At 37.0% G+C, this 144179-nt stretch overlaps 1 protein-coding gene, 1 non-coding gene and 1 pseudogene across 2 annotated transcripts; 2 read left to right on the top strand and 1 right to left on the bottom strand.

Moving 5' to 3' along the window:
• The first annotated feature begins 22965 nt into the window (after positions 1–22965).
• Positions 22966–109035, top strand: SCIN (scinderin). The gene is made up of 16 exons (XM_049785276.1): positions 22966–23164; positions 27977–28131; positions 32590–32751; positions 45103–45252; positions 68591–68683; positions 71896–72028; positions 72851–72939; positions 73694–73909; positions 74893–75014; positions 93723–93813; positions 98784–98954; positions 100885–101062; positions 101528–101649; positions 104012–104089; positions 107999–108059; positions 108908–109035. The coding sequence occupies exons 1-16, from the start codon at positions 22966–22968 to the stop codon at positions 109033–109035; spliced, it is 2148 nt and encodes a 715-aa protein (XP_049641233.1).
• On the bottom strand, positions 62487–62593 carry LOC126026710 (U6 spliceosomal RNA). Its single transcript, XR_007501932.1, has one exon. It is a non-coding gene; the product is annotated as a U6 spliceosomal RNA (small nuclear RNA).
• A 4944-nt stretch (positions 109036–113979) lies between the features above and the next one.
• On the top strand, positions 113980–116685 carry LOC126026295 (G-protein coupled receptor-associated protein LMBRD2-like; annotated as a pseudogene).
• The last annotated feature ends 27494 nt before the right edge of the window (positions 116686–144179 follow it).

Here is a 144179-nt window from a genome sequence, read left to right on the forward strand (position 1 = left end):
GTGCCAGTCCTCTTATATCTCTCCCTTATACTACATTGCCTCTGGCAATGACCTAAGCAGTGTGTTTCCCCAACCACATACTTCAAGTATTTTTCAAAACATGAATGTAAAGACCAGAGATGTAATCCAGAGGCAGGACATTTGCCCTAAACACAGTTAACTTGGATTTGATCTCTGGCACCTATACAGTTTCCCAAGTCCTACCAAACCCTGAGCACAAAGCCAGGAGTAAGCTCTGAGTGCTGCCTGCTGTGGCCACCAAACTGAGAATAATACCCAAAAACCACGAGTCTAAATCTATTTTGTTAGCATTTGTAGCTACCAGAGGGAAAGTCTGAAGAGAGATTTAGTGGCTCCAGACTAAGGGGACAGTCGGATAGGGACAGACAGAATTGGGGTGGGATGGGGACAGCATACGCTATACACCCATGCTTCTTCTCAAAAATATACATTGGAATCTCGTGAGTGTTGTAATGCAATGCTACGTTGGTAAAAAAATAAAATACATATAAAATGGGTCACAGAGAACTTGCTAGGCCCAAGTATAGGCTTTCACGCATGAAGTTCCGTTTTTATTCTTTGTTGCTACAAGATCCATCAGCAAATGGCAGGAAGTATTCCTGAAGCACCCAGCCAGGAATAGTCTCTAAACATTGCCTGGTACGGAGCGCGCTCTGTGTGTGTGTGTGTGTGTGTGTGTGTGTGTGTGTGTGTGTGTGTGTGTGTGTAAAACAAATTTATGTTTCAATTTTAAATCCTCTCACTTTGTTTTAAGTCTGAAACTGCTTTCTACGTACAGAACTGAGTCCACTAAATGGGATGGGGGTGAGGAGGTCAAGCACAGACAGAAGGTGGCAGATGAGAAGGGATCTAGGGGGAGTTATGGAGAGTTGTTTCCCCTTGTGTAGGGTGTGTGCTGAGACATTTTATGCCTAGCACACTAATAGTAATACAGTGCTAATCATGATCAGGGGGATGATTATATCAATTTATATTATTATATACATATAATATATACATACAAAATATGCATACATTATATGCTCAAGTATTACATGCATATGTATGCATATCAAGGGGTTATAGATAACATATATGCATATATTGGATGGTGTGTGTATTAAGATATACTAAGTTCCAAAGTATAATTTACTAGATTATGAATATTTTTATATTAAGTCTATAGCTAAAGGCAGCTGGTTATATAAAGAGGAACAATTGAATTGATAGTGCAGAAACAAGTAAAAAATTAAGTGTATTCCAGTGGGAAAATAGGAAAGTAGTTAAGAGCATAATCCCTATTCTCTTTATCAAAATTGTGTGTCTCATTTAAACTTTCTGTGTATAGCATAACAACAGTCCATATTTTATTTATTTATTTATTTTGTTTTCTTGGGCCACACCCGTTTGATGTTCAGGGGTTACTCCTGACTAAGTGCTCAGAAATTACCCCTGGCTTGGGGGGACGCCGGGGATTGAACCATGGTCCTTCCTTGGCTAGCACTTGCAAGGCAGACACCTTACCTCTAGCGCCACCTCATCAGCCCCTCATATTTTATTTTTCTTTATTTATTTTCTTTTTTTTAAATTTTTATTGTGACCAAAGTGCATTACAAATCTTTCACTGCATCATTTATGGTACATAGTGACAATGAATGAGGGGCATTCCCACCACCAGTGCTGTCCTCCCTCTGCCCCTGTTCCCAGTATGCATCCCATATCTCCCTCCTCTACCCCCCAGTATGCTAGTGCAACTGGTCTTCACTTTACAGCTTGTTGTATATTGAGCATCCATTCCACCGTCATTGGAGTTAAAAAGGATATAAAAAAGGGGGAGAAAAATATTTGGTGACAATTACCAAAAAAAGAAAGAAGAGAGAGAAAAAAAAAAGAAAGAAAAATGGAAGAAAAAAGAAAAAAATGGACCCGGCAAATAAAAATAAAAATAAATCTCTAAATAATAACCACAGGTTGTGAAAAAGAAAGAGAAAAGTGGAAGAAAAAGAGAAGGAAAATAAAATAGAAAACTAACAAATCAAAACAAAACAAAAAAAAGTATGGGTGCTGGAGTGGTAGGGTTTGGCTTTCCCCCATTTTTTTTTTTTTTTTTTGCATAGGTACAGTAAGCATTGGGGAAGAAAGGGAATTCCCGTGGTCTAAGAGATTCAGGGTTTCTCCATCCTTGAAGCATACCATCATGGGATCAACCCCTGGCTCCATACATACTTATTACCCCACCCCAAAGGCTTTTTTGTGATGCCAGGAAAGTTTCCTCTTGGTTGTGTATGAGAAAATCAAGCCACTGTAGCTAGTGATCTTGGTATTTGCGCGGGTTATAGGTCAGGGTCTAGGATAGAGTCTCTAGGTTCTAGAGGTTCCTATCCTTCGTTGTTGTGGTGTTCAGTCTTCTGTAACACTTGCTCCCTGTGCTGCCTAGGATATTACGGGTCCAGAGCTTCTGCTCAGTCTCTGTTGTCCAAGTTGAACCTCTGCAATAAGTCATCTTGTTGTTGTTGTTGTTGTTGTTTTTAATGTGTCCTGGACTTCAGCATATTTTATTTTTTAAGAAAGGGCACCATTTATGTATAAAGTATTTATAACAGAATCTTTACTGTTAAGGTATCCAATACTTGCTGTAGCTTATGAAGCAATCAGGATCTAAGTTGGGAAATCCAAGAAGCATCCCTCAAAATCATCTTTACTTGCTCAAGATTTTTAATCGCTTCTGTTCCAAGTATATGAATCGATTGCCTTCTGGATATGAGGAAAGTCAAACTAATATTAAATTGGTTAGTTTAAATATTTTTAACTAGGGAAAGATTAGAATGTAATACTTGTATATCTGGTTATTTTATTGGAGTTGAGTATATATTTTTTTACAGAAATTCTTTTTTTTTTAAATAATATCTTTACTTAAGTACCATGATTAAAAGGAAGCGTTATGAAAAATTATGCAACCACTAGATGTCAGCATTGTCACAAATTGATAATCAATGAAGAATTTGAGTTTCAATTAAGGGCCTGGTATTTGTTATTTGATTAAATGGTGAAAAATCTATTAGAAATTTTCTTTGGGCTTTCCTTGTCTTCTTGTTAGCTTGAGGCAGAATCTAGAGTGATTAAGAACTTTAACCCTTCTTCCACTAATGCAGTCACCATGTTCAAAATGGGCCAGCTCCATAAATTCACATTTTTGTTGAAATAGACGGAAAGAGAACCCTGAAAGATTATGGAGACAGTGGCCAAGCAGCAGAAACCTGGTCATCCAAGCCCCCACCTTGCCATGGCCACACCTGCTGTCTCCATCACCCAGAATCACCATTTTCCCAATAACCCTGCCTCATCATTGGCCCTCTATGATTCTCTTCAGGGACACAGGTATTTTGAGCTGATATCACTAGTCCTTTTTGGTGCATGTGCAGGCATCCTCCCACCGTATCTTCCTTCTTCCTGGAAGCTTGGCAGCTGAGTGCATGCCCTTAAAAGTCATAGTATCAGTAATAGTGCTTTGAATCTCTGGACAACTTTATTTCTTTTTTTAATGCTATCATTCCAATAGGGAACACAGCAATTAACAGAATGAACAGCCTGCAACCAAAGATTACTAAACCTTCTGCCATTGTATTAATGACTTCATTGGAGAAATATTAATGTTCATAAATGTGCACAATACTAAACTTTTTGTTTGTTTTTTTCCTTTTTTAAACTTTCTTACTTTCATCTTTTTTTTGTTTGTTTGTTTGTTTTTGTTTTTTTTTTTTGAGCATACCTGGTGGTGTTTAGAGGTTACTCCTGGTTCTGTGCTGAAATTGCTCTGCCAGGCTCAGGAAACCATATAAAATGCCAAAGATCAAACCACCCGGGTCTGTCCTGGGTGGACCGCATGCATAGGTGGGACACCCTACTGCTATTGCTATCACTTCAGCCCCTATTATTTATTTTTTGTTTCTTTCTCCCCCCCCATAACTTGGCTTTTGCTTATCTGGAAACAATAAACTATGACAACTATGTGATATATTTTCTTTCAATAAATTTAAAAAAAATGAGTAAATTCTAAGGATCTAACTTTGCTTGGTGACTAAAGCTTGCGACATTAAATTGCATATTTGAGAGCTGCTAAGAGAAATCTTAAGTGTTCTCACCACACACAGAAAAAAATTGTAATTATGTAAGGGGATGGAGGTGTTACCTAATGTTATAGTGTTCAGCATTTTACAATGTGTCTATCAAATTGTACATCTTACTTGTACTCGGTGTTCTGTGTCAAGTATAGCTCAAAGCTAAGGAATACAAAAGAACCTCGGGTTGATAATGGAAACTCACTCAGATCACATTAATGCAGCTCTCAAATAGAGACTTTTTTTTTGATTAGTTTCTAAGCATATGAATACTATTTTAATTCAAATTGATTCCTTTAAACTGTTTCAGAAAAACTGCCTTTTGTACAGGGTATGCAAAACAACAGTTCTCTTTTTAGGCCAAGTGAAATATTTAGCTTTGTGCTGTTTTTTTTACTATGCTCCAGAAATTCATTAAAAATGCCATATTTTGCATAGAATTTTGCATAGAACCTTAATTTCATCTTGTTGAAAATATAATTTCTGATTTATTCATTTATACATGGATAATTAAAGTACTTCTGTTTGGTATAAAATATATTGTTTATGCAATATTTTGAACCTCAGATATTTACACAATATATTGAACCTCTTAAATTGTCATATCAAAGATTTAAGAAACAAAGTTCTCAAAACTACATTTTTCTAGTGAAATATTATTTAAGGATGGGGGCTGGAGAGATAGTACAGTAGATGGATTTCTTGTTTTATACGTGGCCAATTGAGGTTTGGTTATTGACATTCCATTTAGTCCCCTGAGCACCTTCAGGAGTAATTCTATGTGCAGAACCAAAGCAACCTCTGAACATTGCTGGGTATGGCCCCCAAATTATTTAGGGATGGATCCAATGTAATGTTAGCAATAATAAGTAATATTTATTATTGATAATACAGTTTTCTATACATATCTAGCACCAGTGTGATTTGCCAAGCTTTGTAACTACATAGGAAAAGGACCCATTTAATTAAAGTTTGTCAGACATTTAAGTAAGCTATTATTATAAAGTAATGAATGAATCTTTGTATAACCATTTACTTTGTATTTATCTTTGTATAACCATTTACTTACCTTATATATTAATATGTCATTCATATTACATGAATTGTGTAATAGAACTATTATGAATATTACTTATATTCATAATATACCTCATCAGAGCACTTTTTTTTGGTTTGGGGGCCAAACCTGGGGGTGCTCAGGGGTTATTCCTGACTCTGAGCCCAGAAATTGTTCCTGGCAGTCTCAGAAGAGCATATGGGGTGCCGGGAATCGAATCCAGGTCCTTTCTGAGTTGGCCACATGCAAGGCAAACACCCTCATGCTGTGCTTTCACACATTTTTGGCATATGATAAATAAACAAATATACACGTTTTCTTTGTATTATGAAACCATTATCCAGAGTAATTTTATTATATAAAATATAATTTTATATTATATTCCTTATAATAGCATTCCCTATCTGAATTGTGTCTAATACATTGCAGATTATAATTATACATTCTTTTCATTTTTTTTTTTTGTTTGTGGAGTTACACTGCTGTGCTTGGGGTTTACTTCCAGTTCTGTTTTCAGAGATCATTCCGAATAGTGCTCAGGGAATCAATTCCATTTTCAGCTGAGTGAATGGTAAGCACCCTACCTGCTATACTACCTCTCCATTCCATAATTACATATAATAAAAAAAATTGGGTGTTCTCTGGATAAGTAGGACAGTATTTATGTTTCCCCTCCCCCCCCAAAAAAAGAAAGACAAGGGCTCTAGCAAAGGATTAGGGCACCTGCCTTGCATATGTCTAACCCAGGTCCACTCCAGGTACCAAGTGGTCTCTGGAACTTCACTGAATGTAGATCTAGAGATCTCTGAGCAACACTAGGGTGGACAAAGTGGTCCTCAACAATTTTTTAGCATCTCTACAAACCTTATCTCTGGTCTGAGAATAGCTGATAGTAGAATGCTTAATGTGCTCAATGCCTTGTGTCTAATAACTTAACATCAAGGAAAAAAAAGTATTGCCTAAGTATATCATTCAAACGAAACACCTAGCCTTCTTTTTTATGTGCAATGTATAAACAATCAAGGCAGAAAATACTAATGATAATTTCTAACACTTGGAGTCTCTGATCTTAAAAAATGTTAAGGTAAAAAATGTAGTTTCAAAAGGCCAAATGAGCCAAAGCTTAACTGAGAACTTTTATAAAAGGCTTCCATGGATATAAACAAAGGTGGAGTTTGAATTAGTTAGGAATAAAGTAGTTCCACAGAAATAGTATAAGGGTATCCATTTTTTTAATTTAGATTTACATTTATAAATTTTCTGGTGACTTACAAACTCTGGGATTTTTATCTACAAAAAGATTGCAGTATTTGGAAGCACTATAAACAAAACCACTTTTTATAGCTATTCTAATTTCTCTAGTTTATGGGTGCTAGTTCCTGAAGTAAACAGAATAACAGAAAAGAAAGGGTTAGCTCTGACCAGCCTCCTGACAACAATTTAGGATTTGAAACTAATTCTCTCAAAGGGCCCTGTGGCCCTTTAAATCAGCTTCATACACAGTGGGTCAGATTTTTTTTTGCGCTACAATTCTTGGGAAACATTTCATCTGAAGCATTGATGTTATTGACAGCTTTAAACCAAGCATTTTTATTTACTTTAATTTAAAATTTTGCTATCACTGATCATAATAATTAAGTTGTTATTTTATAGTTGCAAAGCTACACCAATACAGATATTACCCATTTGTTTTGTTTCCATGTGTCAAATTATTTATATGTTATATTTAAATATTCATATTTCTTACTAAAACATACAGACTTCTGCTTTTCAGAAAACAAAAATAGTAGATCATTTAGCATTTTATCAAGTTTTACTTATTTATTTATCAAGTTTTACTTATTACAAATATAGTTGGTATATATCATGCATAACCTCAAATATTTTCACCTTCTCTCTTAAATATAATGATCAAAATTCCCATCTTTTTTTTTTGCAGGTATGCAATACTTGGGGGGTATGGTGGCCCACTCTCTGTGAATCTCAACCAATTGGGACTCTAATTGCACAGGACCACCAAGTTATCACCCAGCAGCATCCAGAACCCTATCTCCAAAGAGGTGGGGAGTAAAGTTAGGGCAGAAAAAGGAATACCATGACAATGACAGTTGAAAGTGATCACTCTGGACAAGTACTGGGTGCTGAAAGAAGATAAATTGATAGGCATGATACCCTTTCAGTAACTAATGTCGCAAAACGCAGTGTCTAAAGAGAAGCGAGGGAAAGAGAAAGGAGAAATGTCTGCGCCAGAGGCCGGGAGGGGGGCTGGGAAGTGGGCAGGAGGGAAACTGGTGACATTGGTGTCATGAAATGTACACTGGTAAAAGGTATTGTTTATTGTATGACTGAAGATCAATCATAAACAACTCTGTAACTTTGAAAACATTAACACACACACACACCTCCTACAATATTTTGTCTGAGTTTTGGCTGTAAACTTATTTTGATCTCCTGAACTTCCATCTCAATTTCTTCTCAACAACAATAAGTTTGGTATTTCTAAAATGGAAGCCCTATGACATGCCACTTTTCTAATCTAAACCTTTCATTTTTTTATACCGTAAACCAAAAAAAAAAATGTTTTCGGTGGGGCACATGCGTCAGTGCTCATGGGTTATCCTGGGGTCTTCACACAGTGATTATACCAGGCAGTGCTTGAGTGACAATGTGGGATGAAGGGGATTTTAAACCTGTGCCACCTACATGCAAAGTCTGTGCCCTCTGTGTTGTACCTCCAGTCCCAAGTTCAAGTGTTTTTAACTGGTCCAGGTTAGTTCTCTGAATTTATCACTTAGGACTTTTTTTATGTACACTTCTAAAGTTCCTGGGTCCTCTGAAATATCTATTAAATGAAGATCCTCACCGGGATAATGTGAAAATTATATAAGGTAAAGTGATAGATTCTTATTCGTAGAAAAAAAGCAAAGTCACACACAACTGAAGAGCAGTGGATAATTTTTACGTTTTATTCATCTCTTTTACTTACAATAGATGAGAGCTTTATTATTATTATTATTTTTGGTTCTTTTGTTTTGCGGGAGGCACACCCGGTGACACTCAGGGCCTACTCCTGGCTATGCGCTCAGAAATCACTCCTGGTTTGGGGGACCATATGGGTCTCCAGGGGATCACAGCAGACCATCCTAGGTCAGCCGCTTGCAAGACAAATGCCCTTCCACTGTGCCATGCTCCGGTTCTGAGAACTTTATTTTTTAAATGAATACCTCTGTGGTATAGTTTGTAAGTATGTTCCTTTGCTTGTGTAAAAGAATAAAATCGCATTGAATCTGTGTATTTCTTTAGATAATATAACTATCTCGAGTCTACTGATTCATGAATTTACAGTGTCATTTCATCTTTTTGTCCACTATTTCTTTTAGAAATGTCTGATAATTTTCAGTGTTTAGGTCTTTTAATTATTTAGTTGAGTTTATTACAATGTATTTAATTTTATTTGATACTATGCTTTATTTTAATAAGCAGAATAAAAGCTATCATGCTAATAATCTCATAATAAAATTTACCACCAACTATCTTTTTGAGGTATTTGTCCACTAGAGCAATATTCATACTTTAGGGGATCAAATTGCATATTTCCTCATATATTAATCTCTTAAAATGTTTTGTGGTCAGCTATAAATTATATATTATAAATGATTAATCTTTAATATATTCAGAAGAAGGGGTGAGTCAAATCAGAAACTGAAGCACCTCTTTCAGTGAGCAGTTTTAAAACATAAAGTGAATGGAATTCAGTAATAATACAGTAAAGTCTAGGATTTCTGGGATTTACAAAATTATCTAGAAAAGAAAGCAAAACTTAAAGATACCACTAACTAATTGCATAACCTATTCACATGTTGCAGGAAACGCCATGACAAAGAATGGTCAGGAAAATGAAGCAAGTTCAGAGCAGCTATCGATTCTTCACATTACTATTAAATACATTACTTTTGGGTAAATTATTTACTTTGTTTTGATGGACCTTAGGTAATAAGAGCAAAATGAGATGATGAATTAATCTTTTTTTTTTTATTTGGCCACAACTGGTGGCATTCAGGGATTAGTTTGGACTCTGACTGAGCTCAGGAGTTATTCCTGCCAGTGTTTGGGGGACATTATGGGATGCCAAATATAGAACTTGGGTCAGCTGCATGCAAAGCAAACACCCTACTGGCTGTGCTATATTGTTCTGGTCCCATAATAAATTTTAAAATTTTATCTGCCTCTTAAATTTTTATCTCCGTTTTTCATTTATTTATCTTAGAAAACTAGCTACCTATCTATAAGAATATGCATACATTTATTCGTTACAAGTGAATCATGAAGTATATCATATATTAATTTTTTTTGCTGTCCATTGTTTCTTTGAATACGTCTTCTCAAAAGTCCTTCTAAGAGAGATTATATAGTTAACATTGGTTGGGTCTTCAGGGAAACCATTTTTATTTTCTAAGTGTGGTGGGATTCTGCATTGTCTTCCTATTGTGGATTTTGTAATCTGGAAGTGTTTCTTGTTGTACAATTTAGTGACTGGAGTATTCTCACAGTGAGGTACAAAGAGGCGAAGAATTCAGGGTTATGGAATGTAGATTAGCTCCTCTCAGGCTTAATGACCTATGGTGTGAAGAAACTATTCATAGTTTTGTGCTCACGGGTTACTCTGGCTGTGTTGGGAGGTCTCTGTAGAGCTGGGCATTGAACCCAGGGGTCCTAAAACAAATGATACTCCCCAATCATTGAGCTATATTTCTGGTTCTATACATATTTTTAATAGCAGGTCTTGTTTTTGGATCTGATACTGTTGTCAATTAAATTAATGAGTCCTAGTGTTGATTTGGGGATGGTGAGGCCTTTCTGGGCTCGACCTGGCTTCCACATGGTCTGGCGGGTCTGAAGGTTGCAGGGTGAAGGCGAAGAGATTCACAAAGCAGACAGATAAAGTTCCAGGAGTTAACCTCTCTCACACTTCTCTCTAACTCCTTCTTTTCCCCTTTCTCTCCTCCATGCAGACTCCTCTACCTGCCCATTCCAGATGTGGGCAGTTCTGATCATTCAGGTGGGATAAATAAGAAGTTGGAGGAGGGGATACCCACAGATACCACATTTGTAAAACTTTTATTTGGATTAATATCTTTATTTAAACACCTCGATTACAAACATGATTATAAAAGTTGGGTTTCAGTCATGTAAATAACACCCCCCTTCACCAGTACAACATTCCCATCACCAATGTCTCAAATCTCCCTCCTCCCCACCCCACCCTCACCTGTGCTCTAGACAGGCTTTCTACTTCCCTCATTCATTCTCATTGTTAGAATAGTTCTCAATGTAGTATTTTCTCTAACTACACTCATAACTCTTGGTGGTGAGCTTCATGAAGTGAGCTGGAACTTTCAGCCCTCCTCTCTTTTGTCTCTGAAAATTATTGCAAGAACATCTTTCATTTTTCTTTTTTTGTTTGTTTGTTTTTGGTCACACCCGGTAGTGCTCAGGGGTTACTCCTGGTTCCATGCTCAGAAAATCATCCCTGGCAGGCACGGGGGACCATATGGGATGCCGGGATTCGAACCACCGTCCTTCTGCATGAAAGGCATGTTATCTCTCTGGCCCCAAATAATGTCTTTCATTTTTCTTAAAAATTTGTTGGTATTTTCATTTTGCTTTGCTTGGAAGTTTGGACTCCACTGTACAGAATAGAATTACTTGTACTTCTTGGTTCATGGAAAACTTTTATTTTTTAACAGATGACCATTTTCTTCATTGTATCTCCTGTTTGTTCTCATTCATTTCACTCTCAATTCCTTTGCCACCCTCACAAGAAACTCACTCATATTTAACTATTGTGTGCTTTGCAATCTATGTTCCACATGACTCAGCAGACATAAATATATGCTTCTTTTTCATTTTTAATTTATTTAAAAAATGCATTACATAGTTGACATAACTGTTCATAATACATTTGTTTTAGGAAGACCAAAGCAACATGATTTAAAAAAATAGAAAATTGAAAGAAAGAGATGGAGAAGAAAGGAAAGAAGAAAAAGTTCAGTAGCAAGTGTATTTTTGAAAATGATTGAATCACAATGAATTCATTAAAGCCCAGCAGAAATTTAATAAGCTCTTCTTTCTTTTTTTAAAAAAAGGATAAAAGTTTTAAAAATACAGTAATAACAGTGTGAGAGTGGCAATTGTTATTGTTTGCATAGGTCCAGAAAAATATGGGGAAAATAGAAAGAAAAAAAAACCTTAGCCTAAATACAAGGAGATCTTATCCCTGAAGTTTTCTGGCATAAAAGTGACTCTGGGTTCCAGGCATAATAGGTTGTTCAACCCCTGAGTCATTCTCTGTGATCCCGGTAAAATTTTTTCTCATATTAGCTGTTGTTGGTGTCAGGTTTCTATAGTTAAAGAATCTGGTTTCTGTGCATTTCCTTCATTAAAGTCAGGATGATGTGGAGTGTTCTCTAGTTTCACCTCACCATTAGATGCGGAGCATCCTGCCCTGCCCTGCAAGCAGGTTGTTGATGTTACTGAGTTATATGGGTGTAAAGAAAACACTCTTTGGAGTAACTCAAAGCCAGGGTAGTGGTAGGGTCTTCCCTGGTAGAGGTTTGCTTCCTGGTGATTGTCTATAGACAATTGTGGTTGTTTCCATAGATGTTCAATGGTTCAGGGGTGTATGAGCAATGCCCATTCTTCTGAGGCCTGAGCCAAGTCATTATGCAAATGTTCAGGGTATAAGGCCAAACTGCATTACAAAATATGTGTTCCTATCTGCATTAGATAAGAACTTGTTTGAATTTGTATTATTTTCCCATTTTAATATGCCTATGCAAAAGAGGAACAATACCACAAGGTATTATTGGTGCCTTTGGGGACCGAGGAAACAAGTCCAACAATTCCTTTAACTTGGTTCAAACACGAATTCTAAAGCAAAAGATGAATTCCTTATTGAACAGATCACAAAGAAAAAAAAAGTGGACAAAATTGTCACTGTATAAGAGGATTTTCAATAAGAGTTGTAGCTGTTAAGGGAATACATCTAAGATATTCCAAGGAGATATACATGTCTCTTTTATGTCATTCTAAAGAGTCAGGGGAGGGTGTTGAATCTAGGACATCACTTTGGTCTGTGATTTGGCCTTCTTGAGTTTGCAAAATGACTCCCAGCAGTCCCATATCAAGAAATGTCTTTGAGTGGGGACTTCTCAGAAATCTAGTATGGTAGTAACCGCAGTTACACAGGGAAGGTAGGTGGAGGACAGTAGGCCACTGATAGTAGGTAAATAGGAACAAAGTATTGGTTTCTTCTCAGGCTGAGGGTTTATATTTTCACTTTGGGAGCTGGTTGGCAGCTGGCTAGAGTGGAGACAATGATGCTTCCTGAGGAGCCAAGAACTGAGGGTAAAAATGGTTAAATGTGGGGTAATAGGCAATGGGGGTAAGTAAAAGAAGTAAAGGACTAAAAATAAGCTTCTGGGTGGTGAGTGAATGGGTGAAGGAAAGTATACAACATAGATATGCTGTATATGACAGACAGATTAAACCAAATGATATCTTATATCTATACTTTATGTGTGGGGTGCTAGCCCCTGTACAGTTTCAGAATGGACACTGGTGGAAAGCAAAGTTGCCTGCAACTTCTCAAAGCCAGCCCCTCTTGTGCTGTGTGGGGGTTGGGGAAAGCCTGGGGTCCCCTTTAAACTCCTCCTCGGCACCCACCTTGCTGGCCTCCTGGGTGTGTGCCCAGGAATAGCCCTGGAGTCCGAGAGGAAGGAGATGGAAGGCTGTTGGAGTGGCCCAAGCCCCGCATCTCCCCTATGTTTGATAAAAAGGCCTTTGACATGGTGGCCTGCCATTCCCAATGCTGGCAAAAGCTACCGGCTCCCAGAAGACGATAGAGTTCTTTAATGAGCTAAAAGCCCAGAAGTTCATCAGCTCCCACCCAGACCTGCCCTCTTGAGCAGGGTGGGGATTGGGGAAAGTCTGGGGTCCTCTTTAAACTCCTCCTTGGCATCCAACTCGCTGACCCTCTGGGTGTTCCTCAATGTGGATGAAACTGGTGATATCAGGATGCCAAGTGAATGAAAACAGAGGGAGAAGGATAAATACCTGATTGTCTCACTCATCTGTGGTATAAAGTAAAATGAGATACAAAACAGGGCACTGAACAGTATCAAAGATGACAAATCATTGGATTCAGATCACAGAACTCAGATTACCGAGCAGTATATGTGTATGTGAGATGTGGAAGGGTGGAAGGAATGAAGATGGGAATTAAACAGTGACAATTGTTGAAGATATTAAACATTTCATTGGGCAGGTGCTGTGACATTTAATAGCAATGCCATAAATGTTTGTACTATTCTAACCACTTTACATAGACTCTAACAGACAAATAAGCAAATGCATTTTACTTTTTGTTTGGGTGGTGCCAAAAATCAAACCCAGCATCATATATAGGCTCATTTACAACATATTTGGTTTTCCACTGAGACCTATCCCCAGACTCTTGCTAAATAAAATTTATAATAAACCTTTTGAAGATAACCAAAAACCAAAAGCAAAATAAGGAAATATTTACAATTAATTCAAACAGTCTATAACAACCTATAATTTGAGGAAAATCTCAAAATATTCAGATAAGGGAAAGCTCGAAGGAGTACTAAGTGAAATATTTTATTTAAACATACAGAAAGGAATTCTGAGTCAAGAAGAGAATTAGATCAAGAAAGTCATTTCCCTGGTAAGCAAGAAGGAACTCGTCCTCTGTTTTGCACAATCTGTCATTTGAATTGAGTTTATTGTTTGGCTTTAGTACAACTTTTAGTATGTCTTTTAGTACAACGAAAGGATGCTCTGATCATGCTTTATTTTCATCTATCTCTGTTGTCATAGTTCTGACATTCAGGTTCTCCAGGTAAGGGCTGGAATATAGTTCAGTATTAAAGCATTTGCTTTATGTGTACTTGCGATCAACCTCCAGTACCACAGAACAAAAATTTTAAATATCAAATAACCCAAATATTTTGACATTATTCTTGAAAATCTACGGTTATGTATCACAAACTGGTAAACATAATGAGTACTACCAAGGTTACAGAAATCTAATCAATAATCAAATGCAGGCATTTGGAGAGATTAGAAGCAGAACTTATTTTATTTTTTTAATTACCTTTATTTAAACACCATGATTACAAATATGATTATAGTTGTATTATTACAGTCATGTAGAACTTATTTTATTGATGCATGCAGACTCAAGTTGGCTAATGCCAAAACAAGTGAAGTCTTAAGCACGTTGCATACAGTGTTTATATTATTTGGCTTCAAAGTGCTTTTTTGGTGTTGTTGTTTTGTTTTGTTTTTGTTTGTTTTTTCTGTCACACTCAGTGATACTCCTGGCTATGAGCTCAGAAATGGCTCCTGGCTTGGAGGACCATATGGGACGCCGGGGGATTGAACCATGGTCAGTCCTAGGCTAGTGTGCACAAGGCAAATGCCTTACCAATTGGACCACCTTTCTGGGCCCAGTGTTTTGTTTTTTTGATTTACTGTTTTGTTTATTTTTATTGTTATTTTTGTTTTTTGGGCCACACCTGGTGACACTCCTAGGTTACTCCTGGCTATGCACTCAGAAATCACTTCTGGTTTGGGGAACCATATGGAATACTGGAGGATTAAACCTCAATCCTAGGCTAGTGCGGACAAGGCAAATGCCTTACCACTTGCGCCACCGCTCCGGCCCTTTATATATATATATATATATTTTTTTTTTTTTTGCTGGTTTATGTTCTGGTTTTACCTTTTGCTTAGTTTTTGTTTGTTTGTTTTCTAGGTTTACTTTTTAGTATACCATTCCCATCCCATGAACATGCCTTTATAGCCATAGCATATGGTAATTTTCACAACTGTGTGAATGAAAGATCCTAGTATGGTAATTTTCACAACTGTATGAATGAAAGATCCTAGTTTCTGACAGATTTAAAAAAAAACATTGATAAATTTAAAGAAGTTCCAGTTAACCTAGTATGAAAGAAAGAAAATACAGTTCCCACAGTGCTTTCTCACTTTTAATAATCACATGACTTAGCTTTAATAGGTACTTTGTTGATTATTAACCATATTCATTGACTGTATTCTCAGGACACTCTCAGATATTAGTTCTATGAATCCTGTCAATACTCATGTCTTTTAAGTTCAGGTTCAAGCTTAAACCCTCATATCACTTGGTACAGCAAATATGTTACTACAGTTTGGTAGTCCTAAACAGTTGTAGGGATGTATTTTTAATTATCTTCATTGTAATTGGGGAAATAAAAGAAAATAACACATTTAAAACATTCACCTCTCCTGGAAAAATTTTCTATCTTTTACACATATTAAATTTCAAATTTTCTGGGCCCGGAGAGATAGCACAGCGGCGTTTGCCTTCCAAGCAGCGGATCCAGGACCAAAGGTGGTTGGTTCGAATCCCAGTGTCCCATATGGTCCCCCGTGCCTGCCAGGAGCTATTTCTGAGCAGGCAGCCAGGAGTAACCCCTGAGCACCGCCCGGTGTGGCCCAAAAACCAAAAAAAAAAAAATCAAATTTTCTGCGATAGGAATTTAAGAAAAGACACAGATCAAAATAAAATTTGTTTTCTCTTGGGACAGAATATCCTATGGAGTTTGTATTTGGAGTACAAAAACTAGAGTGTTGTATTATTGGGTTTGTACTTTTCTAAAACCTATTTCAATGAAGTGCACAATTATATATTTATATGAATCAAGCATTGTTATTTACTTCAAAGATTAAAACATGCTACGTTTTCACTTAACATTCTTCTGTAACAAGGTGACCTATCTTGAATAATCATTCAACCATAAGGCCTCACACCTCAAACCTTGTGACTCCTGTTAAAAAAAAACTTATTTGTCTTGGCTATTCTTTCTGGACTGAGTATTGTTGAAACAAAAATTTTTAATAGAATTTAATCCCAAATTGTCTATCGAGCTATAACTGTTTAGCCAGTCATACCATAAAGTCAGAGTATATAATAATTAAATGTAAGCTTGAGTGAGTCTACTTGATAAATGAGTATATTCAGAATATGATAAATGGTATAATATTAAGAACATTGAAAACATAGATGAATTAATTTAGTGGAGTCATAGGAATAATGATGATATAATGCGTATATTCAAATAAACTTTAGCCTAATCAATATAGGACAATAATTGAAAGAATTTTTTAATTAATTCACTTTTTTATTATAGAAGACTTGTGATTTACAAAACAGTTTATAATGAAGTTTTAAATATACAAAGTTCCAAGAATAATTCTACCACAATTGTTAGCTTCCCTCTACCAATGGCCCCAGTCCCACCAACACCCCCAGGCTTCCTCCTTAACAAGCACAATTTTTAATTTGGGTATTTCTTTTCAGTGACATGTTTTTAGTGTTGCTGGCACTGTGGTTTGGATGTACATATATCCCACATGTCTATCCCACCAAAAAAGACCAAGGCTCCTGGCTCCTGCTCTGCTCTGCCTCATCATGCTTCACACTTCAATCTAAAATCATTTATAAGCTAGGTCATTCCCACTTGCATTCTTTTGCCCTTTTTTTCTATATACTACAGATGAGTGAGATCATCTGGTTTTTTTTCATCTCATTTCTACTTCACTTAGCATGGTATCCTCCAGTTTCCTCTAGGTTGCAATGGATTGTGTAATTTCATCATTCCTCTCAGCTACATAGTATTCCCTAGTATGTACATAAAACATCAATATGTGGAACCAACCCAGGTGTCTAAAACATATTTATAAACCAAAATGAAGGGCCAAGGACAGAGGGTACAGAAAGTGAATGACTTGCCTTGTACATTGCTCACCTGAGTTCTATCCCCAGCATCCATTATGGTTCTCTACATCCACCAGGAATGATTTCTGAGTGCAGAATCAGAACTATGCCCAGAGTATATATAACCTGGTAAACCCCTAAACCATAAAAATAATGATGTTGAGTTAGGAGATAATTTTATTCAACGCTACTCAATTACTAAAGCAGATAAATGAAAAACACATAACTTTTCTGGTTTTGGCGTTATTGCTAATGGTTTCCTTATAATATTAAATGATGTTTATCATTTTTATATGAGGGCCATGGATTATACCACATTCTGTTGTGCTAGAAACTATTTTTGGTTGTATGCTCAGCTGTTTGCAGTGTTCAGGGAACCATATAAAATTCCAGGGATCAGCTGAATACAAGGCAATTGTCACACTGCTTATACTACCTTTTGAGCTCTGTTTGAGACTGACTTAACTGTAGTAGGAAAATTAATCATCTTAGTCCTTTGCTCATACTGGACTTTTTACCCCTATGATGTTTAATAAAGGTTGGGAATATGAGGATTGAACAAAATGATTTGACTAAAATCAGAAGACAAATGCCAAAATTCAAAGAATCTGAGGACACTGGAATTTTATAAAACATAATACTAGAAAGTTAAGTTTGTCTTGAATGTTAGTTGAACAATAATAATGGATGGAGTATACATTTAGAGTCAATTACTCATGGATAAGATAAAATAGCAAGGCTTTAAAAACTTTAGAAAGTTATGGAATTGGGGGGGGGGCCAGAGCACAGCACAGCGGTAGGGTGTTTGCCTTGCACACAGCTGATCCAGGACGGACCTGGTTTTGATCCCGGCATCTCACATGATCCCTCAAGCCAGAAGCAATTTCTAAGCACATAGCTAGGAATAATCCCTGAGCACCACCAGGTGTGGCCCAAAATCCAAAAAAAAAAAAAAAAAAAAAGGCCCTGGAATTTGCATGGTTTGAAATGCTTGAGTATGGTATAAACACAAATAAAAGACCATAAAACAAATTTTATATGTATACCCAACCTATTTGCACAGTTTAGCTTGGACTTTAATAAAACCAAAATATAAGAGTGCAGAAAACAGAAGGGAAAATGGTTAATGTATCTATTGTAATAGTTTTAGATTTTTCTATAAAATATTATAATGAAGTGTGTGATGTTTAATGTATGCATAATAAAGTTGGCATGTAAGCCTAAAAATAAAATCTATAGTTATAACTCATACAATTTCTTTGCTCACCCTTGGGCTTTTGTTCCCCAAGTCATTTATTAGATAGAGATTGGAAGTAGAGAATTTGAAACAATGGTGAAACAGTGCTGAGAATGATGTAGGAAAATGTATACCTGAAACTCTATAGTGAAAAATTTAGTAAATCACACACCCTTAATAAAATAAATAATACAAAATTAATTCTATTTGAAAGAATATTTTTAAGTCTAAAATGTGTATATGTGAACTGCTGAGTTTGTCCCCAGAGCAAAGAAAATAACAGGAGAAGCAAATTTGAAGGAAATAGACACATATTTGTATGTGCTCAGTGTAACAGGCACAAAGAATTTATACTGGTATTTCAGTTAATTCCATCAACAGTCTTTATATTAAATACTATTATTTTCTCATTTGAAACACGAAGGACCTGAAGACTGTTAAGTTTTGTCAGCTTGCTGGAAGCTTCAGCACTAATAAATGAAATGGAATTAAGGTGATCTGTGCCATCGTCCATGATTGCAAAATAGGAAACCAGAGCAACTGGTTTCATAATTATCATCATCACTATCAAAACTACTTCATTCTTTCCCACTCTTACAGCAATTACATTACTAGGAGTTTACGTCACAGTTATAATAATGGTCAGAAATGTTTGCACCACTGACTTAGAAAGATGCAGGCATAATTTAAGTTCCTAGAAACTTGGATGATTCAATCAAACATACTACACTGCACACATAAAATAGCATGTACGTGATCAGGTAAAAGAGGAAACCCTCTGAGAGGTGTGGATTAATATCTATTGATATATGGATGCCTGTCTGTGTTTTTACTGTCTGTTAGGAAATAGTGTTGGTATATAAACAATGTTCTTGAAGATGAAAGAGTATAGAGAATCTCTGGAAATAAAAGCAAGAAACTGGTAATTTAGGAAAAAACAGTTGAGTGGCCAATTTAATAGAGAGAAACGTGTGGTTTTAAATTTTGCCTAGATGTCTTTTTTTTTAAGTCGTGGTTATATATTGCTTTTAATGATATAACTGAAGGAAAAAATAAAATCGTATTTTGGGGGGGTCACACCCAGTGGCACTTAGGGCTCTGCACTCAGAAATATCTCCTGGCAGGCTTGGGGGATCATATAGGATGCCAGGATTAGAACCACCTTCCTGGGTTGGCTGCGTGCAAGGCAAATGCCCTACCACTATGCTATCTCTCTGGCTCCAAGTACATTATTTTTGATTTTATAGAGACTTCTCTAATTTGAAAGCAGGACCAAAAGAAAATAGGCACACAAAGTATTCTGTGCATACAATGTTAGCTTTCTTACTCTTTACATCTTTAGTTAGCTTTTTTCCATACAATGCAAAAAGATCTTTTACCGTATGATTGGTGAAATGAATGCAAATACATTTCCACCTCTATTCTTCAATGCTTTGTTCTTGCTGCAAAAGTGAAACTCGAAAAAAAAAAACCCAAACAAACAAAATAAGCACCTTGAAGTCAAATATGTATGAAATTTACCAAAGAACTCATGCATAGGAACTCATTTGGCCACAAAGAACCCACTTTGAGAACTTCCAGGTCTCTGCTGTTCCCCTCTCCCTGTCCCCTGACCCTTCTCCCAGCCAAGATTCTTGGCCAGAGGAGGCAAGATGTACAGTTTACTCAAATTATAGAAACCCCTGGGGATTCAGAGCTCTGTGTTCTTCCACCTCACCCACACATGCAATGGTTTGCCAGCCATACATTTTGCCCTTTCATGTTTTGTTTATTTATTTATGTTTTTGTCACCTGGCATGGTACTTTCATTCTTTTTTTTTTTTTTTTTTTTTTGGTTTTTGGGTCACACCCAGCATTGCTCAGGGGTTATTCCTGGCTGTCTGCTCAGAAATAGCTCCTGGCAGGCACGGGGGACCATATGGGACACCGGGATTCGAACCAACCACCTTTGGTCCTGGATCGGCCGTTTGCAAGGCAAGTGCCACTCTGCTATCTCTCCGGGCCCGGTACTTTCATTCTTGTATGCATTTTCCAAAGGGGATGAACATTCAGACAGATTTTAGTAGTCAGAAATGGAGACAGGCCAATGCCATGATGAAGTTGGTGAGTCAAATGAATGAATGGTTGCTGCTACTTGGAACAGTTAATCCAAACACTACAAAGCCAAACGAAAAATATGCCACTCATATTTCTTGTTTTAGCTTTAATTTTGTGGGGGGTTAGGGGGAACCTTCTGAACAATGCTCAAACTCAGGGAGTTTTTCACTGCCCTACTAAACCCCTTGCAAAGGGATGGAAGGATGAGTGTTCACAATCAGTGCTCAGACTGCAATTACAAAGGCCAAAGGTAGATGAACAGGGATCTAAATCTAGCTCCATTTCTTGCTCAGGGTACTCTGGTCATGGAGACATCTCCCTAGCCAGAATTTCCTAACTTCATTCTTGCCAGGGACATGTCCTTGTAAGAAGGGAGTCAGAACCTTTTCATTAATAGTACTGCAAACCACAATATCAAGAGAGAAGAAAGAGAGAGAAAGGAGACAGAGAAAGAAAAAGGAGAAATGAGAGAGAGAAAGGAGAGAGAGAAAGGAAAGAGAGAAATGAGAGAGATGGAGAGGAAGGAGAGAGATAGGTGAGAGAGGAGGAAAGTGAGAGGGAAAGGACATTGGTGGCAGGAAATGCGCACTGATGAAGGCTGTTGTTACACATTGTATGACTAACTCAATCCTGAATAACTTTATCTGGGGGAGGGATAAAAAAAAAAAAAAAAAACCTTGTGATAGGAACAGCCTTGTAACCATGGTGTTTAAATAAATTTTAAAACATTGCAAAGAGAGAGAGAGAGAGAGAGAGAGAGAGAGAGAGAGAGAGAGAGAGAGAGAGAGAGAGAAGTAAAGAAAGAAAGAGGCCCAAGCGATAGCATAGTGGGGAGGGAGCTTGCCTTGCAAGAAGCAGACCTGGATTAAATCCCTGGCATCCCAGGGGAGGGGTGGGGTCACAGCCAATAATGACCCATAAGTAAGGAGTAACCCCTGAGTGCCTTCTGATTTTGCCACCAAAAGGAAATAAAAAAGAGAGAGAGAGAATGTTATGAGTTGTTATCCATTTACTCTTTCCTTTCTCTCTCCTTTCCCTCTCTTCTCTCTTGATATTGTGGTTTGCAGTACTAGTAATGAAAAGGTTATCCATTTACAAATCTTAGAAATAAATGGAGAAGGGAGATGGAGGGTATTGGTGGAGGGAACTGGTTAAGGGGGGTGCTCTCTCTGTATATATAAAACTCTATATAGGTCTTTATATCTTTGACTATATATAGACTATATATAGAGAGAATGTTATGAGTTGTTATCCATTTACAAATGTTAGAAGTAAATGGAGGGAGAGGGAGGGCATTGGTGGTGGGAACTGGTTGAGGGGATTGCTCTCTCTCTTTCTCTCTATATATAACTTTATATTTATGACTATATATATGAAACTCTATATAACTACATATATATAGAGAGAGAATGTTATGAGTTGTTATCCATTTACAAATGTTAGAAATAAATAGAGGGAGATGGAGGGCATTGGTGGTGGGAACTGGTTAAGGGGGTGCTCTCTCTCTATATATAACTCTATATTTATGACTATATATATCTATATAATTATATATATAGAGAGAGAATGTTATGATTTGTTATCCATTTACAGATGTTAGAAGTAAATGGTGAAAGATGGAGGGCATTGGTGGTGGGAACTGGTTAAGGGGGTGCTCTCTCTATATATATAACTCTATATTTATGACTATATATATCTATATAATTATATATATATATATATATATATAGAGAGAGAGAGAGAGAGAGAGAGAGAGAGAGAGAAAATGTTATGATTTGTTATCCATTTACAGATGTTAGAAGTAAATGATGGGGGCCGGGTAGGTGGCGCTGGAGGTAAGGTATCTGCCTTGCAAGCGCTAGCCAAGGAAGGACTGCGGTTCGATCCCCCGGCGTCCCATATGGTCCCCCCAAGCCAGGGGGGATTTCTGAGCACATAGCCAGGAGTAACCCCTGAGCGTCAAACGGGTGTGGCCCAAAAACCAAAAAAAAAAAAAAAAAAAAAAAAAGAAGAAGTAAATGGTGGAAGATGGAGGGCATTGGTGGTGGGAACTGGTTAAGGGGGTGCTCTCTCTCTTTCTCTATTTAACTCTATATTTATGACTATATATATATGTATATATATAACTCTCTATATAACTACATGTATAGAGAGAGAGAATGTTATGAGTTGTTATCCATTTACAAATGTTAGAAATAAATAGAGGGAGATAGAGGGCATTGGTGGTGAGAACTGGTTAAGGGGTGCATATATAAAGAGAGAGAGAACTCAAAGTCAACTACAAACATGCTTGTTTGTACAAACATGTATAATCCTGGTGCTTAAATACAGATATTTATAAGAAAAACAAAAAACAAAAAGAAATGTCTAACCATTCCCCACCCCAATCCCGCGATTTCGGGGGTGGCGGCCGGGCTGCAGGGGTGCGGTGCAGTGAGGTCCTGGATCCCTCCTCCCGCCCCTCCCGTTCCTGGCGCCGCCTCCCCAAGGCCAGCTATAAAGTGCCCAGTTGCGCGCGCGGCATCAGCTCTGGCGCAGCCCGACTCCGAGGTCCCCAAGGGCCCTACGGTCCACGGCCACCGCCCCCCGCAACCCCGCGAGCCCGAGCATGGCCCAGGGGCTGCAGCACGCGGAGTTCGCTCGCGCCGGGCAGCAGGCCGGGCTGCAGGTCTGGCGCGTGGAGAACTTGCAGCTGGCGCCGGTGCCCGAGCGCGCGTTTGGAGACTTCTACGTCGGGGATGCCTACCTGGTGCTTCACACTGCCAAGAAGGGCCGCCGCTTCACCTACCACCTGCACTTCTGGCTGGGTAAGGTGTGCGCCCAGGGCTGCGGGAGCCCGATGGGTGCGGGTTGAGGAGGGCAAGCGGGGAGCTGAGAGTTTTGGGACTGGGCAGAGGCGCGCGCCCTAAGGATGTGCGCCCAAGTGGTCGGGATCTGTCCGGCCACCTTCTCCCAGCTAGACTTGGCTTTTTTGCAAACGTGAATTTCGTGCAAAAGCTTAGGAACTGTGGCTCGGACTTAGTCGCACCCGAGCACCCCAGATGCGGTGCCTGCAAAGCATCTCCACTTTGCACCCCAAAACCTGTCTCCAAATCCAGGCTCTTCTGCACGCTTCCCACCTCGCCTTGGCCAAGTCCTGCGCTCACCTTCAGACAAGTTCCGTCCTGCTCTGCCTGGCAGTGGCGAGAAGTATTTGCAGTCAGGAAATAGCTTCAAAGAATTGTGCTTGCTTGCTTATTTATTTATTTATTTATCTATTTATTTATGTTCCCTGGAGCCCAGCTTGTGCTTCTACCTCAATCTCTTCCTTTTATCACTGCTGAGTGGGTTGTACACAGAATTTCACCCTGTGCCTAGTTGATTTAACGCACAGAAACTTCCACCTACTGAGATGTTGGTGATTTTGGAAGAAGCAAGGAGGAGGAGGGGTGCAAATAGCATCAGTTTACAGAACTGGGTTTCTGTGCGTTTATTTAGACGACGTGCTAAAAGAGGAGAAACAGTATTTTTAAATGGTATGATTCTTTTTCTTGAATGGAACAAGGCACAGCGTGGGCAGGACATCACCTTAGCCCTTGTAGTTAGTGTTTCTCTGGAGCTGCGCTCACGCCAGGTTCTCAGACACTGGGTCTTGTGTCCAGGACTTTTCCACCTTCTACTTTTACTCGTAAACATCCTGACTGTCCAGCAGCTTGCTGGCAAATCCCGTGGCTGCGGGCACACCCCGTCCTACAAAATGCCCATTATTTGAGCCAAATTGGCTTCTTCTAAAATTAGCTTTGCCTCCCGAAAGTTGACTTGCATTATTTTTAGTCTCATTTCTGAATTTATGGGGAAATGAAAAAATAAACACAGACATATACATATTTGAGTTTCCGAAATATTTCTGTTTTTAATATTTGAAGGTATTAAGGAGCAAAATAAGAAGCAGAAAAGAGAAGTTATACTTCGGATGTGCACCACTTAAAACTAATATTTCCAACAAGTGAGATTTAGAGCGATATATAAATATATAGGACAGTTTAATGCTTGCTAGCATTTAGGATTAAAGTTTTGTATTTGCTAAAGGAGTCTGAAATTGGGTCTTAACCATGTTTTGGTTTCCCACTGTAATGCCATTGGTTATGTTTAAAAGGACAGCGCTCTCTTTATTTCTGTTCCAGACAACACTGCACCCTTCATTTCTAGCCTCTACTCATGAATGAATATTGCCAGATGGAAGAGGAATGGTAATGGTTATAGTAAAAAAAAAAAAAAAATAGTAGTAGTAATAAGCCTTGGTCTTTCTATCCAGAACATGGCTCAGGAAGGAGGACTGTCTAACATAGCACACACCTTTTCCACTCTGGTGAATTAGAATATGAAATAAACTCTTCAAGCCTGTGTACCCTATCTTGCTTGATAATCTTTGCTGACTTATTTGCATTCTGGAGAAGCCTGTGTTCTCTCTTGAACATATATTCCTCTTTATCTCCTCTCACAACTTTCTAAGCAAGTTTGTTTAATTGAAAACTGCCTTGCTTCACTTACAAAAAGTGAAAGAAAAACTTGCATTTTGTTTTAGACAAAAGTTAAATTGCACTTGGTCAGACATTGGCAAGAGAGCTTTAAACATAGTTCATTAATTTTATTTATTTTTTTCTTCTCCACTTAGGTTCCTTAACCCCTGTTTTGCAGGTCTTGCAGATTCACTTGAATTAATTGTTCATCTAGGTGCTTACTGGGTTCAAAAGAAGCAGGAACATTTTTAGGCATAAGTAGTTTATGAAATAAAAGCTCTGCTAGAACTGAACTTCATAGTGTTTTTATAGCAAGTTCCTTTTTTTAGTACTTAAGCAAAATATCCCAGACTATTTAGGGTATTTTTGCATATGAATAGTTCATTAACCATTAAACATTTACCATTTTAAAAGTGCAAGAAGATAAAAATTGAGGTGTGGAAAAGTGGGTGAAGTGGTAAAGTGATACACTCTGGGTTCTATCCCTGCCTTCCTATTCCAGCACTGACAGAAGTAACCCACATCAATTGAAGCAGTAGAAATCTAGACGATGATAGAACCCGAGTAAAATGTGATACTGTGATAAACACTGTAAATGAGACTCAAAGTGTTGGGATTGTAAGGAAACTGTGAAAAGTTGTCTCTGGTAACATGCATGGCTTGCAGCCCTGCTAGGAATGACCCCTGAACATTGAGCTGCCCTTGCCCCGTAGGCACTATTAGGTGTGGACCAAAGCTTCTCCACCCCAATAATAAGGAAACAAATGCAGGGAGGCCAAATTGGACAAGGAAATAGAGACAATGAGAGAATAGAGTGGTCAGGTGAAAATTATGCGACTCAGTGAAAAATTGAGATGGAATTGTTCGATTGTACTTCTTGCTTCAGTTTTGTTTTCACACAAGTCTTGCTTCCTTTAAAATATTCTGTTCTCATCCCTAAAAGCAGATGAATATATGGGGATTCAGTTGATAGACAGATTGACAAAACGTTTCAAGGGGGAAAGAGCTTTCAGTTAAGAGGAAAACACAGCTAGATCAATAGAATTTAGTGGAAAGAAGGATGAAAGGGTACTAAATTAAAATTGAGATAGAAAAGGAGCACAGCATAGGCTATAAGAAATAGACCCCATAAGAGGGAAAAAGGAGTACCCAGGAATGAGTGGGAGCACTAAAGGGGAGCAGGAAGAGAGACATCTTGTCTTTTGAGATCTTGCCCTCCTCTTTATACTGTCTCCTTGTCCTATCTCAGACTACATCCCTATTTAATGGGGGTTGCTCCCTGGTTTGCTCTCACCCCTATTTGTGCAGGCTTTGGCTTGACAGCTGCTCCAATCAGTAGGGAATAACTACATCCTACTCATAGGGTATGATTGGTCATTTAATTGAGGGTCTCAGTTAGGGTATTTGTTTTGTTCATGGTCAACCCCATCACCCCTTTTCAGCACCGCTCGATCCCACCAACACAGACTGGAGCAACCTCCTTACCTAGCATTGTTGGGTCACCCCAAAACCCATTCCCAAATCAATGAAATTTGGGGTTATTTGGGTAAACAATTATAGAACTGTAGATTCTCAAATTTGAGTTCAGTTTTTTTATATAAAGAAATGTAGCATAATCAGTTGTTTTACAGTTGCTAATAAAGAGTATGAATATCTTTATGAAAACATTATTGTTGGAGATGAGAAATGATAGTATAGAAGGTAAGATAATTGCCTGAGGTTAATCACCAGCATTGCATATAATTACAGAATCTGGCCAAGAGTGATCCCTGAGTACAGAGACAAGAGTAAGTCCTGAACCCCTCTGAGTGTGGCCCCCCAAACAAAAGACATTATTTTATAGTGTCTCATATATGGACTTTAGAGACACAAGAACCTGCTTCTGGATTTTCATTTCTCCAAGTTTCATTGCATGTTCTCAATGAAACTTTTTTCACCTCTCTAAGCATCTACTTCCTGAGTGCATTGTCGAAAAGTTTCTGCTTTTTTTTGGATCTATGGAAGATTAAGGTTATCTATAAAAAATACTATTGGGTTGTACAAAACAAGATTGTCGTTACTACTTCTAAAGTCACTTAAATTTTTCAAATGTGGTAAAAAGTCTTGAATTTTTCTTTATAAAATATGAGTTACTATCCACACTGGCCTGGTTCTGATGTTCATACTTTCAGAAAATTCTGGTTTCTTAAGAATGAGTGTTTCCACCTCGAATGCATTTGCCTGCGTAGAATATGTGCTTGAATTGTGAAACCAAATGCATGGTATTTGTTAAATCCTGAAAAACAATTACATACGTTTTTTCAACAAATTACATTTTCTTTCCAAATAGCATTCAGTAGATAGTATTGAATTACTCTCCCTTTGCCTGTAGAGAATATTCCTTTTTTGAGAATTCTACTAGTTAAATAGAGGGGGAGGGGACAGTGGGACTCAGTACAGGGATAATGTCAGTCACATTCATTTACCCATGCAAAATTTGCTGTTTCCTAAGGTTATTAAGCTAATGTTTTCTTTTAAAAAATCATACTGATTATCATAAGCATAGAGATTGGTATTAATAACACTAAAATATTTATACACTATTTTGGTAGGCTGATTATATCAAAAGAAGGCTTTTAATATATGGTTTATTCTTGACGTTGTTGATACTATTGTGTTTTCATTCAAAAAATAAAAAACGGGGAGTAGGAGGTCAGGTACTTGGCTTGTATGTAGCCTTGGCTCTAGCCAGCACCTCCTATGGGATCCAGATGGGACTCCAGAGACAAAGCCAGGATTGTGGGTCATTAAGCATTACTGGTATGACTCCAACCTTTCTCCCTCAAGTTTAAATGTGTCCAAATGAGAGGGCTAGGGACATGACTCCAAGTTGTAGAGTGTGTCTTGTATGGTTAGACCCTGCTCCAACACTCGCCCTGCATGGCCTCCAGAGCACTGCCATAAATGAACCTCATCCTGAACCTTTGCTCCATTTGTATCCCCAAAGCAGCTAGATGCCGGGGATTGAACTGAGGGTCACATGCAAGGCAAATGCCAGACCTGCTGTACTATCACTCTGGCCACCCTCCAAAATTTGTTGTTAATAGCAGACATTCTGCTCTGATCCCTTTTCTGTTTTAGGAAAGGAATGTACACAGGATGAAAGTACAGCGGCTGCAATCTTTACTGTCCAGATGGATGATTATTTGGGTGGAAAACCAGTGCAGCATAGAGAGCTTCAAGGCTATGAGTCGACTGATTTTGTTGGCTATTTCAAAGGAGGTCTGAAGTATAAGGTAAGCAACTCTCTTTGATTCGATTAGGAAATAATTTCACTCCTTTATCTATCACACTTTATATTTTATCCAATAAAAGTTCACCGAAGGCAGATTATAGTTTCCATTTTAATTTTTTTTTTTTGGTTTGGGGGCCACATCCGCTGGCCCTCAGGGGTTACTTCTGGCTCTCTGCTCAGAAATTGCTCCTGGCAGGCACAGGGAATCATATGGGATTCCAGGATTCAAACCAATGCCTGTCCTGGGTTGGCCTCTTGCAAAGAAAACACCCTATCGCTGTGCTATCTCTCCAGCCCTTTTTCCATTTTAATTTATTTTGTTTCAAGATTATTAATATCTTCTATATAAACTATATTACCACTATCTACTATAAAGATAATATCTATGACAATATGACATAAAATTAAAAATATTTTGATTTTATTTCATTTAAAAGGTCCACTAGTAAAATGTTAAGAGCCCTCAAATAATTTTATATCCCTATAATAGTTTATGAAGTTATTTAAACAATGAAATATTTGCAAATGAGATATGGTCAGTTTTCCTTTGCTCTTAGCAAGAATTTTTAAATTTGTTGTAAATACCTTAATACCAGGGAATCTCCGTTGTTCTAGAATCACTGATATAAAACTTGCTACAGCTACAACTTTACTTAATATAGTTTGTTAGATTTATTCTTTTCAAAGTAGTTTATTTTAGTCTTAGAAAACAGTTTAGTCAAACATATATGTGACTTAGCTTCACACATTCAAATATAAACATTCATACATTCACACATATGTATACCCAGTCTGCATATTAACCTAAAAAGTAATCCATACATGACTTGACTTCTGAAACTTAAGAAAAAAAGTTAAACATTTCTACTGATTTTAGGCAACTTTCAGACAATCTCTATATTTATTTGTACTCTTCAATAACCTTATTAATGGACCATCCCCAAGACCCTCTCCTCAGAAATGTTCAGTGTATATAGAATGCCCTCCTGAGGCAAAAAGGCAATCCTTTCCAAAATCAAAAGTGCTCCAAGAGTTGCTCAGAGATAACATCATACACCCTTCTTTTTCATGCCCACAGTAAAAAACCTGAAGCCTGAGCTAATCTAAAATTTCAAATATTTCATAAATGTGAATATTTTGAATATTTGGCAATGCCACTAATTTAATATTTTCTGATATAATTGTGATCAGGATTAAATAATAATGTTTATGTTTCTTGAATCATCATTTCCGGCTCAGTATGAAGCAGTTAAAAATTACTCCCTCTTATTTCTTAATTTCCTTTCAAAATGTCACAGCTTATGTGAAAGGATACTGAAATTTACTTTACGTCATGACCACACACATTTTAATAAGATGTATTTTACAGTTACTAAAAACAAGTACTGAGGGCCAGAGCAATAGGATAGCAAAGAGGGCATTTGCCTTAACATGACTGATTTGTGTACATTTCCTGACATCCTATATAGTCCCATGAGCCTGCCAGAAGTAGTTAATGATTACAGAACCAGTAAGTTCTGTGTAAGAACTGAGTAAGTTCTGAATGCTGACCAGTGTGGCTCCAAAACAATCAAATAAACAAACAAAAAAAAAAAAACAAGTTTTGAACCTTTATCCTGGTTAAACAGTTATTTCTGCCACATATAATGTGGCAGCTTGTAGACAAGTGTATTCTCTGTCTGAACTCCTTCTTCTCCGATATACATTGCATGTAAAACAATTTCCTTATACAGCTGTTCTAAGTGTTAATTTTTTAACTAAATGCCAAATGCTTATTCAATGTATGCTTAGTCAGTCAGGTTTTCTATTGTCTTAATTCTGATGACTAGTGTAGTGTGGCCCCATCCCCCCATTTTCCCTGTGCAACTTGATCTTACCTGCAAGACCCCTCACATTCTTGGGAGGGGTCTTGGGAAGGTTAGATAAGGCCTTTGACCAGAGGGATTAGGGGGGTGGCCAGCAAAAAGTGGTAACAGGAGAAGACATGGCTGGAAAAGGCTAAGACGCAGGGCAAGCTAAGTATAGCATGCATAAATAGTTAAGGTAGACCACACATGTGGTGGATAGGGCATGAATTATGCTGATACTTCCTGAAGCCTGTCTGAGTGAGTCTGATTCCCGCCCGTCTCATGAACCTTCAGGCCCGCTGGTTGAAGGAGGTTGTAGAGCCACGTGGCCTAGCATGGCAAAGAAAGGTCCCATCTCCATCCACCAACATCCAAGCCCATCATAAGGGCTTAACGCAACAGTGTAGGATTTCTGAAATCAAACTTCTGAATACATATCTGAAAGTGAACTAAAAAAAAGTAATTTCCCAAGGACTGGGAAGAAGCTCAAGTGTTAAAAGCTGAAGATTTGAATTTGGGCCCTGATACTATATTTCCCTCATATCTCTATCTCTGTGCATTTTTCTGGTGGCTCCCAAGCACTGTTGGGTGACTCTGTTGGTCTCAGATCCATCATGCTCACATGGCGTGATGGTTAAGAAGTCTGAGCATTTTCTAGAGTGACTCATAGCTCCCTTCTCCACTGTGGGCATTATTTTTTAACCTCTATTAAAAAATGAGTTTCCTTGGAAGAGGGCTAGAGAAATAGTACGGATGGTAAGTTCTTGCCTTGCACATGGCTGACTCATGTTTGACCTCTGCACCCTATATTGTGTATAAAGCCCCTCCAGGAGTGATCCCTGAACACGGAGCCAAGAGTAAGTCCTTAATTAACTATGGCACCAAGACAAAATAAATAAATGAAAAGGTTTCTTTTTAAGTGTTAAGTGCTAAATATCAACATTAAAACAACCATAGATAAGTCTCTTTTTTTTAAAGAAAGATAATATTTTCAGATAAAGTCAAATTTATCACAAAAACTATCATTCTAATGATCTATCATCAGTAACATGGAGCAGATGACAGTGTTCAGTTCAACAGTATTTTAGAGGAAATTTGGACACAGATAAATTACCACCCAGAGTAGCAAAGCTAGACTGCTATATGTTATGTCTGTTTACTCTAGGAAAGTACTAACCTTTACACCTTTAGCATCTCATTTTATTCAAACAACAGCCTGCAGTGCCATTGATATTATTATTATTACCCTATGAAGATAAGATAAGGTGTAATGGCTGATATCTCCCTCCAAGACCATCTGACATATCTACACTTGCAATACCAATAAAAGGGCACCTACTGGTGTCCGGATTGCGTTTTTTGCTACTCTGTGAAAGGGGATAGGATCTCCATTTGGGATAGGATCTCCATTTTGAATAGTAAAACTGGGCAGAGACCATCACTATTCAGCCATCAATAATTGTTTTTAACTTCTCTGCATCCTACTAATTCAGCTCTTTCTATGTCATTTCATTGAGTTGAGATTCCCCCCCCCCCCCCGCCTCTGGGAGGTGTTTTAGAGGCATTATAGGAGTTATGGAGGACTATCATTTGCCACAACTTCCTTTTATCAAATATTTAAATAGTCATACCTTATCTCAGCTCAAGATCCAACCCTCAGTATAATTGTTAATAGTAACCACCAGACATCTGTTAGCCCAGCAAACTATATTTATGATGTAACTCATTTAAAGGACCACTCTTCCTTTTTATTCTGCTAAGGCTGAGTTTAATTTAGATAATATTCCTGGAAGAAGTATTAACTCTTTGACATTGATTTTAAAAGATATAGTCTTCATTTTTGTTCATTATTTGTTAGCACAAAATTAATTTTTAATATGAAGTGAGCAGACTCTGTGTGAGAACATTTGTGTATATGTGTGCCTAAGCACTGCCAATATGGCCCCTGGTATCTCTAGCAGTGGTCCTCAAACTATGGCCCGTGGGCCACATATTGTATTTGTATCTGTTTTGTTTCTTCATTGCAAAATAAGATATATGCAGTGTGCATAAGAATTCGTTTGTAAGTTTTGTTTTTACTAGAGTCAGACCCTCCAATGGTCTGAGAGACAATGAACTGGCCACCTGTTTAAAAAGTTTGAGGACCCCTGCTCTAGAGCATGAGTGGCCCATATCTGACCATCACACAATTCCCCATATTTTTCTAATACTTTCATAGTGGAATTTGGGAGGTACCTACTCTCCGGTGATTCTCCTCTGTGCCTTTTATCATCTGTCTCTTCTAAAAGTCCGTCTTCTCTACAAAATCCATCTGCCTTTTTACGCAATGGTTTGGGAGTCATCAGTCATCAAAGAACAAGAGTTTCAACATCTTATATTTTTTTATTTGTGGAGCAGATTTTATATGGGTGTGAGCTCTCAGTGAATATTTGCAATGTTTACTTAAATGCTAGAAGGAGAAAGAGCCTAAAATCAAACCAAAATAAGCCCTGTTGAATTCTCTTCTGCAGATTTTACTCACATATACCTAAAGGCCTTTTTCATCTTATTGTTTGCTTGGTTGACTGAGAAACTCCCCCATTTTATCCCATTTTGTTTTCCTCTCTGATCAGGCTGGAGGTGTAGCATCAGGATTCAATCATGTTCTCACAAATGACCTGACTGCTGAGAGGCTTCTGCATGTGAAGGGGCGAAGAGTGGTCAGGGCTATGGAAGTTCCCCTGAACTGGAAGAGTTTCAACAAAGGAGACTGCTTCATCGTTGACCTTGGCACCGTAAGTCTTACATATACATGTGGGTGAGAGGGAAAAAGACATTGTCTTCAGGTCAGACTAGATGTATGGTCACAGAAGTTTGGTTTTGGAGTGTGTGTGTGTGTGTGTGTGTGTGTGTGTGTGTGTGTGTGTGTGTGAGAGAGAGAGATATGTGTGATTAAATTAATTACATTATATAAACACCGTGGTAATGAATTTGTTCATGATTGAATTTAATTTCTACAATGTTCTACACCATTCATTAGTGCACATTTCCTGCCACCAATGTCCCTGGTTTTTCCCCACCCCAGCTACCTCTCAGAATTTTACTTTCTCTCCCCACCGCTCTCCCCCTCTCTCCCTCACACTCCTTTAGGCACTATGGTTTGCACTAGTGTTAATGAAGAGGTACCATGCATATAATTTTATCTCCTTTCAGCACCCAGCTCTTGTCCAGAGTGATTATTTCCAATTCTCATTGTCACAGTGATCCCTTCTCTTCCTTAACTACACTCCCCCACCCCCAGCAATTTGTGGAAAGCTTCCTACCACGGACTGGCCTTCCTGGCCTTCATCTCTATTGTCTCTGGATATTATTGACTTAAATTTTTCTTCTTATATCTCACAAATGAGTGAGATCATTCTATGTCTATCTCTATCTATGACTCATTTCACTCAATACTCTCTATGTCCATCCATGTATAAGCAAATTTCATGACTTCACTTGTCCTAATCACTGCACAGTATTCATTGGTGTAGTTTCTTTAGCCACTCATATAGTCTTGGGCACTTGGGTTGTTTCTAGATTGTGGCAATTGTAAATAGTGCTGCAATTAACATTACTTTTTGATACACCAGAAATATGTTCTGTGTGACAATCAGCCACATTGTTTGAATGACTTGAAAGTCCTTCATTGAACAAATGGAACTTTAAAGTTTCTGTTTTCTTGGAAGGTCTTAGAATGGAGAAGTGATTTAGTTCTTATCATAAGAAAGAAATTGAATTGTTGTTGATAGTTCCTCCTCTGGTGAATAGAACTTCCCCTAATTATTTTTGTCCCAAATTTTGGTGTGGAAAATTGTTTGTGAAAGCACTTGACTCTCAGAAAGTAAGACTTCTGAAACTTAAAAAAAAAGAGTTTGGAGGCAAAACTTTTATACATATATGCACAATGAATGACGTATTTTATACCTTTAAGTTATTTTGGGGGGTTAATAGAAGAAAAGGCACGGGTACTAATTTAAAGTATCTCCTTAATAGAATAAACATCATCTGTCAATTTTTTCCTAGGAAAAGTAACCAGTTTAATATTGTGATATGCATTAAACATTATCATAAAAAAACCTCATTTTTATTATAAGGTCTTGTGAAAGACTCCAAAATGTTAAATTTAAGTTATATCATTATAATTTCACATTATAACTTCTATTAAAAAAAACAGAAATAAAACTTTAAAACTTATGTATAAGCAAAGAAAGCAAGAAAACATGAAGCTATTTTTCTTGTTCGTTTTGTTTTGTTTCTGGGCCATATCTGGAGATGCTCAGGGCTTACTCCTGGCTCTGCACTCAGGGAACATTCCTAGTGGTGCTCAAGGGATCAAACCCAGGTAGGCCACAGGCAAGGCAATCGGCCTCCCTACTGTGCTATCTCATTTATGATGACCTTTTCCTCCTGGCAATCATTCTCTTCACACCTCTTAAGTATACACATTTCTAATAGTCATTCTCAATCATTCTGGGTCAGACATTATAGAGAGGCTTAGTTTGTCATGTATTGCATCCGTTTATAGGAGGCTAATATTGGCTATGGAATTTGCTTCAAGTTACAAATTTGAAGCAAATTGTGATATGTGTGACTTTCACCTACACTCTTCGTATTACTGCCTCTCCTTGATCAGTATTTTGTGGAAAAAAAATCCTCTGACACAAGACATCTTGGATAGAGGAGATATATTCTTCTATGAATAGAGGAAAAGAATTAAAAAAAAATGAAGCTATAAAGTCAAAGTCCTCTTTAAGCAATATTTATTGATGATAGGACAGAATTTAATAGGACTAAAACCAAGCTGTAAACTTCATTCCCTTCTGAAGTTAAGTTTTATGGTTGCTAGTATGTAATCTAATGACCGTGTGTGTTCAATTTAGAGCCTGATATTAATGGCCAAATTACAGTCGTCAGTGCCCCACTTAGAAACCAATTCCCAAAATGACTAGGCTTATCATGAATTTTCTAGGAAGGCTTTTTTTAACTTCAAATACAACCCCATTTCTCAGACCAGGCCTGAACACTCATATCTAGGCCATAAGCATAAACAACATAGATTATGATCTATATTTATATTTTTTAACCTTTAAACTACTGGCTTGTTGCCAAAAGTTTCTAAGGATGATAAGAACTTTTCCTGGGTTACCCTGAGTACTTTATTTTTGGGTGTGCCAGAGTCAATAAGAAAGGGCACGGAAAATGTTTTTCTGCCATATTTTACTAAATTAAAATCATTACTATTTATTATTAAATTCATTACTCTATTGTCTGAATGAGGAGGTACAAAAGAAGATAGCACTCTTTCTTTGGGTTTGTTTTTTTATGTAGATGTGAAGCTAATATTAAAGTTATCACTTATTTAAAACCACTTGTCCAAGACTAATAATATGCATATAATCAAGGTCTCCTATATTTACTATGAGGGAAGTCTGTTTATTTGATAACTTACCACTTTTATGAATATAATAATGCCATGTACTTAAGAAACATTTACTACTGTAGGACTTTAGAATAACAATTATAACCTCTGCATATAATGCAATCCCTTTCATCGAAAGTATATTTAAATTGTTCAATCATTCTGAAGGTTAAGAAAACTATCACCATTTTAAGATATGCTTTAAATAAAACACTGTCTTATTTTCCGAAAATAATACAGAACATGACTAGGTCTTAATAGGTTAGATATTTGAAGTTTGGGAAAAATACTTTGAACCATATATTTTAATGTGGTAAATATACTCATTATTTCCCATGGTTTTAAAAGAATTAATGTTGTAGAATTAAACTCCAAATATATTGCAAGAAAACATCAGAAACGCAAATGGTGAATAACAACAAGAAAAGCCTATGTTCTCGAAGATTGTGGTCTGGGGTTAAAGTCATATGAAAGGTTGTCACTAGTGGAGAATCAAATTTCCTAAGAGGAGAAAAATCTATGTGGTTAGTCACTAATCACAATGCCCTTCGTCTTCTGTTTCCTTGTTTGATCAGTTAGTTGTACAGCTCTGACCTACTCACCTGGCTATTACCTCGTTCTAGTTCAGTTATGCTGCTTTGAAAAAAAAAGTAGTCAACACACTTCCTCATTTCTCAGCCTCTTTTCTAACTTTCACCTTACTATTCCTTTGACATTCTTTCTGTGAATATTCCTGTCTTCTGTTAAATTCAGTGGACTTCTTGATCATTATCTAACTGCTTCCTGTGTTGCTGATTACTTCCTCATTCCTTTGCAATCCTCTCTGGGTCAGCACTCATTCTTTACATGACCTGCTCAGCTTCTCAAGTTGCTTTTGTTTTAAGGATTGTCTCTGCTATTTCTATACACCATCATCTTCTTCTTCTTCTTCTTCTTCTTCTTCTTCTTCTTCTTCTTCTTCTTCTTCTTCTTCTTCTTCTTCTTCTTCTTCTTCTTCTTCTTCTTCTTCTTCTTCTTCTTTTATCACCCTTCTCAATTTAAATTTATTACTGCTTTCTCTTTTTTTTTTTTTACGTTTTTATTTAAACACCTTGATTACAAACATGGCTGAAGTTGGGTTTCAATCACAAAAGGACAATCTTCTTGACCAAATTCTTTTCACAAATCTTTGACTATTGCCCATTTTGACATGTTTATGGTCGGTCTAGTTCTGATTTCAGGCCTAAACTCTAGGTCAATATTTCTAATGTCTGCTAGAAATTTCCATTTCTGTGTATCATAAAGACAAGTGTCAGTTGGTCTAAAAATTAAATTCATCCTCTTCATTCTCTCATTTTAAATGATTTCTTTTTTAAATGTCTTTCACTGTAAAATGGGGCCACTATCATTTGATCCCTGAAGCCCTCAATGTAGGGAAATGCTGTTAGTTTCTTCCAAGTGCTATGCTATTAGCAACTCTGCCTGGATTCTTCTATCTCATAAATAGCTCTTGAATCTTCCCCTTTCTCTTCATTTATCATGATATTGTCTTGGGATCCCATGACTCTTTTTCTCAAGTGTCTCAATTCCTCTTCCATCTGTCACCTTTTCATCAAAAAGTATCCAGGATCATGTCATCCTTAAAAACTCACCTCAAGAGTTTGAGTGATCACACACTAGGCTTTGAATGTAGGAGGCCTACGTTCAATTCCTGGTGTCACAGGGAGCAATTCTTAAATACTTCTGGGTATATTCCTAAAACAAACAAATTCAGCTCAGTTATTGTGTTCTTCACTTCTTCCTCTTCTTCCCCTGTCCCACATCACAGCCCATTAGACAGCGACACAGCTTTATCTTTCCTTTCTCTAGATTCTTTCCTCCCCTATATTTATTTTTTTTATTTTTATTTATATTTATTTTTATTAGAAACCAATATGAATTACAAATTTTTCACAGTTACAGTTACAGTACATAGTGACACTAAATTAGGGCAATTCCCACCACCTGTGTGAACCTCCCTTCACCACTGTTCCCAGCATCTATCCCATACCTTCACCCTTAGCTTTCTGGACTGCTAGTGTAACAAGACCCTTTTGTGTATAGCTTGTTATAGTTTGGGTCTCTTATTCGATTGTCTTTGACTTTGATGTGGTCATTTATGTCTGGCCATTTTTGATTTCTACTCAATGATCCTGAGACCACTTGACCCCTGGGTCCCATCCACTTTTTTTTTTCTCAATTTGTAGGAAGACATAGAAATATGAGTCAGAACAAGATGATTCATGCTCTATGGTTTTGTAAAAAAAAAAAAAAAAAGGTGGGATCCCCTATCTAGAAGCTATAAATATAAATTAAATTAAAAGGGGGGGAGGTAGATGTGGCAAGTGGTATTTTTGTTGGTGGGTTTTTTGTTGTTGTTGTTGTTGTTGTTGTTTTGCATAAGCACAGTAAACTTTGAGGAAATAAGAAAGGAAATTCTTTTTCCTTTCATTTTCTTCCTTAGAAAAAAAAAATTTCTAAGAGATCCAGGGTTTCCCTTCCCTTGAAGCATACTGTCATGAGATTGACTACAGGCTCCATGCATGTTAGTTGTCAAACCCCAGGGTCTTTCTTTATGGTCCCAGGAAAAGTTCTGCTCCTAGTTGTTGTTAAAGTCAGTCTTCTGTAATTAGAGATCTTGGTTTTTGCACAGATCCTAAGACAAAGTCTTAGATAAAGTCTTTTATTATGGTCCCAGGAGAATTTCTGCTTAGTCATGGTTGTTGTAGACAGTCTTCTGTAATTAGTAATCTTGATTTTATCACATATCCTAGATCTTCTGATTCCATCTAGGTCTTCTGATTTCATCTCACCTTTGGGTGGTGAGGTAAGGCAACCTGCCCTTAGATCAAGTTGTTGCTGCTTCCTTCTCATCAGGGTGTCATATCAACCTACTCTGGTGCAAGTTGGTACCAGAATGGTTAGGGCCTCCCTGGGGAAGGGGGGGGTTATTCCTGGTGCAGGGAACTGTGCCAGTTCTAAGGTTGGGATCCAGAGTTAGAGTTGAATGGTCTGATCACATAAAGTCTAAGTCAAGTTCCCATGACAACTGTTCAGCGTGGAAGGTGCCCTGCATTATAAATTTTATGGGTTCTTATCCCTATTAGATAAGAAATTCTTTCTATACATAAAATTTCTCCATTTTAGTGTGCCTATGCAAAAAGGCACAAACCATATTATATTATTGGTGCATTGGGTAAAAAAACATGTTATACAGTCTTTATGCTCTGGTTTTGATTTGAGGCCCTATTCCAAGCAAAACGTTTCTAGTAAAACTTCTTACTAAGTAGAACCAAAATAAGCAAAATAAATAAATAAATAAAATGGGGGCATAGAGGAGGCTACCTCTACATATGGAAATAAATACTAAGATTTATAACTATTAAGGAAATAAACATACAAAGAAATATACTTATCCCCATTAAGCCTTTTGAGATAGTCTGAGGTGTGGGGAGTAAAATCTAGGGCACATTTTCATTCCACACCTTGGTCTTGTGGAGTCTGAGAAATGCTTTGCAGCAGTCAGGGATCAAGTAGTGTCCTCAAGCTGGGGGTCCCTCTGGAGCTGAATCCGGAAGCAAACAACAGTCCACATTGAGGGGAGGTGAGAGAAAAAAGTCTGCATAGAAGGAATCAGCATCATCAGTGGCTACAGTGAAACTGGAAATTTTTTTGTCCACTATCAGGGATCAAATTAGAGCCTTAAATTTAAGTAAGAGATTCTGTCACTGATCATCTTTCCTGATTGTTCCTGGTCCTTTGATTAGGTTGCTAAGGATCTCTCACACCTCTAAATTTTCTTGTTTATTTTGGAAACAATGGGGGAATGAATATCGATAATTAGTATATATAGATTAGGGATTGATAAGGACTTATAAGAATGAGCTAGTAATTCACAAAATTTCAAATGCTAAAGTGAAAATCAGGTGGAGAATGCTTCACTCGGGATAGATTCCCATGAATAAATTATCACAGAAATATTTGTAAACATATGCAACAATTAGACACATATTTATTATACAGTATTGCTTGCCAGTTTTTCTATTACAGTGTTTATTTTTAATGCAAATAGACTCTTCACCCATAAAAAATAGGCTTATAGATGTTAAAAAAAAACACTAATTAGAGCCAAAAGAATTATCACTGGATGAAAAATGGTGTTTTCTTCTTGCAGAACTTAGAAGGCTTTAATCTGTCCTGTTTCTTGGTAAAGAAAAAAATAAAAATAAAAAACAGCTCTGAAGAAAAAAAGACAAAAACACAAAACAACTGATATTTAGAATTTGAGCCCTAAACATTATAATTTAAAAAGATTGGAATGGGAGAGATTGTGCGCACTTTGTTAATGGGTGCACTTGGCAAGTCCTGGGGAGAGGGGAGTGCAGAGGGGAAAGGAGAGTCCATTCATACCCCACAAATAAATATTTTTAATTTTTTATTACTTTTTGAACCCCATATTATTACAACGTAAGATAAATGTTGTGTACACTTCATTGTGGAAGTTTTAAAAAGTGTTGGAAAATGTGGAATTCTATGCCTGAAGAGCTGGTAAATCCAAAGTAGTTGAATCATCAACCTATATTAGTGACAGAAATGGGTTTTGATAAATAATTATAGCATTATTTCAGTTTGCAAGTGTTTTGACCTGACAGAGAGCATAATTTCACCTGATGTTAATGTTATTACAAAAAGAACACTCCGAGTCCTGGCAGCTGGTTCTAGCCAGAAGAAAAACTGCATGTAGCCAGGCTTGAATGACATGTCACTTTCCCCAATGCAATGTCCTCTAGTCACATGAAAAGTGTATTTGTTGATCAAGGAGATGCAACTTCACAAAGAAGTGATGCCAGAATTTTATTATATTTTATAATGACTTGCATATATAATTATATATATCATTTCATACATAACATCATATGAAATGTATATTTCATGGAAGGATGAGCTTGACTTGACTTAACAAAACTAATAAACAGTTTTGAAATATTTTCATATCCACCCAAAAATATCCAGCCGTCGGGTCTGAGGGTTCAGGGTAGCGTTGAGGAAATCCACAGACAGGTTTCAGGAGATATCATCTTTATTCAGCCCTGAACAACATGCATGTGGCCTATCATAACTTTTTACACTGGATCTCTATTCAGCCTCTTCAATCCTCAAGCTTCTTCTCAAACCATCCTCCAAATCCAAATCCTGTCTCCAACAATCCCCTCAGGCTAAACCTTTTGTTACCCACCAAAGACCCCTCCCAGAAATGGGCAGGTCTTATTACCAGGTAAGGTCACAGGAAGAACGGGGGATGGGGTAACACAGACTAAATAAATTAGAAAAGGCCAAAAAAGTAGCAAGCATTCAAGTGCTGAATTTCTTGCACCTTATGAGTCAACATCACATGAGCTGTTTGGGTCCTCCCTTAAGTTTAGCCTCTGAAATATTGCTTCCTTTACAGGGCATTGCTTTTGTATTTTGTCCCTCTTGCTTTGTTTTCTGGCCTTATTTCCTGCCCTGACACTAGGACTGACAGAGGTTTGGCTGAGGTTTGACAGTACTTTGATGCTTACAGTGAAATGGAAATTTTAGAAACCTATAGTTTGTCCCCTACTTCTTACTCATTGTTGTTGCTTTTCAAAAGATCACTCACTTTAATTTTTTTTCTTGACAGATCAAACTAATTGTTAGTAGCAGAGTATCTATTTAGTCCCTCTATTTTTTCCTTTTTTCAATTTTGCAGAATAATTTTTAATAGTTTGAATGGTAAGAGTTAACTGTAATGTTCAGGGGAAACATTTTAGCCACATATTTCAGCAAAAATATAAAATTAATTTTACATTGAATGATTTCCCTCCCCCCAAAATATGACATTTTGTATTATTTAATTTCTTATGATCTTAGAGGGTAAAAATAATCACCTTAGAATTTATGCTTATTTTGCAGATAATAGCATCACTTATGAATAAATTATCTTCAAAGTTTATAAAAATCCCATAAATATTGTTGTAAATGAATACAAGCAAGCTGCCCTTTTGACTTAGTCAACAGAACATGAAATCATAAAAGTATAATAAGTAAAACAATGTAAGTTGTGATAAAAGGCATTTCATGGTAATAATATGTCTCAACCCCACCATCATGCAAATGCAGACTTTTTGTTAAGGTCTACATTGAATCACTGAATTTGGGGGGGGGGGCATGCCTTTTAAAACAAACAGAAGTTTCTCCTCTTAAAACTAGGAGAAAGTTTGCAAATACAGTTGAAGACCATTTTTTTCAAGTGTGCAGTGATGAAACAACCAACTACCTCTGATTCAATTAAGTGACAGCTTTCTATATATACATACACTTAAGGAGAATAGAGCTCATTGGACCTTGGGAGTACTATATTGAGTGAATTTAGTCTGAGGGAGAACAACAGATACAGAATGATCTCTTATATGTAGAATATAGAAAAAAAAAAACATAATAAGGGAGCAATAGATGGCCAAAGAACAGAATGTGAGGACTAGTCAACAGAACAGAGCATACTGTGGCCAGGGATACAGTTAGAGATGGGGAATGAGGCTGAGAGAACGGTAGGGATGAGTGGACAGTTGGGTGGAGGATATGGTGTTGGACTCACATATGCATACATCTTATCATTAAGTAATGTAAATGACAGTTCTTCAAATACAATTTTTTAAAATAAATTTTTCAAAGTTGATTAAATAAGCTGCCCTTAAATGTCATCCACTCATGGTAAAATGCAAATTGTTCACATGTAACAAATTGCAAAACTGCTGTTTAAAATTTTAAAACATGTTCATGTGGACTGCTTTTGGATAAAAGTTCATTAGAATAGACTGAAGAGGGTATTTTAATGAATACGATCATTTAGATTATTTGGGGATTTAGCAATTTATAGCAAAAGCCCATATTTTATTGACATTGTTATTGAATTAATCACTGAAAATAAGCATAGATCTTGTACATGAGGGTCATTGACCAGTACATATGCCTCCTTTGTGTGTAAAACCCCAGACTGAGAGAGAGAGAGAGACCACACTGGAAAGGAAAATCTAATAAGCATATACCTTTTGCAAAAACAAATCAAATTAAGGTGAAATAAATGAAAACAAAACAAAACAAAGAACAAAATAAGGTGAAGCAAATAAAAAAACTTATGCGTAATAGAAAGCATCCATTTATTTTGTTTAAAGAGTTTGTGATAACAGTTTCAAGTGAATTAGTCAAGTTCACATTTCAAAAAGTTTCCCTTTTTTGTTTTGTTTTGTTTTGTTTTGGGGTTATGGGCCTTAAAACCAACAATGTTCCAGAGTTGGCAATGCAAGCACTTTTAAAAGTAAATATCTTTTAACTCTAGAAAGGATCATTTTTCAATGTTTATTCTGATCATCTTATATATGTGTGTAGATGTATATATATGTATATATGTGAGTATTTTTGATAATTTTGAATATCCATCATGTGTATTTTCTATAATTTAATACAGTAAATAAAAAGCTCCTAACCCAGATTAATATTACTAGAAAGATTTTGAAATCCATAGACTGTAGTAAAATGTTATGTTAATGATAATATTGATAAGTTATTATATTCAATACATATTTTACAAGTACTCATAATATTTTGCAGATGCTAATAGAATTGATAGTTTTCTATAAATCTTTTGAAGTAGGTTTGTTATTATTACTAAGTATAGAGTAAACCACTATGTATAGTGAACCACTACGTACAGAGGAAACCACTATGATATATATATATATATTGATATATATATATGTAGTACTGAATTAGGAAGAACCTACTTGATGGTTATAAATTTAGAGCAAATTAGTAATGAAGCTTGCTAATAAGTCTGCTAAATCCAGAGAACTGACTGCTGATCCTCCTATATTTCGTGTATAAGAAGTATTAGGAATTTGTTTTCTCAGATCTACAAAGACTCATGAGTAAATTCTATTACAATAAGTATGGTAAGGAATCAGAGTTGTGAGAATAAGTATATACTGCAAAGTGGCCTGTTTGGCTCCAGTGGGATATCAAAGGTAGAAAGGTATAACTTCACATCTGGTGGCTACCATATCCCTACTTTCTCAAATCACTGTATACTTTCACTACTTCATTCTACATAATTAGGCCTTGATTGATTTTTGCAAACCATGATTCTTTTTTACTCTTGGTAACTTCTAACTTAAGCATGGTATTTCCAGTACCCCAGTAGGAACCTCCTGTTATTAATGTGCACACGTAGACTAAAGAAAATGATACTGAAAGTGCATATTTCTCTTAGAAATAGAAAAGAAACAACCATTCACTCTGCTGAATAATTAGATCTGATTCTAGAATAAATTAGCTTGTAAACTACAATAGCCTTATTTTCGATTTTTCTTCTGTAATTATTTTGGGCTATACCAGATTCTGTTCAGAGCTTACTTCTGCTTGTACTCAGGGGTCCCTCCTGGTGGGATGGGATGAATATATTGGGGACAATACTCATGATCAAACTCAGGGACTCATACATATGTTCTCCTCTGAGCCACATCCCCAAACCCAATGAATATTTTATTCCTAAGAATAAATGGAATCAAATTATCAGGCACACAGAGAGAAAGAAATCAGAGAGACTAGCAAGCCTATATTACGCAGAGAATTCCTTGGGCCTATAAGAGTGCCTGCTCCATTTCATCTCTCAGTCCATTATTTTGGAGGAAGGAATTACTTTGAGCTAGAAATATGCTATCAAAAAGAAGAGCCAGTTTCTTCGAAGGAGGGCACTATTTAAGCTTGTTGCTGATTTATGTACTCTTAAAAATTGCCAGCCTAGGGTCACATCTCAAGTCTATGATCACTGTAGCCTTTTACTTTCACACTTGCCCACTCTGCAACTCCTCTGCAAGACTGACCAGGTGAATTTATATAGATTCTCTTTTTGAAAATCTTAAGTAGTGTGGCTTTTGAAAATAAGCAAAGCATTTTGAAAATTAGCTCTCTGCATTTACAATCCTTTCTGCTATTTTTTTCATTTCTCTATTCACAGCAACTAGCTGTGAATAGGTTCCAAGTAAGTGTGCATTTTATGCATGGCATAAAATAGGAAAAAAAATATGACCTTAAAAGAGTCGAAAACTTGCCTTTTGCTTTCGCATTCCCCTTCCCACATAGTGTTAAAAATGCATCTTTGATATGGCCAGAGCCATAGTCTAAGGGTGACAACCAATCTGGGTTCCCAAATCATGCTTTGAGGAAGTCAGTAGTAGGCCATTTGCCTTGCACACAGTCAACCTAGGATGGGCCCAAATTCAATCCCCAGCATACCCCAGAATGCCAGGAGTGATTTCTGAGTGCAGAGCAAGGAATAACCCCTCAGTGCTGCCAGGTGAAAAGAAAAAGAAAAGAAAAAAAAAAAAAAGAAAATCTGTCTCTTTTTTTTGGGGGGGGGGGCACACCCGGAGTTGCTCAGGGGTTACTCCTGGCTGTCTGCTTAGAAATAGCTCCTGGCAGGCACAGGGGACCATATGGGACACCGGGATTCGAACCAACCACCTTTGGTCCTGGATCGGCTGCTTGCAAGGCAAGCACCGCTGTGCTATCTCTCTGGGCCCCATCCTTTCAGGAAAAAGAAAAGATAAAAAGAAAATTTGTCTCTCTCTCTCTTTTTTTTTCTTTTCAGGAAATTTACCAGTGGTGTGGATCCTCCTGCAACAAATATGAGCGTCTAAAGGCAAGTCAGGTTGCTATTGGCATTCGGGACAATGAGCGCAAAGGAAGAGCACAACTAGTTGTGGTAGAAGACGGAAGTGAACCAAAGGAGCTTATTAAGGTATTGTGGTTTATTTCCCTGAGAGATTTTACTCTAAGTCATGGAGGTTTAAGTAAATTATCTAATAATTAGGCTAAGATAAGAGAAAAATTTCAAAGTCATGAGATGAAGAAGAAACAGAATTTGGTATCTTTCCTTTCAAGAGCAGAGGTCTTGGTCCTAAGTTCTTCTTTATGAATCCAAAGAGAGAGAGGAAACATTTTTTAAGACTGATTATAAAATATAATTTAGAAGGAAAGTAACAATTCATTCATGAGAACTTCAGCTTGATTTTGAAAAGTGACATAACTTTCTTTCATTTTATAATTAACATTTAATGAAGACAATGAAAGAGATAAAAGAAATATTTTTAAGTATTTCAAACATTTTAATTATTTATTTTTTTATTTTGGGCCAAACCTAACAGTGCTCAGGGGTTACTCTTAGCCTTGTGCTCGTGGATCATACTCAAACATTTAAAATAAAAGTGATAGGCAAGACAGTGATGATTTTAGTATAGTTGTAAAATTAATTTAAAAATTAATTCCATGATCTTTATAGCTCGTCATTTACTTAATCATTATATAAGAATGACATTAAGTTATTATCAATTTTCCCATTAACAAAACTGTACTGATGAATCTAGACATATAGATTAGATATATTATCTTAGGTGAGACTGTCAGTTAACAGATATAATAAGTTTTCTTGATCCATACTGTCACACTGATTCCTATTTATTCATTCTACTCTTGCTTAGTAAAATTGATAGTGGACCAGGAAGTATTTTGCACCAATTGCTGCTTTCTTGCTCCAACACTGCACTAAACCAAATACTCTGCCAAGTTATATTTTTAGTACATTTTTGGATATTATTGATATTTGAATTAATGATATATCTTTGTGTTTTCCTTTCTTGAATTTCTATGATGTCATGTATGCTGCCCAATGATTTAGACCTTTGTATTGAATTTTATTGCTCAGGTTTTGAGCTGCACTTTTCTATACCCAGCAGCTAGATTTAAACTATTCTGATTTACAAAGTTATTCGCAGTTGAGTTTTACACATACAATATTTCAGCACCAATACTGCCAACAGTATAAACCTTCCTCCACCTTCCTATGCCACCAACCCCTGTCCCAGCCTGCCATCACAATCTCATAATTTCTTTCTTTCTTTCTTTTTTTTTTTTTTTTTTTGGTTTTTGGGTCACACCTGGTGATGTTCAGGGATTACTCCTGGCTATGGCTGTGAGTTCAGAAATCATTCCTGGCTTGGGGACCATATGGAATGTCGGGATCAAACCAAGGTTCATCCTGGGTCATCCGCATGCAAGGCAAACACCCTACCGCTACTCTATGGCTCCAGCCCGGGGTCTCATGATTTCTTTGTTGTTAACTCTGATTTGGATATTTAGTTCTGTCCATTCTTAACACCAACAGTGTACCTAGACCCCTTAACCCCTACCTCCCGTCATTTCATATTTGACTTTTTCCTCCTCCACTCAATTTCTTTCCTTATCCTCACTATTTTCTGGAGTCTAGAGTGTTCTTGACAACCCCTATTTAACTCATTGCATTTCTTCATGCAGTTATTCTAAATAACACATATAAATCATATCATCATGTTTTTACCTTTCTAAAATAATTTTTATCTAGAGTAATGTAATGTGTTAGTCAACTTAACCACTGAAAGACTGCATAAGGTAGTGATAAGCTATATAGAGATTATTTATTAATTAACCTTTATGAGATCACCACAGAAGACTTACACATTGGCAGAGCCAGAGAGACCAAAGAGAGTTTAAGATGGCTGCCTTGAGGAAGCCAATCCTGGTTTGATGTCTGGCACTGCATATGGTCCCTTGAATTCTTTCAGGAATGATTCCTAAGTACAAAGCCAGGATTACTCCTGGAATCCCTAAACATCCCTGGGTATGGCCCAACTCCCCACCTCTGGAAAAGACTTTCACATTTATGACATTTTAGACATTTAGACTTTCACATTTATGACATTTAGAAGTCATTTTAATTCTTTGAGTAATTCTCTTGGTATAATTCAAGAAAAAAGACAAACTATCAAGTTTTATATTGCTTTAATATATAATTTTATAGTATGTACATAACTGTATATACATGTAAAATTATAATAGCTATTGCTTATTGATATATTCCTTCAAATTTGTCAAAAATTGTTTTAAATATTTTGCTCGTCTCTTTTTAGGTACATACATGTTTATGAGTGTGATTTCTAATTGTTGTACATATCCCTTGATTACTAAGAAATATACATGTCTGGAACAGGAGTGATAGCACAGAAGTAAGACATTTGCCTTGCATGCAGTCGACCTGCGATGGACTCAGGTTCAATCCCCAAAAACACATATGTTCCCCTGAGTCTGCCAGGAGTGATATTTGAGCACAAAGCCAGAGTAACCCCAGAGCACCACCGGGGGTGACTCATAAACCAAAATAAAATAAGATAAAATAAAGAAATATACATGTCTGTCCCCTATAACTTTTTTAAGTCTAAAGTCTGTGTCATCTGATATAAATATGGCCACTCCAGCTATTTAAAGTGAATTTTTTGCTTGGATGATTATTCAAACCTATGATTTTGAGTCTTTGTTTGTTAAGACTATTCAGATATGTTTCTTGAAGGCAGAGAACATTGGATTCAGCTTTTTGATTCATTTTGCCACTCTGTGTCTCTTAACTGGTGCATTTAGTCCATTGACATTAAGAGAAATAATTGTCATGGGATTCAATGTCATCTTTATGTAGGAGTTTGGTGTGTCTGTTGGTCTGTCTTGTCTTAAAGTAGATCTTTCCGTTTATCTTTTAATGCTGCTTTTGAATCTGTAAAGTTTTTGAGCTGTTGTTTTTCTGTAAAGCTGTATATCCTTTCTTTAAACTTAAATGTAAGTCTAGCTGGGTTTAGTACTCTTGGCAAAGCATTCATTTTATTGTGTTAGTTAACTATAGTCCCACCACTGCTTTTAGAGCTTGAAGATTTCTATCTACAGATCTGTTCTAAAACTTAAGTATGCTACTTTGAATGTAATTCCCCCCCCCTTTTTTTTATCTTGCTGCTTTCAGTATTTTATCCCTGTCTACTATCTGTGGGATTTGTCATTGTGACTAGGGTATTTTTATGGTGCTGTTTTTTTTTGATATCTTTTAGCTGGCACTCTTCAGGGATGCAGAATTTGGTTGTATGCACTCATTAGCACTTGGAGTTTCTCTGAAATGATGTCCTTCATTATTGATTTTTCATAGGGATTTTCTACTGGGTCTCTGTGACTTCAATGATGATTCTTATGTTGTTCCTCTTGAGTTTATCAAAGACTTTCTATTTTCATCTGTTTACATTCTTTGAGGATGTTTTTCATTTTCTGATAGTTTTTTTAAAGTCTCTTTTCCAATCTCTTCTGTTGTATGGAGTTGTTATGCGTCTCATCTTCCAACTCACTGATTTTGTCCTCAGCCATATTACTCAGTTTGAGAGGCTTTCCAGTGAGGTTTTCATTTTACCTATTACATTTTTCAATCCTATTATTTTAGTTTGGAGTTTTCTAATTTCTGCTTTCACATAATCTTGATTTTTTTTGTGGTTCATTCAGTTCATTCCATGCCTACTTTGGGTTTTATGAGGATCCTCCATCTTCTCTAAAGTCCTTATCTGAGAAGCTAACTCAGTGGTTGGTACTTCTTGGGTTGTCAGAGCTACCGTATTTATTCTCTATGCATGGTTGGAGGCCTTGTTGTATCCCCATTGTCACACATGCAGTATGCTATTTTTCATGTTGTTTTGGGGTTCATTGACTAGAAGTGTGTGACTGTAAAGCAAAATGGAGCAAAGTGGAGCGAAATAACTACTCTCTCAGGCTGTGCCCTTCAGAACAGGGTCAGCTCGCTGTGTTGATGTATGCACCACTGGTGGGGGATGAAGCAACAGTCTTCTGGGAAATGGTTGTATATCTGGGGACTATTAGGGAGTTGGGGTAGGGTTCACTCACCTGTGTTGACTAGTATGCCCCTGCTTGGTATTTCCTTCATTTTCCCCGTTTTTCAGAATTTATTATAAGGCATACATATTTTTTAACAACCTGAAAAAAGAACAATATAAAGGAAATATAACCAAATTAGGAATGTCTTAACTGAATATCTTGTTAAGATACCTTATTAATAAATTAGACTTTGACAGTTATTCCAAACAAATGTTGGTTGCTTTAATTTTCTTTCAAGGCTTCTGTTGCAAAGAAGGAATCATCTTCTAAATTTTCAAATTCATATTTTATAGCAAAAATCCATAAATGAAGATTTCTAATTGTCTCAATAGCTATCCTTTGATAGAAGCTGACAAACAGGATTCACACGGAATGTATGAAAGGTTGGGAGAACTACTGTACTAACTATCAAATAAGCTTGGTCAGGATCATCTGAGGTTTTCAAAGCAAGTGCCTGGGGCTTTCATCTCTGGTTCCTCTTTTCTTATTGTAAGAGATTAGATGAAGTGACCAATGGTTCCTTCTGGCTGCACTTGTCTAACAGTCTATCTTGTGTTTCAAGCACTGTAGTATGTTACAGGAAATGAAGCCACAAGCCTGAAGGTCCTTGCCAATAAATCTATATGTATATTCTCTATATGCTATATATATATATGTTATATATAGTATTTTTTTCTGAGTCACATACAATGGTGCTTATTCCTATAAAGCAGGACTTATTTCTACCTCCATACTGAGGGATCTCCCCTGTTCCATCTTGGGAGGCCATATGACATGCTAAGATCCAACTTAAGTCAGCCACTTACAAGGCAAGTGCCTTAAGTACTGTATTGTCTCTTGTCAGCCACTTACAAGGCAAGTGCCTTAAGTACTGTATTGTCTCTTAAGACTGTAATGTCTCTTCCCCATATTTAATGCTCTAATTAATTTATTTTTATTCAAGGTTTTGAGAAAGGGACATTTAAAGGGCTTTTTAAAGTATATATGGTTAAAATAAGAAAATGCAGATATGAAGACTGATGCATAAAAAATAATAGATTTTAAAATATTAGTTAGTTATAGGGGGAAAAGACATGCTCTTCAATGGATTTTTTTTTAGATACTCCATTCTCTGACTTTTATAATACCCTAGAGAATAACTACTTTGTTATTATATGTAGTGCATGCTACATTTTCCTTGACTATTTTCATTTATAATGAACTAAACTGAATTTTCAGTCAGAGGTTTCATCGGATGCGAAAAAGGAGCATTCAGTGGGTTCTTGCTTTTTATAAATGGTGTGTTTTAGTCTTATTACAAGAGTAAGCAGTTTGCTTTGTGCATTAACCACAGATTTATGATAAGCTAATTTGGCTTTGTTAATGTTGAATCCACAAAAATAGAATTAAAAAAGATTATAGTACAGCTGACCAGTAGCTCCGTTCCTGCCCTCAGTCCTAGTGTTTTGTCTTTTCAGCCCTTGGTTAATGATAACTATGCTCCAGGAATTCCAAGTGATGGAATACCAATATGGAACTTTCTTTCTGAAGTCATCCAAAACATGAGTCTTATTTTTCTACAAAGCTTAACAGCAAAGGTCTATGCCCAGTGTTAGTGCTTTTCAACCTCTTATTCATCAAAATGTACAGAAACAGCAATGTTTTGTAATTAAAGCACAAGATCATTTATATACTTCAGTAAAGTAAAAGATGAAGATATTTCATTGCTAGAGAGATAGTACAGTGGGTAAGAGGCTTGTCTAGCATACACCCAACCCAGATTCGGTCCTTGGCACTATATCTAGGAGTGATTCCTGAGCATTCGGCCAAGAGGAAGGCCTGTGTACCACTGGGTGTAGACTATAAACCAAAAAAATGAAAAGAAAAATAATTGAATTGGAAAAGCTGCACTGACCACTTAATTGAGAGAGCACAAGGCTGTCCTATGCAAGTTCCTGAATTAGATTCCAGGAACTGCCCAGCCTCCTGAGCACTGGAAACCAGCAGGTATGCTCTACTGCTTGTGGCTTCTATTGAAAACAATAATTGGAATTTGGAGTTTAGGATTTTCTCAATAGTTCTTAAAGTTTCTCTGTAGAAACTAGTGCTTCAGAGTCTTTTCTTTACTGGATTTATGTAGAAGCTTATTTTAATCTTATAAAACATCAGAAATACTTAGAATGATATCATAGAGGGTAGGAAGGACTTTTATTTTCCAGTTAATGATAGTGAATTAAATACTGACTCATCTATACTTATTTATTAAATTTAATGTAAAGCTTAAATTTATTGTTTTTATTAGTAGTTTAAACTATTTTATTAAAAGTTAGTTATTATTAAAATAATAAATATTACATTATTAAATATCAATGTTGGATTAAATATTGAATTATTTACTGTTTTTTTCCTGTAAAATAATATCAAATAAAGAGCAGTCTTTGAAAAATCTCCTTCATGGACATTTCTGAACATTGAATATAATATAATTTTAGTTACGTATTTTTTGAGGGACTCACACTTGGCAGTGCTCAGGACTTCTTGCTCTGATTTCAGGAATTACTGTAGCAATGTTCTGTGGACCACATGGGATGCTGGAGATCAAACATGGGGTAGTCATATGCAAAGCATGTGCTTTACCTGCTACTCCTAATCTAGTATTTTTTTTAAATAATTTTTATTTTGACCAAAGTGGATTATAAATCTTTCACAGTAATATTTTAGGTACATTAGGGGCATTGAATCAGGGGCATTTCCACCATCTATGTTGTCTTCTTTCCACCCCTGTTCCCAGCATGCATCTCATATCCCCCTCCTTTGTCCCCTGGGCTGCCAGTATAAGTGATCCCCTCTGTATCTAGCTTGTTGTAGATTGGGTACCGATTCTGTTGTCATTGGCGTTGGATTTGGTGTTTAAGTCTGATCATTTATTTTTAAGGAGTAAAGATATTTAAGAAAAGAGTATAAATAGGAATGAAAATCATAGTACTTTTTTGGCACCAGAGAACAATCATAAATATTCTAATCCCCTTAACTGTAATATCTAAGATTGTTTTGTGGGATTGTAAGACTTGCCTACACACACATATGCACACACACCACTCACTAAACTATTTTATGTACTCTTATGTATTTCATTGTCAGTGACAACTTTGTATTTTGCATGGATCAACATTTGAGTTGCCTAAGATATAAATTTGTCAGTTGAGTATGTAAATACTTAATACTAAGAACCAGCAAAAATGATTTTACCAGAGACACACACTTCTCCTTGTGTGCTCTTCATGTTGACCTCGCTTTCTTGTTTCAAAAATACATTCTTTACTTTCCAAGATATTTTTGAAAATTTTTTCGGAAATTGAAAAAATAAATCTTCAAATATTAGAATTGCCTATTCTGTCATCTGGCACATAGGAGAACTTCATCAACATTTTTGTCTGGTTGAGAAAATACTTTGAAGAGATTATTTTGGAAAATGAAATTTATGTATATGTTCTCCCATTTGAAGAATTTTAGGTTAAAATAATTCACAATATTTGCTATTCTCTCTAAATTATTCTTGGGGATATATTTCCTCAACAGAAGAGGGGAAGTATATGATGCCAGTAAACATTTTTTCTGTAGTACTGTAATTAAATAATTTCTTTTCATTCTATTTCATTCAAATAATAGTGAATACAGAACACCTCAAAATTTAAGAATTATTATGACAAGTAACATATGCTATAAAGGCATGGTGATTTATAGTGTACTCTTTCTCTATTTGTAATAATTTATTGGTAATTTAATGTATGGTAGATATTATAGTGTGTTCAAAACACTATTCATTTCTTATAAGTTATTTGTTGAATATTTTATTTGGCTTCTTGTATTAATTTTTTATTATTATAATAATTTTTATTTTGACCAAAATGAATTACATATCTTTCACAGTAATATTTTAGGTACATATTAACATTGAATCAGGGGAATTCCCATCATCAAAGTTGTCTTCCATCTACACCCATTCCCAGTTTGCATCCCATATCCCCCTCCCTTACTCCCCAGGATGCTAGTATAAGTAGTCCCCGCTGTGTCTAGCTTGCTGTAGATTGAGTATGGATTCTTTTGTTGTTTGCTTTGGATTTGGTGTTTAAGTCCGATCATTTTTATTACTAATAAGTGATCATACAACTGTTTGGTCTTGGTACCCTCCATTATTTCCCCCTCAATTTGAGAGGCAGAACAAGATGGTTCAAGTTATGTGGTTATGTTTGAAGAAAAGAAAAGCAATAAAATGGGGTAAAAATCAAACAAGCAAAAAATAGGCAAAGTCCTTAGAGGCTCTCAACATCATTTTGAGAGAAGAAAGGGAAAAAGGAAGAGGAACACAGCAACAATACAAAAAGAAAAATCAAACAAAAAATCCAATGAGCACTATAGCAATAAAACAAGCACCACATAATAACCATGGTCCTGAAATAAGAAAAAAACAGAGCAAAAAAAATGAAAACAACAATAACAAAACAAAAATAAAAAAATATATTTTGTGCTGCTTCTTTTTTTTTTACTGCATGTGCACAGTAAATATTGGGGAAATTAGAAAGGGAACTCCCTTGGCCTATGAGATACAGGGTTTCTCTGCCCTTGAAGTATACAGTCATGGAAATGACTACAGACTCCTTGCATGTTCATTTACTCTCCCCTAGGTCCTGTGGTGTATGGAAGACTTTTGCTCTGTCATGGGTGATAAAATTAGGCCTCTGTATCTAGGGATCTTGGTATCTGCACAGGTCAAGGAATGGAGCTTATAATGAAGTCTTTCTTTAAGGTTCTAGAAGTTCTGTTCCTTCACTGCCATTTTAATCAATCTTCTGTAGTTGGTGGTCTTGGCTTTTGCACTGATCCTAGGATGAAGCCTGGGATAGAGTCTTTCGTTATGTTTCCAGAAGACCTGTTCAGTTGCAGTTGTCTCAGTCAGACTACTGGAGTTAGAGATCTTGGTTGTTGTACAAATCGTAGGCCAAAACCTAGACTAGGGCTTTTTTATTGGTCCCAGGATACGTTCTGCCCAGTCATGGCTGTCACAGTCAGTCATCTGTAGATAGCAATCTTGGCTTTTGCACAGATCAAAGGGTGACAAGTCTTCTGATTTTGTCTTACTGTTAGATGGTGAGGTAAGACAACCTGATCTTAGATCAAATTGTTACCATTTCCTCATTGCAGCATATCATATCAAAACTGGCACATGTTGGTGCCAGAGCAGTATTAAGGATGTCCCAGAGGGTGTTTGGTTCCTGGAGCTGTTGTGGAGAACTGTGTCATTTCTATGTCTGGGATACAGGGCTCAAGGTTGGATGGTAGCTGTGTAATCATCTGGAGTCTAATTTGGGTCCACATGACATATGTTTAAGGTGGAAGGTGGCTCTGTTTGTAAAAAAGTATGAGTTCTTATCCCTACTAGATAAGAGCTTGTTTTTATGTGTAAAATTCCCCCCCCCTTTTTTTTAGTATGCCTTTGCAGGAAGAAATGGTGCTATATTGCTAGTGCATTTGGGGGTGGGAAGAAAAGAAAAAAGAAAAAAGAAAAAATATAAAAATATATATACTCACATATATGTATAGAAAGAAAAAAGAATAAAATGAATTAAAAATAGTAATTAAGGGAACAAAGTGATGCAGGAGACTACCTTACATTTGGGGAAAAACAGGTTAAGAGGTAGTATTAACTTTAAACCCCCATTTTGTTCATTTCCAATTCAGCAAGTGAATAAAGTCAAAATAGTCTGAATGAAGTTTAGGTAAATACAGTACTAGTATATTTAATCATATGCTGCAATAAAATATACTATTTCTATCATTCATTTTTTTAAGCCAAAACTCCGCACAGGGCCAGAGCAATAGCACAGAAGTAGGGAGTTTGCATTGCACGTGGCTGATCCAGGACTGAGATTCAATTCCCAGCCCCCATATGGTCCCCCAAGCAAGGTGAGATTTCTGAGTGCATAGCCAGGAGTAGTAACCCTTGAGTGTCACCAGGTGTGCCCCAAAAACAAATTCCACACAGGTACTCTTGATCTTCACTGATAAGGTGTTATATTTTTATAATCAGTCCAAATTTATAGTACTTGGCATTAATTTCTAGATGAAGTAATTTTGTTTTTAGCTTGCAGCTGAAATGAGGATAGGGTGTGTAAATAAAATAACATTGATTGCATAGGAGGATGAATATTTGCCCAATGAAATTTATATCTGAATTGATAAACACAAATATTAAGCTGAAATATAATGTCTCTATTTTATCTCTTGCATATATTTCTCTTCATATTTATTTTAACTTTGGTAATAATGTAGAGACAACTGACGCTAAGATTGTTTCTTTCAATAATTTTTAGTCATTTGTTTCTTATAGTATCTTCCATGAATTAGCCATATGTGACTAGTATAGTCCAGATTTCTAAGTTTGGGATTCATAATTCTTTGACATTAGTTTTGTTTCAAAAATACATATTATTAAATAGCGATGTTATTTTTTTGTATTTTATCTTTTTAACATTTATTTATTTATTTATTTATGTTTTGGGGGCCACACCTGGTGCTGCTCAGGGGTTACTCCTGGCTCTGCTCTCAGAAATTGCCCCTGACAGGCTCAGGGGATCACGTGTGATGCCAGGAATCAAACCTGGGTGTGTCCTGGGTCAGACACGTGAAAGGCAAACGCCCCACAGCTTTGTTATTGCTTCAGTTCCTATATTTTATCTTATGCTAATAATCAAGCCCTTTTACCTGATATTAAAAGGTAAACTAAGGTATTTGTGACAATAAAAATGTCCGATTCCATTCCACTCTACGCTACGGAATTTGACATTTCCACCGAATTTATTCTGTAGTTATCATTTGTTTAATATCACGAGGAAATAATTCAGATAATGAAAATCACTATTTAAAATTGAAACCATCTGGGTCACTGTTTCTAGTCCTAAGGATCACATTTATGGAATGGGTTATGTATTTGTAGCTGTGTAAATGAAAATCATGGCTTCATATCGAAGAATAGAAATGAGGAACTCCATAGGATGATGACTGGAGTGCCCTTTCAAGAACTGATTGGATAGAAATGTTCAAAAGAGCTTGAGATTTTACCACCACCATCACCCTTGAAAAAGAGTTGATTCTTCAGAGATAGGTTCATGCGCTCAGTTTTTTGTGTTCAGGAGCCCAGTTTCAGTTTCTAACTCCATGTAACTAAGAGAACACTGCTCAAAGCTAACCTCAGGCACAGATTTGGGAATATCACCTGAGCATCACCATATGTGGTTCCAAAACAAAAACATGCAAGTCCCCAGAAGGTCTCACATCATAATGAAGATGTGACCAGCTTCCAGACTACTGGACCCCACCCAGGAGAGAAGTTTCCTGTGAAGCTGAAGCAAGCATCAGAGGTTTTGGCAGGAGGCAGGTTATTTTCTTATGTCATGGACCTCTGCCTTGATTGATTGCACTAGACTCTTAATTTTCACCTGCGGCACTGCATGACCGCACACCATTGCCTAAATATCCCACAGTTTAGTCTTCCTTCTATCACTGAGTGTTCCCCAACTCCCTGAGCAGTGCTTGGGAGCCATTCCCCTCCTTCTCCCCCTCCTCCCACAAAAAAGGAACAAAATATTTGACATAATTGTTCTAACTGGTCAGGATAGATAAACAGATAAACCAGGGTAACAAAGAGGATGCCTCTGAACACTTAACTATATTCCACACCAGATTCAGAGCTATTAAAATAATTCTGACAAATAAGAAGTTATGGAAACAATAGATTCATATAGCAAGGTGGCAGGCTACAAAATCAACCTACAGAAATCAATGGCCTTTTTATACACCAATAATAATAGGGAAGAGATGAAAGTCAGGAAGGCAATCCCATTCACAATAGTGCCACACAAACTCAAATATCTTGGAGTCAACTTGACCAAAGACGTGAAGGAACTATACAAAGAAAACTATAAAGCCCTGCTCCAAGAAATAAGAGAGGACACGCAGAAATGGAAACACTTACCCTACTCATGGCTTGGCAGGATTAACATCATTAAAATGGCAATACTTCCCAAAGCATTATACAGATGGCAGAACTGGTTAGCCACTTGCAAAAAAGCGAACATAGACCCCCAGTTAACATCATGTACAAAGGTAAAATTCAAATGGATTAAAGACCTTGATATCAGACCAGATACCATAAGGTATATAGAACAACACGTTGGTAAAACACTCCATGACATTGAGACTAAAGGTATCTTCAAGGAGGAAACTGCACTTTCCAAACAAGTGGAAGCAGAAATTAACAGATGGGAATACATTAAACTGAGAAGCTTCTGCACCTCAAAAGAAATAGTGTCCAGGATACAAGAGTTACCCACTGAGTGGGAGAAACTATTCACCCAACATCCTTCAGATAAGGGGCTAATATCCAAAATATACAAGGCACTGACAGAACTTTACAAAAAAAAACATCTAATCCCATCAAAAAATGGGGGGAAGAAATGAACAGATACTTTGATAAAAAAAGAAATATAAAGGGGGAGAAAAAATGGACAGACACTTTGACAAAGAAGAAATACAAATGTCCAAAAGGCACATAAAAAATGCTCCACATCACAAATCATCAGGGAGATGCAAATCAAAACAACTATGAGGTACCACCTCACACCCCAGAGATTGGCACACATTACAAAGAATGAGAACAAGCAGTGTTGGAGGGGATGTGGAAAGAAAAGAACTCTTATCAACTGCTGGTGGGAATGCCATCTAGTTCAACCTTTATGGAAAGCAATATGGAGATTCCTCCAAACACTGGAAATCGAGTTCCCATATGATCCAGCTATACCACTCCTAGGAATATACCCTAGGAACACAATAATACAATACAAAAACCCCTTCCTCACACCTATATTTATTGCAGCACTATTCACAATAGCCAGGCTCTGGAAACAACCAAGATGCCCTTCAACAGACGAATGGCTAAAGAAACTGTGGTACATATACACAATGTAATATTATGCAGCTGTCAGGAGAGATGAAGTCATGAAATTTTCCTATACATGGATGTACATGGAATCTATCATGTTCAGTGAAATAAGTCAGAAGGAGAGAGAGAGAGAGAGAGAGAGAGAGAGAGAGAGAGAGAGAGAGAGAGAGAGAGATGCAGAATGGTCTCACTCATCTATGGGTTTTAAGAAAAATAAAAGTCATTTTTGTAACAATTCTCAGAGACAGTGAGAGGAGGGCTGGAACACCAGCTCACTCCATGAAGCTCACCACAAAGAGTGGTGAGCACAGTTATAGAAATAACTACACTGAGAACTACCATAATCAAGTGAATGAATGAGGGAACTGGAAAGCCTGTCTGGAGTACAGGTGGGGGTGGGGTGGAATGGTGGGAGATTTGGGACATTGGTGGCGGGAATGTTGCACTGGTGAAGAGGGGTGTTCTTTATATGACTGAAACCTTATCACAATCATTTATGTAATCAAGACATTCAAATAAAGAGAAAAAAATTTTAAAAAATAGAAAAATCACATCTTGGTTTAAAAAAAAAAAGTTATGGGACCTAATTCACACTTCACTATTCTTTCTCATAATTTAGTAGGTAGTTCTATTATGTAATCAGTGGAAACTGCTTTTACTAATTAGTTGGCATGCTGCTTGTGGATTTTAATAACTTGGAGATTGGTGGTGTAATGGAGTCATAGTACTGGGGTCAAGCAATGATGCTGGGGTATTTGCGATAAGTTTTTTTCCCCAGCAATATCCAAGATAAATGCTGCTCACCTTATGGGTTCTCTGCGGTATTCTGGTACTAACCCTTGGTACTAACCCTGAAGGCTATATGATAGGAATATGTGGTGCTAGGAATAAAACATATGCTAGGCATTTTTGCTGCTATCTGAGCTCACTCTCTTTCTCTCTATCTGGACTTGTATATGTGTGTATAAAGCTCTTTATGCAAATATATATTTATGAAATATATATTATGTATGATAATATATATTATATGTAAATATATTTATATATAAAATGGCCACTTGCATAGATAGCTTTATACCTTTTAGTCATTTGGGGTTAACATTTTCATGAGTTGAACCATCCAAATATCAACTCCACTATGTTGGTGCGACAGTCTCACTTAAGAAACAGATCTTACTAGCTGTAACGCAAGTGGTAAGGCATCTACCTTGTGTGCACTAGATTAGGACAAACCGTGGTTTGATCCCCCAGAGTCCCATCTGGTCCCCCAAGCCAGGAGCAATTTCTGAGCGCATAGCCAGGAGTAACCCCTGAGTCTCACTGGGTGTGACCCAAAAACAAAAAAGGAAAAGAAAAAAGAAACAGATCTATATATATAGATGATTTTTACAAGGCTTTACAATATTTTCTGAATCATCTAGAACCAGTTTATCAATCAAATATCAATCATATCTGTGAGATAGCTCTGGAAATATTGATTTTCATCTTTTTTTCTTTTTTAATTTAAGCACCATGATTACATACATGATTGTAGCTGGGGTTTAGTCATAAAAAGAACACCTTCCTTTCACCAGTGCAACCTTCCCACCACCAATGCCCCCCATCTCCCTCCTTACCCACACTCTCCCTGCCTGTATTAAAGACAGGCATCCTACTTCTCTCACTCATTAACATTGTCATGATAGTGTAGTCATCTCTCTAACTAAATTCACCACTCTATGTGGTTAGCTTCACATCTAGAGACAGTCCTTCTAGCCCTCACTTCTGTTGTCTCTGGGCATTATTACAATACTGTAATGTCTTTTGTTTTTCTTAAAACTCATAGATGAGTAAAACTATTCTGTGTCTATCTCTCCCCCTCTGACTTATTTCGCTCAGCATAATAGATTCCATGTACACCCATGTAAGGGAAAATTTTATGACTTCATTTTTCCTGATGGCTGCATAATATTTTATTGTATATATGTACTACAGTGTCTTTAGCTATTCATCTGTTTGGGTTTTTTTTTTTTTTGTCTCTTTTTTTAACCACACCTGGTGATGCTCAGGGTCTACTCCTAACTTTTCTCAGGATGCCTTCCTGGCATGCTCAGGGGGCCATGTGGGATGCCGGTGACCAAATTCAGGTTGAACACATGCAAGAAAAGCTCCCTACCTGCTATTATGTCACTCCGGCCCCAGCCATTCATCTTTTGAAGGGCATCTTGGTTGTTTCTAGAGTTTGGCTATTGTAAATAGCGCTGCAATAAATGTAGGTATGAGAAAGGCATTTTTGTATTGTGTTTTTGTGCTCCTAGAGTATATTCCTAAAAGTTGTATAGCTGGATTATATGGGAGCTCAATTTCATGTCTTTTGAGGAATCTCTATATTGTTTTCCATAAAGGCTAGATGTGATGTGATGGCATTCCCACCAGCAGTGAATGATAGTTCCTTTCTCTCCACATTTTCACCAGCACTTATTGTTCTTGTTCTTTGTGATGTGTGCTAGTCTCTGTGGTGTGAGATGGTACTACATTGCTTTGATTCCAGAAACAATAGATTCATATAGCAAAGTGGCAGGCTACAAAATTAACATGCAAAAATCAATGCCTTCTTGTACACCAATAATGATAGATAAGAAATGGACATTAAAAAGCAATCATATTCATATTAGTGTTACACAAACTCAAATATCTTGGAGTCAATTTGACTAAAGATGTGAATGACCTGTACAAAGAAACTACAAAACCTACTTCAAGAAATAATAGAGGACACACAAAAATGGAGACACATACTCTGCTCATGGGTTGGTAGTATTAACATCATGATAACGGCAATACTCTCCAAAGCATTGTACAGATTTAATGCAATCCCTCTAAAGATACCCATGACATTCTTCAAAGAAGTGGATCAAACACTTCTGAAATTCATTTGAAACAATCAACTCCTTGGAATAGCTAGAACAGCCCCTAGGGAAAAGAATACGGGAGGCATCACTTTCCCCCAATTTTAAATTGTATTACTATGCTATAGTCATTAAAACAGCATGGTACTGGAATAAAGACAGACCCTTAGATCAGTGGAATAGACTTGAGTATTCAAATAATGTACCCCAGAGATACAATCAATTAATTTTTGATAAAGGGGCAAGAAATGCAAAATGGAGCAAGAAAAGCCTCTTCAACAAGTGGTGTTGGCAGAACTGGTCAGCACTTGCAGAAAAGCAAACTCAGACCTCCATCTAAGTCTAAGACATGCACAAAGGTCAAATCCAAATGGACTAAATACCTTGATATCAGGCCCAAAATCATAAGTTGCATAGAACAACACATAAACATAAACACTCCATGACATTGAGATTAAAGGCATCTTCAAGGAGGAAACAGCATTCTCCAAAAAGTGGAAGCAGAGATAAACCGATGGGACTATATTAAGCTTCTGCTCCTCAAAGGAAATGGTGCTTAGGATACAAAAGCCATCCACAGAATGCGAAATACTATTCACCCAATACTCATCAGATAAGGCACTAATATTGAAAATATACAAGGTTCTGACAGAACTTAACAAGAAAAAATATCTAACCCCATCAAAAAATGGGGAGAAGAAATGAACAGACAATTCCTCAAAGAAGAAATACAAATGGCCAAAAGCACATAAAAAATGTTCCACATCACTAATCATCAGAGATTCATTTTTATAATGAAAACAAAATATAGACATCAGTTGCATTAGCATATAGGTGGATTAGTTTGAATAAGATCAGAAGATTCTATCATTTTTGTCAAACTAGATAATTCTGAATCTTTTTTGGAAAGTCAGTTCACTTTTTTTTTTTTAGCCCAGATAAGTATGTATATTTATATACTTTTTCTTCTTTTCTGTTTTTTTGGAGGCACTTTCAGTGTTGTTCAGGGGTTACTCCTGACTCTGTACTCGCGAATTACTTCTGGGGCTGGAAAGATAGCATGGAAGTAAGGCATTTGCCTTGCATGCAGAAGGATGGTGGTTCAAATCCCGGCATCCCATGAGGCCCTCCGAGTCTGCTAGGAGCAATTTCTGAGCGATTTCAGGAGTAAGCCCTGAGTGCTGCCGGGTATGACCCCAAAACAAAACAAAACAAAACAAAAGAATTGCTTCTGGCAGGCTCAGGGGACTAATGCCCAGGTTCTAACTTATGTCAGCTGCAGTTGGCTGAACGCAAAGTCCTTCCAGCTGTGCTATTGTTCTAGTTCCCATATACTTTTCTTAGTCTAAAACACTTTTTCCTGTATTTAAAATATTAATTTTTTAAACTATGGACCGCTTTATGAATTTGCATGTCATCCTTGCGCAGGGGCCATGCTAATCTTCTCTTTATCGTTCCAATTTTAGTATATGTGCTGCCAAAGCGAGCACAACAATATTAACTTTTTTTTGTTTTGTTTTTTGGGCCACACCCGTTTGACGCTCAGGGGTTTCTCCTGGCTATGCGCTCAGAAATCGCCCCTGGCTTGGGGGGACCATATGGGACGCCGGGGGATTGAACCATGGTCCGTCCTACACTAGCGCTTGCAAGGCAGACACCTTACCTCTAGTGCCACCTTCCCAGCCCCAATATTAATATTTTTTAACATCTACAACAATAAAGGAATTAAGATATTTAAGGGGAGGGAAACTTAACACTGAGAGGCAGAAGAGAACATACTGGAGTCTTATCTCAAGATTGGGTGCACTGGTTAAATAATGTTGAAATTTTACAAAATATGCTTAAAGAAAAATAGCATTCTAAGCCCAAGTATTAAAGTAGAAAAAATAGCATTCTAAGTCCAAATTCTAAGTCCAAAATATCACTTTTCCCAATTCTTCATATTTTTATAAATGTATGTTTGATATTACAAGAAAAATTTCACACTATAGAGAAGAGTTTGCAATATTACTTTTTACTTACAGATATTTTTCTTATCAAATTACCTGCTTTTATTATAATGCTATAGCCTGATTTATTAAATCAATTCCTTCTCTGTTTGTTGGTCCTTTAGATGGCTTGTAATTTTTAATGTTATAAAATGTAGTGTACATTCATCAAAATTATTTATTTCTGTATATCTTTATTATTTCTTATAATAACTACTAAAATGGTTAAAATAAGTAATTGACATCTTTTTTAAAAAAAGTTTTATGTAAATTGAGATTTAAAAGCTTATTCTTAGTTGGTTTTTATACATACAATGTTATAGGACCAAGCCCACTGGGACAGTGCCCATCTCCCTCTACCAGTGTTACTAGAGTTAATTCCATGCCATCACAACCCAACACAGTCTGCCATCATAACAGGCACCTTTTTAAGTTTGGTTGTTAAAATTTGGGTCTTATGATTTCTCTGTTTTTAATTCTGCCTTGGATATTTATTCTGTCTTTTCTTAATACCAACAATACACCTGAGATTCCATAACCCCTGACCCCTATCATTTTCTATGTGTCTTTCTCCTCCTCCACTCAATTTCTTTCCTTCTCCTTATAACATTCTGAGGTTGACATTCTTTTTTTGTTTGTTTGTTTTTTGGGGTCACATCTGGCAGTGCTCAGGTGTTACTCCTGGCTCTATGATCAAAAATTGCTCATGGCAGGCTCAGGGGACCATGTGGAATGCCGGGATTAGAACCACCAACCTTCTGCTTGCAAGGCAAATGCCTTACCTCCATGCTATCTCTCTGATATTCTATTTTGATGATGCTTGAAAATTGCTTCTGGCAGTGCTGAGGGCAAGGTATAGTATAGATCCAGGATCAGATTTGGGTCTCTCACACACAGTTCTCTCACATGTGCCCCAGCTTCTCTGAGCAATCAACAGCAGTTCTACTTTGCACCCTCAAAAGTAGGTTTCTTGTGCTATTAAATACTTCCAATAATTTTCTTACTGGTTAGAGTGTGAACAGTAGAATGGATAATATTTCTCAGCACTGTATAATCTCCTAGGGCAGAAACTAGTTTCATCGCCAGTCCATGACAATCCTGTGTGGTTCGATGGTCAAAGCCATGTGCTGCTCAGAGTCTTCAATAGAATGTGAAAATAAAAGCAGAAAAAAAAGAAGAGGTGTGTACCTAGAAAAGGACCAGATCATTCCAAGTGCCTCAAAGACACCACCCATGGAAATAATATATTTGTCTATTTCAAATACTTTAAAGTTACTTTTGATTTTCTTATTCATTTATTTGAAAGACTTCTGAGATGATAGAAGAGGAACCTCTGCTAGATCTTATCCTCCAACTCCTAATAGCCCGATGAAACTATCACTTAATCTATGAGAGCATTAGTGACCTTCCTATAAAATCATTAAAGCTGATCTGGCTCATTGGCAGTTACTCTTTTTCAAGTTGGAACAAGTGTCTAATGATAACATATATTAAATCTAGCTTGTAACTCATAGCTGACATTAAGCAAGTAGCAACTAGTGCTGGACTAATCATAATGAACTGAACAAAGAATAATTACTGAAGATTTGCCTCTGTCATTTCCAGTCAACCATTAAATCAAAGCCCCAGAGAAGGAAAAGTGTATGGCTCTCACAGGGAGTACCAAAATTATCAGACCGATAGAGACAACCAATACGGGAGACATAGTCTATTTTCTGGAGGGGTCTTGGATTTTAGAGAGAGTAGGGGCTCTGAATTATGCACCAATACAGAATCAACTTATAAGTCAGATCCCTGAGCCTTTTCCCAAAACTATTTATAGCTTGTTATTGGGAATTCATATTTTATTAGGTATTGTATGTATTATATATACATATATAATATCGATATTGTTTGAGCTCAAGGAACTCAAGTTTATATTCAATTTTAAACGGACATATGCTACAGATATACAATACAGATCTTTATCTGGACCCATCATCTTGAAGAATGGAAGTGAAGTAAGAGATCTTAAAGTTTATGTCTTGAATAACTATCTGGATGAAAAACAATGATCGGAGACAAAAGGCAGGAAAGAATTGACAGGAACAGACATAATCCATGACTAGAATGATGAGGATAGGAATGAAGGAAGAGCTATCAATCAGTGACTCCAAAAATTGTCATTAAGAAATAAATTATAATGATTAAGTGGGAAGAAGATCCAAAAGAAAGGAAACTCCAAATGGACCACATCATTTTAAGGCCACTGAAGAGGCGATTATAACTTCTTGGACATAAGGGGAAAATTGGTAATAAGTTTTTAATCGGTGGAAAGACCAATCCAGGGTGTAGTATCATAGCAATAGTGAAACTTGAAGTAGAAACTTAGAGAAAAAGAATTCAAATAGAGGCGCTCCACAAAAATCCCATTTAGAAGAAAAGATGTTTTACAAAATATCCTCAGGTAAGGTTTCTCTATCTGTTTTCCTCTTTCAAATTGTCTAAGTGTATGTTATTATATACAGCAGATTCCATGAGCTTGCAAAGCCAAAGATAAGTGTTTAAAATGCAAGTATGGTCCTACTTGTACAAGAAGAGTAGAAGCAACTTGACAGTTTATTGCAAATATCATAATGAAAGACACACTTGATAAAGTCAACATGTTTATTTTCCTCTTTCTAGGAAGAATGTAAGGTATTTAAGGATTAATTGGTCAAGGTGATTAGAAAGACATTTACATCCCAGTGAGGTCTTTGGTAAAGTCTTGGTTGTCACAGTTTTTCAATAATCTTCAAAGAACCTGACTACATCCAACATCACTGTGTTGCTACACAGAAGATTGTTTTTTTGTTTGTTTGTTTTTTATAATAATTTTTTATTTTGACCAAAATGGATTACATATCTTTCACAGTAATATTTTAGGTACATATTAACATTGAATCAGGGGAATTCCCATAACCAAAGTTGTCCTTCCTCCACCCCCATGGTCCCCAGCTTGCATCCCATATCCCCCACCCCCCTGGGCTGCTACTATAAATGGTCTCTGTGTCTAGTTTACTACTTAGTGGTCATACAACTATTTGGTCTTGGTACCCTCCATTATTTCCCCCTCAATTTGAGAGGCGGAACTAGATAGTTCAAGTTATGTGGTTTTGTTTGAAGAAAAGAAAAGCAATAAAATGGGGTGAAAATCAAATAAGCCGAAGATGGGTGGAGTCCTTCTAGAGACTCTCAATCTGAGTTTGAGAGAAGAAAGAGAAAAAGGAAGCAAAACACCGCAACAATACAAAAGGAAATATCAAATAAAAAAAATCCAGTGAGCACTACAGCAATAAAGACAAGCACCACATAATAACCACGGTCCTGAAATAAAAACATAACAGAGTGCAAAAAGAAAGAAAAGAAAAATTGGAAACAACATCAATATCCAAAACAAAACAAAAAAATAAAAACTAAATAAATAGATACATAAATAAAAACAATTATTTTGTGCTATTTGTTTTCTCCTGCATAGGCACAGTAAATATTGGGGACATTAGAAAGGGAATTCTGTTGACCTAAGAGAAGATTGCTTTTATTAAATCTTCTGGATTTAATTCTCAATTACACTACAGTCCCTTGAGAACCCAATGAGGATGCTTGGCTAATAGCAAAAGAAAACTATCCAAAAAAAAAGTATCTTCCTTGCTTGTTTTTGCTTTTTGGGACACAGTGGTTGTGTTCAGGGCATTTTCTTGGCTCTGCATTCAGGTATAACTCCTGGAAAGATTGGGGGACCATATGGGGTGCCAAGAAATGATCCAGGTTAACTGCATGTATAGCAAATGCTCTGTTTTTTTACTATCTCTCCAAGCCCATGGTTGCAAGTATCTTAAACTTTGGCTTGATCTGTTGTTAGCACCATAAATAAATACAGTAATAAAAGATAAAGAAAAAATAAGAAAAATGATATTCTAAATATTTAATATGTGCAATAAGTAAAGGAATTTATTGATCACTGTAAACAAAGATGAGCATGTCCCATTAATATATAATACGTTTCTCATTTGAAGATGTTCCCACATGATGCATGGATTAAATATACACTTAATTTTACATCTTGACATTTACACTATATTTTCACAAACATATTAAATACAAAAAATACATTATATGTTAGTGATTATCATCATAGTAATTTGCATCAATGCAGTTTTCTACTTTAATATATATATACAAAACTTGCATTATGGAGAATGAGTTGACATTTTCTTTCCTTAGTGCTTTGTGATAGTTTGTTAAGTTAATTAAAGTATAGATATCTTATAACTATAATATACAGAAATTCATAACAGGGACCAAATGCTTTACTTTGAATCTTTTGATTGCAACATGAGTTTGAAGAAAGCATATACTTGTGCAATGGATTCATTAGGACACCAGCTTGAAATGATCGTCAAAAATGTGCAAGAAGGGGCCCGGAGAGATAGCACAGTGGCGTTTGCCTTGCAAGCAGCCGATCCAGGACCAAAGGTGGTTGGTTCGAATCCCGGTGTCCCATATGGTCCCCCTTGCCTGCCAGGAGCTATTTCTGAGCAGACAGCCAGGAGTAACCCCTGAGCACCGCCGGGTGTGACCCAAAAACTAAAAAAAAAAAAAAAGAATGTGCATCTAGATGGGGGATAAATCAGCATAGTTAGACAAATAAAAGGCACTCTACTCACAAATAATATTTTTTTTTTTTTTGGTTTTTGGGTCACACCCGGCTGTGCTCAGGAGTTACTCCTGGCTGTCTGCTCAGAAATAGCTCCTGGCAGGCACGGGGGACCATATGGGAATGGGACACCGGGATTCAAACCAACTACCTTTGGTCCTGGATGGGCTGCTTGCAAGGCAAACACCGCTGTGCTATCTCTCCGGGCCCACAAATAATATTTTTATCCAATTTTTGTTCATATATATTAATGATAAATTAATAAAGCCATAAGACTGGGAGAATGAACACAATAGACTTAAGTATATGCTTTGTTGCACGAGGAAGTTTTAGTTTTAATCCCTGACATCACATGGTCCCCTGGACATCATAATATCCCCTGTATACCCCATGATGTAGCCCTTAGACACTGCCAGTGTAGTCCAAACTATAAAAACAAAACCAGCCAAAGAAATAAAAACAATAGGCAACTCTTTTAAAGGCTGAAGTTCTAGAAAGAAATGTTGTCTCCAAACTGAATTTAAACAAATTTTAAGTACTTCTTGCTACTTTTCAACAACATTGACAGCTAGATCTTCAAGTCTAAGATTTTTACTTTTTTTTAGAAGGTCTTATTAGCAACAAAATGTTTGTTTGTTTCGATAAGCCCTGTGTAGTATGACTGGTGAGAAATGTTTGCACTTGGTCACTTGAATTGTAAATATTGGGTATGTTTTGTCTTCATACATCCATGTGTGATGTGTTGATTTTCTTTTTTCTGAACTCTATCCCTTCTGGTAGAAGAGGTCTTGCATTTAATGTTTGTGTATGTCACTTTTTTCCAGGTTCTAGGAAAGAAGCCAGAACTTCCAGATGGGAGTGATGATGATGATACAATTGCAGACATGACTAACAGGAAGATGGCCAAGCTTTACATGGTGAGTAGTTCATCCTGAGTGCTCTATTGTTCTTACTTTCTGGATACCAGTGAAAGGCTAAAACTGGGAGAGATTTTCTTTGCGGTTTATTATTCTTCTTATCTCCTCAAAGAGAAAGTTGACAAGAGTCCATTCTTTGTTCCAGGAATCTGTTTATATATCTCTCTGTTAGTTTTGTTATTTTTTATGTAAAACAAACAATATGTGACTTAATGCATTGTATATCAAAATTATACACAGCTGCTTTATCAATTTACAAAAATGTATTTTGAGATAAACCATTCAAGGAATATAGCTCAGCAGCAAAACTTCTATCTTGCATGTGTGACATACCTGGGTTTGGTCTCTTACACCACCATCAAGCATACACACACACACACACACACACACACACACACACACACACACTCCCTTGGTCCAGGAATTCAAAATACTATTACTGATACTGTGGCTTTTGTGGGGCATGGTTACAACTGCTAGGTATGGAAGTGAGAGAATCAGGAAGGAAGATGGCCACACTAAGTCCAAAACAGTCCTGGTGATATCATCCCCCAAACCTGGAGTTTGGTCAAATTGGTGTCTTTGAAGAGAATCATAGAGGAGTGGTGAGGTAAGGCCATGGGCAGAGTGGCAATTATGGGTGATAGATGCAGCAGGCATGGCATCTGCAGGTCTGGGGCTTCACCCACCTTCTTGTCCCAAAATTGTTGGCTTTAAGCTGTGTGACTGGTGTAGCCGTGATTTTTCATGGCTTTGTTTACATCCTTTTCAAGAAAAGAGTGAGTCTAAGGAGCTTGCTCAGTATAAACATGGTGACTGCATTTCAAAAATTTTGATTTTTAAAAACTAATAAAATCTTCACCTGTTTAAAAGATCTTTGATATTCAAATATGTCTTCATTACAGGTGGGAAGACCTATCTAATAAAAGAGTGAAAAGGGAATAAAGTAAAAATAGTATGTGCTTTAGATAATTTAGTGCCAAGTTAGCTTTGCATGTGAGCCTTAGGCAAGAAATGGCTATTTAGGGTCTTCATTTATTTTATCTGAAAGAAAAAAAAATCATTCAAAGGTTATTCATGTTTCTTGCAACTCCATAATTTTATGATTCTATTGGTAAGATGACAAAGGCTTCATATGATAAGTTAACAGACAATTCACATGGGATTTATTTAGCCCTCCATCCCCATTGTAATTTGCTGAGCACATGGTTTGAATTAAATTTTACTTACTGTGTCACCTGTTGCAGAAAGAAATTATATTTTCTTGGAGCTGAAGTATCATTGCAGGTAGAATGCTTGTATTGCATGCAACCAACCTGGGTTTGACCACCATTATCCCAGATGGTCACCCACACACCTCCTCAGAGCAATCCCTGAGCTCAGAGCCAGGAGTAAGCCCTGAACACTGCCAGGTGTGACCCAAAAAAAAACAAACAAAAAAGTTGAAACAAGCAAAAAAACAAAACAAAACAAAACAAAACAACCAACACTTTAATTTGGGGTGTCAAGCAAGCAAAATAACCAAGATCCTTCTGAAAATAGGGAATTCAAACCCCATCACAATACTTGAAAATTCTATTGCCTACCGTTTTTTTTTTCCCCTGCATATAAGATGACTTTTGAAACAAACAAACAAAAAAAAATGTCAACCGAAAATCAGGGGTCATCTTATATGCCGAGTATATCCCAAAAAATGTTTCAATATGCTGCTAAACGAAAATTGTCTGAATATTGCCACAAAACGAATTTTCCTACTCCATCCAGCACCAATCACTGCCAGGATGCTCAGACCGCCTCTCTAACTCAGCCAATCCAAGCAGGCTTTTGATGCATGCAAATTAGACACTGTTCTGGACCCGAATCTGCACTGTCAAAAGCTGCTCAGATGGGCCAGAGTCAGAGAGGAAGTCTATTCCAGTAGAACCTTTGAACCTTTGCTTGTTGTGATTGGCTCGCTGTGGTACATACAGTTGCAGCACAGGAACGTTCTGTCTGATACAGCGAATATAGGCCTAAATCTATGTTTTAACTGCAAAATTAGGGGGTCGTCTTATATGCCCAGTCGTCTTATATGCCGGCAAATACGGTAGTTAGGAAGGACACCATAAGTGTATGGTTAATAAGTGTTTCAGTGAGTATATATTGGAACCTATAAATCAGTAAACCCTAATTTCTGCACTAATATAATTTTTATTTTGAATGCCTACCTGAAACTTGAAAGAAATTGGGGATACAGACATGACCCATTGTTAGAGCAATTGCCTTGTATATATGGGTTGCCAGTTCTTTTATTAAAAAAATGTTTACACCGTTGTGATTTACAAAGTTATTCATAGTAGGATTTTAGACACACAATGTTTCAGGTCCAACCCCACCACCAATTCCCACTTACCTGTACCAATGTTCCCCCAGAGTTCATTCCATGTGGCCACTCCATCCTGCCAGCACAACAGGCACCTCTTTAAGTTTGGATGCTCAATTTTGGATCTCATGATTTATTTGTTGTTGACTTCAATTTGGATATTTAGATCAGTCCTTTCTTAACACCATCAATGCACCAGAGAACCTTTAGCTCTTGATCCCTGGCCCCAGTGCATTTATATTTGTATTTTTCTTTCTCTACTCAGTTTCTTTCCTTCTCCTCACTATGCTCTAATGCCTAGAGTGTTCTCAGCAACCGTCACTTAAACCATTGCATTTCTTCATGCAGTTATTCTAAATACTATATATAAGTGATCTCCTGTATGTAAAGATAAAGTAATGGGGAATATGTTCTATAAGTACTTTCAGACATTAGGAATTTAGGTAAATAGTTATTTATTATGATGGATGCATTTTAATTTGATTATTTAGGCAAACTAAATTTATATCAAAAACTAAACATATTAAAAAACTATAAGCATCACTTGGATGCCTTAACCTTAGTGCAGTGGTTGGAATCTGATACTCACAAATCTTGAGTGTGTTGTTTTTGCTTTGTGTCTTGGATGAGATAAAGACTACTTAAGACCTGGTTGAAGAGTCATTAAGAAAGGGATTAGACTGTGTGGTATTGGGATATACTTTGCCTACCATAATTTTCTCCAATTTAAATTCCCAATTGGGAGTTCTATTTTGGTTTTTAATTCTATTTTGAGGGTGATGCACCATAACTATGATATAATATTGAACTATTTCACCCTATTTTAATGATCTCATAAAGTGTCTCTTAGGTTTCAGATGCCAGTGGGTCTATGAGAGTGAGTGTGGTAGCCGAAGAAAACCCCTTTTCCATGGCCATGCTGCTTTCTGAAGAATGCTTTATTTTGGACCATGGTACAGCAAAACAAATTTTTGTTTGGAAAGGTAAGAGATGGCACCAGCATTATTATTTCATATTATAGTTTAAGGTTTGAAAAGAGGCATATTTTCAGATTTAAAAAGGAAGCTTTGACTTGATGAATCTGTAGCAAGAAACAGCTCCCATAATTTGGAGACACTTCAAACCATATATTCTTTCTACTAATATTCATTGACAGGAATTATGCTATTACAAAACCCTTTGGGGCTGGGCCAATAACTTAATGGGCTGAGCTATGCTCTGCATATGGGGAGGCCTAGGTCCAATCTGTGCAACCACATGGTCCTCTGAGCATTATCAAATGAAGCTCCCAAACACAGGAACAGGAGTAGCCCCTAAGAAAAACCAAAGACAAAGCAAAACAAAACAGGTCCCATAAATAGTACAAAACCTAAGACACTTACCTACTGCTACTTTGACCAACTTTGATTCAATCCCCATCATGGCATATGGTCCAACTGAGCACCATGGAGATCTACTCCTAAGCACAGAGCTAGGAATAGCACCTGACACTGCTTGAGATGGCTCGCATATAAAATAAAAACAGGTGGGCAATGTGAAAGCAATATTTTCAAGAGATTGTTTTCTTTATTATATTATTAAATATATTTAACAGGTTGACATCAGTTATTCACACTAAGTGGAGTTTAATTAACATTAATTGCAGAACCAGTTCCAACACATTTATGTACTAGGAACTTTTTGCCAATTTTAGTGTTACATTAAACTGAAATTATGATTAAATTTAGTAATTTGTGCACACATCCTTATTCATGTAATGTCCCTCTTTGAATTTTTGTCTGTCTTTAATTCATTTTGTATTCTAGGGAAAGATGCTAATCCCCAGGAGAGAAAGGCTGCAATGAAGACAGCTGAAGAATTTCTACAGCAAATGAATTATTCTACCAATACTCAAGTATGTCTCAAAATGAATTGGGTAGAAAAAAATCAGCATGGGTTTTCATAACAGCTCTATAAAATTCACAGAAGAATTGGGCCCATTAATGAATGCATGTGAATTCGGTCTTCTGTTGAGATTGTCCCTTGTTGCGTTAGCTGTCCCTGAGATTATTATATCTGTGAGTGACATGAAAATGTAAAGAAGCTGAAAATTAGATTGAAGGGTGGGGGATGAGGGAGGGCTGTGTCCTTCACAGCCTTTAAAGCAGGAAAATGCTGCATAGTTGAATGAATTTATCTGTTTCTTAGAGAAAATTGTGTAGACAAGAACTGCACAATCAGATAATATTTGATCTCACTGAGATCAATTGAGGAACTTGTTAGATAATTTTTTTTTTGTGGATGGCTCAACCTAATCTTCATTTGTATGTTCTGGCACAAATAACAGATGATTATTTTCTTCTAAATTTTTCTTGTAAAGGAAACTGAGAAACTGTCAAACTTATTATGCTATAATGATAACCTGTGAAAGATCTTTATTTTTTCTTCACATATCCAAATTCAGTGACATTACTTTAGAAGTCTAGCCATATGTTGGATTATTAATTTCATATTTGATCATTTTCCTTTTGACTTTCATTTATTTAATTACCCTAGCTTCTGAGTTTTTACGTGTCATCCTGAAGCCCGAATAATCCTTTCATTTTCTTAGTTTTATTTCCTCACTACTAGATTACTGTCTACAATGATTATTTTTGATGAAATTTCAGATTCAAGTTCTTCCAGAAGGAGGTGAAACACCAGTTTTCAAACAGTTCTTTAAGGACTGGAGAGATAAAGATCAGAGTGATGGCTTTGGGAAAGTGTATGTCACAGAGAAAGTTGCTCACATAAAGCAAATTCCATTTGATGCTTCCAAATTGCACACTTCCCCACAGATGGCTGCACAGCACAACATGGTGGACAATGGTTCTGGCAAAGTGGAGGTATTGGTCTGTTTTTCTTTGATTTTACATTTGTCATTTGATTCTATTTATCTGTGGAAGTATTATTTAAGGAAACAAAAATTAGTAAAGTATGAATTTTTTTCGTAATAGTAAAAAATGTTTCATTTTGTATTAAATCTGGGAATTTAAAGTTAGAAGTGCTACCTGATCTTTCTAATATATTTTTCTATATGTTGATAAATATTTTTTATCCTACTTACCAATATATTTATGTTGGAATTTGAAGGAGTTAGGGGATATGTTTAAGATCACACAGTTTTCTTCTAGAGTACTGTCTTGGAACACAGTTGCCTGTTTCATAGTTCAGAACTGCCGGTCCTCAGAAATGGGATTGTTCAACAAATCTATGTTGTTCTATTACCTATTTAATCTTCTCTCAACCTTAGTAGCATTCACAAGACACATGTGGCTTGTGTTCTGTGCTAAGGTTATCAATATTTTTAGATAAATTCTATTAAACCTATTGATAATTCCCTTTTTCCTAACAAAAATTGCTAACGAGTCCATTAGTGATTCTACCTAACTCAGATTATTTTCTAATAAATCCTATTTTGAAGGATCTAAGTTAATGAAAAATGAGTGATGTCACTTTCTGTTCTAAAATATCTTAATATCTTTATAAACCTTCCATCTTAGCTGCCTACATAAAATTTTCTGTGATTTGAGCCTTGGCTTCTTTTTGCCCTTACTACAAACAGGAAAGCAAAAGATCCACCAAATGCAGAACCAGTTCCAACACATCAATATACTAGGAAATTTTTCAAGTTCTGTGGAGGACACAAAATATAAACACTAAAAATAAGGCCACAAGAAAATTGACTTAAGTTCTTTTCTTTGTTTCTTTAATTTGTAAAGGAAAGCAGGTTAACTGTTTTAATTAAAGATACAAAAATATATTTTAACATATGAGTAGTTTTAGATCAGGAAATTCAATGGTATGTACATTATCACATTCTTTCCAGATTTGGCGAGTGGAAAGCAATGGTAGGGTCGAAATTGATAAAAACTCATATGGTGAATTCTATGGTGGTGATTGTTACATTATTCTCTACACTTATCCCAGAGGACAAATTATCTACACATGGTAAGTGCTCCTATTTCCTAAGATGTTAAGTTCCACATGGGGTAGATTTTTTTAAAATAAAAATAGTTCTATTTTTTATATAACTCTTTATTTAAGCACCACAATTACAAGCATGTATCTAGTTGGATTTCAGTCATAAACAAAATACCCCCCTTCACAAGTGCAACATTTCCAACACCAATGTCCCCCTTCCCACCCCTGCCTGTATAAGTGACAGGCATTCTATTTCTCTCGTTATTTAACATTGTCATGCTAGTTGTTAGGGGAGTTATTTCCCTAACAGAGTTCACCACTCTTTGTGGTGAGCTTCAAATTCTGAGGTGGTCCTTCCAGTCCATCCAGCCCTTAACTCTATTATCTCTGGGACTTATTACAGTAATATCTTTAATCACAAGTAGTAGATTTTACTGGAAAGTTAGTTTGTTTAAATTCCACGCCATGTAAAATGATCCTATAGTAGTTCAGGTGAGATTTGGATAGCATGCATAGTCCATTTTTAAAATAAACAATTTGTCTTTATTTTGTAGCTACTGTACATAAGCAAAAATAGTTAAAAATTTTAGAAAATGGGAATAAAAATCTAAAAAAATATCTAGAAAAAACTGTCTTCTAAATGCAGTAGTGTTCTCCCTTAAAGGACTTATAGTTTATGATTTCAACATCTCATCTTCTCATCTGTTCAGAATTGGAGATTATGTATTATTATTAAAAATACTGAAAGGAGACAAAGCTAAGTTGCGGGGTCCTGCAAGCCCCCCGGAGGGGCCCGGCCAGCAGGAATCAGTCGGGAGGCTCTCGGACGACCGCACCTTTATTTAGCTGGGCTAGAAGGACAACCACACCTGTAAAAAATCTAAGAGAGGTTAATAATAATGACCTTAGGCGATTAAACCGGTCTAAGGCGACTTTATTGGGGTCCAGCATCTCTTATATAGAGAAGGAGAAGGGGGCAGGTAAAAAGTGATGTCAATCATACATTTTGGCGCGAAAGCCATGAGACAAAGGCAGTAAATTATCTTCCAGAAGGGAGGGAGAAGCAGTGACAATTTTACAGTCACTCCTAAGTCAGCAGTTTTCAAGGAATTGCCCTATGACCCTAAAGTAGGGTTTGCAGACCACTTTCTGGAACTCTCAGCAGTTTTATGGTGGGGCAAGCTTTGTTGCATTTAGCTTTTAACTCAGGAATGTAAGTTAAGGGGAGACTTGGCTCCATGGTAACAGGCAGTGTCTTCCTCCCCTAGGCTGAGAAGTTACTTATTACTTGATGGTTGCCTTTTTCCTGTTGGTGTATGGGCTTATAGCAAACAGCACTTAGCACTGAAAAAATGGCAGGGAGTTTTGCAAAAGTAACCACTGAGTCAGTCACGGTAGCCAACATCTCCCCCTTTCTTCTCTAATAGAAGAAGGGAAGTCGTGAGTGGGTGGAAGAGCCTGTCTTAGGCCACAGGGTTTGACCAGGTTGGACATAGCAATAAGCCGCGAATTAAAAGTGGCTATAGGCAGAGTGGGAGTAGCGCTAGGTTCGGATAGTTTGCCATAGCCGTTTGAAGCTATATCCTAGCTGGGACCCTGCTAATCCCGTCATAGGCGTCTCCACAGCCGAGAGCACAAGGACCGGAGCGATTTCTGTTTGTTAGCAATGCGCTCAATCTCCTGGAAACTTAAAGGCTGGAAGGGTGGCTCAGAGTTGATAGCCAAGTTTGCACAGGAGTCACGTATAGAGAGCTGTTGGAAGTGAACCTGAACAGAGTTTTCTGCAACCTCGCTTGCCTGATTTTTAACAAAGGCAGTGAGTTTGCGAAAAGCCCATGGGCCAAAGGAAAGGAGCAGCATAAGGCTGAGAAAAGGACCCAAAATAGAGGGCAAAAATGTAGTGAGCCAAGGGGAGGAGGAAAACCAGGTCTGGTACCAGTATGGTTCTAGGTTAAAACGTTTCTGAAATTCCTGTATTTCATTACCAATACGCTGAACACTATCTCTTACTAACCCAGTTTTGTCTTTGAATACACAACATTGTACCTTGAGGGCTACACAGATTCCCCCTTCCTAAAAAAAAAGAAACTAAATTAAACCACAGAGGTTTAGCTGCACTATTTTTGCTAGGGATACAACAATGTGCTTTAAGTAGTGTAAACTTATTGTAAGTTTGAAACATTTGTAACAACAGTTATACTTAAGGCAGTAACAGAATTTAGAGTATGAACCAATGAATAAATTATTGTGCCCACACCAGTAACACCCAGGCCTTTTAATAAGGCTGGGGTGGAGGCAATGTTTGTTTTTATACTGCAGTGGGAGAGACACAAGGTTATATTTAAGAGGTAATAAGGCAATTTTTGATTTAACAGTTAATTTAGGCATTAAAACAACCAAAACAAAGTAGTTCTAGGACTAAAGAAACAAATGTAAAACAATGGGGGAGATAAACCAGTGAAACAGGCAAAAAACGTTAAATTGGGGGCAATTATGAACTGAAAGGAGAAATTAAGGATAGGAATTTGATTACAATTTGCAGTAGGGGAAATTATATTGGGCACCAAAAGGCAAAGTTTAAGTTTTACCACTAGTTTTAAAGTTATGCCATGTTGAAGCTTCATACCGCATTGCAGAAGGTTGGTGTTGTTGGTGAAGTGAGACAGTTCAAGGCAGCAAATTAGGACGGTGAGGTGGGTGAATAGCAGGTACCGAAGGCGTCTGGGCGGAGGCGTTGATCATGACAAGGATGAGCTGAGAAGAGGAGGGGTGTCCGGAGGACCGCGTGGGCTGGAAGGGTGAGGAAGCAGGCAGAGTTTTGAAGAGCTCAGGGCATGGGAGAGGTTGAGCTGACATCGCCAGGGGAGTTGGCTATGTTTCTGGCACCATAAAAGGGGAAGGGAAGGAACCGGAGGTGTTGTCATCGTCTTGCAAGGGAGAGTCAAGTGGAGCAAACAAATCAATGAAGCCTTGGTTCGAAGGGGGTGGTTGGTGGCAGCCAGGCAGAGTACCAAATTCAGCATTGTTAAAGGTGGAGTCAGTTAGAAACAGGTTCGCAGGAATGGCAGCTAGCAGGAGGGGTAGCAGGCTTTTTTGAAGTGGATGAAGAGAGGACTGCAAGAGGCTAAGGAAACTGCTTGGCAGGAGGCAAAATGGTTATTTTTGAATGCCACGGGAATGCCTCCTGACTACTGTTAGACTTTAGCACTAAAAAAATTTTTTTGTTTTTATAAGTAACAATCGCCAATGTTTTAAAAACTTTTAAACTGAACCTAAATGATTTTTCTTAAACTTTTAGGTATTATGTAAAAGCTATATGCTTCTTTTTCTAGCCACATTTGGCCTTATACTTTTGGCCTTAACTTACACATAGCAGAAAGTTGGGTGATTGTAAAGTTCAGAAATTCTCCAGGGAAAAACTTATCCCTGATGGCCATTTGAGAAATTTGGGGTTTACCATCCCCTACTCTTTCTGCCATGCTGATAGGACAAAGCTAGCTTAGCACAGGATTTTTAGCAGGATTTTACAGTTTGTTAGATGACCAGACTAAGCCAGGTTAAAAAAAAATTAATTGAAAATTTTAAAAAATGGATAAGGCTTTAAAAATTGTATTTATCATGAAATGCAAAAATAACAAATAAACAGACAGAAGAAACAACATGAAACACAACATTGTGGCCACTTTCATTCATAACACACACATGAACAAACAAGAAAATTGACAAGCGCTTTAAAATATTTAGCCGGCATGTTTGTAAAAAAAAAAATTGTTAACGTAGCTGGAATGGAACTGCTGAAAATAAATCTTAAGGTTTAGCTTTAACACAAAACATTTTTTAAAACAATTTTAACATGAAGTTGAAAACATGAAGTAAAATGTTAGCAGTTAAAAAAATTTTTTTGTTAAGTGAAATGGTTAGGGGAGCATTGTAGAAGGAGTTTCTACTTTGAAGTATGATATCATTTGCTGTAAAGGAACAGGTTTTCTTTAAATTAGTTTTAAACAGGAAAACAGTGAGGCAGCTGTAATAAAGTGTTAAAAAAAATTTTTAACAACTGTTTTTACTTTGAAGACTTTAAGTGAATAATTTGTAAAAAATATTAGATACCAAATTAACAAGATGTTTAGACATTATAAAATATAGTTAAAGGCATTTGATGTATTTCCACACCTAGAGCTGAAGACCAAAATTATTTTTAACACTTGTTAATTTGCTAATAAAATTTAATTATTTTTATAATACTAATTAACAATATTATTTTAAAAAGGGTTAACCACAACATGAACAGAGACAATTTAAGATTAAACTTGAAAAATGCAAAATTATTTTTACTTACTTTTGAGTTTAAAATTAGGCTTGAAATTAAAAAAGGACAAAGCTACTTAAGGTTTAAATTTATGAACATTAATTTATGAACAAATTTATTTAATTAGTTATTATATTGTTTTTGTTTTTAAAATGGCTTTTATGCCACTGTTTGAACTGTGTAACTGCCTCTAAGGTTCAGACTATTTGGTTCAAGTTTTTTAAATGGCAATGCTATTCTCCTATATATTATCATGCATTTAAAAGAGCTTAGGCTTAGCTCAGAGTTTTGGAATGTTTACACATTATTGTTAAGGAAAGCTGACCAACTTATTTTGCTCACTTGTATTATTTTAGTTCTTAAAAAATTAACTTTTTAAACATGTGCAGTAATTTTAACAAAGAAGTTTTGCTCTTTTTCCCAATGCAGAGGTAAGGAAGACACCTGTGTTATATTTACAAACTATTTCTCAAAAACAAAGTTAAAAATGTTACAAAATGTTATTTGACCATTAGATTTGAATAGCAAACATGGAGAGGAAAGAGCAACTGAAAAGACAAAATATAAGAAACATTTAAATGCAGATTAAGGAGCCTAAGCTACTAAAAAATGCCCATGACATGAACCACTTTACAAACTTCATATACTTTTAAGATTAAAAATAATTTTTAATAGAAATATAAAAGACTCAAATTTTAATACTCGTGTGTTTGTTTAAGTTTTAAAACACGAAAAGGTTTTTTGTTTACTGATAATTTGTTATTACAAGTAACAGAATTATGACCTTGCTCTAAAATTTTTGAGAGGCATGAACAAAGGGTGTTTATTGCTGTTATTTTCCTGTTGCCTTTTTCTACCTAGAGAATTTTTATAACCCTGACAGACCTGAATTTAACCTGTACAGACTGAATTTAGAAAGTTTTCTAATATTTTAACGTTTCAATAATAACTTCACAACACCCAATGCACAAAACTTAATTACACAAATGCTTTTTGAAGAGGCACATGTATGCTGCAGAATTTAATTTGTAAGCTTAACAATTATTTGAGGCATTTTATGAGACACAACAAAATAACTATAAATTGCACATGAACAATTTCTGAATATTTTTACTTGTACCCCTGCCACCTTCTGCCATATTTAGCAGAGCAATTAAACTTGTAACCATAAAGATATACACAGGTTAGCACTATTTTGAGTTTAAACCAAATTTTTACCAACTTTAAGAAAGAAGTGATATTTTTTCTTTAAAATTTATGTTTGCACCTTAGCTAAACAGAAACTTATAGTTTTAAAAACATGTATGCCGCATATACGCCACCTTTGCATAGGTTAAAGGACTTATTATGACATTTTCTAACACATTTAACACATTTTTAATTTTACCAACTGTGGTCTTTATCTTTAGAAAAACATTTTAACTTAGGCATTTAGACTTAGGAGAAAGGAACGCTTGTAACAACAGAGAGACAGCCATAAAAACCTAAGGGAAGTTAGGGCTGCATTTTTATCCCAAGGGATGGAAGGGGGGGGGGGGGAACCGTTCTGCTTGCTGAAATCTCTGAGGCAGCCTGAAGTTTCTTTGCAGGCAACGGCCACTGGCCAACCCAGACAGGTGTATTAGAACGCCAGGTAATTTTTTTTTGCTTGGGGGTAAGTTAAAAAGCCAGAAAAGCATGTGAATAGCCTAATTTCAGGCGTTCAGGAATGGGGGCGGGCTAGAACCGGCCGCAGCGTCCATGGCCTGCAGCTACATGTGCTTTTTGCTCGCCCGCACTCTGCCCCGCGGGGGGGCTGTGGGGGGTGCAGGCGTACGAGAAGGGGGTGGCGGCGGGGGGTTAGCAGAAGTTAGTTGCCGCGTGTGGAGGAGTTGTAACACAAACTTTGGAGAGCGACTTTTAGGCACAGAGCTGCTGACAAGCAGGGGCCTGAAAAATGTGTGTTGTGCCTTTAAGAGCTTAGAGATCAGAGTTCTCGCCCGCCCGCCCGCCGGCAAGAGCTTTACAGCGCAGGGAAGAGAAAAAAAAAGCGGCGGGCTTTTTTAGGATTTTAGCACAGAGATTGCAGCGGCAGAAGTGAAGATGAAGGGTTAAAGGAGGAAGGAAACTGAGAGATTTAAAGCGATAGGGAGCCCCGGAACACTAGATTTCTGGCAAACATCATGAACAAAACATTAAGAAATTACAAATATCTTTTTTGGTAACCTCTGTCTGCGTTTCAATTCAGACTGTATATATTAAATGAATTTAAGCTTAGTACTCAACATAGCACCCATGGTAGCGAATCCAATGGGTGGATACTCGATGTGGCACCCATGGTAGCGAATCCAATGGGTGATCATGAATAAACATCAAAAAATTGCAAATATCTTTTTTGGTAACCTCTACGCGTCTGCTTTTCAATTCAGACTGTATATCTCTAATGAATTTAAGTTCAGTACTCAACGTGACACCCATGGTAGCAGATCCTATGGGTGAAGCCCCCAAAAGCCAATTAGGGGGCGGTGGGGGGAACGACTTGAAAAACTGCAGTTTATATTTTTGTTGAGGCTAACTCGTTTCTACGCTTACCCTGATGGGGTATTTCTGCGTTTTATGAAACGGCTCCGGACACGCCGCCCTTGTAGTCGTTTGAGTGTGGTGGTGGTCTTCGGGCCCAGCATTGGGTGCCAAAATGCGGGGTCCTGCAAGCCCCCCCGGAGGGGCCCGGCCAGCAGGAATCAGTCGGGAGGCTCTCGGACGACCGCACCTTTATTTAGCTGGGCTAGAAGGACAACCACACCTGTAAAAAATCTAAGAGAGGTTAATAATAATGACCTTAGGCGATTAAACCGGTCTAAGGCGACTTTATTGGGGTCCAGCATCTCTTATATAGAGAAGGAGAAGGGGGCAGGTAAAAAGTGATGTCAATCATACATTTTGGCGCGAAAGCCATGAGACAAAGGCAGTAAATTATCTTCCAGAAGGGAGGGAGAAGCAGTGACAATTTTACAGTCACTCCTAAGTCAGCAGTTTTCAAGGAATTGCCCTATGACCCTAAAGTAGGGTTTGCAGACCACTTTCTGGAACTCTCAGCAGTTTTATGGTGGGGCAAGCTTTGTTGCATTTAGCTTTTAACTCAGGAATGTAAGTTAAGGGGAGACTTGGCTCCATGGTATCAGGCAGTGTCTTCCTCCCCTAGGCTGAGAAGTTACTTATTACTTGAAGGTTGTCTTTTTCCTGTTGGTATATGGGCTTATAGCAAACAGCACTTAGCACTGAAAAAATGGCAGGGAGTTTTGCAAAAGTAACCACTGAGTCAGTCACGGTAGCCAACACTAAGTAACATATAAAACAAAACAAAGGTAGATTAGATGTTCCTAAACATCTAATTTAGGAATATAACACTTCCGCTTCGCAGTAAAAATATTACTCAGTGCTCCAATGGAAATTTATCTCCTTATGCATACAGACAGAAAGTGACCCCAATTGTGCCCAAGCTATTAGCTAATGAGGCTTCATTGCTGACTTTGAGAAACATTATCTTAGATTATGACAACAAAAAGGTGTTGTCAAAACACCAGTGTGTTTGCGCTAGGGGGTGATGGAGATATGATAGAGCAGATTTGTAAAGGGACCAATTACATTGTGGCAAATTGACACTAGACATTTGGTGGAGATCATAATGTAGAAAATTGGGATTGATGTTATAAATTAGTATTTTTCAACAAAAATAATTGGGATGGCGCACATTCAGTAGTGCCTTTGTATTCATGGATCACTCCTCAATAGTACTATTTGAGTTAGTGGGGATCTAACTTGAGCTGGTCTTGTGCAAGACAAGCATCCTTCTACCTAGCTGCAAGGAAAGATTTTGTTTTGGGATGGCCATAACCTTTGGTTCTCAGGGAGTTCACCATGCTGCATACACAGGGATCACTTCTGGAGGACTCTGGGGACCATATGGAATGCTAGAGATCAAACTCAGGCTGGTCAAGTACAAGGTATATACCCTCTTTGTTTTACTGTTGCTTTGTACCTACCAATTATAAAGGCTTTAAATGAATTACAATAAATAATATGTGATAAAAGTATAGTAGAAGATGCCAAACTTAATAATAAGAATATTGAATGACGATTTAGAATTCTTAAACATGAGTTATCATGTTGAGGTAATAAAAATATCTTAAAGATATGCATATGGCATATGCATCACCCAAGTTCAATTCCTGACATTACATAGTCCTCTAAGCCCACCAGGGGTGATTCCTGAGTACAGAGCACAGATTAGGAGTAAACCCTGATCACCACTAGTTATGGCTCATGAACAAAGTCACACACACACAAGAATGTCCTACAAAGAAAAAAAATTAAATTGAATTTCTGTGGGTATTGGGGATGATGAATGTAGTATTTTCATCCACACTATAAATGTGAACCCTGTTACCTAAATTATAACTGAATTATTTTAAAAATAATACATATTTATCTTGGATCCTGCTTAGAGGAGCTGTAAAGTCACAGTGAGGCAAACCCTGTGAATCTGTGATTTTATTTTATACCCTAGAGATATCCAGTTGATGCATTTTTGTGGGTTGTTCCCATTTAATATATAACAATCTTGGAGAAAATTTGGGTCTATCTGTATATGTTAGATTCTGTGCATAATTATTGGAGATCTCTAAAGGATATATCCTAAGTGTTTGCGGCCAGTGCCTACTTTGTGAGGGAATGTCTAACCAAGTCTGCATGGCTCTATTTTTTCCAAAGAGAAGAGTATACTATAGAGTTAGATGACTTTTAATTAAGCAGTACCAAGTTAATGAGAACATTTTTGAAAAGGCTGGAAAGATAAAAGTTTTGCAAACCAAGGATATTGGAATTGACGGACAAGAACTTGTTGCTGACATGAGAGAAAGAGATATGCAAGGCACCCCTCCATCAATAATAGTGCAAATGACAATGACAAAAAGGAAAGAGAAGAGAGAAAGAGAGAGAGAGAGAGAGAGAGAGAGAGAGAGAGAGAGAGAGAGAGAGAGAGAAAGTGAGAACAAATTGCCCTAGAGACAGGGCAGGAGTAGGTGTGGGAGAAAGAGAAGTGTGAGATATCTGTCAGTGGTGGAAGGGGTGTACTGATGAAGGCTGGTGTACATTTTATGAATAAAACCTAACAATGAACAATTTGTAATCCCTGTGCTTAAAAAAGATATTAAAATTGAGAAAGGTAGGTGGCGATTGATTGCCTAAGTGATGATGAGGATGTCCCTATAATCAGATCTCTGGGAATAATGTGATATTTCCTTTGGATAGAAAGATGTCTTTTCACATAGTTCAGTCTCTTCTTGTTCCACTTGTCACTACATTGAGCAGTGACTCAAATCAAACCAGATTCAGGAGATAGAATACAGCGCTCTTATTCCATAGGATCTTGCTGCTTCCAGGATGACCTGGGAACCAAACAAAAACATCAGAAGTCCTTGAAAACAGTCTAAAAAAATAGAATCTCGGGCCTCCTCTTGGACCTATTCAGGCAGAACCTGCATTTTAACAAGCTGTTCATGTGGTTGGTGTAACACTGTAATGATTAACTACTACTGGTAATGATTTGAAACACCAACAACACATCATAACCTGGAAAATTTTCACAAACCCAAATGCCAGGCCCTTACTTTACACCGAATAAATCCTACTCAGGAGAACCATTGCACCCATGTATGTTTCAGACTCCACAGCAATCTCATATGCTTACCAAATGTTTATTTGACTAAGTATTATTTCTATATAGTATTTTATACTTATATTTCACTTGATGCTTGATATGCCCTCTTCATAACAACAGCTTTTTGAACAATGTCTTTGTGATAGCAAAGTACTAGATCTTATCATATGTTATAGCCTCTCCTCACAACTAGAATATTTTTGAAAGAGGAAAAAGGAAATGGTGTGAGTCGTTTTAATTAATTTTAGTCAAAACCACAGCTGTAGCAAGAGGGTAAGCTATATTTGAATTTGAGGTCACTCTTCTTTTTGCCTGAATAACCTATACCTTAAGTCAGAGGAATATGTCCTTAGGTTTCATTTTTTTTCTCTGAAATTTGAATTCTAAAAAATGTTTGCACAAAGCATTACATTTTTGGGAGTAATTATATTCCCAGTCAGCTTTTCTCTTAACTTTTGTTTCTTAACCTTAATCTTAAAACTCTTTTGTTTGTAAAATAAAGTAATTAATGTGGCATTTAGGGTGAACCAAAATGATTAAATAAGCAATTAAGAGACTTATAAGGAAATGGAAATGTGTAATGTGAATGTAATTAATGCAGAAAATGGATTATTGATTTTAAATGCTTTGGCTATCTCTTAACTCACTTAAATATATTTATTGAGCAGCATATAGGTAGATATATAACACATATATATATATGTGTATGTAGGCATAAATTGAGCTCCCAAGAATTTACACCTTAGAGAGAAGCAAATGATAATAGGCATTTTAATTATGTAACTAGGATTTTGAAACAAGAAAGCTGAGTGAATGATCTTTGGGGAATTATAGATGAACTCAACGCATTTAGTGGTAAAAGATTTTTTCTATGTGACATCTCTATGAGACCTAACTGAGAGCCAGAGAGGCAAGAATGTGAAAGTCATTCTGAGCAGTTCAAGAAAAACTGTTCTAATTTACCAGGAATAATATAACGGGGGCAAAATTAGGGTGCAAATAATAAAGCCAGAAAATTTAGAAGCCAAATTAGAAATGACCTTGCGAACCATGCTGAAAATGATCATTATTTTATGGTCATTGGAAACCAATCAAACCATTTGTACAAGGGAGTGACAGTGACAGTATTGGATTTCATCTGAGAGAAATTATTCCAGTTGACCTCGAAAGAAGATGCTTTTGTACTAAGACTGATGGCAAGAAGAAGGCCATTGGGAATTTGTGGCAATAATACAGTTCTGAATTTAACGTAAAGGCAATGTTAATGGAAATGGTAATGCAAATTTGCCAGCTTGCATTTGAAAGACTAGTTTCTGGGAATAAAAAATATGGTCAAGTTAGTATGACTCTCAGATCCCTGATTTAGGCATAAGTAACATTTTGTTTATTAAAATTAGGAACTTAGGAGGAGGACAAAAGCGGTGAACACTACAAAAATTCATAGGCAAAAGGATGAGATATGTTATGTAGAGAAGTTCATCTCCTTACTATAAAACTGGAATGGAGAGACTGGGTAATCTAGGTAAGGTACTAGTCTTGCATGTGTTAATCTCTAGGCATGTCAAAAACAGAAAACTGGCGATGGAAGAGGGAATCATTTAGTAGTCTACTTTGAAGCTGTATATGGTCAAGATTTCAATAGTAAGAACACATGACTTTGTAAACACTCAACATATAAATTGGATACTAAGAGTCCTTTTATGAGTTGTTACCACTTAATATCACAGATAGTAAATATGCAAATGTGCTCATCTTTTGTGGCTTGCCAGACTTTTTGCAAGTTTAATATATTTAGTGAAAAGGCAGTATGCAATGGCTTTCAAGTTAAGCAACACTCTGGATTATGTGATAGTCTATGCATAATCTATACCTACATCCCTGTGTAAAAAATGTATGCAAGGATGGAAAGGATTACCATATTTTTCGCACTATAAGTCATACCTGAACATAAGACACACATTGTTTTTTAATGAGGAAAACAAGAGACATCAGGAGATAGCGGAACAACCAGCCTGTGAGGCCAAAGTATATTTACAATATGCCGGTCCATAGCTGATTAAACATGTTTACCTAACTTTTATTTAACATCAGAAAATAAAAAATACATTTTTAAATACTTTTTCATTAATATAAACACAATAAAAGTCCCCTGAACTCAGGCTTCAGTTCCAGGCAGAATTCGCTCCATAAGATATACAGACCTGGGGCCACAGCAGTGGCAAAAGCGGTAGGGTGTTTGCCTTGCATGCGGCTGATCCCGGATGAACCTTGGTTTGATCCCCATCATCCTATATGGTCCCCCAAGCGAGAATCGATATCTGAGCACATAGTCAGGAGTAACCCCTGAGAGTCACCGGGTGTGGCCCCAAAAGAAAAAATGTGGGGGGAAAAATTGCATTTTATAGTATGAAAAATATGGCAAGTCTGGGAAACAAAGGTGAAAAACTAGAATTAGATCAGTATTAAAGATATACATTTGTTGGGGCCGGGAAGGTGGCGCTAGAGGTAAGGTGTCTGCCTTACAAGCGCTAGCCAAGGAACGGAATGGACCGCGGTTCGATCCCCCGGCGTCCCATATGGTCCCCCCAAGCCAGGGGCGATTTCCGAGCACATAGCCAGGAGTAAACCCTGAGCGTCAAACGGGTGTGGCCCAAAAACCAAAAAAAAAAAAAAAGATAGACATTTGTCTTTTTATTTTTGAAATTACATATATTCTAAAATGATAGGAGAAATCCTTTCAGCGGCAATCTTTTCTTTGGAATGGCAGGTCATTAAAACTGAAGAAGCATTGAACAATAGCAAGGATGAATCTTTGGAATCAGTAAATTTTATTTTCCTGCTGCATTAATTTTTAATGAGCAGCCAGCACCTCAGGTTTATAAACAAGAAATTATGTCAAAGCAGATTGCTTTGATTTTCTCCTCAAATTTCTCCTAGAATTTCCAAATTAGAAGCTAATTTATATATCTATTACAGTGGAGTGGTTGATTCCCTTGGTCAAAGATTCATAAAGCAAATTAAAGTCTGTGTGGATGGAAGTAGAGATTACTTTGACAGAAAAGAGAAGGACTCGGAGATAAGCAGTAAGGTATTTATGAAGGGTGCTGGAAGGAATAAGTTCTGTTGTGTTTTGCAGGTTTGCTGATTTAAATATTCAGGGAAGTAGGAACTGAAAATATTTCCTTCAGGTAAAAAAATCAAACTGGAAACCCATCCAGGAAACTGCAAAGCAATGGGAGGTCATGACCCACTCTGCAATAGCTTTGCACCTGACTCCCAGAATCTTTCTTCTTGATGACAGTTCCCAGGGACTATTCTTGACTTTTCACTTAGGAATTTCACTTAGGCAAAGCTCACGGGACCTGATCTAGAAATGCGGGGATTAAAACGAGGGTCTGCAGGATGCAGGAAATTGAGGGATAGGCATGGGAGCAAACCCTGGACCTTATACATTGGAGAAATGCACTTAGATCGTTCCAGAAGTGTTTTATAGCATTTGAGGCTCATGGAGAAATTAGGCTCTTAGCCTTTACTTTATTTTTATGGTAACTTTTATTAGATATACTTTATTTTTGGCTTTTGGGTCACATCTGGAATTGCTCAGGTCTTACTTCTTATCTTCACTCAGAGGTCATTCTTGGGCTTGGGAATCATGTGGAGTGCCTGGGATCTCACCTGGGCCTACCATGAGCAATGCAAGTACATTATTTGCTGTATTCCCAGTCTGGCCTAGGGAAAGCAAGTTTTATTTTCTATTTTATTATGTGACTGGCATGAAAGTGTCTGTTTCTTCCCTTTCTTTCTTCAAACTTCTTGTTGAACTTTTTAATATATGGAAAATGCTTCATTCATACTTGTAGTATTTTTAATATAATTTTTATTTTAATCATAGTGGCTTACATATCGTTGACAATAATATTTTAGGTACATATTAACATAAAATCAGGGGAATGCCCATCACCGAATAGTCCTCCCTCCACCTCCATTCCCTTCCTCCCTCCCATATCCTCTTCCCTCACCCCCAGGGCTGCTAGAATAAGTGGTCCCCATTGTGCCTAGCTTACTGCTTAGTGGTCTTACGCCTGTTTGGTCTTGGTACCTCCCTTATCCCCCCCCCCAGTTGGGAGGTGGGACTAGATAGTTCAAGTTATGTGGTTTTGTTTGAAGAAGAGAAAAGTAATAACCTGGGGAAAAGAGAAAAAAAAATCAAATACTCCAGAAATGGGCGGAGTCCTTCTAGAGGCTTTCATTCTTGGTTTGAGAGACAAAGGGGAAAAAGAAGGTGAAACACCACAACAGTACATAAAGAACTGTCAAATAAAATATCCAGTGAGCATTCAAAAAGAAAGAAAGAAAGAAAGAAAGAAAGAAAGAAGAAAGAAAGAAAGAAGAAAAGAAAGAAAGAAAAGAAGAAAGAAAGAAGAAAGAAAGAAAGAAAGAAAGAAAGAAAGAAAAGAAAGAAGAAAGAAGAAAAAGAAAGAAAGAAAGAAAGAAAGGAAAGAAAGAAAGAGAAAGAAAAGAAAGAAGAAAGAAAGAAAGAAAGAAAGAAAAGAAAGAAAGAAAGAAAGAAAGAAAGAAAGAAAGAAAGAAAGAAAGAAAGAAAGAAAGAAAGAAAGAAGAAAAAGAAAAAATGGTAAGCATCACATAAAAGCCATGGTATTGAGATAAAATATGTGGCAGAGTACATAAAGAAAGAAAAGCAAAGAAGAAAATAAATAAATAAATATAAATGGAGACATCCACTTCAATAGCCAAACCACAACAAAGAAATCAACAAAAAATAGATAATAAATAATAATAATAATAATAATAATAATAATAAAATTTTTTGTGCTTTTTGCCTTTTTTCCCTCCTGCACATGCACAGTAAATATTGGGGTCATTCGAAAAGGAATTTCCTTTGCCTAAGAGATACAGGGTTTCTCCACCCTTGAAGTATATTGTCATGGGATTAACTATAGACTCCTGTCAGGTTCATTTACTCTCCTCTTGGTGCTTTTGTGGTGTATGAAAGACTTCTGCTCCGTTTTGGGTGATAAAATCAGACCTCTGTATCTAGAGATCTTGGTGTCTGCACAGGTCAGGGATTGGAACTTATGATGAAGTCTTTCTTTGTGGTTCTAGAAGTTCTGTTCCCTCAGTGTCATTTTAATCCTTCTTCTATGGTTGGCGGTCCTGGTCTTTGCGCTGATCCTAGGAAGGGGCCTGGGATAGCATCTTTCGTTATGTTTCCAGAAGTCCCATTCTGTTGCGAATGTCTCAGACAGACCTCTGAAACTAGAGATCATGGTTGTTATGCAGGTCGTAGCTCACGCCCTTGACTAGGGCTTTTTTATTGGTCCCAGGATACATACAGTCCAGCCATGGTTCTGCCAGCCAGTCATCTGTAAATCGCGATCTTGGCATTTGGATAGACCAAAGGGTGACAAGTCTTCTGATTTTGTCTTATCGTTCGCTGGTGAGGTAGGATAACTTACTCGTAGGTCAAGTTGTTCCCATTTTCCTCGTTGTCAAGTCTCATATTAGGGCTGGCACTTGTTGGTGTCCGAGCACTGTTAAGGATGTCCCGGTTGGGATTTGTTTCCTGTGGCTGTTGTGAAGAAGTGTGTCGTTTCTATGTCTGTGATCCAGGGTTCAAGGCTGGACGGTTGGTGTCTAATTACCTGGGGTCTAAGTTGGGTCCAGGTGACATATTTTCAAGGTGGGAGATGCCCCTGTATTGTAAACAATTACTTGTAGTATTTTTTACTTTAGTTTATGCACTGCTGAAGTCTGCATCTGTGGAACTTGGTCTTAGTTTGTTTGGGTTTTGTGGGTTTTTGGGGGGTTGCTGACACTCAGCAGCACTCAGAGTTTATTCCTGGCTCTGCACTCAGAAATCTCTCCCTGCAGGCTCAGGGGAGTGCAAGTCAAATGCTGTCCCTGCTGAGCTATACTTTCCACAGCCCCCAAGTGGACCTGCTTTTTAAATCAATCACTTTATATTCTTGGCTTCATGAAGCATTCTGAGTAAATCAATCAAACTCTCTTTTAAAGCAGTCAGTGCTTCGGGTTCCGATAGAGTTGACTCCTGGGTATTATCCAAGATGGGGACCAAGAAGAGAGAAATTGCTAATCTGTGCTATGTGAAAAGAGGCAGGTCATGTTCAAAGATTCAGAAAGTTATTAAAAGGTAAAATCTTGAACTTGTACTCCAAAATGCAAGTTGTCAAGCAGTGGAGGTAAAGAGGGATAGAGAGAAGTAAGTTAGAAAGGTAGAATTAAAAGTGTGAGGTTGGAGGTGGGGTGAGGTAACTTCACACACCACAAGTTACTCTTGTAACTTGACTCAAATGCCAATTTTGTACAAGAAGAAAAGTCACTTTAAATTTAAAGATTAGGGTTCCTTGAGGGCCAGAGCCCCTTTTAGGCAACATTTACCTTGTACTCAGCTGACCCAGTTTCAATTCCTGGTAACACATATGATTCCCAAGCATCACCAGGAGTGCAGAGCCAGGAATAACTCCTGAGCAACACTGGGTGTGGCTCAAGTTTCCAAACTAATCAATTAGGTAAATTTTCCAAAGCTCCTCTGTCTGCATGCTAAGCTGGTTGTAAGAGCCACCAACTTCCTCAGCCCAGGGCTTCTAAAGTTTTTGTCCACTTATGATTTCATTTCCTTCAAGAATAGCAAAATGGTTGTTTGAACACTGCTAGAAACATCTGTAATTCATCACATGATTGGTTTTTATATTACTTCTGGTCACTCTTCATTGATAAATAAAATCTTTGTTGCTATCTTTTTTTATGTCACAAGATCTGGGGTCACAACCCACAGTTTTAGGCTATCAAACTCTAGAAAAGGAAGAGATAAATTGTACAACTTATTGTATTAAGTGTTATGTGGTTTGCTGATCACTCTTACAATTTGATTCATGATTTAAAGAAGTTTGAGACTAACCATTCGGGTGTTTTCATTACTTTTCATAATTCTTGGGCTGCATTTTCTAAGTATAGATATTTGGTACTGTATATTTACTAAATAGTTATATAAAACACAGTGTCTTTAATATTCAAATCTATCTGGAATCAGATTCTACTACTTAGGTGAACTTATAAAACAAACTTGGGGGGGCCCACATTGGAGTTGCTAAGGGATTATTGCAGGCTCTGAACTCAGGAATTAATTCAGGCAGGCTCAGGACTATATGGAATACTGTGAATAAAACCCAGTTCAGCTGTGTGCGAGGCAAATACCCAAACCACTGTACTATCAGATGGGTTATTATTTTTTTTAATCTTTCTTTTTCTGCTGGGCCCAGATGGATTATTATTACTGTGTAAGTGGCTTCCCAAAATTAGCAGTTCAAATTAAATATTACACATATTAATTAATTAAGTGACAGAAAAAGCTAAATCCCATTTTCTTTAATATAAAATGAAGGGGAAAAGATCCACCACATATACCTTTATTCAATTTTAAGAAATGTTACTCCCTAAACAAACAAGCAGACAAACACAGGACGTCATGTGTCAATCTCATATCCTGTCAAATCAGTATTTCTTGTTATTATTATTATTTAATCAATAAACCATGTGGTTACAATACAACAAGTTGCAGATGTGTAGCCTTAGGCCCTGATGGATACTCCCAACCTAAACATCTGTTCATCATTCACCTTCTCTCCTTTTACCCTCACTACTCATTATTCCTGTCTTCATCCCACCCTTCGGAAGCCATCATTTGTTGCCAGGTTTTAAAAGTATTGTGTTTTTTTGTTTACATATGTGCTTTGTTTCTGTATAATTACATATGAGTGACATCATATGGTCTTCATGTTTCTAATAGCTCACCTAGCATCATTATCTCAAAGATCATTTGTATTATCAGAAATGACAGACTTTTATTTTACAACTTACTTTACAAGCAATTGTTTTCCTCTTAGTCATTTGTAACAAAAGTTTATGCCTGACAAGGCTATATTTAGAGATCTTAAAACAGACATCTTTAGCCATTTATGTGTTAAAGGGCATCTTGATTGTTTCCAAAGTCTGGCTATTGTAAATAGCACTGCAATGAATATTACTGTGAGGAAGTGATTTTTTGAATTGTATTTTTGTGTTCCTAGGGTATATCCCTAGGAGTGATGTACCTGGATCCTATGGGAGCTAATTTCCAGTTTTTGGAGGAATCTCCATATTGTTTTCCATATGTACACAATGGAATATTATGGAGCCGTCAGGAGAGATGAAGTCATGACATTTTTCTATACATGGATGCACATGGAATCTATTATGCTGAGTGAAATAAATCACTGAGAGAGAGAGATAGACACAGAATAATATCACTCATCTATGAGTTTTAAGAAAAATAAAAAACATTTTTGTAATAATTTTCAGAGACAATAGCGATGGGGGCTGGAAGGTCCAGCTCACATTAGGAAGCTCACCACAAAGAGTGGTGAGTGCAGTTAGAGAAATAACTACACTGACAACTAACATAACAATGTGAATGAATAAGGGAAGTAGAAAGCCTGTCTCAAATACAGGTGGGGGTTGGGTAGGGAGGCGGGAGATTTGGGGCATTGGTGATGGGAATGTTGCACTGGTGAAAGGGGGTGTTCTTTATATGACTGAGACCCAACTACAATCATGTTTTTAATTAAGTTGTATAAATAAAGATATTACAAACAAACAAACATAAAAATATAGACATCTAAGTCAACTGATTTCGATTTTATTCTTCCAGGCAAGGCGCCAATGCGACTCGTGATGAGCTGACCACATCTGCATTCCTGACTGTTCAACTGGATCGGTCTCTTGGGGGACAGGCCGTACAGGTTGGAACATTTTCCCCCACCCTTCAAATTTACTCGCATCATTCTCGAGTTTAATTTCTAAGGAGACTCTTCTACCGAAGTTGACATTGGACCGGACATTTTCTAGATATTACTTTTCTCTTTTTCTTTTGGAATTTCAATATTCCTATCCTCCTGCTGTTCAGTGCTCTCAGATTCTCAGAAAAAAAAATTAATGAGTTGCCTATTTAAGAACTCCTTTTATTCTTTATTTTAGAATCTTATCACATGTTAAGGACCGACAGTTATCATTGAAATTGCTTTTCTTGAGTTCTACTTCTGGACCTTTCTTAATTCCTTACTGTGTAGCAAAGACAGTCTATGATGGGACTTTGTTTTCTTTCTATCTCTCAGTCTAATCTGTCCACTCTCCTCTTCTTTGTTACTTGTTTGTTGAGGTCATCACTCAGAGTGCCCAGGCATATTCCTGCCTCTTTGCTTCAGGTGGCTGTGGTAGTACCTGGGAAACCATACAGTGCTGGTGATGGAAACTGAGGATTCTGCATATCTAAATATGCACTCGGTGCCAGAGCCATAGTACATTACAGTGGGTAAGGCTTTGTATGTGGCCACCCTGGGATTGATCTTCAGCATCCCATATGACTCATCTCCCAGGACAGCCAGAAGTCATTCCTGAGTACAAAGACTGGAGTAACCCCTAAGCACTGCCAGATGTAGACTCATAAACCAAAGGAAAAAAAAATGAATAAGGTGTGCATTCAAACCCTTGAACTTACTCTCCAACCTGCAACACATGTGTTTTCTTCTTCCCCCCAGTAGTGGCATTGGCTTGTTCCTGGGTGGAACAGTATATTCCCTCTATTATAAACAGAAACTCCCAGCCCCCCAAGTCTCCTCTAATCCAATTCTCTTTTCCAGCTCTTGAAGTTGACACTGACATTTGTTTTATGCTTTACCTCCATATTTTCTCTATTTCTTTCCCTCTTTCTGGCTGGGAGGAGAGGGATCTGGTCCTCTCTTTGGGGAGAAAAAAAATTTTCCTGCTCTGGATTCAAATGAAAGCAGGGCTTCCTCTGGCTGGTGCAGCCACAGTTGTGATACTACAGCATGAAACTATTCTTTCTGGGGATGTTTCACTTCTTCTGGATAATTCTGCCTAGTAATATTTTTGTTTGACCCTTACATTGTACATAGGCTCATTGCTTCTCCAAAGGTAATATTTAAACATAGAGGCAACACTTTTGTAGGTCAAATAAGAGACGTAGAAGCTGAATTCAGTCCTTTCAGCTGGTTTCCTTGTTCATTGGATATAAAGCAAATTAGATATAAATTGAACTGGACATGTGTATTAGTTTTTTTAAGGTAATGATGATTTTGATTATATTTGGGGCAGGGATTAGAACTAGGGTTAGCTGCATGCAAGCAAAGAAGCATCTTACCCCCTATGGAATCTCTAGCCTCAATTGGTTTTGATTTTGGGTTTGGGTTTGGAGCCTCACTGGAATACTCAGGGCTTACTCCGGGCTCTACAATGAGGAGTTACTTTGGTGGTGGACAGGAGACCATTTGGGATGCTGGGGATTAAATATGGGGAGGCCATATGCAATGTAAGTGCTATACATGCTGTACTATCTCTCTGATTCATAATACTTTGGACACAAGTGGCTTTTGGCCACACCCATTGGCACTAAGGGGTTACTCCTGGCTCTGCTCTTAGAAATCACTCCTGGTAGGCTCCGGGGACCAACCATATGGGATGCCAGGGATCAAATCTGGATCATGTGCAAGGCAAACACCCTTCCACTTTGCTATCACTCAAGCCCCAATACTTCATTTTAATGTGCTTAACTACTCTCCAATTCACTATCAAAATAGCTTTCTTGGATGGCCTATGTTAAGATGAATGGACATAGTTTATTTTAAGTAATATTAAATATTTGTTTTAACTAATATTACTTTATTTTAAACTTAACACTTGATATATAACTTTCAATATGTACTTGTGCTTGTAAATGCTTTTTTCCTAGCAGAACATTTGCTATTTTTATCAATGAGTGAATTCCACCGTCACCTAAATTGAAGGATAATGCCAAAATATTCTTCGACCACTAGATGGCAGAACTTACCAACAATAAAAGTAAAGTCGTGCCCCAGCCCCCACCCCGTCCCTAGCCCCACCCGGGAGTTTTAAGTATTCTTTGTCAAAAAAAAAAAAAAAAAAGGGACTGGAGAGATAGCATGGAGGTAAGGCGTTTGCCTTTCATGCAAGAGGTCATCGGTTCGAATCCCAGCGTCCCATATGGTCCCGCGTGCCTGCCAGGAGCAATTTCTGAGCATGGAGCCAGGAGGAACCCCTGAGCACTGCCGGGTGTGGCCCAAAAACCACAAAAAAAAAAAAAAAAAAAAATGTCAATGGCTCAGTTTATCTTTTACTGTCTTACTCTCAATTCACAGCAGAGATTGGCTCTTAACTAATTTTTTTTAATGTTGGCATTTGAGTTTTTCTTTTTGTTTTGTTTTGTTTTGTTTTGTTTTGTTTTTGGGTTACCTGGTGACGCTCAGCGGTTACTCCTGGCTATGCACTCAGAAGTCACTCCTGGGTTGGGGGACCATATGGGATGTCTGGGATCGAACCGAGGTCTGTCCTGGGTTAGACCAATGCAAGACAAACGCCCTACCACTGCACTATCGCTAAGGCCCCTGAGATTTTCTTTTCGTTTTTTTTATAATTATCTTTATTTAAACACCGTGATTACAAACATAATTATAGTTGTATGGTTACAGTCATATAAAGAACACTTGAGATTTTCTTAATGTTACAAAAAAGTCTTAGCCTACACCACTTTTAAATATTCATGGTTAGGGCCAAAGCTATAACACAGTAGGGAGGGCTTTTGCCTTGCCTGGGATGACCCAGGTTTGATCCCTTGCACCCCCTATGGTCCCCCGAGCCTTCCAGGAGTAGTCCCTAAGCGCTGAGGTTGTGACCCAGAAACAAAAAACAAAAACAAAAAAAAAGTCATAATTTCAACCCAAGTCTGGGCTGCTACTCAAAAGGTGAATTTCATAGTTTGTTTAATGTCTACTAATTAATAGATACTTGTAAAGTTTATTGTTTTAAAGGCTCTTAGAAGATTCATGCTTTATATGGAATGTGCATCAAAATGATCAAGAAAATAAACAGGCTGGAGATATAGTTTGATTTTATTTATCTGTATTTGTTTAGGGGCAATACCTGGCTAGGATGACTCTCAGTTCTGTTATCAGGGGTCATTCCTGGTGAGGTGGCAGATACCCCATGTATTGATGGGATTGAACCAGGGTCGTTCATATGCAAGGGCGCTGTGCTTTCTCTCCCATCCTTAGTTAGCTCAGTTTTAACATACAGCAGAATAAAAAATAGGGAACTGACACAAAGCTTAAACTGATACTGGGTCAAAAATAAGGCATCAAATACAACTGGAAAGATAGAAATGAAGGTGCTCAGTCTGCACACTGATGAGCCTAGTTGATCTTGGCACCACATATGGTCCTCCAAGCACTTCCAGGAGTGATCCCTGAACATAAAATCAAGAATAATTCTTGATTTCCACTGTAGACCTAAAACAAAGCAAAGCCAAAAATTATCATTTATTATATAGGAATACAGAATTTTCTAATCCAACATCTCTCTGTTTTAAAGTAAAATTAAATAGAATAGCATTTATTTTCTTCAATTTCCTTAATTTTACAAGTTTATATATTTGTGTATATATATATATATATATATTATTTTTTGTTTTTGTTTTTGGATCACTCCTGACAGTGCTCAGGGGTTCCTCCAGGCTCTACACTCAGAAATTGCTCCTGGCAGGCTCGAGGGACCATATGGAATGCTGGGATTTGAACCACTATCCTTCTGTATGCAAGGCAAACGCCCTACCTCCATGCTATATCTTCGGCCCAAGTTTATATATATATATTTTTAATGGTGTTTTTATTAGGAAAATTTACTATTACTATTTTAATAGACATGTTGAAAAGTATTCTCCATTTCTCTTGGCTAGTTGTTGATTCAATAGAAATCTTGAGGCCATCTGCAGATAGATTTTTTAGTCAAGTTTGTTGTTGCTTTGGACATGCCTAGCAGTACTCAGAGTTTTTTTCTGAGTTTGTGTTCGGGGCTCACTCCTGACAGGGCTCTGCGGACCATGTAGAGTGCCGGAAATTAAACCTGGGCCAGCCACATGGAAAGCAAAAGCCCTCCCTATTTGCTATGCTGTTTTATTTTTTTAATACTTCTAGTCAGTTTTCTGATCACAGTTGTAATGGTGAAGAAATAATGAGTATAGGAAATACTAAGTAAAAAAATATAAATATAAAAAATATAAATATAGTGAGTATATAAGTATAAAGCTGGAGTGATAGCACCTCGATAGTACATTTGCTTTACATGTGTCCAAACCCAGAGAGACCCTGGTTTGATTCCTGGCATCCTATATGGTCCCCTGAGCCTACCAGGAGCAATTTCTAAGCACAGAATCAGGAACAGCCCCTGAGTACTGCCAGATATGACCCAAACCCCCAAAAAGAAATAATAAAGATAAGAATATAAATTTAAGTATGTACAGGTTGTTCTTTTTAAAATATGCTGTCATCAAAGAAGCCATGCATAGGTTGGGAGAAGATGGCATATATAAATAATTGATTCTTTTGGTGATGCTGATGAGCAAACTTCCATTTTTATGCTTTCTGGCAGTAGAAAGTGGCCCAGTTTAATCAAGCTTCTGAAAAGAAGCTCCTCAGAGTTCTGAATCAGGAGTGACATGGTTCTTCAGTCATTGGGGAAGCTGTTCTGTTATTATGAATAAGTCTTTCCTGTTGACTCTCATTCCTCTTGCTGCCTACTCTTTGTTTTTATTTTTATTTCTGAAAGGAAAAACAATCCATATTTGGAAATACCACCTCCTTTCATTTTGCTTGAGGGCATATCTCTTATCTTTTACCCCCAGATCCGTGTGTCCCAAGGCAAAGAACCAGCCCACCTGTTGAGCTTGTTCAAAGACAAACCTCTCATTATTTACAAGAATGGAACATCAAAGAAAGAAGGCCAGGCCCCTGCTCCCCCTACACGCCTCTTTCAAGTCCGTAGAAACCTGGCATCTATCACCAGAATCATCGAGGTAATTATGTGTGTTCATCAGCTAGATATGCCCTGCTTCTGTACTCTCTGGTTGTCAACTATTCCTAAGACACTCACTCCCTTCATTGATAGAACAAGTTCATTGTTTGATATTAAAAAAAAAAGAATTCTTCAAGTGGTAGAAACAAGTCCAAAGTTAACTTCAGATACATTACCAGTCCTGCCAAGGCTTTGTACACAAAAATGAGAGCATGGCAAGCTGTCAGAAACACAAAGCTTCTTGTACAATATCTGCCTTGGAAGGTGTGGGGGAAGATGATGGCAAGTGATGATCTGGTGACAGCCCTGGGACTCTTTGAGGTCATGCTTACTGTGGGACACAAGCTTGGCAAGAACTATAAGTCAACTCCTTTATGTCATTGTGAAAGAAGTCAGGCCTAACATTAAGTGTCATTTCTCCAAATTTCTGGTTCATGGGCCGTGTAGGTGTCCCACATTTTTCAAGGGTTTCATGCTTAAACTCCAAAAGCAGTCTATCTCACCTCAGAGCACAGCCACCTCTGTCCCTGTTGAAATATTTTTTGATGGTTACTATAGCTTTTCAATATTTTTTTATTTAAGAACTATAATCAGTTTTCAGTAATCAATCCAGTAGATAGTTCAAACTATCCAATGATACAAAGGATGATAAGAACAGCTTTTAACCACTCTACTCCTTTTCTTCAAGTCACTGAGGAAATCACATTTAATGGCTTCCCATGTAGTTCCTCTAAAAGCTAAATAATATGCTTAATTACTAGATGTCAACTTACCAAATTTAAATAAAAAGCATTGTATATAAAATGTTGGACATAAAAGATTTAACATTTACACTGCCTCATTAACATTATCTCTTTCACTGTGCAATATACCCAAATTACTGCCAATTTTTGATAGTTTTTCTGAGCTTCTATGAAACTTTATTCATTTATGTATTTTATTTAAACTGACATTTTTGCTCATCAATTACTTTATACTATATAAAAAGAAAATTTCCTCCCTCCCTCCCTCCCTCCCTTCTTTCCTTCCTCCCTTCCTCCCTTCCTTTCTTCCTTCCTTCCTCCCTTCCTCCCTTCCTTTCTTCCTTCCTTCCTTCCTTCTTCCTTCCCCACTTCCTTCCTTCCTTCCATCCATCCTTCCTTTCTTCCTCCCCCTTTCTTCCTTCCTTCCATCTTTCCTTCCTTCCTTCCTCCCTTTTCTCATTTTCTACGTCTATAGATATATTACTCTCCTGAGTCACAATCTAAGCTGTCTGGATACGCCTCTGTACTGTACCCATCTGGCAACCCTGACCCAGTGCCTGATTTATTCATCTGAGTCTTTAAAGTTCAGACAGTGAAGGTATCGCCTCTTTAATGCCTCTTCTAAGCTTACCATTCCCTTCACTTCTTAATAAAACATTCTCTAACCCAAATTCCCCTCTGGCCTCTCAAATGAAAGTGTATCCCCCCAAAGCTACTTAACAAGACTTGGGAGAAGGTAGGTGCCTTCCTTGTTCATTCTTCCTCAGGCACCCCTTCTTATCACACCTTCCTCTTGTACTTGCCTCTGATGTTATCCAGGAGGTGTCACTTGTCACTCATTTTTCTTAAACTATGATCATCCTGAACACCCAGAACTTGCTGACTTTTCTCTCCAGTCATCTTATTCTTGACTCCATTTCCTCTTTCACTTCCATGGGGTTGTCTAAACATGACCATTACCGATAACTGTCTGGGTACAGTTGAGGTTTCAGAAGAAGAAACAAGAGTAAAGCATACAGCTTCAGTGTTTTCGAAGCCATAGCGCTGCCCCCCAAAACGCTAGCCTGAATAAATATCCTGTCACGAGAAGGCAGCAAAGGATGTACCCTGAGCTCAGCGTCTTAAGTGTGCCTAAAGTAAAAGCAACAATGACTTTAAATCATTGTACAATTTTTCCTTATGCTTTAGGTAGAAATTGATGCCAATTCACTGAATTCCAATGATGTTTTTGTCTTGAAACTGCCACAAAACAATGGTTATACCTGGATAGGAAAGGGTGCTAGCCAGGATGAAGAAGACGGAGCTGAGTATCTAGCTAAGGTTCTGAAATGCAAAACTACAAAGATTCAGGAAAGTGAAGAACCAGGTGAGTACTGTGGGGCTAAAAACATAGTGACTAAATTTTGTATTGTTCCTCCCCAAAGGTGTTGCGTTGGGGTTGGGGGCCAAGATGCCCAGCAATGCTGTCGTGCTCAGGGCACAGCTATGCTCAGGGCCTTGGGGGGTGGGGTGGGGTGGGGGCATGAATTGAAGGTGAAATGGCAGTAATCAAATGTATTTTTAAGGATGCAAATCACATCCTTTAGCACTTTAGACTAGCCACCTAGGCCTATATTTAGTGTGATTATCAATTGAGCAATGGATTTTGGTTTATATAATTAATTTTGTTGTGGATTAGGGGGATACAAATTATTTTGCTAGTACCTTGCTGTTGTTAAGGAACTTCTTAACAAGGGGCGAGATATTCTCAAGGTGAAACAACATTCTTTGTTAATGTAAAACAACAACCATCTCTTGAAAGTGCTTTGACCAAACAGTGTGTTTTCCACAGAGGACTTCTGGAATTGCCTTGGAGGGAAAAAATGTTATCAGACCTCACCACTGCTCGAGACCCAGACTGAAGATCATCCTCCTCGTCTCTATGGCTGCTCCAACAAAACGGGAAGATTCATTGTAAGTGTGTGATGGAATGCAAGTGCTGGGACTCTTATAAAAGGGCCCAATGATGATTTGGAGTGCCCCAGCTTTGTTGCAGTTCTAGGTTCAGTTTTAGTCTTCCCTGCAGATAGACCACAGATGACATAAAGTCCATGGCATTGAGCCAGAATAACAGGACCCAGGCTAAACTACTTGCTGAGCATGTTTCTTTGACTAAAACCTTGATTTAAATCCCATTACCACCAACACAGTCCTTGAACACTACTAGGCAAGACTCTTAACAATTTTTCTTTTGGGTTTTTGGGTCACACCTGGCAGCGCTCAGGGGTTACTCCTGGCTGTCTGCTCAGAAATCGCCCCTGGCAGGCATGGGGAACCATATGGGATGCCGGGATTCGAACCAACAGCCGTAGGTACTGGATCGGCTGCTTGCAAGGCAAACGCCACTGTGCTATCTCTCCAGCCACGAAAACTCTTAACAAATTTAAATGGAAAAATTAAATCAAATTTAGCCAATGGTATGAATAACAAGAAATTGGAGGAATATTGTAACAGGATCTATAAATCAAACTTTTAAAATATTTTGTATTTTTTCAGCATGTGTTAGCTGTGGTTTTGAATGTATGTTTAGATTTGCTAGTTTAATTATTTGATCCTTTGAATGAGCAATAGTAGCGATCCATGATCGCAAATTGTGGATTTTGTACTTTAATTTCTCATCCTATCAACTGAAAAAAATACTATGGACAAAAATAAAATAATAAATTAAGCTATGGTTGCATAACCAATAGCAACATAGAAAATTCTGACCTAAACTGACAAATTATCTAAAATTATCAGAATGTTTTATTTTATATTCATAAGTTTTTGAATTCCAAGTAAGCGAAACTGTTCTAGGGAATACAGTTTTTTATTTTTTAATACATAACTATTTTCTACAAATTTTCCCAGGTAATTTGTTACCAATATAATGCTTTGAAGAAGAATTAACTACCCTTAAAGCTTACATGTAATTAAACTTTAAAATTCTAGATTTTAAATAGCAATTTATGATATTTGGGGGGGCATACCCAGTGACACTGAAGAGTTACTCCTGGCTATGTGCTCAGAAATCACTCCTGGCTTGGGGATGCTGGGGGATTGAAACAAGGTATGTCCTAGGCTAGCATGGGCAAGACAGACACCTTACCCCTTGAACCACCTCTCTGATCCCTGACGTTTTGGGTTTTTGTTTGTTTGTTTGTTTGTTTGTTTTTCTGGTCATTTTGTGATATTTAGTTGTTGAACAGTATAATTTCTTCCTAGGAAATTTTATTTATTTATTTAGTCTTACTGGTGTGTATTTTATAATTTATTAAAATTTATTTTAATTATTATTTTAATTTATAATTTTAGCAATTCAAAAATCTCACCAGATTACAGCAAATAGATTATTAGGCTCAAAGGACCATAGATTGGTCTAGACTGGGATCAGCTTTTCCTTCTACTTGCAGATTATGTTTGTTTGTGCCTTCCTTTTTTTCTCATGACAGACTATGAGCACAGAAAAAACCCTGTGGAGTCATGTTTGCTAATATGACAAGAACATGGCTGTCCAATACCTGCATTCCTACTTTACTGCACTTCCAAGTCACTGGGAAGATGGAGGGAGAGGGAGGAAGTGAAGAACTAGAGACCATAATCTAATCTGCCATACACCTTTCTAAGAATAGTGAGAAGGGTTCTGAATTCTGCAGTGAAATTGAATTTTGGATTAATACATTGACTTCAGATTAATGTGAAGGGTTAGGAATTGCCATACTTTCTAACATGTCTAGGGAGTTATAATCAGGAATTATTTTTAAAATATTGAACTTTAGGGGCCAGATTGATAGCACAGTGGTAGTGCATTTGCTTTTTAGGCTATTGATCCAGGAAGGACCTAGATTCGATCCCAGGCATCTCATATGGTCCCCCATATGGGGGATCCAAGAGAGATTTCTGAGTGCATAACCAGGAGTAACCCCTGAGTGTCACCAGTTGTGGCCCAAAAAACCAAAAGACCCTGTTAAACAGAGAAAAAATTACTTAAAACTTTTTTTACCCAACAGAAAGGGAAAAATGGCTGCTGGTAGTTATTTTGCTGTGCTTCAAAATAATGTAAGGCACTGGTATTCTGTGTATTAGAAAATCAATGGTTTTCTTTTTCTGTTTTTTTTAATAATATCTTTATTTAAACACTGTGATTACAAACATGACAAACTTTCTACTTCTCTCACTCATTACACTGTCATGGTAAAGTAATGTCCAGAGATGAGGGTTGGAAGGGTTGGAAGGCTCACGAGCTCGCCACAAAGTGGTTTACTTTTTCATCATAAGCTATTGTTATCTCCTTCAGATTGAAGAAGTTCCTGGAGAGTTCACCCAAGATGACTTAGCTGAAGACGATGTCATGCTGCTAGATGCTTGGGAACAGGTGAAACAACAATTTCTTTATGTCAGGAGAATGTGCTTGGGCAGAGAGTAAAACAAAACCTGCCTTGAGAAAGAGTCCAATAATAATAATAATAATAATAATAATTACGTTTAGAGATTTAGACTGTATGCAATTCAACAGACTAAAGACATCTGCTGCAAGCTGCATTTTATTTTCTAAACATTTTTCTGGATACATGCTTTAGTTGTGGTGCTCTCTCTCTCTCTCTCTCTCTCTCTCTCACACACACACACACACACACACACACACATACACACACACACACACACTGAGTCCCACACTGTCTGAGATAATGTGGAACCCATAAAGAGTGTGTCTGGGAGCACACGCAGGCCTGTGGTGAGAGGGATGTGGGGAGGAGCAAATTGGTGTGTCCTCACACCTGGCTAAGCAGAGATAATTATACTGAATTATTTATTCCCCAGTCCCCCAAGTGGACTTTTTTTTCTTTTGGTTTTTGTTTTTTGGTTTCTGGACCACACCATGTAGTACTCAAGTGTTACTCTTGATCTGTGCTTAGGAATTACTACTGGCAGGCTCAGGAGGCCATATGGGATGCTGGGGAACAAACTAGGGTTGGCATGCAAGGCCATACCTGCTGCGCTATTGCTTTGGCCCCATCAAAACGACTTTTTAATGTGGAAATCATTCTAGAGCTGCCTCTTTTGTTGGATAATTTTAGGAAAAGCAAACTTTAGTTTAAATATTCACTTTTACTTTATTCATACAGTCAATCTTGACTTAAATGACCAACACATTCCTGGACATTATATACTGGGGTGGGGTAAGGGGAGTGAAGAACCAATTCTATAGGGTACAGGAAAACTTTCGGCATTTTATATCATAGAATATCTCTTCTCTGAAGAAGTGGACACAGAATGGTTTTAAATTTCACATTAAATATGTTAATGGGGGCCAGAGAGATAGCATGAAGGTAGGGCATTTTCCTTGCAAGCGGCCGACCCCAGGACCAATGGTGGTTCGAATCCTGGCATCCCATATGGTCCCCCAAGCCTGCCATGAGTGATTTCTGAGTGTAGAGCCAGGAATAACCTCTGAGCGCTCAGTTTTAAAAATTAACTTAGGGTCCAGAGTTATAGCACAGTGGTAGGGCATTTGCCTTGCATGCAGACAAGCCAGGATGGACCTAGGTTTGATTCCCGGCATCCCATATGGCCCTCTGAGTCTGCCAGGATCAATTTCTGAGCAAAGAAAGAACTAGGATTAACCCCTGAGTGCTGCTGGGTGTGGCCCAAATTCAAACAACAAAAAAATAAAAATAAATCTATATCAAAAGAAAATAGAAAAGGAAAAAATGTTAACTAAATTTTGATCAAAGACTTTCCTGAATTTAGCCTCATTTTCAAGTAACCATAAAGATAGTTATTTTGATGATTTTTCTAATTGTGAAATTACTTTATTACCTTATACTTTAATGATCTTAGTTTAGAGTTATGATATTTGACTTTGACATTTTGTCACAGACTCTTCCCAAGTGAATAAATCATTCGTTTTTAGAATGGAAATTGAAAGATACACATTAGAAAAATACCTGTATAAGATACAGAAGAGTTGGATAATAAGAATTTTATTTCATCATTTATATTTATTCCCATGTATAGTCAACTCTACTTTTATAGTCATGAGTACTTTAGGACATTTTCCCTATTATACTTCACCTTTTGTTAAAAAATCATTTTTCCTCTATAATTCGATACTATCATGTCTTGTTCTCTGCCCAGCCCTGCCAGCAAATATTTCAGCACTTTAAGTACAAATTATAATACCTCAAAACTAATTTGACTAGGGTTGGATTGTGACTTTGTATAAAGTTCATGCTTTGCATTCATGAGATTAATGCCATAGGATTTATTTTTGTGTTACCAAAAAAATAATGATTTAACAAATTTATTTGACAAGAGATTATTGTGTGTGTGTGTGTGTGTGTGTGTGTGTGTGTGTGTGTGTGTGTGTGTGTGTGTGTGTGTGTTTGGGCCACACCCGATGACGCTCAGGGGTTACTACTCCTGGCTATGCACTCAGAAATTGCTCCTGGCTTGGGGATCAGATGAGATGCCTGGGATCCAACTGAGGAACATACTGGGTCAGCTGCGTGCAAGGCAAACACCTTACCACTGTGCTACCACTCTGGTTCCTTACAAGAGATTTTTGGTGTCAGGTTTTAGGTCACACCCACAGATGCCAAAGAGCTTCTTTTTGCAGTGGTTGGGGAGTTCTCTAAATTTTTTTTTTAAGTTTTTTTGGATCACACCCAGCAGCGCTCAAAGGTTACTTCTGGTTCTACACTCAGAAATCACTCCTGGCAGGCTCAGGGCCGGGGGTAGGGGTGGGGTGGGGTGGGGGGGTGAGTGGAGGACATATGGGATGTTCAGATTCAAGCCACCGGCCTTCTGCATGCAAGGCAAATGCCCTACCTCCATTCTATCTCTCTGACTTCGGCTCTCTGAATTTTTAGGAATCAGCCCTAGAGTGTACAGAGTGTATACTTCACCCTTCACTTCACATGCCACATATACCCCTGCTTGATAAACTCAGTTTTCTTAGCAATCTTAGGTTTTATTTTCATTGGACATTTCAGATTAAGCTTGGGTGAATTCCCTTGTTTTAAAAAATCAATTTTTATGTCATTTAAATATAAAATAATTAGTGAGAACTTTGTCTAGCATTGAATCGACCAAGAGTCAAACATATTTTGTTTGAGGTCATACCCAGTAATACTCAGAGATTACTACTGGCTCTAAGCTCAGGACTCAATCCTTCCTGAATTCTCTTGTTTCATTTCAATAAGCCACTTTTAAGGGATTTAAACATAAAATAATTTAGGAAAATTTGTTCAGCATTGAATTTTCCAAGTTACACATTTTATTTTATTTATCTTGCTATTTGGGACATACCCAGCAATGCTCAGGAGTTGCTCCTGGCTCTGCACTCAGAAATTACTTCTGACAGTGCTAGGGGGAATTTTATGGGATAAAGAGGATTGAATTCTGATTGGCTGAATGCTGGACTACCTCCTCCATGCCTCATTTAACGCATAGAAAATCACATTTACACACATGGAAACACATTAACACATAGAAAATCTAATTATGTTCATTTTTTAAGCACTCAGAAATTAACTAGCATTATAGCACTCTTTCACCAAATTGACACAGGACACAGTAGGACACACACAGGACACAGTGGTTATTTTTGTTGTTGTTGTTTTGGGGGGGGTCACACCTAGCAATGCTAAAGTAATTACTCCTCGCTCTGCACTCAGGAATTACTTCTGGCATTGCTCAGGGAACCGTACAGGGATTGAACCAGATCAGCTGTGTGCAAGATAAGTGACTTACCCATTTTACTATCACAGCCTCCAAACTAATGTCGAAGAAAAGTACTAGATTTAAATTCAGAGTCCCTAAGGGAGATCTATGATGCTCTCCCAAATCTCTTTTGTGTTCATGTGTGATCTTCCTTCCCATAGGCACAGCCACAAACCCTGGCTGGATTCATAAACCGACCACTGTGTGTTATTTTTTTAAACATTTACTTTGGTCACTAAAAAAGAATAGATAAGAACAAAATGTCCGAATGTGAAGCCATGAGTCCAGCTGGCTAAATGTAAATTTAACCAATCCTTTAATAATTGGAAATAACAACTGAGAAAGTGATTGAATGTTTTGTACTTCCACAGCCAGGTTCCTAACTTGTAGGGCTGTAGGGAAGAGTAAATCAGTACCATGTGAGAATCTCTTTACAAAGAGCTTAGGAAAGAGTCATGCTCTCAAATAATACTTTTAATAGTGTCTTATGTTTCATATTTCAGATTATATTTGATGTTGTCAGTCCCACAAAGAATCCTTAATATTGTTTGCTTTTCAGATTTTTATTTGGATTGGCAAAGACGCCAATGAAGTTGAAAGAGCAGAATCGCTAAAGTCTGGTAAGATGGATTCCATGTATAAGAATGATAGAAAAATGAATGGTTATTTCTCAGTTTCTTTTTCATCATATCCCCAAATTGCTTATCAAAACTGAAGCCTCGGGGCCGGCGAGGTGGCGCTAGAGGTAAGGTGTCTGCCTTGCAAGCGCTAGCCAAGGAAGGACCACGGTTCGATCCCCCGGCATTCCATAGGGTCCCCCCAAGCCAGGGGCAGTTTCTGAGCGCTTAGCCAGGAGTAACCCCTGAGCATCTAATGGGTGTGGCCCGAAAAAAAAACAAACAAACTGAAGCCTCATAGCTCTCAGCTTCATGACTAAAGAGATTTTAAAACTGAAGAATTTCAGAATTGCAAGAAAAATGGTGTATCTAACATATTTTATCCTGAATATATTAATTTCACTTAAACATTTATTTTCTTATATCATTAGGAAGGCTTCAATAGCTGTGTTAAACCTATATTTTAAAAAGTATTTAAAATGAGCGGCCTGAGTGGTGGCGCAAGCAGTAAGGTATCTGCCTTGCACACACTAGTCTAGGATGGACCTTGGTTCAATCCCCCTCATCCCATATGGTCCCCTAAGCCAGGAGAAATTTCTGAGCATATAGCCAGGAATGGCCCCTGAGCATCACCAGGTGTGGCCCAAAACCCAAAAAAAAAGTATTTAAAATGATCTATGCTATTCTTTCTAGTACTTATTATTTTGAAAATAAGTGTTTTATTTATTTAATTGCTTTATTGATTGATTTCTTTACTTCTGAAGACTTTCTGTTCTGTAGTTATTTTAGCTTAATCAACTAATTTAGTTAATCAACTAAATAAATGTCTACGTCTTTGCAACTTTTTTTAGCCAAAATGTACCTTGAGACGGATCCTTCTGGACGAGACAAGAGAACACCTATTGTCATCATAAAACAGGGTCATGAACCCCCCACATTCACGGGTTGGTTCCTAGGCTGGGACTACAACAAGTGGTAACCTGATTTTTGTAACTAAACAAACAAGCAAACAAATATTATATCCTATTGCTTTAAGAAAAACTAAAGGACTTTGCATTTCCCATTAGAAAATTAGCCTCAGTCATATAGTTCTTTTTAAATGCCTAATATTATTTGAAATTCTTTTTAAACTGTAATTTTCTCATGTTAGTACATTAAAGTAACCTAAAGAAAACTTTGTTTATGAACCAATATTAACTTTACTGAAACTGATTTATAACTTTTTGTATGAATTTTTAAAAGAAAGCTACTCTTTCTCTGCAGAAATCAGTCAATGATGTTATCTTTCAGGAATCATAAGGCAAACTTCTCTAATAGGCCATAGGAAAAAAGTCTTAAGGTCAATCCCTTTTCTCTGTATTCTGTTCAAAAGATCTATATGTTTACAGTCAAGTTTATATTAGAATGACTTTGAAAGTTTGATTTTTTTTTCTTTTTAGCCAGTGTGATTTTGATACTATTAACTCCTATTATATTTTGAAACTAATTTGTCTTTATAAAATGAAATATTTTCATATCAAAACAATGTTATTATTATATAGATATTTGACAGCACATTTACTAATATAAAAAGATATTTGCCAAAACTTTTTGCAAACGATTTCATCATCAAAATACATCTTTTGGAAAAATTTTTGTGTTGTGATATTTTATTCCAATCAAATGTGTAATTTTATTGTGTTACTATGAATGCTTGTAGGCCTAAATATGCATTTGAGATTTCTTAACTCCTCCACATTAATCAGATGTTTTTCAGAGTTACACAATTATGTAAGATTTTTAAATATTATGTAATGCAAATTGAAACTTGAAGCTGTTAAAATAGAAGCTGAGTCATATTAAAACCCCAAGATTTGGGGCCAGGGATATAAGACAAGCATAGAGTACATAACTAGCTTTTATAAAGGGACTAAATATGTACCAGAGCTCTGTCAGACTCATCCTGCAACAGACCTCTAATCCCTTCTCAATACTACCATCACATACTGAGCACTACCAGGAATGACCAGAAGTAGACCCTGAACACCTCTGAGTAGTCCCTAATGCCACCCCTCTTTGAGAGTTTGATGATAAAAAAAAAAATCAGGAAATAGCAACTGATTCAGTTTTATGCCCAAAACAGAAGTACTTGGGTAAGATCTCTAGATAAGAACTTTTTTTTTTAATTATTCAAAAGAAAAGTTGGTTGGAAGTACTGGTTGGAAAAATCTGAGCACTGACAGACTTTAAATGCTTCCAAATGATCATGACATGCAGGACACAGACCCACTAGAATCTTTTCCAAATAAAATCAGCTTTCTCCCACCTCACCTGACCAGCCAGGCAGCCTTCTTAATTTATTTTTCTATGGAGGAACAGCAGACCCCTAATGGTGTTTATCTTTCAATCTCAGTATTTGATAACTGGAAAAATATTCCTCTAACTTTAAATCCCACTCTATAAACCTCTGACTCCAATCAAATTTGAATATTCTGTTCATTAAAAAATCTGCACAATCTAGAAATAGATTTATTTTTTACAACTGTAATTTATTTCTTTGGTCATAGAAATAAATTTATTTAAAGCATTAAGGATGAGATTTATATATTATTAAGCATCTTCAATTTTGTCAGCATAGGGTTCTAGCTGATTAAAACAAAAACAGAGGCCAAAGATATGGTTCTGTTGCTAGAGCACATGACAGTCAAAGTGAAAATGTTTTAGTTATGCAATGCCTTGAGATGTGTACAGCCAAATAGCTCAGCAGAGGGCAGCCTTTATTTAAAAAAAAAATGACTAGTTCCCAAACCACTGGGATTTCTTTTAATCATACTTTCTTATATTTTAAAACTGGAAAGGAGTATCTATGTAAAACGGTAAATGTGTCTGTGTCCATAATCTAGAAGCAGTTGTACAAAAGCACAATTGAGTTGAATGCAAACTTGCTACATATATAAGCTAGTCTGGTTGCTTACCATCAGGGTAGCCTATATATGAGCAGATAAAAAGACACTGACTTCACATACAAAAAATAAGATGGAAAAAATGGGTTTGAGATTATGAAATGAGAAAATCCATTTGGAAAATAACTAGCAAAGACCTATCAAAGGACATATGAGGAGACTTAAAAGAGGGAGGGAATGACTCTAGGGTGGTTAATTTATGGGACTCCTTAACACCTACAACTTGTTAAGAGCCTGATTGGTACAAAAAATGTTGAAGAAGTTTGTTGGGCTTTTTCTGCCCTCCTGAACAACTGAAGCATTAATTTTCTGCTCTTTTGGTTCTCAGTCCTATGCACTGGAATTCACACCATCCACTTGTGTCTTCAACCTGCAAGAATTACTGTTAGGAATCCCCAAAAACCATAATCATGTAAATTAATTTTCTGCGGTAAATCTCATTTTACTTTAACTTAAACTTATGCAGCTGAATAATTAGTCACAGATGTAAGAAATGATAAAGAAATCAGAAACATAGCCTTATATCTAGTTATACAATAACACACATCTCCAAACTTGTTCCTCTTGTATTTTCTTAGAGTTCTTCTGATTCAGGGGTCCTCAAACTTTTTAAACAGGGGGCCAGTCCACTGTCCCTCAGACCATTGGAGGGTCTGACTCTAGTAAAAACAAAACTTATAAACGAATTCTTATGCGCACTGCATATATCTTATTTTGCAATGAAGAAACAAAACAGATACAAATACAATATGTGGCCCGCGGGCCATAGTTTGAGGACCACTGTCTGGTCTCTCATCCAAGCACCTTTATAGCCTCTACCAACCACAACCCATTGCTATAATGCCCTTTCACACTTAAGGTGATCACTTTTATTTATTTATTTATTAATTTATTTATTTTTGGTTTTTGGGTCACACCCGGTGATGCCCAGGGGCCACTTCTGCCTTTGCACCCAGAAATCGCCCCTGGCTTGGGGGACCATATGGGGTGCCGGTGGATTGAACCATGGTCCATACTAGATTAGCGTGTGCATAGCAAATGCCCTACCACTTGTGCCACTGCTCTGGCCCCACACATAGTGTAATTATTGTAAGATTTCCAGATCATCTTTTTTTTTCTTTTACGCAAGAGCACATCTGAGAAATACAAGTAGTTGCATGTGTCAATAGTGTGTTGCTGCACTATTCCATCATCTGGGGACATCACAGTTGGTTTAGTCATTCAGCTGTTGAAGATTAACTGATTCATTTCTAGCTTTTAGCTATTCCAAACAAAGCTGCTTTCAGCATTCAGGAACAGAGTGGTTTGGTTTGGTTTGGCATGAATATAAGTTGTTTTGTTTGGAAGAGGCAGACCTTGTAATGTTCAGGGCTTAACCCTACCTCATTACTCAGTAATAACTCCTGGGCAGGACTTGGGAGACCATACAGGGTGCCAGAGATGGAACCTGGGTCAGTCAGATGCCAGACAATAAGCTTATCTGCTGTACATTTCTGCACCCCAGTTTATGAACAAAAATGTTCAGTTCTCTGGAATAAATCTTCAGATTTATGGTGGGCATTTTAGTTCCTCCTTAATATGCACTTTTTTGAACAGTTGTATTATTTTGACATCCCAACCAGCAATGTATTAAGTAGAAATGTCATTTAAAATATTATAGACAGTCTTTATGTGAATCTTTGGTTATCTCTAGAATAATATATGGTCTGGCCATGTCTCTACAGTGGTGAAGCAGCTTTCTAAATATCTTGAAGTTTTTCTATCTTTAACATCAAGAAATAGAGCTCTTGAGTCTGGAGAGAGAGTACAGCAAGTAGGGCCATGGCATTGCAAATGGCTGGCTCAGGTTTGATCCTCTGCATCCTATATGGTTCCTTGTACACCAAAGGGAAATAAATAAGTACATCCTGAGTGTAGAGCTAGTAGTAACCCCTGAGCATTGCTGAGTGTAGCCCCCAAACAAAATAACAACAAAAATATATGTTATTTAACATATAACATATATCAAAACAGTTAGCTTTTTTGTAAACAACACAATTTTACTGTTTATGATTATCGAACATACTCAGTTCCTATTACCACTAGAACAAACTATCCCAAATTTAGTGGTTAACAAAGCATTTACTTAATGTTTTTAAGTTCTGGAGCACAGAATTTTAACATTAATCAAAAAAGTTGATTGCTTTCTGAAGATTTTGGAGGAAGAATTGCTTTTCTTAGTTTTTCTATCTTCTATTGACCTCTGAATTTTTTGCCTGTTCTAAGTCCTATTCTGTCTTTTCTTGTGTATTTTAATTTTGTGGTACTCAGAATTGAACCCAGGTCTTCATATGTGTAAGATATGTGATCTGTCATTGAGCTAGATGTCCAGCCCTCACTACTTCCCTCTTTAAAGCCAGCCATGCACCACCTTCAAAAATATCTCACTTCCTGTCTCATTGTGTCCATCAATTACATCTCCTTTTCTACGTCACTTCCTCCCTTCTCTGCTTTTAAGGACCTTTGTAACTGCACCTGGTCAGATTGAATCATCCTGAATAATCTCCCATCCCAAGATTCTTATATTAATCACTCCGTATTGCCCATTTGCCATGTAAATGTAAATGCAAATGTAACCTGTTCACAGGTATGAGACAGGATGTGGTAGCTCTATTCTGGGGCCCTAGCACATTGCCTATCAAACTGTAGAACAATATTCAAAAAAATAAATGAATCTCGAGGAAGCCGAAGTGGGTGGTGCTACGACTGGCTGGGAAATGTCAGCATCTTGAGGGTTTTTCCTTTCCTGGAACCCTGGAGCCCTGTGGTCCGGCCACCCCATGTCCTTGGTGCGTGGGCGTCAGACAGCCCCGTACAGCTGTGGCAAAAGCCAGCTATCCCAGTCCTTTCAGACGCTGTTGTCTGGCAAGGACAGACGTTTACAGATATGATCCAGAACTGTACATTGAATTACTTTGGGTAGTCTGATTGAACTTTTGATAATGAGTGGTGCAGCTTTGAGACTGGAGATTGCTTTTGTGATTTATCCCTATTTCATCAATATGGAGACTTTATAAAGCAGCATAGGCTTGTAATTGTTGGAACACTGCTAGCTTGGTATTTCTGCTTTCTTATTGTCTTTATACTGCCTCTGGATGTTAGTATGACAATATACAACCTGTGCAAACTCAAGTCCTCCTGAGAATAACAATAGTACTAGATTGTACTGTCATCTCAGTTTCAAGTCACCATCCATGTTTCAAGTTCTGGAGTTACATCCCTGATGAAGTCATGACGGTTTTCTGGTGGGATAGTATATTGGACTTCACAATTTTTAACATGGATTCTGTTACCTTTTATGTAATCATATATAATATCAGGAGGATTTTTCATCACTGGAAAGATCAAGACTGCATTAATTGAGAAGGCAATTTATTATGGTACCTATTTGCTAATTTTTGGAGCATTTTTAATTTATGTAGCTGTAAATCCACGTTTGCACTTAGAATGGAACCCAACTTCAGACGATTGGTATAGCTGCTGCAAATACATGGAGTCTATCTCTTCTTGTGTTGCTATTGGGGTATGGTTTGGTGGAAATTCCTCATTCATACTAGAATGCAGCCAAAATGGGTTATCTGCCTATGAAAACGAACTTTAAAGCAGCCAAATTGATGACATAGAAAGCAGACGCAGTAGAGACATTCGAAGATGTCAAGACATCTTCTAATGGAGGTTTGTAAAGTGAATGAATGCATCAAGTATAACTATCCATTGAGAAAATGAGTTGACGCAATACTAAGAAAGTGACCTGTAGAGTCTCAGGAAAAAATAGGGAGGAACGGGGCCGGTGAGGTGGCGCTAGAGGTAAGGTGTCTGCCTTGCAAGCGCTAGCCAAGGAAAGGACCACGGTTCGATCCCCCGGCGTCCCATATGGTTCCCCCCAAGCCAGGGGCAATTTCTGAGCGCGTAGTCAGGAGTAACCCCTGAGCATCAAACGGGTGTGGCCCGAAAAACCAAAAAAAAAAAAAAAAAAAACAAAAATAGGGAGGAACATGGATGATTATGAATATTTTGAAGAAAAGCATAATACTTACCCTAGTGAAAAAAGTCTGGTGAAGCTACATAAACAAGTGATTTATGTAGTTCAGTGGCATCATCGAACGCAAGTATTATGGCCAATACTTTTGGAACAAGCATTTTACCTAGAAGATCTAGCCAAAAATGAAAGTATTGTTAGCCACCAGTTTGCTCACACCTTTCAGTCAACAGAGCCAGGAAATAGATTAACTCAGTATTTTTTTTTTTTATAATCCTACAGTTGAGTGCTACAGAGAATGTCTTCTGCGACCTTGGTTTTATACGATATTGCCGTGGTTTTGTCAATCTTCTCTGTACTAGTTATGTGGTCAGAGTGTCCTTTTTTTAGCACAAGACCTGTCTTATCTCTTTCTGCAGTCTTCAAACAGCTGGCCAAACAAACATATAATTATATGTACATCAAGATTGCTTGCTTCCTTCCATCTTTTTTCTAAGTACTTGTGTTTATTCTACTGTGTTCAGAATTTGTGTATTTAACTATTATTACTTGGCTTCATATCACCAGACTGATGCTTACAGCCTTCTTTTCAGTGGCATGTTATTTTGCCATTTGATTCTTCCTTTATGTCTTAATTTCTTGGATTTGACCCTTATGAACTCATCCATCTCTCACCAGAATACATAGTCAACTTTTTTTTTTTGGTTTTTGGGCCACACCCGGCAGTGCTCAGGGGTTACTCCTGGCTGTCTGCTCAGAAATAGCTCCTGGCAGGCACGGGGGACCATATGGGACACCGGGATTCGAACCAACCACCTTTGGTCCTGGATTGGCTGCTTGCAAGGCAAACGTCACTGTGCTATCTCTCCGGGCCCCATAGTCAACTTCTTATACATATATTATAGGTTCTATGATTGCAGATGGGTCCTATTGTATATATATATTATCTTATGCTGGTGGTAATTCTATGCATTGCCACTTATTTTAGTTTGGGAACTCATTGTTTGAATCTACTTGGTTTCCACCAATACATAACAGTGGTCCTCAAACTATGGCTGCGGGCCACATATTGTATTTGTATCTGTTTTGTTTCTTCATTGCAAAATAAGATATATGCAGTTTGCATAAGAATTTGTTCATAAGTTTTGTTTTTACTAGAGTCAGACCCTCCAATGGTCTGAGGGACAGTGAACTGGCCCCCTGTTTAAATAGTTTGAGGACCCCTATAAATGACAAGACATCAGATTTAGTTGAAGGGAAAGAATTAATCAGATGAGAGGAAAGAAAAATGCAAAGGCAGGAAGAATGTGAAAACTGAAGAAGAGAATGGAAAGAATGGTATGGACACAACAGAGAGGATTCTACTAGAAATAGAAATGTTCACATTGGCCCAAAAGAGTTGAACTTCTCAGTGAGTGACACCAACTGATCCACAACTAAATATATCAGAGTTAATAACAGAACTGAAAGGTATCGAGTAGAAATTCTCCAAGATGCAGAAATCTTGGATTTTAATGAAGAAACTTTTACTGATGGTCCTCTTGAAGTTGATTTAGGAAGGTATCAGACTAGTGAAAGATATCTCTCAATATCTTGCAGCAAAATATTTGATGATGTTTGTTTAAATTCATGGAATACCGAACAAGATCAACACATTCAATCATTATGAACATTGCCCTGTTCTAGAATTTACACTGTATTCTCATTGTCACTGAAAAATACTAGGATAAAAAAGACATTGAAAATTAATCAAGTAATCATAATAGTATATCATTCATTAAATATAATTTTATAGGATTTATTGTATACCATTCCTAGAGTATTTGCCTTAGAAGTACTAGTACAGTGAAAGGATTCAAATTCACCGTGATAAAGATCAAAATGTAATGAGAATATGTCGTTCCATTTCAGATTTATTTTTAGGAAAGGTCCAAGGGAGCCAGAAGTTATAACTAAATAATGAAATATGTAGTTTTTCATTTACAGTTATTACATGTTGATGTTTATTTTCTCTGTGTTTAAAGAATACATGAATTCTATATGTCACAAAGAAATGAGACCTCAAATCACTACCATATGTACAAATCCATGTCTTAAAACTTATTTATCAGACAAAGCTAAATGTAGAAAGTTCTATTTCATCTGTTGTTTTTGCCTGTATAATAAGGATCATGGTGTAATTTGTTGAGTTTATGTTTAGAATGCATGCTATAATTAGATGGTATGCTATTCTTGCAGTCTTTTTGTAATAACTAAAAATTGTTTTATGTTTTTTATACTGATCTGTGTAAAATTTTTATTTCAGTGAAAAATGTTCATCATTATTATTTACCATATTCATTTAAGATTTGATCATACCATTCAATAATGGTACATAGCCAAAGGATCCGATGAAATTCTTTAATTTGTAAAGGTGTATGTTTATACCTTTTTTGAAAAAGAACACCTAGTTATTCAAAGGAAAAAGTGAATCCATTTATTGTCATTATGAACAAATAACAACTTAAAGAAATTGATACTAGTTTAGAACTATATGATAACTTATTGATTAAACATACTTATTTTGAAAAGTATTTTCAGGGGAGATACCTGACCTCGTTCTTTTGGGGTACTCCCAACAGGGTACTGGGAGAAGAGGAGTTGTCCCCATACAGTACAGGGAATAAGCCCAAGCTTCCCATATGCAAACATGCACTCCAGCCCTCTGAATTATCTTTCTGGCCTTTGAATAGATTATTTTAACTTCATGTTTAAGCCAAACTTAGTTTTCAGTATACTTTAATGCATCAGTGTTTTATTTCCTATTGAATACCGTTGAGCACAACTTGCTTGCAGGAATTTTTACTATGGTCCTGAAATGTTTGCAACTCTAACAGAATGTGTTGTGGGTTCACCTAATGGTAACTTAAACTGAGCCAATTCATGACCAACAGATTTTACAACGGTTATACTGTGTGATTTTTATTATAGTCTCATTCTCAAGTATCCCAGCTTGAAGATTAATTTATACAATCACCCTAACAATACAATTACTATATGTTTCTTAAAGATAGTCTTCTTTAGAATCATAATTTAAAATTATTTTATTTTAATGTTATCATATGAAAATTTTAAAGACAGCTATTAATCAGGTACTGAAAAGAACCATTCTAATTATTTAAAGTTTAAATTTTATAATTCTTGGGGTTAGATTTTCATTAAAACAAAGAGTAGATATTCTTCCAGATCTAGGTCCCAGAACTGCCTAGGGGCAAATACACACTTACCCGCTCAGGCTTTTCTTGGGAAATGTACTTGGAGAGTACCCAATCAGGAGCAGATGTACTTTAATATTATTTGTTATTTTATGACTGACTCATATCTTCGGTGAGACTTGTAACCTTACAGTATCTCAATTCCTTTATTTGTGGTATGAGAATGATTTTGCTATTTATTTACTTTTTCTACCTCACAAAGATATTGTGAGGAAATGGAGATATTTATTGACTAAAGTTTAAAAAGTATTGAATGGGAAAAATGAAAGGCCCAGAATAAGGTCTGGTATCTTACATCACTGAGAAGCATACAAGTTGCTAAAAACAAACTTATTAGAATAGTTCCTCAAAAGGCCTATAAAAAATAATGCATAATTAGTTGGTCTTCAGCTTTGCTTTGAACTATGTCCCTTAATTATAAAGTTTTTCTACCAGGTTTTGTCACAAAACTCAGGTCTGTTGAAACTGACAATATATAGAAAAGATGTAGCTTTGCATAGAAATGAAGTACATTTCTACATGTTATTAAGAAAAAATGATGGGGCCAGAGTGGTGACACAAGCAGTAAGGCGCCTGCCATGCCCGCGCTAGCCTAGGACAGACCGAGGTTCAATCCTCCTGTGTCCCATATGGTCCCCCAAGCCAGGAGTAATTTCTGAGCACATAGCCAGACCCCTGAGCATCACCAGATGTGGCCCAAAAAAACAAAAAAAGAAAAAAAATGAATCAAAAGTGTATAATGTCAACCTGTTTTAGTCAATTGTCATTTTAAATAAACCTAATAACTTTATAAATTGGTAGATTGTTCCCTTTAATCAATTCCACTTTGGGTGTAGACCAGGGGATCACTATTGCTTATAGTTGTTTTTTTTTTTTATAAACTATAGTCCAGTTCTCCAGCAATCTGAGGGTCAGTGAACTGGTACCCTGCTTAAAATGTTTGAGAGCCCTTTCTACACTGACTTTACTATAGGAGTCTAGACCGCTTCTATAATAGAAAATGAATATACTTGTAATCGGGGTGAGGTTGGGAGGAATCCAGTTCACATTGATGCCTCTCTTATTCATTGCAAATTTATTATTCTTGTTTCAACATCAAAAGTAACTTATAGTAATAGTATCGTTATTAGTAATTCTCTTATCAATTGCAAAATTACAATTCTTGTTTCAACCTGACAGTCTTATAATGGGGCCAGAGATAAATCTCTCCTACTTGGTTCAGTAAAACAGCTGCTATGAGCACAAATCTAGGAGCGCTAGAAACACAGAAGTCTATGTGGGGGAATTATGGAAACAAGAGAGTCAGTAGAAATTTTCAATGGCAAAAGCCAAATGTCTCCACAACTCAAATATATATTTCAATAAAACAATTTTGACATTTGGTTTTGTAGAGTGGAAAATTTTTTTTTTTGCAGTCACAAGAAATCTGTATATTTTGGGCATTTGAATATCCAGTAGCCATCAATGAAATCACTCAACAGTCTTCTAAAGGTTTTATAATAACAACCCAGGTTTCAATGAAAGAAGTCATGATTTAAGAGGGTTTTTTTTTCTTTTGAATATAAAGTATTTTTGAAGGTTATATATTGGCTTTTGGGCCACACCTGGCTGCGCACAGGGTTACTCCTGGCTCTGCACTCAGAAATCACTCCTAGCGGGCTCGGAAATCGAATGCTGTAAATCGAAGCCAGGTCCATCTCAGGTCAGCCACGTACAAGGCAAGCCCTACCACTGTGCTATAGCTCTAGACCCTGAAGGTTATATTTTCATCTAATAAAACATTATTTTATATGGATTTTTATTGAGGGCAATAGTGATGTCTTTTTTATATGCCATTTATTGGCTGCTCAATTGTGTCTACATTTTTATAATACTGCAGTCTCCAAAAAAGTCACCAAAAAAAGGCTTTTGACAGACCCCATTACATTGCTCAAGAGTTGCTCAAAGAATGTAGTAAGTGAAGAGCAAGTAATTCCAGTTGCCCGAACTGCCATCAACTCAGAATATGAAGACAAAAACCAAAGAACAATTTTCTAAATGTAATCTGTTCAAATATTCTATGGTCCTAAATTTTCCAGCTCTATGAGTTTAAAAATATATTAAAGTATGTGTATATATTCTGTACTTGTGACTTCAAAGATGACTACTAAGACCAGCAAAAAAAAAGGTATAATTTTTTTTCAATTATCTAGGAATGGTTTTTCTCCACAGGAAGTAAACTATTTAGTCTTGGCAGGACAGCATTCCCCTCTGGGCAGCTCCCTGCTGCACCTAATAGCCAAATCCAATTGAAAGATAACTGATGCTGTTGGACATCCTTTGCTTTGTGTGAAAGCAGTGTGGCTGATTACAGTAACAAGGCCATACTAAAGAACACAGCGTGATGTCTTGACAAGTCCTTTAATTAAAAGGCCTCGTGAAGAATCCTGGCTCCACCATTACTGACTGTACTGACTCTTTTCAGTAAATCGCTTCATTGCATTTTTACTTTAGTGTCTCTAATAGTTAAACATGCATTTGCTTGCCTACTTACCATATGATACACTTATTAGATGACTTTCCCTGTAGAGTGTGGGTGCAGAAAAAAAGCAAAAACCAGCCACAGCTAGCTCTTGAAACTTAGGAGAAAGTCCATATTACACGAGTTAAATAAAGAGATAGTCAGAATTTATAGAATATGAAGAAAACAACTGGGTCCACAATACTCAAACAACCAGAAGTTAAGAATTGCATTCTGCAAATAATAATAATAATAATAATAATAATAATGAGTTTTATAAGCATAGTTGTTCAACTATGGACAGAAACTTTGGAGGGAGTAGGGTTAAATTTAAGATTGAAGAGACTAAATAAAACAATAATAGTGAGAATGGGGAAAGAGTAAAGAAAACAGGTTGTTAGAAATTATTACTATGCAGAAGGTAGGGAAAATTCCTTCTGAAAAGAAATGTTTTATGAGGTGGAAAAGAGGAAAAACTCAGCTCTTATAAGAGTTATTTATTTCATTGTGGGGGTGGGCCATGGTGAACAATCTGAGTACTTGGAAGTGTTTAGAGACAAAAACCAGATCAGTGCTTGCGAGACTGTGGCGACAGGATTGAACGGGGATCAACTACATTCAAGGAAAGTACCGAAATCCCTGTATTTTCAATTTTTGTATCTCTGGTCCCTTAGAAGATTGACAAGAAATGTATTGACTGCATATACTTGAGTATAAGCAGAGCCGAGTATAAGTCGATCCCAATAATTTTACCCTTAAAACTGGGAAAACGTAGTGACTTGAGGATAAGCCAAGGTGGAAAGTGCAGCAGCCACTGGTGAATTTCAAAAATAAAAATATATACCCAAAACAATGACAATAATTGAGGAATCGGTAGGTTAAATGTTTCTCAATATTTATGGCTAAAGAAAAACTGTAAACTAGCAACAATAACTTTAAAACTCAAATAAAGTGCAGAAAACCATAGTTTAACAGGTAATCAAGCTAAATCACAAACTTTAAGACCCTTCAAAACTGGATTCCTCCTCCGCATCATCTGTACGTCCAAACAGAGCTTCAGCTGTATCTGATATGAGGGTATCAGCATAAACATTGTCACCATCCCTGAGTTCGCAGATATCATCATTGCTGTCGGTCTCATCAAAGCGCAGAATATTGTGGGTTTTTAAATAGTTTAGTGGTATACAGTTCAGTTTAGCCGCATAGCTCTTCAGCTCAGCCATGAATTGTGGACTGAGCTGAAGCACCATCCCCTCCGATAGATGGCAGAAGATGCTTGGAGACTACATGCATTTGTATGACCCTGTATGACCTGAGCATAAGCCGAGTTCAGGCTTTCGGCACAACTTTTCAGCTTATACTCGAGTATATAGATAATTTTCTCTTGTCTCCTATCACAAAATACAAGATTAGACATTTCTACTGAGCTATTTAGAAAGTAGAAATTTAGAGAGAAATTACCTCTAGTGATGAAAAATAAGTGAATGTAACTTGAAGTGTTTTCAAAGAAGTTTAAATATAGTGCTAATGCAGAATATTTTATAAATAAAAGTATTATTTGATTAGTACCTTGATGCATTTCAAGTATGCATATGCAAAAGATGAAATGGAGATTGAATATATAAAATGCTTCAGGTAATCTGGGACTTTAAACATTGTTCCTAAAATGCACACTATGTGTGTGAGAGACAGATATGCAAATGAAGTCAAAAAGCCTATAAATAGGATATGCTGTTTCTGATTAATGGTTTCTATGATCTGTTTTTCCCTTTTTAGTTTGAGTGTAAGAATCCCACTCACATTCCTTAGGAGACCACATTCTTATGGAATTATCATCTCTTTTATAATACATCAAGGGCTTTCTGTTCTAAAAGCCCATTACCTCTTTATAAGAAAAGTAATACACAGAAAGGTAATATACCTCATTATAAGGAAATACAATGCCCTATATTTTTCTGCCCCACCATTTTTTTTTTTGGTTTATGGGCCACACCTGGTGATGCTCATGGGTTACTCCCGGCTATGTGCTAAGAAATCACTCCTCACTTGGGAGATCATATGAGATGCTGGGGAATTGAACCATGGTCTATCCTAGGTCAGCTGGGTGCAAGGCAAATGCCCTACAGCTGCACAACTGCTCTGGCCCCTGCCCCACTCCTTTCTATGGCAAATCATAAGAGCTAGAATACTACTGTGAGGCCAGAGATGATAGCTACATGAAGCAGATGGCAAACTATATTTTATGACTTAGTTAATTTAAGACTGACGGATGACAGAATGACCACCTTTAGTCAAATCACTGCATTTGGGGAGTCTTTTTTAGAGTAGTTTTACCTAGATCTTAACATTAAAAACTGACCTCAGATTAGAGTTTTACTATAGAAATGTGTAAAATTATGTAGCCCCACTGAAACGGAAGAGTCACTAAGAATAAATACACAAGTAGTGTAGGCTAGGAAACCAGGAACCGCTTTTAGGGTAGAATAGTAAATAAAATTGTTACCAATGATAACTTAAGAGGCAGATCAGACTCCCTTAAAAGCCTGCACTTTATTAAAAGGTTTTTTTTTTTAAATGAAAAATTTACCAAGTTCATGTGTTTGGCTGTTCTTGCAGCATTAGAAAACAGATGAAGTCAGGCCAAAGTGAATCCCTTTAAGATAAGATGAAAGGAATTTTAATGCTGCTCTAGTCTTCAGCAGGTGGCCTTTAATCTAAACTGACTATGGGGACTAGTCTGGAACTGCAGACTCTCTCTATAAACAAAATCACAGTAAGATTGTCACTTGGAATAATATTCAAGGGTTTCACTTGAATGTTCATAACAAGGAATTTGAGCCAATCCCAGAACCAAATCAGTTCAGAGCAATTGTTTTTCTACCCATGGTAGCTGCTGTTAATTCTGAGGAGGGAAAAACGATGGCGTTGTCAGGTTTATAGGCAGAGAAGCTCTTGGCAGTAGTTTCTTGCATAAACAACAAACTGGGCTCAAGTCAACTAAGAGTTAGCAAGGCTTTTGAGTAAATCACACTGCCATAGAACTTGCAAGACAAATCTACCAAAATGTGAGCTTGTGTGATTATAAAGTGTGTATGGAAATGCTAATTCTGCATCTTCAACAGGTTGAGAAATATATTTTGCATTTAGTTCAAAATTTAGTATTCTTCGTTAATCATCACATTTAAAGTAGAAAGGATAAACTTTTCAACCTACCCTGTAGATGTTTTCTCGGTGATAATGGACAAAAAGGAATCTCCAAATGAACAAAGATAGGATTCCCAAAGGACAGTGGATGACAGAGTCTCCCAGAGAACTAAGCCAGCATTTCATCAAGGATTTCACTGACTCAGTTTCTAGTCATTTCTAAGATTTTGGCATTTCCATAGTGTCATTTCTGATGGTGCTTTGTAGTTCTCATTCTTCTTTAAAAGGAAGACCAAGTAGAAATGAGTAATATGTGGAGTATTTTCAGAAATACCCAGCTGGTGTTTAAAGACATAATATTGCTTTGAACCCTGCAGCAATAATGACTATGAGTTCTATGTCAGAAAGTCTCAGAGCCCTCCAGAGCCACAGTCAGGAATATTCTGGAGGTTATGCTGTGCTTGGAATCCAATGAAAGCCAGCCCATGCAAGACTTTCACCCTAAACCTGGTACTCTCCTCCCAACCCTGTGATAGAAAATTTATTTTCATGTCATATGTAACAGAATATATCAGAACTCCTAAGGAAAAACAGATTGATATGAAATTTTATATTTTGATTGAACTGGACAGTTCACCCTTGGAAAAGAGGAGTAACACTTATATGGTAATAGAAATAAGAGTTAAGAAAGCTATCATCAAAATGTACAATGTAAAAGTATGACCTGGTGTTTAATATTATTTCATTACTTTTAATTATCTAATACAATAAAATTTTAGAAAATCAGCACCTATATAAGTAGAAATAAAAGTTTGCAGCCTTATTTGGAAGTGGCTGTGGTCACAGTAAATTTGTAATAACATTGACCTAAAGGGGCATTTTCCTCAGGATGATCTCTTGGCTACAGCAACTTTATCTGCACACTAATAAGGAGAACACTTCTCCTGAATTCAAACAAAATGATATAGAGAGGTGTTTAACTATTTCCTGGAACAACAATAGAATAAACAAATATATATTTATAAATATTTTATCAATTAAGAATACTATTATATTTGTTTAAGACAGTGCAAAGAAAATGCTTAGTTGGAGCTGATTGCTGCTGTGTGGTTCTGACATAAGGACGTTGAACTCAGGTTCTCTGCTCTGCTATGCCCTTGACTTTGATTTTCCCTCCCCAATCATTCTCTGAGGGCACTTCATCAGAGGTGAGCTGTCCCCAACCACAGAAGGTGGAGCCAGAGGAGCACCACTGCTTCACTTCATAGCCATGTGCATCTTTTAACTAATGAATACCACCATAAGACGTAGGGAAAAAAACATTCTACAAGCAAGACAATGGGAAAACATCAAGGACATAATTGCAGAGAAACTCCCAGATCTAAAGACTGCATGCAACCAAAACATGCATGCCCAAAGAATACCAGCTAAAAGTGACTCAAATTAAAGCACCCCAAGACACATTCTAGTAACAATAATGAATCTCACAGATAGGGATAGAACTACTGAAAGCAGCAAGATGAAAAAAAAAAAAAAGAAAATTACATTCAAAGGAGCATTCTGAAGATTTACAGCTGACCTGTCACAAGAAACCCGCAAGGCAAGAAGACAATGGTGAAATATAGAGACAAAACTCAAATAAATGAATACTTTACCTAGAATATTGCACCCAGCCAGACTCATTTTCAGGTTTGAAGGAGGTATACAGAGCTTCAGGGACAAATAACAGCTCAGAAACTTTACAGACACAAAACCAGCCTTAAAAGAAAAAGTTAAAGGTTTACTTTAAGACGAGACAGACCAACAAAGAGACCAAACTTCTACACAAAGATGACAAAAAATCCCATGACAGTTATCTCTCTAAATGTCAATGGACTAAATACACCAGTTAAGAGACAGAGTGGCAAAATCAAACAAAAAGCTGAAACCAATGTTCTTCTGCCTACACGAAACATATCTGAATAATAAGAAAAAACATAGCCTCAAAATCAAAGGTTGGAAGACAATCATCTAAGCAAGAAACTCCCTTTAAAAAGCTGGAGTGGCCATGTTAATATCAGATAACACAAACTTAGGCTCAGAATAGTTATAAGGGACAAAGATAGACATTTTGTACTAATCAAGGGATATGTACAACAGGAAGAAATCTCGCTCCTAAACATATACACACCCAACAAGAGACCAACAAAATAGTTAATACAATTGTTGACAAATCTGAAAGAAGACATCAATAGCAACACAATAATAGTGAGAGACCTCAACACTGCTCTATCACCCCCTTGATAGGTCAACCAGGCTGAAACCCAACAAGAATATATTAGCTCTGAAAAGAGAAATGAAAGAGAGTGGACTAGTAGATATATGTAGGTAACTCCATCCCCAGAAGATTGGATACACATTTTTCTCCAAAGCACATGAGTCATTCGCCACAATAGTACACATACAGGCCCATAAAACATATCTACATAAAATCACAAGGATAGAAATTGTACAGACTATCTTCTCAGATCACAAGGCAATGAAATTAGAAGTTAACTACAAAGGGACACAGAAGAAAAACTTTAACACCTGGAAATTAAACAGCTTACTACTGAACAGCCAGTGTTTAGAGATGAAATTAGAGAAGAAATCAAAACATTCCTGGAAACAAATGACGATGAAGACACAAATTACCAGAATTTATGGGACACAGCAAAATTGCTACTTTGCCAGCACACATCAAGAAGAAAAAAGAGAAGGGCTTACATAAATAGTTTAATGACACAGCTTATAACATTAGAAAATGATAAACCAAAGGAACAAAAATAGGTAGGCTTAAAGAAATAGCAAAGCTTAGAGTAGAAATCAATGAAGTGGAAATCCAAAAACTAACCCAAAAGATCAAAGAAAGCAAAAGTTGCTTATTTGAAAAAATAAACAAGATTGATAAACCACTAAGAAAACTCACAAATAAGAGAGAAAAACTTAATAAACCGGATTAGAAATCAAAAGGGGGAGATCACTACATATACTGCAGTGATTCATGGGATAATCAGAGACTACTTTGAAAAACTCTATGCCATAAAGTATGAGAACCTGGAAGAAATAGACAAATTCTTGGACTCATAATCTTCCATTTTTACACAAGGATGATCTAGTATATCTAAACAGATTCATAAATACTAAGGAAATTAAAATGGTAACCAACAGTCTTTCCAAAAATAAAAGCAAAGGTATAGATGGATTCACTAATGAATTCTTTCAAATCTTTCCAAAGGAACTACTACTAATCCTATTCAGGCATTTTCATGAAATTGAATAATCAAGAACAATCCCAAATGGTTTTTATATAGCTATGTACCAAATTTTTTTATGTTTTTATGAAGTTTTGTACCAAAACCAGACAGAGATGCTGCCAAAAAAAGAAAGTTATAGACCAATATCCCTGATGAACACAGATGCAAAGATCCTGAACAAAATACTAGTAAATAGGATCAAACGCCTCATCAAGAAAGTCATACAGAATGACCAAGTAGGTTTCATTCCAGGAATGCAAGGTGGTTTAACATACTCAAATAAATCAACATAATATTCCTTATATAAAAGAAAAAATAAAAACTATATAATCATATCAATAGATGCAGAGATAGCATTTGATAAGGTCCAACACCCATTCTTGATAAAAAAAAAACTCTCATTAAAATGGAAATGGAAGGAACTTTTCTTAAATTATTCTTGGCCATCTACCACAAGCCAATGGAAAATATTATTCTCAAAGGAGATAAACTAAAAGCCTTTCTCTCAAATCTGGTACAAGACAAAGCTGCCTTCTCTCACCACTTCTATTCAAAATATTGCTGGCAGTTCTTGCCAAAGCAATTAGGAAAGAAAAAGATATCAAGACATCCAGATAGGAAATGAAAAAGTCAAGCTCTCACTGTTTGCAGATGACGTGATACTATATTTTGAAAACCTGAGAGACTCTATGAAAAAGCTTCTATAAACAATAAGTTTCAGATAGCAACATGGTAGGCTAAAACATTAGCATGCAAAAATCAGTGGTCTTCTTATACACCAATAATTATAGAGAAGATATAGACATTAAAAAATCAATTCTGGGCCCAGAGAGATAGCACAGTGGCGTTTGCCTTGCAAGCAGCCGATTCTGGACCAAAGGTGGTTGGTTCAAATCCCGGTGTCCCATATGGTCCCCCTTGCCTGCCAGGAGCTATTTCTGAGAAGACAGCCAGGAGTAACCCCTGAGCACCGCTGGGTGTGGCCCAAAAAACAAAAAAAAAATCAATTCCATTCATATTAGTGTTATACAAACTCAAATACCTTGGAGTAAAGTTAACTAAACGGTTAAGGATCTATACAAAGAAAACTATGAAACCCTGCTTTAAGAAATAAAAGAGGACACAAAGAAATGGATATACACACCCTGCTCATGGATTGGGAGGATTAACATCATTAATATGGCAATACTTGCCAAAGCATTGCACAGATTTAATGCAATCTCTTTAAGGATACCCATGGCATTCTCTAAACAAGTGGATCAAACACTCCTGACCATTTTTTGGAATAATAAACACCCACAAATAGCTAGAAAAACCCTTGGGAAAAGGAATATAGAAAGCATCATTTTCCCCAATTTTAAATTATGTTACAGAGTAATAGTCATTAAAACAGCATGGTATTGGAATGAAAACAGAACCTCAGATTAGTGAATTAGATTTGAATATTCAGAAAATGTTCCCCAGACATACAATCACTATATTTTGAAAAGGGGGCAAGAAGTGCAAAATGGAGCAAGAAAAGCCTCTTCAACAATTGGTGTTGGCACAACTGGTCAGCTACTTGCAATAATCGAACTCAGACCGCCATCTAACACCATACACACAGATCAAGTTCAAATGGATTAAAGACCTATATTTATTTCAGCACTATTTACAATAGCCAGCATCTAAAAACAACCCTTATGCCCTTTAACAGATGAATGGCTAAAGAAAATGTGGTACATATACACAATAGACTATTATGCAGTATCAGGAAAGATGAAGTCATAAAATTTTCCTAACATGGATGGACATAGAAACTATTACGCTGAGTGAAATAAGTCAGAGGGAGAATGATAGACACAGAATCATCTTACTCATCTATGAGTTTTAAGAAAAATAAAAACATTATTGTAATAATGCCCAAACACAATAGAGATGAGGGCTGAAAGAACTGGCTCATGCTATGAAGCTCACCACAAAGGCAAAGGATAGTGAGTGCAGTTAGAAAAATAACTACACTAACAACTATCATGACAATAGGAGTGAACGAGAGAAGTAGAATGCTTGTCTCGAATATAGGCAAGGGATGATAAGGAGGAAGATGGGAGGCATCGGTGGTGGGAATAAATTTTTAAAAAGTCAAGAAAAATGTCATCAATTTTACCATGAGAATATGTGATATACATAGTAGCCACAATAAATGAGAAACTGAAAAACTTATATAGAGCACATTAGAATAAATGATAGCTCCACAAAAATGTATTCTTTCACCGAAATAAAATACTGTCAAATCAGTGAAGAGAGTAAACCCAAAAGAAAAATGGACCAATGAGATAGAGATACATACCACAGCAAAGAAGGAATGTGAACAATAAAAACTGAAAAGATTTTATATAATATTTATCATCAAATACATTCAAAATAAAATTAAAACATTCTTAGTTTTGTCATTCTACCAAAATGATAAATGTTGAAATATCCAAATTTTAGTGGTTGTCAGATTGTATGGGGGAAAGTTCTATTGTATAAGTTTGTCAGTTTTTACTTAAAACACAATTTTATTTTTGTAAAATATAAACAAAGAACAAAAATAACTTGAGTGTGGTAGAGTTATATTTTGTGACATTCAAAGCACAGGCTCAACATAATACAGGAGATCTAAGCTGCGGCCACCCAATATTTAATGTGCATGACAAGGTGTCAGATGGGGGCTGAGCTTGGGAATGATGGAATATGGAAACACTGGTGATGGGTGTTGAGACTGGTGGTAGGATTAGTATTTAAATATTATCTTTCTTCATGGTGCTTAAATAAAGATTTATATATAAAAAATAAATAGTATCTGTCTAAAACAACTACAAATAACTTTGTAAATCAGTTTTTCTAACTATGTAAAAGAAAATGCACCTGAAAATGCATAAGGACAGTGCTTCAAGGTCGTCGTGACACTTTGGTAGTAGAGTACTGCAACGTTTTCAGTATCATAAACTTTAATACTGTTATGTTCAGGTTACTAAAATTATAATTTAAAAAAAAAATACACTGCGGGCTAGAGAGATACAGGAAATAACAAGTCAATCCCGACTTGATCCCCCATACGATACATAGTCCTCTAAGCACTGCTAAAGGTTACTGCTGAAAAGAGGACGAGTAGTAGTACTTAAGAACTAACAGGTGTGGCCCTCTTGAGATCTGGGTTCTGAACAAAGAAGGACGCCATTTTGTAAAGGCCATATGGTGTAAGCCACATACTAGCTTTTCTCAAGCCTATTTCCATTAAGATTGTCCTGAGCTACCTGGCCAAACCAGGTAGCCTATCAGGGAAGGACACAAGGGAGCAGTAAGAAGGTATCCCTAGACAATAGTCAATTATTTTAAAGACCATCAAAAAGTTAGGACCTCCCTATATTTCTTCCCTATATAATCAATCCTCTTGATGATCTTGTGCAGGGCTCATTTTCTTCTGAAGATGGCGCTGGCAAGTCAGTCTGAGGCTTTTTGACAGACAGATTAAAGTATTAAGTTTTATTTCAGTTGTGTAGTCTCATCCTTCGACACTGTACTCTAACAGCCCAACACCCACTCCAAAATCTATGATAGATATTTTTATTAAAATATAAAAATAAAAATAATAAATAAATAAAATAAAATAAAAATCGAAGACTAAGGTAGCTGCCAGTGCTAGAGTTATGTTTTCCCGAATACATTGGCATTCCCTCCAATTGATATTTAATATTTAATTAAAGAGAAGAAAAAGTAAAAGCTCAGATATTAGCAGAAGATAGTCTCCTTTCTCCCCTCTGATGGTCTACTCTGTTTTTCTGGTATGGGTCTTTGGAAGCTGAAGTCTATTAGGAAAGTTCTAGAACAGTTGGAATGGTTCAGAGAAGCAATAGTAGCATCTATTGTAATTGGGGGAGTCTCTTTCTGTTTGCTAGTATGATGGTAGATTTCCAGGGGACTGCTGATTTTTTTTTAGAAAGGCAATATAAGCCAAGTAATTAGAAAACCTCTGCTTTTCTCAATTCAAAGTCCTCCAGTTTCTTCTGACTTAGAGGTAGCCATATTTACTAAATCATCCATATTTACTGAAACAGAATTTTTGGAAATCTCATTTCATCTCAAGTAGTTTATTAAGCAATTTTTACGCAGAAGATAATTGCCTCCACATATTTTTTGTAATGTTGGGGTATCTGTTTCAATGAGGAACTCACTGTCGATTCTTAGTATTTAATAAATTTTCACCCTGACTCATCAATTAATTCTGTATTCATTTCCAAAGTTTCACACTGTAATCTAATACTCTTGCCTTCTTCAGTCTTCTGTAGAATAGATAAGTTCCAACCTATGTTGACTAAAAGGAAAAACAAACTATCATTAATTTTTTTTTGATGGAGGAGTCATTTCAGTTTAATAGATATTTATTCCTTTAGTTGAAAGACCTCCAATCACAGGACCTTGGGATTTTTCAATAAAAAGTAATTTAGGTCTCAAAGTTTTGGGTTTACATGTTTCTAAAGCTGAGCTATTCAAGACACCTAAATAAAAAAACCTGATTCGGATACCAAAAATTTCCAAAGCATTTCAAACATTAAATCAGTGCCGATAACGGAATGAATTCTTTTCCTAAATCCATTATTTCCTATACTCAAATTCAGTCTAAGAAATTATGCAAACAGCATTCAATAAAATATTGTGAATGTGATATTACAGTGGGAGCAACGGCAACTTAAAGTCTAGGCAAACACTAGGATTTCTGTGCATAATTTTGACTTGGGACAAAAAAAAAGAAAAAAGATTAATTTTAAACCTCATGCATTGAACTGAGTTTGAATTTGAAGGCTTATATACACACAGTAGATTCAGAGCAATTTCATGCAGTTTGCTGCCAGCCAGCCCTAGAAAAAAGCATTACAAATGTTCTTTACAAAGAATGATACACAAAAGCCATTGAACCTATAAAAGACAGTGGAAAGTAATCATTAGGAACTGGTTAAAATCAAACACTTTACTCATCAGTACCAAGTAAAATACTGGGATGGATGAGGTACAACTAGAACTCTTTTTTTCTACGTTGCTGTTGACTTTGAAAATTTTTCACTTTTTGTTCAAACAAAAATACAAGTTCTTTATGACACAGGAATTCCAATGTAGAAATACCCAACAAAAATGATAGAAGAGTATAGGAGAGGATATTTGAATCTTAAACAATGGATTCCTCATTTACATTGGCCAAAGATGCAGAGACTGATTAGCAATTTCTTTGTATAATGCAATCAGTGGAAGACAGATTAGAAGTTTTATTATTTTCTGCCTACTTTGCAGTTTGTATTGTTTTTCTCTTTTATCCTGAAAAACAACCACAGTTATCTGACAATATCTATCCCCTATTAAGATGTAGTTTCTCAGTATATAATTGACTGCTATTTGCATATTTTTCATCAGGTTTTTATTGTTTCTTCAAAGTGATGGTTTCAAATATTTCTCCTCCTAATCCATGAATAAGAGCTCATAAATCATGCTGTTTTCTGTTATTTATGAAAAGTGGGTTTTTAAATATAGTTAAACATGACTATCCTTATCTGATTTGGGGTGATTTTTATGATGTTACAATAATAAAAAGTGATACCTTTATTAAAAATGCTTGTTATAGAATTATTTCCTATATTTCTGCACTGATTACAAATAGGACTGAGATTAAACTATAATAAATAGTGTCTGAGTTCAGGTAATTTAAATTAAGAGTTCTTGTATCATCTCTTTCCACCACTCTCATGAGACTATCAACTCTCTCGCTAAACTTATCTATTTCTGGATGTCTTCATATCCAACATCATTCATTTCTTCCCCCTCCCCCTTTTTGATTTTGGGACACATCTGGAGGCACTTGTGTTACACCTGGCTCTGAGCTCAGAAGTTGCTCCTGGCAGGATTGGGGATGGTTTAATAGGGGATGCCAGGAATTGAACCCAGGTCTGTCTCAAGTCGGCAGCATGCAAGGCAAATGCCCTACCACTGTGCTATCGCTCCAGCCCCAATATCTAACATCATTCTTTGAGAAATGTTAGGGTTGGTGGGCATGGCCTTCAGACCTTAAGCAAACTACCTGATGGAATCCAATCAGAAGGCGATAATCTTTACCTTCACCTGAGAACAAGACTCAGATGTGCATGGCAGCTTAACTGAACCAGACAGCCAAAAGATAAAGTCCATTTGATTCAAAGGAGAATCAATGTCAACATAATTTTGAAATGTCCTTTGTGCTTGGAAGGAGAGAGCATTGCAAGGTGATCCCAGACCTACTAATATAATTTTTTCCTCTAGCCAGGCCTTTCTCTAAATATTTTAATTATTATGAGGATTTCCAGAGATATTTCTTCAGAACTTTTCATTTTATTTTATAAACATACTGCTTCAAATAAAATTTGAATTGGGAAGCTCATGCAATTTTAGGGACAGGAATTGTAATTCTAGAGTGTGGGGTATTTAGGTTGGGGTGTTGTATTTTTTCTGTCAAGGATATGGTCATGGGAGTTGAGCCCAGGGTCTTGTGTGTGGAAGTCTGTTTTACAGCTAAGCCATGTTTCTTGACCTGTTGTATTTTCATTGAATTCAGAAGTGTGAATGTCAGCAGTGACACCACTATATATACTTTTAGATAGAACGTCAAGTTATTCATAGCGTAAATCCTTTTCTCTAGTAGCAAGTACATTTAGACTTTCCACATCTGATCACCTCCCTTAATAATCAAAAAGTATAAATCAAGCTAGACCTATTCATGGAGTCAGAAATTTCCCTGAACTAAGGATACCTACCAAAGTGAAGATAAGAATAATGCAAGAGGTATGTGCTAATTTAGTGTGTATGACCAATGTGCATAAATGTAGGAGATAAGATAAAATCCAGAGGTATGTGCTAATTAGGTGTGTGTGCATAAAATGTTCTTATGAACACTGTGCATGAATAAAGAAGATAAAACTCCTGAATAAGCATCTTATTTAGGGGAAGAAACTGGCTTAATTCCATTATATTGCTAATTGATGATGCATGTAAGCTGGCTCATAACATGGATAGTTTGTACTAAATTTAAACAAATTGCAGTGCAATGTCAACAGGGTTTTTTTTTTAAACAATTTTTATATTGGTTTTGGAAATTACAAATTGTTATTATACTTTTCATGAATATATCAGTCCAATCAACTGCTTTCCAACTGCCTTTCTCCACCAGTGTTCCAAATACCTTACCTCCCACTCCCTTACAAGCTCAGTGTTACAGATAAAACTTCAATTTTCATGACTTTGAACACTTGCTTTTTTACTATATATGTTTTGTTTTGTTTTGAGGTCATACATAATGGTGCTTAGGGTTTACTCTTGGCTCTGCACTTGTGGCTGACCTGGGAGTCCATATGAGATGCCAGAGTTTGAATCTGGGTCAGTCAACACCCTACCTGCTGTACTATTTCTCAGCCCTTATATTACTATTTTTAATCTCAGATTTGTGAAGATCTATTATTTTATCTAAATTATGGATGTGGTGACACCTACACACATAGATGAATAGAGCTAAATAACTGGGATTCCATAAATAGTAACGATGATAAATTGATAAAGTAAAAAAAAAATTTTTTTTTTCAGATTCTTCACTATCACCACCTTCCTGATGGGAAATACCCAGCTCCTGTACCAAAAAAAAAAGGAGTCTATCTACTCTTCCCAGAAAGTCTGATCTAGACTGATATCTCTGTGGTCTTTTCAGAAAGGGTAAGTAGAGATTCCCCTTTCTATATGAATCACAGTCCAGAGCCACACCCTACACCTTCTGACAGACGCAGGCCAGCTCTACAACTTAACCCTATCAAACTGCCAACTCACCAAATTTGTTTCAGATCTACAGTAGTGCACTGCTTGCTACAAGAGGCCATTGAAAATTTCAAAAATTTCTAATAGTGTTAACCCAATAGTATCCTGGGAAATCCGATGGGAATGTTACATAGAAATCTACTAATCACAGTTAGCCTAAACAGTAACAGAGGAGGCTCACTAGCACCAACCACAGCACAGTAAATCCTTTTACTCTAATTTTAGTAACATCATGGAAATATATAACAATCATTTCAAATTAACTTTTGTTGATCTAAGTTTTGATAATTTGCCTTGTGTTGTAACAAGTAATATAAAGTATATTTGTTTGTACCCACAAATGGACAAATTATGGTGGTGGGTGAGAAATTGGGGACATTGTTCAAAGGAAGGTCACACTAATGGTGAGACTGGTGCTTTAATATTTAATGCCTGAAACGACTATATTATAAAAATCTGGATAACTCATGGTATTACAATAAAAATTAAAAACTATCAAAATCTATATCTTCTTGTACATATATAAAACATAATGTTATAAATACGTCTGCAAATTTTAATGTATATGAAATAGAGAAACTTGCAAATGTATAATTAGTAAAAATAAAGAGAGTTAACAAAAATTTGGGGGAAGAAAATGAGTTGGCTTACAAAAGTATAAAAGTGTGTTTTATCGGAGCCGGCAAGGTGGCACTAGAGGTAAGGTGTCTGCCTTGCAAGCACTAGCCAAGGAAGGACCGCAGTTCGATCCCCCGGTGTCCCATATGGCCCCCCCAAGCCAGGGGCAATTTCTGAGCGCTTAGCCAGGAGTAACCCCTGAGCATCAAATGGGTGTGGCCCGAAAAAACAAACAAAAAAAATTGCTATCAGCATTTAGAAATTGTCTGCTTGAAATGGTTATTTTTGAAAACCTGAAATTGTTACTTCCATTTTTTCCTTTTAAATTGAGCAGATAATTCTTGCTATTAAAGCCAGATTCTCTACAATTATTACTTGTATAGACCACCTTTTTTTCCCTGCAGTGACTAAGACAATGTATATCAGAGGTTATATACATTTTCAGGTTCTTATGTCTAACAAGTAGCTATGAAATTTTATATATTACATATACCAATTTGGTTTGAACTAAGATCTAACTTCTGAACTGCTCTTTCTTTTCCTTTCTTCTCTGGGTGCCTTCATGGGTAATTGTGGCTATCTCAGAAATCTAAGAGTGTGCAGTTTCTCCTTCCATGTGTAAAGTGATTTGTTGTCATCATTTATCAAGATGGAAAAAGAAAAGTCGAACATCCTCATCCCTTTTAAGTCACAGAAAGAAATAAAAAATGGAAGTTATAAAGCATACGGGAGGAAATGTAAATTTAAATTTTACTGTTCTAAATTTTAATGTATAAGGGCCCAGAGAGATGGCACAGCGGTGTTTGCCTTGCAAGCAGCAGATCCAGGACCAAAGGTGGTTGGTTCGAATCCCGGTGTCCCATATGGTCCCCCGTGCCTGCCAGGAGCTATTTCTGAGCAGACAGCCAGGAGTAACCCCTGAGCACCGCTGGGTGTGACCCAAAAAGTAAAAAAATATAAAATAAAAAAATTTTAATGTATAAAAGTAAAGTGTATTTCGGGATAAAATAAGAAAAGACAACATGGTCTATTATAACAATAGTAAGAGAACATGTCTCGTTTTCTTTGGGGAGCAAATGAATGGTATTCTTCCTAATAGGACTTGGAAGCTCAGTGATCATTCCCAAGTAATACTTGACCCAGGAACGTCTGGCCTGATGTTTGGGTGTTTGGTGGGTGGTGCACTAAGACATAAGCTGCAACACTTTGAGTTCCAAATAGTAGGTTTTTAAGGTGGTTTAAGGTGTCTTTAGGGTGTTTTAGTTTAGGATTTTTGTCTTTTTTTCCCCCCAGAAATAGTCACTCTTGAGCTTTTTTAATTCCCCTGAATTTAGTAATGTGCTGGTAAAACGACGGTTTCTAAATATTGTAAATATATACTGAGTGTACTCTCTTTGTGTGAATGTTTTATTTTAAGACATTAATATTAAGCTGCCAAAGGACTCCAGATACATAACTAACACTGGCTGTGTTTATGCCCAAGACTTGCCAGTCACATGGACGATCAGCTTGGTCAGGAGGCCAAATGCTCTGCTGGATCAGAATGTAAACAAACACAGCTGCCCAGGCGGGGGTTTGTCTCTCAGTCCACTGGCATGAAGTCTTGCCAAATACCTTTGTTTAATCTCCTTTAGTCCTCCTTTTTGCCTTTTTTTTAGCAGTAGAGTTTTATATTTTATTTGGAAAAAATTATGTGTGAGATGTAAACAAATAGTGGATACAATTGTAAACGAAAACTTTTAGAAGTAGGGTGTCTTTCTGGGAAGGCTTTTGTTCAAGTGTTTTATTTTTGTTTTAGGGCCTTACCTTAATTACTCTGGCAGTGCTCATGGATGCTGGTGATCAAACCTGGGTTATCCATATACAAGGTAAGCTCCCTACCCACTCACTGTACAATTATTACGCAGACCCCTGTTGTTCTGAGAAGTCTTGCATGTGTAACTGTGTATAGTCAGCTGGGAGATGTTAATTATTTGCTTATCCAAAAGTGATTCATCAACAAGGGAGACATTTTGTATATAAAATTCAAGTATATCTAGTTAAAAAAAACCCTGATAGTATTTTATTTTTTAAGTAAATTGACTGTAATAAATTCAATCAAGATGTTCATTTTTTTCCTGAAAACAATGTAAATACTGATTTGCATCTATCCTGAAGAGCTGTAAAATTACAATTTCTCATATCTATAAATGTACTAGATTAAATATTCTTGTGCTTAGAACATATGTAAACATATGTGCTTAGAACATATTTTTAAAAAATACATGATTTATTTTCACAAATGGCAGCTTTTTGAGAAGATGCTCTTACTTTTTATTGTAAAAATGTATTTATTTTCAGTATATTCATATTTATGTAATCATCATTAAAAACAATTTCAGTATATCACAATAAAAAGAAACGGAAAACCTACTAGCAACCATTTCCATTTTTTTTCCCAACTCGTTCCTCCCAACTCATTCCCAGCCCTACACAAAAAATCTATATAGATAAATTTCCATGAGATCTTTTGTGTTCATGGACTTATGCAATATTTGGTTCTTCCTGGCTACTTTTCTTCCCCCTTCTCTCTCAATACATGCTTTGTTGTGATGTTATACATTTGACTTTTCTGTTCCCTAGGGATCACATCACACATTTTTAGTTGTAGTGCATGCATATTTGTATGGGGGGGGGAGCGCGCTTCTTAAATTGTGGTGCTAGTGAGTGCAAGTTTTAGATGTAGTGTCCAACAAGTGTATTTATGGCATTCATATGTAAGCCAATAGATCTAAAACATCATTTCCATGATTCTTAATATATACCAAAATATAGATCTTCTGACAATGATAATCTAGCATCCATTATTATGGTCATATTTTAAAACATATATGCGCACACATCTCTAGGCGTTTAGAGATAACTTGTTGTATTGTTAATACTTTATGTTAGAATGATTTTTCAAAATTGTCAAGAGACAAAGATGGTAGAATGAGATCTATACATTGGTCTCTATCATACAGTATGGTCCTGAAGAAGAGAATTTTAAATTTACAACAAGTAAACACACTTTTCCCCTAAAATGTGACATTCTCTTATTAGTATCTTAGAAGCTAGTTGAATTTCAGAATTATAGAACCTTTTGACAGTCTGGCATTGTATAGCACTTCTATCAAATGACTGCTATAATTATAAAAGAAGCTATTTTTCAGCCTGTGTTGATTTATTTTGAAATTCCTAGTGGAGATGATTGATTTTGTTTTTAATAAATCAACTATCATACTTTCATTTTATGTAATGTTAAGTGTTCATTTAAAAAGATAACAAAAAGAAGTATTGTTTTACTATAAAATGATCACACAACACATCAAGAAATTTTCAATTTTCTATAACATTAATGTTTAAAGGAAAATCTTTTTTTTAATCTTTAAACACCTTGGTTACAAACATAATTGTGGTTACGTTTCATTCATATAAGATACCCCCCCATCACCATTGTAACATTCCCACCACCAATGTCCCAAATATCCCTCCTCCCCTCCCTGCCCCCACCTGTACTCTAGACAGGCTTTTTATTTCCCTCATATATTCTCATTGTTAGGATAGTTCGCAATGTAGTTATTTCTCTAACTAAACTCATCACTCTTTGTGGTGAGGTTCATGAGGTGGGCTATAACATCTAGCCCTCCTCTCTTTTGTCTCTGAAAATTGTTGAGAAATGTCTTTCTTTTTTCATAAAACCCATAGATGAGTGAGACCATACTGCATCTTTCTCTCTCTCTGACTTATTTCATTCAGCATAATAGATTCCATGTACATCCATGTATAGGAAAATTTCATGATGTTATCTCTCCTGACAGCTGCATAATATTCCATTGTGTATATGTACCACAGTTTCTTTAGCCATTCATTTGTTGAAGGGTATCTTGGTTGTTTCCAGAGTCTTGCTATGGTAAATAATGCTGCAATAAATATAGGTGTAAGGAAGGGGTTTTTGTATTGTATTTTTGTGTTCCTAGGGTATATTCTTAGGAGTAGTATAGCTGGATCATATGAGAGCTCAATTTCCAGTTTTTGGAGGAATCTCCATATCGCTCTCCAGAAAGGTTGAACTAGTCGGCATTCCCACCAGCACTGCTTGTTTTCACTCTTTGTGATGTGTGCCAATCTCTGTGGTGTGAGGTGGTACCTCATAGTTGTTTTGATTTGCATCTCCCTGATGATTAGTGATGTGGAGTATTTTTTTCATGTGCCTTTTAGCCATTTGTATTTCTTCTTTATCAAATTGTCTGTCATTTCTTCTCCCCATTTTTTGATGGGACTAGATGTTTTTTCTTGTGGAGTTCTGTCAGTGCCCTGTATATTTTAAATATTAGTCGGTTATCTGATGGGTATTGGGTGAATAGTTTCTCCCACTCAGTGGGTGGCTCTTTTATCTTGGGCACTATTTCCTTCGAAGTGCAGAAGCTTCTCAGCTTAATATATTCCCATCTGTTAATCTCTGCTTTCACTTGCTTGGAGAGTGCAGTTTCTTCCTTGAAGGTGCTTTTAGTCTCAATGTCATGGAGTGTTTTACCTACATGTTGTTCTATATACCTTATGGTTTCCAGTCTGATAGAGGTCTTTAATCCATTTGGATTTTACCTTCATACATGATGTTAGCTGGGGGTATAAGTTCACTTTTTTGCAGGTGGAAAGCCAGTTGTGCAAACACCACTTGTTGAAGAGGCTTTTTTTGTTCCATTTAGGACTTATTGCTCCTTTATCAAAGATTAGATGATTGTATGTCTGGGGAACATTCTTTGAGAAATCAAATCTATTCCACTGATCTGAGGGTCTGTCTTTATTCTAATACCACACTATTTTGATAAATATTGCTTTGTAATAGTTTAAAGTTGGGGAAAGTGATGCCTCCCATATTCTTTTTCCCAATAATTGCTTTGGCTATTTGAGGGTGTTTATTGTTCTGAATGAATTTCAAAAGTGTCTGATCCATTTCTTTGAAGAATATCATGGGTATCTTTAGAGGGATCACATTAAATCTGTACAATGCGGGGCCGGCGAGGAGGTGCTAGAGGTAAGGTGTCTGCCTTGCAAGTGCTAGCCAAGGAAGGACCGCGGTTCGAACCCCCTGCGATCCATATGGTCCCCCCAAGCCAGGGGCAATTTCTGAGTGCTTAGCCAGGAGTAACTCCTGAGCATCAAACGGGTATGGACCGAAAAAACAAACAAAAAAAATCTGTACAAAGCTTGGGGATATTGTCATTTTAATAATGTTAATTCTGCCAATCCATGAGCAGGGTATGTGTTTCCATTTCCGTGTGTCCTCTCTTATTTCTTGGAGCAGAGTTTTATAGTTTTCTTTGTATAGGTCCTTCACATCTTTAGTCAAGTTGACTCCAAGATATTTGAGTTTGTGTGGCACTAATGTGAATGGGTTGTTTTCTTAATGTCCATTTTTCTCTATTATTATTGGTGTATAGAAAGGCCATTGATATTTGTGTGTTAATTTTGTAGCCTGCCACCTTGTGACTTGAGTCTGTTGTTTCTAGAAGCTTTTTTCATAGTCTTTTGGGTTTTCTAAGTAGAGTATCATGTCATCTGCTAACAGAGAAAGCTGGACTTCTTCCTTTCCTATATGGATTCCCTTGATATTATTTTCTTGCCTGATCGCTATAGCAAGGACTTCCATTGCTATGTTGAATAGGAGTGGTGAGAGAGGACAGCCTAACCTTGTGCCAGAATTAATAGCAAAGGCTTCTCTCCTTTCTGGGAGCTGGGAGTCTAGCAGGAGGAGGTCTGGCAGGCTCCCGCCATGCCAGAGGCCTGCTTGTCCAGGCCTAGTGGGGGTGCAGGACTTGGGTAACCCCAGCACCCCTCTACCGCCTTGCTCCAGATCTCCAGGGCTTTCCCGGGCCACATGCCTGGGCAAGCCGGTGAGTTGGGTCCCTTGGTGGAGCTTGAAGGTACCCTAGGCCTTCCCCCATTATCCATTCAGCTCCTTAGAGAGGGTCTGGGTGGGGCTCTGAACTTCTGGCCTCCCAGCTTCTTGAAGGATCTCTCCTTTCTGGGAGCTGGGAGTCTAGCAGGAGGAGGTCTGGCAGGCCCCCGCCATGCCAGAGGCCTGCTTGTCCAGGCCTAGTGGGGGTGCGGGACTTGGGTAACCCCAGCACCCCTCTACCGCCTTGCTCCAGATCTCCAGGGCTTTCCCGGGCCACATGCCTGGGCAAGCCAGTGAGTTGGGTCCCTTGGTGGAGCTTGAAGGTACCCTAGGCCTTCCCCCATTATCCATTCAGCTCCTTAGGGAGGGTCTGGGTGGGGCTCTGAACTTCTGGCCTCCCAGCTTCTTGAAGTCACTGGTAATCTCTGTCCAGTCTATATTTTTAGAAACATTAATAGTACTCACACAAGAAACATTAATAGTACTCACACAAGAAACATTAATAGTACTCACACAAGAAACATTAATAGTACTCACACAAAAAACATTAATAGTACTCACACAAGAAACATTAATAGTACTCACACAAGAAACATTAATAGTACTCACACAAGAAACATTAATATACTCACACAAGAAACATTAATAGTACTCACACAAGAAACATTAATAGTACTCACTATCATTGAATTATGTTTTTATGTATGCAGAATGTCCATTTTGTACTCTGCCCTTTTGCATACCCCTTCATAAGTTCATATTTCTCTTTAACTTCTTTAATTCCTATCATCATTACTCCTCATTTACCCTTTCTAACTTAAGTACTGTAGAGTCCTAAGTCAAAGACCAAAGTGGTGCCCTGGAGTTAACACCCACCCAACTATTTTAAAAGGCATAAAAAAGACACTTATATGTTTTCAACATTTTATGGGTGTTTTCTTTGACATCTATAAACTTTGCTGAATATTTTCTTATACAGTGACGATCCCCCCCCATATTTTTTATCTTCTCTTTGTGAACTGCTCAATATGGAATTTGGTGTGAAAGAATCCCTCAGTTTAATACTTATTTTTGAACCAAGTATGGGTCTTGTTGGAAATATTCTTATGCCCCCATATATCTGATAGCACCACGTGGCTTTATTTCTTGTTTGCTTAGGCACACTAAAATGGGAAAATACTATACATACCAATAGGTTCTTATCTAATAGAGATGGGAACACACAAATCTTGTAGTGCAATGAGACCTTACACCCTGAACATTGACATAAAGACCAGGCACAGGCCTCAGACGAATGGGCATTCTCCATTCACCCCTTGATCTACAGAAGACATTTACAAAACATCCAAGGTTGTATATAACATCACCTGGTGGCATTCCTGTACCAGGGAAGACCCTACAGCTGCTCTGACATCTATCTACTCAAAAGAAACACCCCTTAACACTGAGAAGACAACAAGAACAATGACCTGCTTACTGGACAGGGCTTGCTGTATTGCCCCTTAATTGTGAGGTTTGTCTATAACATCACCTGGAAGCAATCCTCTACCACGGAAGACCCTACCACTGCTCAGACATCATACTGCTCAAAAGAGACTTTCCTTAACACTGAGAAGACTTAACAACAACAACCTGCTTACAGGAAAGGGCTTTCTGCATTGCCCTTTCATGGTGAGGTGAAACGAGAAGACACTCCACATCATGACTTCAATGTAGGACATGCAGATTCCAGAATCTTTAATACAGAAACATGATACCAACAACAGAGACTGTTTGAAAAGTGTGTTGGCACTACGGACAATGTCTTGGATTGGACGATAACTTGTCTGAAGCCTAGAGCTGGTCTTATGCCAGGAAACTTCAGGGGTAGGATCTCTTTGTATTTAGGCCAAGGTTATTCCTTTCCATGCCTCTCATATTTTGGTGGGCCTATGCAAACAACAATTGCCACTCTAACACCGTTTTTACTGTGCTCCTTTGACTCTAATCCTTAAAACACACCCACTTAAAATTTGAGGTTAACTTAAGCTAATATTCATGTACATGGAAATTTAAAAAATACTATGCCTCTAATGTTAAAAGAGTTACGTAAGTTTGATGGCTTTAGATTGCCTTGTGTGCTGTTAAGAAATATTATGTGCTACAATCTGGGGACTCGAGGGACAAAATAATTGCACATGGATTCTGTTTTATTTTATCTTAACGTTCTTTGGCTGAAAGTTCAAAGTTAAGATATCAGCAAGGGGACTTCTTCTGAGAATTATATTATGGGTGATTGTCCTTCCACTGTAACTTTACCTTGTCCTCTTTCTTTGCATCTTTTGTTCTCATAATTCAAAATAAAAAAATTAATAAAGAAAAAACTTTAAAAAAAAAGAGCAAAGGCTTTTAGTTTTTCTCCATTGAGGATAATATTTGCCACTGGCTTGTGGTAGATGTCTTTAACTATATGAAAAAGGTTCCTTTCATTCCCATCTTGCTGAGAGTTTTGATCAAGAATGGGTGTTGGACCTTAGCAAATGCTTTCTCTGCATCTATTAATATGATCATGTGATTTTTATTTTTTTTGTTCTTATTGTTGAGTATTATGTTGATAGGTTTACAGAT

The sequence above is a fragment of the Suncus etruscus genome, chromosome 13 (assembly GCF_024139225.1).
Source record: "Suncus etruscus isolate mSunEtr1 chromosome 13, mSunEtr1.pri.cur, whole genome shotgun sequence".
Lineage (NCBI taxonomy): Eukaryota > Metazoa > Chordata > Mammalia > Eulipotyphla > Soricidae > Suncus > Suncus etruscus.

What these genes read in the sequence shown, in the direction of transcription:
- SCIN (XM_049785276.1), top strand. Translation starts at nt 22,966, where the DNA reads ATGGCCCAGGGGCTGCAGCACGCGGAGTTCGCTCGCGCCGGGCAGCAG. An exon ending in CTATCACCAGAATCATCGAG is followed by an intron (nt 98,955 to 100,884) that starts GTAATTATGTGT and finishes CTTATGCTTTAG; the next exon opens with GTAGAAATTGATGCCAATTC. An exon ending in ACAAAACGGGAAGATTCATT is followed by an intron (nt 101,650 to 104,011) that starts GTAAGTGTGTGA and finishes TATCTCCTTCAG; the next exon opens with ATTGAAGAAGTTCCTGGAGA.